Source organism: Xyrauchen texanus, chromosome 40 (assembly GCF_025860055.1).
Source record: "Xyrauchen texanus isolate HMW12.3.18 chromosome 40, RBS_HiC_50CHRs, whole genome shotgun sequence".
NCBI classification, from domain to species: Eukaryota; Metazoa; Chordata; class Actinopteri; order Cypriniformes; family Catostomidae; genus Xyrauchen; species Xyrauchen texanus.
Genome location: NC_068315.1, coordinates 19,382,403 through 19,525,559, shown reverse-complemented (window position 1 = coordinate 19,525,559; position 143,157 = coordinate 19,382,403). Strand labels below are relative to the sequence as shown.

Here is a 143,157-nt window from a genome sequence, read left to right as displayed (position 1 = left end):
CAATGAATGTGTCGCCATGGCAACAACAATTAAGATATCAAATATTCCTCTATAATTTTATATCAGCAGTGTCTTGACATTATTCTAAAGAATTTTGAAGCAATTCATTTAAACACAAGTGGGCTATTTCAAAGTCTGTTAGAAGTGCCATACTTCCTTCTGCCAGTTGGTGGCTCTATGACCCTGACCCATAATAGCCACATCAATGTGATCAGCCCCAACTACCAAACATACAGCTGCATTTTCATCAAAATCACACAATGTACACAGAAAATACACGGCACTAACCGTTTCCCATTTTTCGCCATAAATGTATTGCTTCGTCATGGCGACACCATTCAAAATATCAAACATCTGTTCGCAATTTAGCATCTACAATGTCTTGGCATGATGTTGCACAAATTTGGTGTGAGTCACATGAATCCTCTAGGAAGAGAATTCAAATGTTCAGAGCCTGCGTTTTCCTGTTGGGCAGAGCTAATAAACAATGATTATGAAAGTTGTTTGGCTTGATGAGAACTATATATATACCAATTTTGCTGACTGCACTTTCAATGCCCTAATAAATATAAAAATGACTTTGAACTCAGAAGTTGAAAACAAGTTAATCATAGCATAGTTGTATTCAAGTAATTTGTATTTTGTTTGAATTGCATTTTAATGTATTTTAAATAACTTAATAGATCAGTACCAAAAAAATTGTGTTACATCACTGACCCATTAACTGATTTTTATAAAGGCTCAAAATTGACTAAATGCATTACCTCAAAATTCATACCAAAATACTTTTAATTTTTTATAACACAAATAGGTAATATTTAGGTATGACTATTTAGGTATATTGTTCTCACCTGCTATCTGAATCTGAGGCAATCTCCTTCCTGCCACCAAAGCGGATTTGGCACTGAGAAGATAAACAATAATTTAAGACATGATCTTTCAGCATCCAACTGTTACCTAACATCATTATCAAACTATATGAAACAGCTGGTGAAAGCAAGAAAGATTTAGACTAAAATAGCCTATTACTCAGCAGGGTATTATGTCGCACTGAAATGTGTTTTATTTTCAAGTAAAATAGTCATTAGGATTTTATATTTCTTTCTAGTGATATATAGATATACAGTATATTGGCAGTTTAACTGGATGAAACTTAGATCGATGTCGGCTGGTAATACTGTCCAATAGGCCGATTAACAGATTTCATCGGTCATTCACTACTTCCTTGTTGCTCGATGCCAGTATCCTCTAAGATTGCCTTATGTTAACAAATAAGTTCTGATATGTCAATCAAAAAACTCAGTCACCTTACCTGTTTAACCGCATCAAGAAGTCTCTCTAACAGGTTTTGTCTTTTCAGGTCATTTTGCTGCATGCCTGTAAGGAACAATGCCCCTATATATTACTGGAGAATTTACCTGATTTAGCAGCATGTGAGAATCCTTATTATATCCTTATTATAATAAGTTTATCATTATTATATCTTCATTCATCTCAGTCGTGATTTACAGTAATGAACTATTGTTTGTTCAGGCACTGGGTGTTCAAATGACATGTTAAAATATAATATAGGGAACAAACACGTAAAAACTTAATGAGGCCCAAAAGAAACCTACCAAGGGAATTGGGAAGTAGTGTTGCCACTGTAGACAGACATTTCAGACATCATTATCTACTGTGACTGTTTTCTCTTTTCTCATTTACTCTCTCTTTTCACATTTTTAAATGTTCACTATCATTTAGCTGTAACAAAGTGTTAAAAATTCTAGGATCTGCATATTCAAATTGCATCGACACTGACTGAATGTTTTGAAACCTTTGGCTTCCTTATAACGAATGTTTTTTTTTAACAACAAAGTCAAATGTGGAGCACAAATCAAATGAATAATACACAATGTAAACATCATGTCAGATTTGCAACTCACCGTTCATTCTGAAAATCCAAACAAAACAGAGTAGTGCAATTTAACATTCAGCACGAATTGCAGTTGTGTCTGTCCCCAAAAGGTTTCAAGTTAATTCCAGGAGATGTTTACATTTTGATTGGCTCTACGTAGTTTTGATTTGCTGAGACACAGCAGTTAAACGTTACAGTACAACCGATACCTAACGAGCACTTTTATAAAGAAAATAAAGGCATTACAACTGTGAATTCGCTGTTTAATAAAGTAATCATCAGTCGGTGATCGTAAGTACTCACTGTCCAGCATGCGTGAACTGTTTCTGACGACTTCTACAGTGTATTAATTCGCTAACGACAGATTGCTAATACAACTGCAAAACCCTCGTTAGTCACATGACATTCCCGGGTGTCACGTGACAGTAACTGTGTCTCATAATGGCAATCAAAACAAAAGTAGTAATGATACAATGAATACGAAGTAATTACAGTAAAATAATAATAATGATGTTCGTCAGTGGATTAAAATTTTTATTTTGTTGTAATTGAATATATATATATATATATATATATATATATATATATATATATAAAATATTTTTTAATTATAACTATGCAATACCTGTAACACATTTTAATTGACCAAACACACCAAATTTGTCAACATTTGTATGTAGATACAAAAGTGAATAAGTATGTTGACAAACACTTCTGAGATCACAGATTATTAAAACATCTAAATTGCATGCAGATGTTCACAGTTCATATTCAAGCGCTCTCTTCTTATGTTCAAGTTCAATAAGACAAAACAAATAATGAATACAGCATTCGATTTTATTGACTAATTTATTGACAAATTTCTTAGAAATTATGCTCACCATTAACATCCAACAGATTTGAAGATGTGCAGTCTGTGCAGTGCACATTTACACACTGCTTAAAGGAATAGTTTCCCCAAAAGTGAAAATTCTCTCATCATTTACTTACCCTCATGACATTCCAGATGTGTATGACTTTCTTTCTTCTGCTGAACTCAAACAAAGTCTTTTAGAAGAATATCTCAGCTCTGTAGGTCCAGCCAATGCAGGTGAATGAGTACCAACATTTTCAAGCTTAAAAAAGCACATAACGCAGCATAAAAATCTATACGTAATCCATAAGACTCCAGTTATTAATTCCAAGTCTTTAGGAGTGATATGTTAGGTGTGGGTGAGAAACAGATTGATATTTAAGTCCTTTTTTACTATAAATTTTCCTCCCTGCCCAGTAGGTGGCGATATACAAGATGAATGTGAAACACCAAAAACAAAAGGAGAACAATATGAAAGTGAAAATGGAGATTTATAGTTAAAAAAAAGGACTTGGAGGACTTTCTCACATCATATCACTCTACACATCGCTTCTGAAGACATGGATTTAACTACTGGAATCCTGTAATCCAATACAATTGTGAAGACCTACAGAGCTGAAATATACTTCTAAAAATCTTTGTGACATGCAGAAGAAAAAAAAGTCATACACATCTGGGATAGCATGAGGGTGATAAAAACAATTATGAACTAAAAATAATTATTGTATGAATTATTCCTTAAAAACATATTGCTACCTCTCCATGGTCCCTTGTATTTGATTTTTTTCCCTATATTACAGGTGTGCAGTGGTAAGTTTGCACTGTCTTCATGGTAACAAGCAATGTGATGCCTTCCTCAGTTTAAGGAAGAGGCAGGCTTGAGTTGTAGTGATGTTGATTCAATCCATCCAGTGACAGCTGATCTTGTGTCAATCATGGTTTCATCTGCATCTTTAGATCGCTCTGTGACATCTGGGCCTCTCTGACTCTCAGATGACTTAATTTCTAGACCTATTGCTGTGTGATATTTAATTGACTTCATGAGGATTTGATTGCCACACAATTAATGTAAAGTACAGTTTTGTGATATTTGATTAATAGTTTTACAGTGGGGTGCAAACATCCACAAATGATAATTCTTCTATTTTTTTTATTCTTTAAAAATTATTACAAATATTTGTTACGAATAATATAATCAGCATAAATTGGAGAAAAAGGTTGAAACGTTTATGTGAATTTCATAATTTCTCAAAAATCCCTCTTCTGCTTTATTTACAACATACTCCGAAATTTGTTAAAAGCCTGGAGATCCACATTATTCAAGCATGATATGAGAACATTCCAAAGAGCATCTTGTGTGCTTCAACTTAAGCAAAGAAATCTAAACTTTTGTACAAAGGAGCTCAAGTCACTGTTACAAATTAGGGACCAACTGTAGAAATACTGGATTTTGAGGGGGACCAACACAATATTACGCAGGTGCTTTTAATGTTGTGGCTGATCGGTGTATAGAGAAGCATGTTGGGGGTTCACTAAACTTACATAGCAGGGAACATTTTTATAAGCCCAGTATGTAAATATGTCTTAAAGGGCATTTCTCTGATCTATCGACACTCTCTTTTGTATTGGAATGAGTTTCACTTTTAGTGTGCTCATGACAAAAAAATTAAATTTCCATTTTCTTTTCACTGCTTGCTTTATGCATGTAAATTGAGAATTTCTTCAACTTACTTATAAATAAAATTGTCACTTTATTTATCTCAATAGTGGCCATTAATGAAAATTATCATTAATTTACACACCCTCATGCCATTCCAGATGCGTATGTCTGACTTTCTTCTGCAAAACACAAATTATGATTTTTAGAAGAATATTTCAGCTCTGTAGGTCCATACAATGCAAGTGAATGGGTGCCAAAATGTTAAAGCTCCAAACAGCACATAAATGCATCATAAAAGTAATCCATATTTACTGTTTTGGGGGGGGTTCAATATTTATCACTTTTTTTTTGCTTGAAGTTGTTCTCCCTGCATAGTAGCGGGTGTATACATTAAGAATGTGAATCACCAATAACACCAAAAAAGAATGTGATCTGTTTCTCACCTACACCTATCAGATATACTGACTTGCGTGACTTCTGGAGCTTCAAATTTTTGGCACCCATTCACTTGCATTGTATGGACCAAATGAGCTGAGAAAAAAAATCTTCATTTGAATTTAGCAGATGAAAGAAGATCATACACATCTGGGGTGGCATGAAGGTGAGTAAATGATGAGAGAATTTTCACTTGTGGTTGAACTATCCCTTTAATTTTACTTTTCAAATTAAACAATAACAGACTAATAAATCTAATTTATAATTCTCAAATTTTTAGTTGTGAAAATCTGTTTGTGTACATAACACAAATAATGTTCCACTGGTGTATATTATTACCACAGAAAGCAAACAGTTTATAAATTGTAGTAGGATAACATATGAGTAATAAAAATATTGCAAATATACAACTGGCATGTAGTAAAAACTATAAACAATGAATGCATTTTAGTTAATATGATTAAAAGAGCAATATTAATATTATTATGAATTGACTTAATATTCAGAATCCTTTTATAAAATTATTAGATTAAAAACATTATTATGAAAGCTTGATATGATTATACATAAATGTAGCTGAAGAATACTGGTGTTTGTAAAGGCAGGTCCTTTCAAGGTAGTATGGATGCAGCGTTCAAAAAAGGGTCTCTCCCACAGAGCACTGTGGGAATAATAGAGGTACACACCAATTACAACAGGTCATATCGGAGCACGACATTCAATGTTGAGCAAAGTTTGCTGTGATAAGTCTTATTTGATTCTGTGTCCTGGCCAATTGGAGCCCTTGTTAAGGTAAGGATGCTATGAATGATTAACAAGGTCACACGTTGCATGATCATGAAAATAAAAAAGGATAATTCACATAGATTACAATGATAAAATGGTAGATTACTTATTTCCATCGCACTGTCGACATCTCCAAGTGTGTAATTTTTAATAATGTTAATTTTATGTTACCTGTAAGTTATACGACCAGAGGTTCTCTGTTTAGGTGGTTAGTGCTGGTCATCCCAGGTGGCTGTGCATTCTGATAACAAATCATGGCAATAGAAACAGGTTGGTCTGCTCTGGCAGAGCAGTTTCCCTTTGAGTCATCTGCCTGTGTATTGATTCTTCCATTTCTCCGGAACGAATTTCTTAGTCCATTGGAGAGTCTGCATGAGACTTTACGCATGACACCAGAAATTCCCTTGGTGCGTTTATGCGGAGCAATGTCATCTTCCAGCTCCTCTGGAGGCACTTCAATATTACCAGTGTACCAAAAAACCCACCAGATAAGACTCAGGAAAATAATCACAGCTCCAGCATAAATTAAAAAGTCATGGAAAAAAATGTTCCAAAACACCCCAGTCAGGAGTATAAAGAGTCCAAAGATGTCATGAAAAACTGCAAACCAAAATGAACATTTACAGCGACCAACTCCTGGATGTTTTTTCTCCATAGCGCAATCTCAGTGTACTTTTAAGTATACCATTAGAATGCAGCCCATCTAATCAAATTCACAGACATAATCAGAAGACTACAGTGGTAAAAGAACACTGAGTTATGAACGAGTGTGTTGTGGTAGAATTATGACGTACAAATGTACAAAGTTCACAGAAGTGAATAAACCCTGTGAGATTCAGCTTTTATCTTTACAGATACAGTATTAGAAACCTTTGACAGAAGACAAACAATCATCATACAAAAATGTGAGCAAAATATCAGTCGAAATTACAATTATCCATACTTAAAGGGTTTGTTTTACAAGTAAAATGTACACATCCTCATATTGCTCCAAACTCGTATGACTTTCCTTCATCCATGGAACACAAAAGGAGAGATGAGGGAGTAGTTTCATTCACTTTCATTGCATATTTTTTTTCTCCATACAATGAAAGTGAAGTGAATGGTGACTGAGCCTGTCAGTCCCTAACATTCTGCCAAACACCACATTTTAGAAAATTCAAAGGTTTAAAACAAAATGAGGGTGAGTAAAAACAGTTTTCATTTAGGCATAACAGTTTTCATTTAGGCATACAGTATTCGTGATATTTACACAGATTTTGTCATCAACATTTTCAAGATTTACATGAAAAAGTTATAATTCCACAAGTTATCCATCTATTAATCCCATTCTAGATCTTGCATGAATCTTTCGTCCTTTACGCTTCAGTTTTTCTTTTATGATTGAAATCCAGACCACACTTAACACAACAAACACTAGCCCAATTGACAAACACAATGGCCCGATTTCATGTCCAGCATTGGTCACAGATATGTTTTCAGTTTTCAATAACTCACTAGAACTGAGGATGATTACCACAAAACCAGCACCTAATGCTACTCCACCAAAAATCAAGACTAAGATGGATTTGTTGTAGGAAGACCAGCAAGTGGGATCTTTGCGTACATGATCCTGAACTGGAGATAAAGCAGTCTGCACAGTTGTGTCTTCACTGAAGTCACCCTGAGCCATGGAGCATCCGAATTGACAACAAGGCCTACACCTACAGGCCAAAACCCATTAAAAAAAAAAAAAAAAAGAGAAAAATGCAAATAAATGAACTAAAAAGAATATTCACTTATAATTGTATGTAGTTTAATTCAATTTTGTTCTTGAGACTTATTAGTGGCTTTAGAAGCAAAAGAGGATACAGAAATTACATTTAAACTTTTTACTTGCCTTTTCTGTTCAGTTTCTAAGGATATTCCCGTTCCTCATGCAGTGATAAGCCTAATATGTACCTCCAAGAAGCATACTTGTTTTCAGGAAGCAAGATAAAGCAAGCAGATGATAAACCTCTGTTTTGACCATCAGATGCTGTCCTTTTTAATTATAGGTGGTCTTCCAAATATATTTGAAATAACCTTTAAATCCATAGAGGGCTGCTTGCCACAACATGCAATTTCTCTCAGGTAACTATATGAGCATTACTGAACATAATGTAAAAACTCATCCAATCCCCTTTGATCAAAACCAGAGTGAGCAGAAAGATCAGCACAAACAGAACAGCAGCTGGTCCAACACATTGTTGGGCGTGTTGTCTGCTTCCACAAAGACCATGAAATATAATACTGCCATTATACAGACATCCCCCAAAACATGGCTCTACCTTAGAATTATACTCCAAATAAGCAAACATTCACAGAAATCAGAAAACAAATTATTTTAATTTAGTGTTGAGCTGTAATAGAGTAAATGCAGACATGAATTTCATGAATATGGCAGTGTTTCTCAACTGGTGGGTCGCCGGTCTATTCAGACTGGGTCACGGACAGCAGGGAAAAGGACAATGCCATAGTTCTCCAATTGAAGATTTCTTTTATTTAAAAATGTAGAAAGCAGCACGTACAAATAAGTTTGCAAAAATGTACATAATGTTCATTCTGTGAGACCAAATTGTTTTTTTCCATTACAAAATTGTTTCACAATTTTATAGGAGTAAAAGTAACTTATATTTTGACAAAATGCTGTAGTTTCATATAAAATACAGGGTTGCTTCACAGTTTTTAAAATCAAATTAAGATTTTTTTTATTTCAAGACCTGAATAAATCAAATTAGCACTGTATCCCATACCAAAACAAAAACCATCTCAAAATAAATAATGTACCACAGACTTACTCAAACAGGCATAAGCAAACATTCAACATAGTCTTAACATTGATCATCAGTAAAACAGGGTAGGCTATATGCAAGTTTAAAATACTCAATACATGTTTTCCACATATATAACATAAAAAATGGTTTATGTATGGCAGTGGTTCTCATTTTATTGGGTCATGCCCCATATGAAAAACTTCGTTCAAAATCATTTTGTTTTTAAAAGATGAAACTAAATTTTCTTTCATCTTCATTTGACAAAAAAGGTTTTATTTAAAAATACAATGAAAACGTCTCTGTAACGTACGTAACCTTGGTCCACTGAGACAAAAGGAACGAGACACTGCGTAGCAACGCATGCAGGGAATACCTTCCTATACGTCCTAGTTGAAACCTCTCTACAATAACACCAATATTCTAATATTGCTATGGTGTTTAAGCCCCACCTGTTTTGGCACGAAACTGTCCGCCATAAAAAAAAAGGTGCACAAACACCATTTCCTCAGAATTCCTACAAGACAGCAATCATCTTGTCTAGAAGACCTCCACAGAATTTCTGACTGAGAACAAGGAATCGCATGTAACTAAAGCACTTCGAGTCTTGTAGTGCGGCTAGTCGCAATGTCTCGTTCCTTTCGTTTCAGGGAACCCAGGTTATGTAACCAAGATGTTTCCTTACGACTCAGTACACTCGACGTTGCGTAGCAACACATGGGGAACAGAATCCCATCACGCCACACTACATGACATAACTTCCCAGAGAGGAACATGATGTCACAGTCTCGTGGGACGGCGACCGATAGGAGTATGCCGCAGTGAGTGATCCTCGTGTTTGCCAGAAGGGGAGCACTCTTGTAAGGACACACCATTTGTCCATGCCCATGAGGAAGACATGCCTCTAGTTGAGTGTGCTGCAACACCATTTGGGCAAGTCTTACCCTGCGACTCATAAGCCAGGGCAATTGCACCGACAATCCAGAGAGACTTTGATTGGAGACGGACATTCCTTTTGTGCATCCTCCATTGCATATAAAGAGCTGCTCAGTCTGAAATTGCATGTACGCTCATGTATGAATGTAGTGCCTGCACAGGCATAACAAATTAAATGATCGTTCCTCATCTGAACCACCTGTGCTTTGAAGGCCATGGTTAGGACCTTAGGCACATAGCCTTATCTGGGTTTGACAGTGGATCTTGAAAAACCGGGTCCAAACTCCAGATGAATTGTCAACTGATATTACATGCAGGTCACCTACCCGTTTTACTGAGGGCAGAGCCAGCAGTAGTGTTGTCTTAACAGAGAGCATGGGCAAATCAACAGAGTCCAAAGGCTCTTTTAGAACTAAAGCTCGTCCGAGGTGGGTTTAATCATGTTACTCTCTTAAGGAACTTTATGATTAAATCCCATTTGCCTAAAAAGGTGTCAGCTTCATGTGCGCGATACGCAGAAACAGTTGCCACGTACACTTTGAGCATTGATGGGTTGAGTCCAGAATCTAATTGCTCTTAAATATTAGAATTTCATATATGGGGCAGTTTACTGGGTCTTTCCCTTGTAAGAGACACCAATCAGTGAACGACTTTACCATTTCCACAGAGGCGTGTCATGGACTGTGCTCTGGCCTGTAAAATGGTGTTCATGACTGAATGTGTCAGTTCTGGCACATCTAGTATGCCCTGTTCAGGGGCCCACACATGCAGGTTTCACAGCTGGGGCTATGGATGCCAGATTGTGCCTTGTGCTTGAGAGAGATCCCTCATTCTCAGTGGCATTTCCACTGAGAAGTTCTGATGCGTGGGAACCCTGCTTGTTTACTTAAGCGCACGTGACATCAACGCTTGGGGCTGTCTAGAGCTACGTGCGCAGGATGCACTGTGGTGCCAGGCTAAATTTTAAACCAAGCAGGAGAAAAGAAATTGCTCACATCGGTTCTAATGTTTATTTTCACTATTTTTGTTGAATGTGTGAAAGTGAATGAGATTTGAGGACGGGTCAGTCTTCTTCGCCCCACACTTTGAGAACCACTGAAATAAGATAAAATGTGCACTCCTACAATAATCTATAACATATTACAACATAAACAATGAAAAGTATACATTGTCATATTTCAAAAACATTTCATCATAAACAGTTGATCTTTAGTGATAGCTTGTCATAAATTTCCGATATGGCATAATTATTGTGAACTGCTGGAAACACTCAAAAGACCCCACGTGCTTGGAGAAAATTCAACAGTGTTTTCACTCTGAAATGCGAGCATTTATTTAATCAGTTCACAATCTTTTGAAGTTTGATACACACGTTAGGTCATATTACGATTCCTGTCTTTCTGCCTCAATTTAAGACCTGTTTAAATGATAATTAAGACTTGTTGTATAATTTAAGATATCTACGACTTATGAACTTAAATTTCAGAAAACTGAATTTAAGGATCCGCGGGAACCCTGAAAATAAAATATAGGTAGAATCTATTTGACCTAATTTTTAGATCAACAGTGACAGTTGTAGTTAAAGTTTCAAATCACATTTCAGCTAGTATTTTTTTCAGAAATACTATCATTTAAGATCAACTACATTGCCAGCCATGGTCATTATGAGCCTTTCCTCCTTTGTATTATGAATGTTCTTTTAAAAAAAATTTGGAAATGAGGAAATAGAATAATAATGGGCTTATATAAATAAATATGCTCTTCAATTTTTAAAAGTGGGGGGACGTCCTGTTGATTTTTGTTGTTGACATCAACAACAAAAATAATGTCACTTGATGCATTCACCTTTACTTGAAATACCATGAAATAAACTATGTAAGATCAAAGGACATGCAACCCAGGATACAAGTTACGTTTTTACTTTGGAAAACAAGTGGCGACCAACCAAAGTAAAATCTGGGTCCCGAAGCAAAACCAGTTGACATGGAATACTTCATAATTTCTTTTTTACATACAACTCCTCATACATATCCAACATATGAAACCGTTTAAAGGGAGAGGTGGTGCACAATTAGTTAAGACTTTTATTTATTTGGCTTTAGCTTTACTTTTCAGCCGAAGTGCAGTGACCTTCAATGTTTTCTTTGCCATTTTCTTGTCTTTTCCGATTTTCTTTAGTCCTTTACCCACAGAAGGTTTAAGTACTTTTTTTAGTATCTTCTGAAAAATAAAATGTTTTCCATAATTTTAAACACATATTGCATGTAAATAAATAAAATGCATGCAGGACAACTGCAACATTTATGCCCAGAAATCACAAATAATTGTGTAACATTAATGCCATTTTTATAAGAAACTGGTTGAACATATTGTCCTTAGTTAGGCATTCAATACTGACCTCCTGTCTTGGCTTTTTGATTGGTGTCTTGATTGACACCAGCTGTGGAATTTCCTCTTCACTGTCATTCTCTTCCTCCATCTCTTTAGGGATCTTGTCTAATACTTCTGTATTCTTATTTTCGATCTTCCTCTTTTGTGCTTGCTAAAAATAAAGGTAAATCCAGTTGAAAAGCAGCCGTAATTTTCATTTTACAAAAATATAGAATAATTGGCCTCATGACTGGCAGTGAATTCATTTTGTGCCTTGAGGCCAGCGTTACCTTGGTTACAGCAGCCTTCTGGGCATCCTCCACCAGTTTGAGATGACTCAGATCAGAGGTGTAGATGGGTAAAGCAACTGACGTCAGACTTTTTAAATGGATGATTTTTATGTTTTTTCCTTTCTGGGGAAAACATACACATGAAAAACAATGAAAAGAAGAATATATTTTTCATTATTTCTATAGTGTAATGAAAGGGCGCTAGTCATGCACAAAATTATTGTCCCACTCTACGCACCATTTCTAACTTTGCAGAGATGGTGGAAACTGCCGTGACCACATTCTCGGCTATCTCATCTGCTGTCATGCCTGAATGTGCTACATGCGCCATGCTGCAAACAAACAAACCAATAATCAGGGCAACTGATATTCATGACAGAAAAATTGTTAGGTGTCAGGCACATGTGTCATAGTTTGTAGGGACAAGTTCCAATAGATGAAGAGACTCATCTGGATACACTATGAGTTATTATAAGCACAGTTTTAACACCACTTCCATTTGTGATAGAGACGGAAATGGTTTGCTGACGTGCTTTCAACTTTTTGTATCACAGTGAATAAACAAGGTCCATACCACCAAGATCCTTTCTTTGAGACACTGAGGGTGGTGCCCTGAATGAGGCGTTCCATGTCTCTGGCCAGGTGTTTGCTCTTTAGATCCACCGACAGAGGACTCCTGAGACAGATAAAGAACAGCTATGAATATGTCATTGACAATAAATGTTATGAGAAAATTTGAAGTCAAGAAATGATCTACCGTAATTTCCGGACTATTGAGCGCACCTGAATATAAGCCGCACCCACTGATTTTTAAATAAAATATCATTTTAAACATAAATAAGCCGCACCTGTCTATAAGCCGCAGGTGCCTACCAGTACATTGAAACAAATGAACTTTACTCAGGCTTTAACGAAACATGGCTTGTAACAAAAATTAAATAGGCTTTAACAAAACACGGTGTGGCAGCGGGGGCGTGGTCAAGCGCCCGTCCGGGAGAGAAAAGCGGTAAGGGCGCTTACACCTGAGCTAAATTATGTCTAACACCGGTGTCTAATTTCAGTAAGCATGGGGAGAGCGGCATAAAAAGGCAGCAGCCACAAAGCTGAGAGAGTGACACACGTCAGTCTAGTGTTGGCGCATAGAAGAATTGAGAAACTTTATAAAATTGATTGTAAACATTGCTGTGGCCATTAAAAGCCTTACCTGGAACGTCAAGTGCCCTGCTGAAAACTGTCACACTGGTGCCCGTGTGACAGTTTTCCCAAGAAGGACACGTGAAGCAGGGCACTTTAAATTAGACACCGGTGTTAGACATAATTTAGCGCAGGTGTAAGCGCCCTTACAGCTTTTCTCTCCCGGACGGGCGCTGCCACACCGTGTTTTGTTAAAGCCTATTTATTTTTGTCAATTCCTCACGCTGTTGTTTCCAGTATCATCGACTCATTAAGACCAAGCTCCCGTGCAGCAGCTCTATTTCCTTTTCCAACAGCCAGATCAACTTGAAAGCTGCATCATATGCGTTTCTCCATGTCTTTGCCATGGTGAGGGTGACAAAATTACTACCGTAATCAGAATGATGGGAAGTTTGAGCGTGCTCGATTTAATCTAAACAGTAAACAAAAAAAGTTGTTTTGACCTTAACCCGTTCGGCAATTTCATTGGTCTAATGAAAGCTTCACGCCGCCAAAAAACTGAGCATGTCACAGAATGTTTTTTTTTGTATAAAATTTGAAAGCGGGAAAAATCCATACATTAGCCGCATCATTGTATAAGCCGCGAGGTTCAAAGCGTGGGAAAAAAGTTGCGGCTTATAGTCCGGAAATTACGGTACTCTCACTTCTTCCTTTCGTAGAAATGCTTGCCAATGTGAGATGGAAGCCTGCATCGGATGTGCGCATCCGACAGAAATATATCAAAGTTACTGAGCAGTCGTCTCTTGGCTTTAAATGGCTTATACTCAGTTCATAACACTTTGAAGGGAATGACCTAACAAGAGAACACTCGTAAATTTAATTTCCAAGATAGGTATATTTCACAACATTTAGGTTTTGTTCAGTGAGGCAGGAAAAATCTGATATCTTGGTGTCTTATAAATCTGATTTAATAAATCTGATATTTCGGATGAGACTAAATGTTCAAATGTGATTTAGTTTAATTAATTCTAGGCACAATGTGGTTGTAATGAAATAAAGTGCACTTTCCAAATAAACACATTTTCACATACAGATTTATGTGGCATTTACGATGTAATGATGAATTGTGAATGGTTTTGGACACAGTATATGCATAAATGGATAAAATGTCTCTGTCGCTTATGTTCTCTCACATACCTTGTGAGTTCTACATCATGGGAAAGAGCAGAGGCATAATTTCCAGTTTTGTCTAATGGCTTGTTTTCAAAATGACAGCATCAGTCCTAAACCTACCTCCATTATAAAGGCATTAATTGTGTTAATAATATGCATTACAGGTGAAAAGGGCTGTACAGGCATTACAAGCCTATTTAAAGAGCACCACCTCATCTCTCTCTTCTCTTAATGGAAAATCCCTAAAAAGGACAAACCATTTGTATGCAAGTTTGTTTTACGGGATCTAAATCTAACGGCCTTTGATTTTAAGATATTTCTTTATTAAATGTGCTACTATTAACAAGAGTTGGTTTAACCCATTAACCATTTGTGGCAGTATGCACAAACCCACTGTCAGATCAAATGGATATGCTTGGAAAGTCATAGTTGTTTCAAAGTTTGTAGAGACAAGCTCCAATAGTGGAGACTCATCTGGATACACTCTGGGTTATTTTAGCACTTTTTAACCCATGACCAGCACTGAGACTGAAGGACAGGGTTTGCTGAAGTGCATAGAAATCTTTTACACAAGAGATTTTAATATTAATTGGGTAACTGAAAGCATTTCATACCTCTGTAACATTTTTGACCCCTCTCTCAACAAGTAACCGCTTGTAAAACGTCCCTGTCTTCTCTGAAGTCATGTTGGGCTCATCTCTGGTGAAGAGACAGACCTCTCCCGACTCTGTCCGCAGCCCATTGGGTAAAGGTCTGTGGGGTAAAACACTTGTTAATAGTAGCACATTATACATTTAATCCTGAAATATCTTAAAATGAATGACTGTTAGATTTAGATCCCATAAAAGGGCAGTGGTGGCTCAGTGGTTGAGGCTCAGGGTTACTGACCAGAAGGTCAGGGGTTCAAGCCCCAGCACCACCAAGTTGCCACTGTTGGGCCCTTGAGCAAGGCACTTAACTCCAGATTGCTCCGGGGGGATTGTCCCTGTAATAAGTGCACTGTAAGTCGCTTTGGATAAAAGCGTCTGCCAAATGCATAAATGTAAATGTAAATATAAAACAAACTTGCATGCGAATGGTTTGCTCCTTTTTAGGGATTTTCCTCTGAGTGAAGAGAAGAGAGATGGCCTGACCCTCATTTATTAACAGGTTTTTGGATGAGCTGGTGCTCTTTAAATAGGCTTGTAATGCCCATACAGCCTTTTTCACCTGTAATGCATATAATTTACACAATGAATGCATTTATAACTGCAGTAGTTCACATTTTATTAAATCAAACATGAGGCAGAACTAAAACTTACGGAAGAGGATTAGGGCCAAGCAATAATAATAAAAAAAAAGCCATCTCGAGATTAAAGTCATAATAATGCGAGATTAAACTCGTTAAATTTCGAGAAAAAAGTAGAAATACAATCTTGAGAATAAACTCATTAAATATCGAGATTAAAGTCGTTGTGTTTCGAGAAAAAACTCGTTAAATTTAATCTCGCATTATAATGACTTTAATCTCGATATTTAATGAGTTTATTCTCAAGATTGTATTTCGACTTTTTTCTCGAAATTTAACGACTTTAATCTCGGTATTTAATGAGTTTATTCTCAAGATTGTATTTCGACTTTTTTCTAGAAATTTAACGAGTTTAATCTCGATATTTAATGAGTTTATTCTCAAGATTGTATTTCGACTTTTTTCTCGAAATTTAACGAGGTTAATCTCGCATTATAATGACTTTATTCTCGAGATGGTTTTATTTTTTTATTATTGCTTGGCCCTAATCCGCTTCCGTAAAAACTCCAGCATTCATAAAGATCAAATAAATAAAAGACACATAATACACGTCAATGCTTGTCTTTGAGTAGCTTACATATAGCCATGCAGCCTTGTCAGTTACTTGAAATCTTCAAGTTACTCACCCAATATTAGATATGCTGACCCAGACGAAGTAAATATAATATGAAAAATATGGGCAAACATGGTTAAAAATTGCTCGTTTACCTGAGAGCGGTCGAGATCCAATTCTTCATGATGCACGTGTGTGGAGAACCCTTACAGCGCATGCGTATTTCCGATGTTACCTCAAATTACTTTTATTTTGAAAAAAGTTTTAGCGTGACCATTTCACGTTTTATGCTTTTTATTTTCAATCCAGTCTTGAATTAAATAAAAATGAAAGCTTGGCGGACTTTGAACGGAAAATGTATGTTATATTTTATTGTCAGTAAACAGATTCGCCATATGTTTAGAGCAAATGCACAGCATGCATTTGTTTAGCTGATAATCATGGTAATTTTCCGTTTTTGTTTGCTTATTAGTAAGTAATGGTAAAATAATACATAGAAACAAATTATATTATTAATAATAACACATTGTTGCATTATTCCCTTTGGGGGTTCTTAAAGGAATAGTCTCAGTTCAAAACAAGTTAAGATCAAGAACGGGCCTTTTCCACGGACTGCGATGACGCGTTTCCGCATTATTTATCAGTGTAAATCTGGCAAACTTTTTTATATTTGCAATTTTTAAATATTGAGTGTAAATTTATAACATCGTGCTTTGTGTTATACTATCCTAGAATTTGTTAAAACAAAATTAGTTATCACGCTGCAAGGGGGGTTCGATTACAGCTGCTGAGAGATTGACAGTAAATTTGTCATTTTCTCCCACTTTGCTGTCTTAATCCGCCGTCTGTATTTTTTTCCTCTTCTGGAAAGTCATTGAAAATAACAGTTTTCTTTTGCTGTTGGAGCAAATGGGTAAGTGAAAATAATATTTGCTGTGATCTCCCATTCACGGCTGTTTTTACCCTGCAATCTTTTATTTCCTCCTTTAAAAAGTGTGAAAAAGGTATATTGACAGCATATGTGGCATAATGTTGATTACCACAAAAACTATTATTTTAAGTCGTCCCACCTTTTCTATACAAAAGACCAAAATTAATTCTGTTAAAACTTGTGTATTGGCAAGGCAAGTCTTGACTTGATACAGGACATCTAATTCTCACTATATTTTTTTTAGAAGATAGTAATCTGATTTAGTTATTTCTTTGATTTGACTATTAAATCTATGGTCTGACTCCAAAATAATACCAAGATTCCTGACTTGATTTTTTTGTCTTAAGACCCCTGGAATCAAGGTGTGTGTTCATCCTGGGCATATCACCTTTGTTGCCAATTAGTGACCTCTGTCTTGTCTTTGTTTAACTGAAGCAAGTTCCGGCACATCTAACATCAATACACTGCTACAGAGAGTCTATGAGGCTTTAGTTATCTGGGTGTGTTTGCATAGCTATGGTACACAATTGGGTTATTTTTCATAATTTGGCCTAGTGGGAGCATACAGGTTGAACAGAAACGTTGCAAGAATTGAGCTTAGTGGGACTCCACATGTCATGGATGCCTATGTTCACATAGTAACTCTGAAATAACTTCTAGACATGCCCTGAACCCGCTGAGGACCATCCCAGAGAGCCCTACCCAGTTTTCCGCTCTGTCTAACAGAGATTACAAGAGGGGTGAAAATTAGAGAAAAGGGAAAAAAATGCTATTTAGGCAGTTTTCATTGCATTAATTTATCAGATTGCAGAGTAATGTTGTTTGTGTGTGTGTGTGATGAAACCATAAAGGATGGGAACTATATTGTTTGTGTTTATAATCAACAATGCTGTTTACATTGCAAGTGTGTGCACCTTTCATATCTTGGCGCTCCCTCATTATTCATAATGCAGCACATTTGCAAGAAAAGCATAAATAGCAAAAAACTTTTTGCATAATGTACCAGCTGCATGGTGAAGAGAGACGCGTAAACACCTTTTACATTTCTAATTCCATCCAGGGACGGAAATTAATGGAGGCTCTGGGCAAAAAAAATAAATCCCCCTGCAATCTGGTATAGTTCCAAATACACTCACCTAAAGGATTATTAGGAACACCATACTAATACTGTGTTTGACCCCCTTTCGCCTTCAGAACTGCCTTAATGTTACGTGGCATTGATTCATCAAGGTGCTGAAAGCATTCTTTAGAAATGTTGGCCCATATTGATAGGATAGGATCTTGCAGTTGATGGAGATTTGTGGGATGCACATCCAGGGCACGAAGCTCCCGTTCCACCACATCCCAAAGATGCTCTATTGGGTTGAGATCTGGTGACTGTGGGGGCCATTTTAGTACAGTGAACTCATTATCATGTTCAAGAAACCAATTTGAAATGATTCGAGCTTTGTGACATGGTGCATTATCCTGCTGGAAGTAGCCATCAGAGGATGGGTACATGGTGGCCATAAAGGGATGGACATGGTCAGAAACAATGCTCAGGTAGGCCGTGGCATTTAAACGATGCCCAATTGGCACTAAGGGGCCTAAAGTGTGCCAAGAAAACATCCCCCACACCATTACACCACCACCACCAGCCTGCACAGTGGTAACAAGGCATGCTGGATCCATGTTCTCATTCTGTTTACGCCAAATTCTGACTCTACCATCTGAATGTCTCAACAGAAATCGAGACTCATCAGACCAGTCAACATTTTTCCAGTCTTCAACTGTCCAATTTTGGTGAGCTCTTGCAAATTGTAGCCTCTTTTTCCTATTTGTATTGGAGATGAGTGGTACCCGGTGGGGTCTTCTGCTGTTGTAGCCCATCCGCCTCAAGGTTGTGCGTGTTGTGGCTTCACAAATGCTTTGCTGCATACCTCGTTTGTAACGAGTGGTTATTTCAGGCAAAGTTGCTCTTCTATCAGCTTGAATCAGTCGGCCCATTCTCCTCTGACCTCTAGTATCAACAAGGCATTTTCGCCCACAGGACTGCCGCATACTGGATGTTTTTCCCTTTCACACCATTCTTTGTAAACCCTAGAAATGCTTGTGCGTGATATCCCAGTAACTGAGCAGATTGTGAAATACTCAGACCGGCCTGTCTGGCACCAACAACCATGCCATGCTCAAAATTGCTTAAATCACCTTTCTTTCCCATTCTGACATTCAGTTTGGAGTTCAGGAGATTGTCTTGACCAGGACCACACCCCTAAATGCATTGAAGCAACTGCCATGTGATTGGTTGATTAGATAATTGCATTAATGAGAAATTGAACAGGTGTTCCTAATAATCCTTTAGGTGAGTGTATATCCATCGCTAACTTTATTTGAATTTTCGCTGAAAACTGTTTGTTTTGTGTCATCGTTAAGTAGTCAGTGGCAGATACTCGCGCCATAAACGAGCACAGACGTTTCTCATGCTCTGCGTCAGTTCGGTGTTGTGCTCACTCGCTAAAATGACTAAAAAGTAGTTAATAATGAGATTAACAAAAATAATATTTGGATGTGTTAAATAGCCTTGATGTTAAATAAAACGTTATTTATTACACAATAATAATTTTACAGAGCATTAACCACATTTTTTATGAATCATATCTCTGAATAATGTTCATTGTTTTTATTCAATTGGCTTGAAGGAGTTGCTAAGTTTTATTTATTAGCTCCTCAATCCAAATCTGAAGAAATACTGTCACATTCTCTGTGTCAGTCCATTTGTTTTGTAGGCTGTTAATTTAATAGCCAAAATATTTGGAAATATGTGATTGAGAAAAATAAAATACAAATTCAGTAACAAATGCACATTATACAATGTAGAGATCATGCAATTGTGTAATTATTGAAACATACCATTTAAAATTTAAATATAGTATTTGTCTTAAAAGGATTGGGTTTTGTTGTACAGGTTTATATATATATATAAAATTGTGAAAAATGTAGGCTAATTAATATATTATTACTAATTAAATAAATAAATATTTAAATATTGCAAAAGGTTTTAAACACTGTAAAAATGTCGAGAACAAGTAGAGAAGCATTAGATTCTCACTTTTATAAGTGCAGCACATTGATCATTTAAACTTTAACATACAGATTCACTGATGTGAACTGGGAAGCTGACTCAACTCTGCCATCTCCTTGTAGCAGACTTGTGTTGTAGCATCTAAGTTATTATTGTATGCCAATTTACTGTCACAAATTTGGCATGTTACTTGATTATTAGTTTTATCCAAAGTAAAATACCAGCAGAATATCCATGTCTGAAAAGCAGATGTTTGAAGGTCTTGTGTGATTACTTCATATACAGATGAACAAATGGAGCAGATTTGACTCAGTCAGATTGATGATCATTAAGATGCAGTCATTTAATCATTTTGCAAATTGAATTAATGCTTTTAGGCTTCTAAAATGTGTAGTAGTTCAGTGGTCGAGGAAATAAACACAGTCCGAAATGATCAATCGGTTTCCCCCAAAGCTGGAGTCGATTCTCGATTCCCAATGCCTCAGAATCTATTCTTTTAGGAATCGATTCCCAAACCCAATGCACAGTTTACACTGCATTTTAGGCCCGATTTTCAATAACATAAATTTTTATGTAGGTCGCCATCAAAAGCACGAAATCATAGGCAAATCAGAGCTCGCACCCATGAGCGACGAACGCAATGTATGAATTATCAAAGATGCGATCTGAGAGAAGCGCAGATGTGCCGCCGAAGTCAGCGAGATATCTAACATGTTAAATCTTTGGACCTGATTCCAAATAGCGCAATGTGGAATGTGTTTTGACTAAATAAATCTGCAGTGTTGACCTACAGCCAATGAGAGAGCAAGAAACAGGGCACAGGAAGTTTCAGTGGAGGAGTCCTGATGTACCTGCATTCGTTGCAATATTTCTTATTTACCTGCAATCTCTGTGCAGAACAGACAATCCTTGATGCCTGCATCTCCCCAACCATTCCCTCCTCTATAGTCTTTTCGACTTTTTGCTGTAAATCAGCACACAAACAAAGTGTATCGCAAGCTTCTTGCGGTCCGCTGTTTTCAAACCACCGCCCAGACATGCACGAGAACACCTAATTACGCGTGATCTTGTATAATTCTTGCGTATCACTTCTCGCGTGTACTCTGTTGTGAAACATAATTTGGAGTCCAGGCAGTCATTGGGGATTAGTCAATAGTTTTGTTATGTGTTCACCCCTGTCGCAGATTCGTCGTGTAATTTGAAAACCCTACAACTTCCATGACAAGACAGACAGTTGTATAATATGAACGGTACCGCACTCTGACGTCTTTGAAAGTCATGTAGTGTGTAGGAGGCATAAGAAGGTGGACGTTATAAGATGCTGTTAAGTTTCTTTCAGGGATTTGCCATCAGTTGCCTCAAAATCAGACGTAGTGGCTAATTTATGAACCCCTTCAGACCCTGCGTCCATTGGAATGGACATGACATGTTTTTCTCTGTAAACCAATAAAAATATATGCTTTTATAATTTGAACAATGCCAGGTCACTGATTGGTCCCTAATCAACCAATCACAATGAAGTTATCACCCCTAACTTAATCTGAGAGAGCTTCAGGAATCACACAACATCCAAGACTCACAGACTACAAGAGGAGTATGCACCCTTTTCACCTTTTAAATACTATTTTATATCAATGGTAGCTTAATAAATTTGCACAGGTTATAATCTTAACACTATCAAGTGATAATATCTAAAGTAATTTTTTTTTTACAAGTTGTAGAGCAGAGGATTATTTTTAAAGATTAATGTACATCCCAATGGACATCAGGTCTTAAGAGACCTTATTATTAGTATCATTACGCCAAGGTTGGGACATTTGTGGACATATTTCATAGCTAAAATGTGATTTGAGAATATGTTTATTGTCATCAATATAAAGGTTCTATTTGTAATATTTTTACTGTATTAAATAATAAAATTACCATAATATGTAATTAGAGAATTAGGAAACATGCTGTTGAAATACTGGCTTCTCCGATTACAATGTTACAGCCAGTATATTCTACTTTGCAAACAAAATGGATCAGAGATAACAGATGGCTTTGGAAGATGGAGACAGTTTAAAGCCCAGAAATCCTTTAAAATGGATGCTGAGTTGGCTAATTTGCATGTCAACATTCTGGCAACCCACACGAGCTTCGCGTCTGGGGCGGGAATGACAACTCTCCAATATTTTGAATTTGAACTGCGGTACCCATTTTAAATGCTTGTTGTCAATCTAGCATATAATGTATAATATAATTATTAATGCACTCTTAGAGTATACAGTGGTAGACTTCCTTGAACCTCTGGTAAATGGTGAACTATCTGATAATGACTGCTTGGATTCAGAAGATGAGGCAGATGATGAGACAAGGAGTGAGATAGATGGTAAGTTTAGATGTTAGCAGTAAATATCTAATGTTAAATATTAAAATTGAGAATAGTTTAAAAGTAAAGTGTACTTATTTTTCATTGGTTTAGAGAGGGACAGTGGGAGAGATTCCTTGACAACAGAAGAACTTGAGAACATTATCCTACTGAAAGAGGCTACTGATAGAAGTGAATACCTTTGCCATGAAGGGGTATACGTGGTCTGCAACAATATTTTGGTAGGTGGTTTGTCAAAGTAACATCCACAAGAATGCTAGGACCCAAGGTTTCCCAGCAGATCACACTGCCTCCGCCGGTCTGGCTTCTTCCCATGGTGGATCCAGCTACCATCTCTTCCCCAGGTAAATGATGCACACGCACCCGGCCATACACATAATCTAAAAGAAAATGTGATTCATCAGATCAGACCACCTTCTTCCATTGCTCCATTGTCCAGTCCTGACACTCACATGCCCATTGTAGGTGCTTTCGTCAGTGGACGGGTCAGCATGGGCACTCTGACCATAGTGCAGCTACTCAGCCCCATATGCAGCAACCTGCAATGCACTGTGTTCTGGCACCTTTCTATCATGCCCAGTATCATGTTTTTCAGCAATTTGTGCTACAGTAGCTCTTCCGTGGGATTGGACCAGATGGCATAGCCTCCACTCCCCTAATTAGCCTTGGGCGCCCATGACCTTGTCGCTGCTTCACCGGTTGTCCTTCCTTGGACCACCTTTGGTAAGTACTAACCACTGCATACCGGGAACACCCCACAAGACCTGCTGTTTTGGAGATGCTCTGACCCAGTTGTCTAGCCATCACAATTTGGCCCTTGTCGAAGTTGATCAGACCCTAAGCTTGCCAATTTTTCCAAAGAACTGACTGTTCACATGCTGCCTAATATATACCTCCCCTTGACATGTGCCATAATAACAAGGTAATAAATGTTATTCACTTCACCTCTCAGTGGTTTTAATGTTGTGGCTGATCAGTGTATAATTGATAATTTTTTCTCCACTTGCAAAGTGTTGAAGGTATTAACAGAGAAGAAAAAACATGGTTGTGAATCATGATGGGAGGATGGTGTTGGTCAAATGGTTCGACAATAGATCAGTCCTTATGACTTTGAACTTTGTTGATGCTGCCCGTATGGATGAGGTGCAACGCTGGGACAAAAAGTAGAGCACCTATGTGAATGTCACTCAGCCAAAGGTGGTAAGGCTCTACAATAAAGTCAACCTACTGGATCAATTCATCAGTCTGTACAGGACTGAAATTCGATCCAAAAAGTTGACCTCGAGAATAACACATGCCTTTGACCTCACTGTAGTCAACAGCTAGTACAGAATGGATGCTGAGAGGGCAAAGATCCAAAGAAAAGATATCTTGGATTTCCTCCATTTCAAAATGAATGTGGCCCAATGTCTGGTGAGAGTGCAAAAGCCAGTGGCAGCAAAACGCGGAAGACCCAGCATGTCTCCTGAGCCAGTCCATAGGTACAGACAACAAGTTCAGGACACAAGGCCCCTACCTGAAGTGCAGTTCGACATGGTGGACCACATCCCGAACTATGATGAAAAGAGGCCACCAGGTGCAAGAGGCTACACTGCACAGGAAAAAACACACATCTTCTGTGACAAGTGCAACATTCATCTGTGCTTTGTACCACACTGAAATTGCTTCAAGGAAGCTCGTCGAAAATGAAAAACATATAATGTACAATGCACACAGTGATACTTTGAAGCTCCAACAAAAATCAACCAGCAAGTACACACACACACACCTACACATGTGCACGCGCGTGCACACACACACACACACGGTATACTCACAATTGTGCAGAGACATATATACTATGTCATACACACAGACATAAATATGTACACACATACAGAGACATTTTTAAAAATTAAAAAAAATCTTTTACGTTTTTTGAGACTTTATCTCATTCAAGTTTTATGAACTTTTGTACATTCTATAGTTACTGTTCATCACTATGTCCTCTTCAATATCTTTAAAATTAATTAACATTTATGAGTACTGCAATAAAAGCATAAGGATTCTTCCTTAAGAATTCTTGACATTTTACATTTGTTCAGTCGTGGCGCCGATTGTAATGGACATTAAAAAAAAATAAGAGTAAAAATATGAATTGACAAAAAATAATTTTTTAGACTCATTTCTATTCTGGAGAAGAGTAAATATCAGCTGGGAAAAAATTTGTTTGCACAATCGAAAAAAATCAGGGCTGGAGATGAGTTTTTGTGGCGGATGCTGCTGTGTAACCTCAGTGTAACCTGAGGATGAGCTGATCACCATTCTAATATCATTGAAAAGTAAGAGAGCATTTCACAGGGAACCTGTTTTGGGGGTTAGTTAGTCTCTCAACAGCAGCAAAAGAGTGCAGGTGTCTTTTATATTGCTGTTTATAATGTCTGAGAAGTCTACTTAGCTGTGCCTAGTTCCACATTGAAAGCATGAAGGCTGTCGTTATAATTAACTTCAAGTTTTGTTTCCCGCCACATTCGTTCTGTTTTACTGCATTTTATTTTCATGCCTGCACTAATAATAAAATTGTACTGTATTATTTGATTAGTAAAGTTTTTTTTAGTTTTTTTTATAATCTATGGTTGATTTAGAGTGTTGTGGTTTACGGTGTTAAGATATATCGGCATTGCAATGAAGTTGTAAATCGGACGTAACTTTTTGTCTCACTAAAAACATTAACGGTCATTGTTTAAGTGACTGTAACTCAGATTTTTTGCTTTTGGTTAAAGAAAAGGAGGGACAAGTCGAAAATGTATTTTTGTGGTTTAACATGGTCACAAACGCTGTCGATTAAGCTTAACTTGTATTGAACTCGGAATAATCCTTTAATTGTGCCCATTTGGAGTTCTCGCTAGCACCTTCCATGCTCAATTGAACATTAGCAGAATAATGTGTAGTCTGATCCATAGGGACTTCCTAAATGGCAACATGAGTTCCAGGATTATGAATGCAATGGACAAAAGCTAAGACAAAATTATCCATATTTTGTTTCTTTTTAGCATTTTATTTTTTGAAAGTTCGACGTTTACATCCCCCAACAGGATTATTCAGAAATTACACCAGTTGATGTGACCAGAGTTATTTTTAACCTCTTGAGTGCATTTGTCTTTTGTTATATAATGACATTACAGTAAAAAAAAAAATATCTGGTCACCTTGTGCATAAATACATCTCTACCATAAGTGTCATTTTATTTGAAGTGCCCAGGCATCCCTGGTATGGCCTGCCCTCAATATGAACTTGACAATAACCACTCTTGCCAGGTAAAAGAGCAAGGTCACTGGCAAGCGTAGACCCTGTATGGACCTTATTTCATGCCGCAATGAAGAGTCAAAAGTCTCTAACTTCCCGATAATTCTGTAACAAAGTGAACGGGGGGGGGTATAATTGTGTGGAGCACACAGGTAGGCATTAACCTTTTAATGGGATAACACCAAGACTCTTTCTGACATCTGTATTTCCAACAAACAATTTAAAAAGCTAATGCCTTAAAAGAAAATTGCATCCATTTTTAGATTAAATGTGTACCAGACACTGGAAAAAAAATTTAAAATTTAAAATTAAATTGGGCTACATGAGTGGCATAGTGGAGCTCTCAATATGAGAAAGCTGTCACGCCGATCTTCTTTCTAAAATTGACACGGTCACTTTGATAATGTCCTTTATCCAAAGTAATTTTTTAAACTGATCCACAAGTGGGAAGATGGAACAGTTTGGAGGACATCTGGCAGGCACACCACTGCAATCTCCTCAGTCCCAGAGTGCTCCAAGACAGTCCTTTTATCAACATTTAGTCCTTCTCGGGTACCAACTTCAGCACCTTGCCAATTGCGATTGTCTTACCTATGAATGAATAATATCTTAATTTTACCTTTATTCAGTATCCAGACAATACATCTTTCAAAGATTTTGTTTGATTTGAAATACAGCTGAAAATATAATCTCCAAACTACAGGTGTATCTTCAACATGGATGATGTCTGATTTGTCCTGTTTAGCTTTTCTTTATATCTTACCTTCATCTCTCAGGGTGAACCGCCCCATCTGAGGGAAGTCTTTAAAAGTCTCTAAGCAGATAGTTCCTGTAGCCCTAAGACGGGCGATGCATACTTGGTCTTGTTTTACAAAGCGTGGGCGAGTCTTGCTCTTTTCTCCCGTCTTCTTGTCCACCAGACAGATTAAGGCCTATTTAGGGAGGTTTTTGAAGAATAAGCATTAACATGACCATGGGGCTCTCCATTGTGAAGTTTTGAATGACTGTTTTAGGCTTATGTGTATGTGTTTTAGTAGACCACTCAAAATAACTTACTGTTATCTGCACTTCTTCTATGCAGGTGTGGATGTGTAGTACTGCATTGTAACCTGGGCATATAATGGATTTGTGTTCAATAATGACAATCTGTGAACAAGGAAGGAGATAAAAGGCATTAGATTTGTCAAAACAAGAGAAAATAATCATAATGACTACACCAAATCAGCCCTGGAATCATTACCTGGGCATCAAAAGTGCGTCCTGAGTGGCAGAGGTTCTCAGCATTGCATAGGATAAAGCCTGGGAGAATCTCTTCCTCCTCAATACCTTTGAGCCGGAGCTTCAGGTTTTCACCAGGCCCAGCATAATCTGTCTCCACATCATCAGAGAGCAGACTCAACACCTCCACCGTATGCTGGGAAATAAGAATAAAAGCAATGTTAGTGATAATTCAAGACACTGCTATAATGTGTAACAGTTGTTTTAGATGCATATTACATGCTTACTGTAGGAGACATTTTTGTATAGCAATGCCACAACAGCCTGTTGTATTTGTTAAACTAAAGGGGAAAGTGTATTCTCTCATACTTAATGTTGGTTAGTTCAATCTTACCCTATTCGGCATCATAATAAGTTGTTGTGCTTTGCCGATACTTCCAGACTCCAGCTTCCCAAGCACCACTGTGCCCATGTCCTAAACCGATTATAAACGAGACAAAAATGCATTGTGGAGTCCATTTTGTCTTTCTTTGGTTATCAAATGTTATGGTTATCAAGTTTATTTGAAGATGTTTTCCATCTTGTTATAGATACTTTCTGCATTATTCTGGTGGAAACTGCTAGCTCTCTTGAAAAACCAAGCAAGGCTTAAATTAATGGGATAGTTCACCCAAAAATGAAAATTCTCTCATTATTTATGCACCCTCATGCCATCCCAGATATGTATGACTTTCTTCTGCTGAACACAAATTAAGATTTTTAGAAGAATATCTCAGCTCTGTTGGTCCTCACAATGCAAGTGAATGGGTACTAACATTGTAAGCTCCAAAAAGCACATAAAGGCAGCATAAAAGTAATCTATAAGAATCCAGTGGTTAAATCCATGCCTTCAGAAGCAATATGATTGGTGTGGGTGAGAAACAATTCAATATGCAAGTCATTTATTACTATAAATTCTCCACCCTGCACAATAGGTGGCGATATCATGAAGAATGTGAATTGCAAAAACAAAAAAGTGGAGATATTAAAAGGACTTAAATATTTATCTGTTTCTCACCAACACCTGTCATATCGCTTCTGAAGACATGTATTAAACCACTGGAATCTTATGGATTACTTTTATGCTGACTGTATGTACTTTTTGAGCTTCAAAATCATGGTACCCATTCACTTTCATTGTGAGGACCAGCAGAACTGAAATATTCCTTTAAAAATATTTGTTCGTTTTCTACAGAAGAAAGAAAACCATAAACATCTGGGATGGCATGAGGGCGAGTAAATCATTAGAATTTTCATTTTTGGGTGAACTATCCCTTTAACTTGAAATTAATCATTACATGAGCTGAACACAGGGCATAGTGTTGCTTCTTGGTTTTATAATACCCTGCTCAGTTTCACTGAGAAGAGAACAGCTGAGAACACAATTTCATTATACAAGTGCTTTTTTCCTGCCAAAATACTCCTCCACATGGCTGTATTTAAATAACTGGGAATCATCATTATAAACTGAGATAATAGCAGTATTCGGAGAAGACACTCTTTATAAAAAAAAATTTAAAAACACATCTTAGCATAACATTTCAGCTGAATTGATGCAGCTTGAAGGAACATGCTACTTATGCAAACTCCTTGGTAAGAGTAAACACATGCATAACTGGAATATAGATCACCTGTGAGCACAATAGTCATGAAACTATACTTTAAATATTAAGATATGAATACCATTTTACCTTGTATTTGTCTACAATTGGCAATCTGATAGGACCATCACTTGATCTGTTGTAGTTTGCCAGGCTGTCTAGATGTGGAATGAATGGTATTCCCCTACAAAGTGTTGCAGGAATGAGTAAATTATCAAACACAGACAGCATGGCTTTGCAGCATGTTTTAGTACCACTCTTTTCACCCAACACTACATATGTGTTCTTAATAACTCTGCTTTACATTCACAGCCAGAGAATGTTCTATGTTCGGCATAACTTACGTATACCAGGGGCACAGCTCAGAAGGTTCTTTTAAGTTGGCTCCCGTCATTCCAGAGCAGGGCATGAAGTGAATATCTTTCTTTGGATTAAAGCCCACCTTCTTCAGAAATGGCACTAACTTTTCTTTACATTCCTCATATCTGCAGATAAATATGTGGCAATCAGTCAAAGACAAGACAAGATTGCAATACAAGGATAAAAGTTGAACTGTAATAAATGTACCTATCCAAACTCCAGTTCACAGTGGGATCGTCCATTTTGTTGATGAGGACTATCAGGTGTTTGACTCCAGCTGTTTTGGCCAGCATGGCATGCTCCCTTGTCTGACCTCCCTTTTCAAAACCGGTCTCAAACTCGCCCTTTCTGGCAGAGATGACCTGAAGACAAAAAGAACGGAGTGTTTTGTAATGTCTGTCAATAAATCTAGGCATAATAAAATCAAGAACTATTTTAAAGAAGGTATTTTATAGCTTAACTCAAAAGAGCTAAAGCTGACAACTGAAATTGTCATAAAACAATTTTTTTTTTAAATTTAGCATTCTCAATCCAACAAACAGTATTTACTAAATTAATTTGGCATTGACTTGCACAGTAAAGAGCTGTTAAAGGGATAGTCTACCCAAAATGAAATTTCTCTTATTATTTACTCACCCTTATGATATCCCATGTGTATATGACTTTCTTTCTTCAACAGAACACAATTGAAGAAAAATAGAAATATGTCTTAGTTCCTTAAAATGGAAGTGAATGGAGAATTCTCTTTTGAAGCTCCAAATCACAGACAGTCAGCATAAATACCAGCCATACAACACCAGCTGATAACGAATCTCTTCTAAGGCGACATGATCGCTTTTGGTGCGAAAAAGTTATTGTATGTGCGTGTGATGTAATCGTATTGGCATTTGAAACACGCAAGAACTGAAACAAGTGTGTCACTGCCAGAAGAGCAGCGCTGTTTACAAGTGAGGAGGAGGAACAGAGGATTTAACTGCTGGAGTCATATAAATGACACTTACAGTATGCTGACTGTCATCAGCTCATGTATGGAGTTTCAAAAAATAAATCTCCATTCACTTGCATTTTAAGGACCTACTGAGCTAAGATATTTCTCTATTTTTCTTCAAATGTGTTCTGGTGAAGAAAGTCTTACACACCTGGGATATCATGAAGTTGAGTAAATAATGAGAGAATTTTCATTTTTGTGTGAACTATCCCTTTAACAATAATCAGTCACCGCTGTGAAAACAGTGGAGATGCTTCAGGAGGAAATCACCAGCACTGCCAAGTCAGCTTGGGATGCCCCTCCGATCATGTTGGGTACAAAGCTTTTATGGCCTGGAGCGTCAAGAATAGTAAAGTGCTTTTTCTCTGTTTCAAAGTAGGCTCTTCCAACTTCTACTGTTTTCCCTTTGTCTCTTTCCTCTTGGTTTGTGTCTAAAGCCCAGGAAAGATACCTGCAAGTACAAGCAGATTGTAGACATATCACTTCAACCCCAACTGCATTATCTGAACAAACTTTACCCTTAAACAAGTTTTGAATTTAGGGATGAATATTTGAAAATCTCTTATTGACTTTTAAGATCGACTTTGCCAGAACACATGTTTGAATAAATAACACAGCCTCTTCACCATGTCTCTCGGTTCTTCTCTTTTGCCTCCCGTTCGTATTTCTCCAGCGTTCGTTTGTCCACCATACCAGTTAGATACCTAAACGAACCACAAATTCCAATTCATATAACATGCACTGCATGTACTGTATTACAAGGTTTATGCCTTTGTTATAAAGTCTGATTGTGCACTCACATGATCTGTCCACCAATTGTTGACTTGCCTGCATCTGAACAAAACAAAAATAAATCAAGTAAAAAAATATATAAATAAATGATCCTTATGCAATCCCTATGGATCATTACAAAAAAGATAATTCATTAACCCTAAATGACAATGTAAACAATATCAATAGAAAACAGGAAATGGACTGCAATGTGGGAGTCATAATATTCCAAACAAACATACCCACATGTCCAATGAACACAACATTAACATGTTCCTTTTTAGGGGCGTCCGGTGGGGGAGGAGGCAGTTTGGGTGTGGGCATCTCCTCGTCGTCCTCCATCATTTCATCATGTGCCTCGTCCAAACAGCATCCCGTCTCTGCTGCGGTTCCACCCCCTGGTTCCTCCTCATCCGTCTCGTCCTTTTGCTCCCACGTCTCCACTGTGCTGGCATCCGTCTCTCCGTTCTCCACTGCAGCTGTGGAGACAGTCGGCACGTTTAAGCATTTTAGTGCACATAAACACAAGGTGCAAAGACTTTTTACTGAAGCAGAAGGACATGTTCCAGGAAAATCAGGAAAGAAGCCACCAAAAACAATTCTTAAAATAATGCTGTATGATCTGACAAAATCTTTCAATCAAATGAATGTGTCATGCGAGTGTCAGCTCAGCTGTTTAGTAAAAGTAAAGCATTTAGCACCACCTCAGGGGGAAAAAAAGAATATTTTATATTCTAAAATATTAGTTTTAAATTTGTATACTACTGTATATATTCAGTAAAAAAGAACAAAGTCCTGAGGACTCAACATAAATCAAAGAGACCAGAAAGGGAAAATATAATCAAATTAAGGAAAAGGAATTTCAATTAACTGATTTCTATGCTATTACAAATATTAAACTTCTTAACATTTTATGGAACCACAGCAAGTCTCTTTAATAACTAAGGAACTTCAATAAACATATACAAGTTGTCATTTCTAGAAAGAAGAATCAAGGTAACAACTGACTTCATGGAGTAATGTGTAAATATATTAAATATATACCATTTCAAAATTATTTGAATTTACATTGTTCCACATGAATCAATTGTTACATTAACTTATTTATTACTTGTTACTTGTAGTTTAGCTCATTTATTCTTTGTCAGAAAACATAATTTCTTCATTAAATTTCAACATAATAGAATAGTTATTTTTAAATGGCCCAATTAAGGAGCCTCAAAGTGATTTAATATATGTCCCTAACATGATTAATTTCTTCAGGTTTACTTTTTATTTGCATAGCATTAATTAGCATGCTAAATATATAGTATATTTTTCAATATTCTAGTATGTTTTTATATCAAAGTACTTATATGAGTTTCCAGGCCTTTGTGTGACCCAGGAGAGAGCATATGAGGTTACTAAAAGTGTTGATGCTGCAAAAACCACAAAGAGCACCCAGCTGTAACAAAATAATGAGGCTATGAACCTTGAAAACACAGCTGAAGATAAGGAGTAAAAACAACCAGTGGTCAAAGTAATTAAATAGATAGACTAAAGCCAAGTTTCTACCAGTAAATAATGGGTATTTGTGAGATAATGGTGGCGAATAGAATCCATTGGTTACAAAAATAATGAAGGGGCGTAGAAATGAGGTAATGCCAGATAACAAACTGTATAGAAGAGGAGGTATTGGACTAAGAAAGTCAGAACGGACAGCTGACCGGACTCAAGTTTGTTGATGATTCAATAAACTTTAACTTTGGCATCTGGAACCCTAGACTCCGAAAGTTTTCTTGCATTTTAGAGAGATTCATCAAAGATTTTCCACGACAAATGCTAAGCAGTAATTGCTCCTTGAGTAAAGCAGCTTTTCCTATTATAAATGTTTTAGGGTACCCATACTCAACCTAAACAAAAGCTCTACTCTTCAACACAACTGTAACCCTGCATAGCAGAGTCAGTTGTGAATCCCAAAAATAACAACACTGTACATGATTAAGTATGCCCCTTTTATCATCTAGCTAAAAAATGCAAAAGAAAATAATAATTTTACTCTCCACATCAAGTCTCATGCAAATACAAATCTCCAAATACAAGTTAGAAGTTCCCTTGTATAATTAACAGCATTAGTTAAGAGACTATTTCTTTCCTTTGTAAGCAAAATTATAACATGGACATTATGACTGAAATATACCCAAAACGTAACTGATTAACATGAATAATAATCAATATTAATGACAATGTTAAATGATAGTCTTTGGTACAAATCTTTGGTTGTGTCGATGAAGGGGTGCATCACCCTTACTGACGGTGCTGCAGACATAATTTTCATAATTTTCACCCCGATGCAGTGTTCACGTTCAAATGGACTAACACCTGTATTAACGCTGGCTGGACGCCAAGTGGTACTATGGAGTAATTTTCCTTAAGCAATAGCCTAGACAATAACTCAAGGCAGCTTGATTTCAAACTTTTAACTTATTTTTTTATCTATTTTAACTGCACTTTAATGAAGTGCAGTTAAAATGTGTATTGTTCAACTTTTAGAAAGATAGCTATTCAACAGTTGTGAAGGGCAACATCTCTTTGGCAAAGAACCTGCTTCATCTGTGCATTCTCTCCATCATGGGATACCGGTCGGCTATTTCGTTGTCCGGGCAAATACATCACTTATGTTGGGTTGTTGTGGGTTTAATGTCAGCGTTTTATTACCTTTCATCCCAGGACCCAGTTTAGCTGCTTCGGAAGGGTAATGACTTTGAATGTGTGTGAATACATTTGTTTTGTTCCCTCCTAGTGCTGGGCGATATGCAAGAAATATATATATATATATATATATATACACAGGTCCTTCTCAAAAAATTAGCATATTGTGATAAAGTTCATTATTTTCCATAATGTAATGATAAAAATTAAACTTTCATATATTTTAGATTCATTGCACACCAACTGAAATATTTCAGGTCTTTTATTGTTTTAATACTGATGATTTTGGCATACAGCTCATGAAAACCCAAAATTCCTATCTCAAAAAATTAGCATTCAATTCAAGCATCTGTCGATGATGACAGGTGGAAAATTACTAATGCATATTAAGATAAACAATTATACATGTAAATGTAATAATTATCATGATAATAATGACTGAAATATAAATTATGGTCGAGGTGAACGTATTTTTTTATTATTTTATATATATATATATATATATATATATATATATATATAATTACACAATATCTAATTACATCGTCAACCCCCCGGCTGAGGGATCTGTGAATATTTTTGATTTGGTGATTTTGCATTGTAAATTAAATTCTTAAATTATTTCTCCACTTTTCTCCCCAATTTGGAATGCTCAATTCCCAATGCACTCTAGGTCCTCGTGGTGGTGTAGTGACTTGCCTCAACCCAGGTGGCAGAGGACGAATCTCAGTTGCCTCCGCGTCTGAGACAGTCAATCTGCTCATCTTATCACATGGCTTGTTGAGCGCTTTATGCTGAGACATAGCTCGTGTGGAGGCTTCACGCTATTCTCCGCGGCATCCAAACACAACTCACCACGTGCCACACCAAGAGCGAGAACCACATTAAAGCGACCACGAGGAGGTCTAACGTGACTCACAACGTGACTCTACCCAACCTAGCAACTGGGCCAATTGGTAAAAAACGAGATACTCATATATAACCACCTTTCCATTTACTGTCACGCAAGCATCTGTCTATGATGACAGGTGGAAAATTACTAATGCATATTAAGATGAACAATTATACATGTAAACATAATAATTATAATGACTGAAATATAAATTATGCTCCAGGTGAACGTGTTTTTGTATTATTTTATGATTTAATCACAGATGGATAGGCTATATATAAAGTTACCCTACAGAGTCGTGCTCACAACAAACTGCTCTGTAGAAATAAAGCAAACAGTACAGATAACCACCATGCACATTATATTCGCTGCCTGCAATTAAACATCTTCTGTCAATGCGTGTACTTTGCTGCCTGTGTAATTTGATACATTGGTAAAGAAAATCTGGCTTTCAATGCGTTATTTAGGTTAATTTATCATGGGTTACAAACTCTTCGTCAGGCAACAATTTTTTATTAAAGGCTATTCTATTAGTTCGGCTATTGTATTGATATTGGAATTTCCATTCATAATGTTTCCCCCTTTTACACAGTATAAAATTTCACAGCGGTGTGGTCCCTTGTAGCATGTAAAACCGGTAACACTGTACACTGTGGCAACCCTATGGTGTTGTGGGGGTGCTTATGGCAAAAAAGTTGGATCTAAACACTGGTTTAGATCACAAATAACATGATTTAGTAAATATGACAACCTGCATTTTCCCATTTTTTCAGTGTATGCTTATACATGAACACATTGGAATTTCCAACAGGTTTCTCACATTGGATTTAAAGCTCTGATTTGTTTAGGTTTCATGGGAATAAAAGAATACTCAATTTGCATACAAAATGACATATCAAAGCAAAAATAAACATTACTGGTGGAAACAGGGCTAAACAAATCAGCGCTACTCTCTACATTCAAGGAAACGCTGTTCTGGGTTAGTGACTATGACAAGAAGTGTAAGAAAAGGGATAAATAAGGCCTGTAATATGGGCACATGTGTGCTGATGTAAAAAGCTTGAGTTGTCTTCTGTATGGCTGATGAACTAGCATTAGTGGCAGTGCAACACTATATCAGAACACAAAACCCAAGCAGAAAAGCACAGTTTGAGCCATAGTTCTTCAAAAAACAATGACTTACCCACTGGTTCTGAGATTTCCATGCTGGCCACTGCATCAGTGCCTGTGGACAGGAACAGGTGCATTGATTGAATACCATCATACTATAACTGGTTATAAAGCTAGAGTGTTTTAACATTATTAAAATTATGTTACCTATACCTATCTTAAATGGGCTGTTCAGCTCACACTGTAAAAAACTTGCTGCACTTTTTTTGAGTTTACTCAAATTAATGCAAATGGCAAGTTGGATTGTAAAACTTTACATGTAAAACTAAGTTAAATTTACTCAACATTTTCATGATGTATAAATAAAATAAATAAATATAGGGAGATCTTAATTTCCATCAAATAGCATATATTAGTCCTATTAGATTGACAGTAATTTGGTCAAATGTACAAAAAGAATAGATATTTCAACAATCTTCCCAAACATTAATTCAGTTGTATAACTGTAAAAAATTAACCAAAGCAAACACTATGGACCCAATTTTAAGAGCGCTAGCACTAAGCCATAAGTCACAAGCGCAAAGTCAGAGGGCATAGCCATGAAGTTTTGGTTTTAGTCTAGGAGCTAGTTGGTTTGGCAAAACTGCATGTGCAACACGCTGATGGGCTGGGCAGTGAGGCACTTACAGTGGAAATTTAGCACATCTGTTAACATTGAAATACTTACTGTTTCAAAATATTAACATGATTTTAGTGTGGTAAAACTAATATTATCTTAACCAATTTGGCAACATTGTTGCAATGATGAAGCATCACTGTAAACCATAAAACCACAAAACAATTGTTAAAAATAACAATATTAACAAATTTACAGCTCAAATAATACTGAAGTTTTAACAGAGAAAACAATGCAAGTGCGTTTATACAATTATAAGTTTCACATTTCTGTCTTTAAACCTTCTCAAATTGGCCCCATTCACTTCCACTGTAAGTGCCTCACTGTAACCTCGATATTTTAAGCAAAAGGAGGGACGAGTCAATTAATTGTTGTGGTAATCAACATTATGCCAAAAATGCTGTTGATTGTGCTTTACTTGTACTGAACCCGGAACATTCCTTTACACTACTGTGAGTAATGGGAAGAGATATATTCCAAACTAAATACATCTGAACTGTAAAATGGACAATTTCTTAAAATGTGGATGAACATGCCCTACCTGAAATCTACATCCCTGTGTAACATAGTACAACTAAATGACCTGAAAATTAGCAGGTCATGTATCTATAAATATGACATATTTGGTATTACAGAACTGGTTTCATCACTTGTTTTGTTTTTTACATAATGTGACAGTCACAGAAATCCCAGTGTCCACTCTCGGTCGGAGTGGCAGCTGTTGCTCGCACAAATCTTTAAGATAGTACCAGTTCTTGTACAATTAGATATGTATTTATCGCATTTTGAATATGTCAGGCTATCGCGTATAAACTTGACAAGAATGAGAGAAGCTGTTCGTGTAACGTATGGTGTCAAGTCGGCGGCTAAACTGGTTTTAGTTCATGACGGAACAGAAATGTGCATCAAAGTGCATTTAAAGACACATCTTACAAAGCAGCACCAATCTAGATACAGTAAAACAAGCTTTAATCGACTAACATAAACACAACGGTTAACTACACGCTGGAACCTCTTCGGCTAACCTGCTATAAACATTTACAGCTAAAAAAAAAATGGTTTTTTTTTCTCTGGTCAGAATGTATCAATGCTGTCAGCCCATTTGTCGCTGTCACTTTACCATCGGACGTGACATTTTCCGGTGGACCCAGTGAAAGAAAGGATGGCACGAATTCTGGAGCGTTGACGTTGAGCCCGGTGAAGGCGGACTGAAGTTCGGTATCAGCCGTGGCCTCAACATCGTCCTCCTGTTCCCACGAATCAGGGGCTGTGTCTCCCGCGTCCATAGTGGCTTTACCGCGAATGGATTATGTTTCTAGCGGCTTGCGCTATAATTTACGACGTAGTTTTTATCGAAACCAAATCTGCCGTGTTTTTAGAATCTATTCCAGGTCAATTGTGGGGTTGGGAAACTCGTAAATGTGCTGAAATGGTGCAGGGGGCGCCAGATCTTCATGCGACACCTCTGCAAGTACTCCTCGCCTGCAGACTGCAGTGCGATGACGTGATGGATCTAATCTCATGCGTATTGGATTTTGGTGACGTAGTGGATGTTTTAATGCGCATGCGTATTCATGTGTTTGTTTTATTACTGTAGCGCACTTAACGGTCATTAATACAGTATATATTCATATAACACACACCTAGTATATATTAGGGCAGCGCAATTAATTCAAGTAAAATCGCGGCATTACATTATGCGATTATTTAACCGCAAAGGGCTACGATGGTTTAATACAATTAATAGATAAATCAAGCTGTTCGTTTCAGTCTATGCACGTATCTCTGTTCTGTCTGTTTGTGTATAACCATTTTGCTAAGACATGTGACCAACTGGGCGGCAACGTCATCAGAACGCAAAGAATTATGGGTATGTTTGGCCCGTTTACATAGCCTGGCATCGCATAGCAGGCTAGTGGCATGAAAATAATAAAAAAAATTAGCGTGAAATACAGAATATAATCCTACAAAATGCAGCGGGCTAAAGAAAACATTGTCGGACCATACCGCCTAAAACTACATCCTAATGCAAAGACGAGATATGACGAGAAAATAAAGGGAATCAAAGGACTGGATTCTTGCGAGCATAGTGACTGGTCAGGGGAGGTCAACCTGAAAAGGCTGTGTTGTGGTGCTTTTGCAGACAGCCTGAATGTTTGCAGACATGGTTGCTTGTGATAATCAGAACTGTGCTATACAGTGGTTCCATTTAGGTTGCGTGGGACAGCGCACCAGCCAGAGAAGAGTTATGGCAATGCGATGCTTGTACATGTCTGTGACTTATCACCCACAACGTACCTCATACATTTCCAGTTATCTTTTCTATGGACTCTTTATAAATGTCTTCATCTAAATGTATTTACATGTTAAATATGTAAAGAAACTGAAATTAAGTTGGTTGTTACCATTTAAGTTATGTAATTGTGTATTGCAATCCAAACTGATTTTGCACAATTCTTCCTTAATACAGATAAAGGAGGCAGAATTTCATTCAGTCTTTGTGTATTTTATTTACAGAGATGGCTAAAAATCATTACATGTGAGAAGTGACATTACAAAATCTTTTGAAAAAAAAAAATAATAATAATTTACATATTAGATGTGAGCATGGTGTATAATTCTAACACGACGGCTTCACAACAATACTTGGACACATATTGGTCAAAGCACAGCACACAATCACAATTTTATCCAGCAAAGTCTTATCCTCCCCCTCACAAGGCACCACATATCCCAGGCCCAGTCAGGATCACACTCCAACATTTCATAGGCAGGTTTGCCTGCAAACAGTCACCAAATAAATAGCTATGTAGCCTAGATGTACAACATTTAAAACTGATTAACGTTACGCTTTAGTACATTGGTAACTTAAGCTCATTTTCTAGCCATTTTATGCTAGTTAACATTGGCCTAACGTCAAATCTAATGGTCTGGTTATTTGCCCACAACATGACATTTACAATTACTCTCTGTAATTTAACTTTGTGAAAATGCTTTGAACACACCATCATGTGTGGTGGAGTGTTATCGAAGGTAATCTTGGGCCTCCTTACTGCTGCTATCCATGCCATTCGTCGCACTTTTTGTCACCTCTGAAACATGGCTTGTACTATTATTTTTCCATGCTGGAAAACGATAAAAGGATTTTCCGTTCATAACCTTTATGCCACTTCTATCGTGAGAACGACTATTGCAGTTTATAACACAGCAGGTAGACGGCACCTTGAACACTGCGTTCTTCCCTCCATGCAATCAAGTCTGGCGCCTTCTGTTTGTGCCGCGGATTCCCAAAATGCTTTGCGTTCACCACTGGTAATACGTCACGATGACGTCACATTAGCAATCTCTATTCAGAGCAGTTCTGTGCTCCACAACTCCTGCTCAGAGTATCAGATGTGCTCCATTCGGTTCCGTGTGCTGAGAGTATCATGACGTGCTTGATCTAATCCTCTGCGTAGTGGATTTTGGCGACGTAGTGAATGTTTTGTTTTTTATGCGTTACACGTACATTATTACTTAGTACCATATTAATATTGCACTGAGACATCTGTTTAATATAGCTTAGCTTTTAAATATGGTCATAACCATGGATTTCTTAAATTAATTCCCCAAGTTTTTCCTCTTCACTCACAGAAAACAAATATATAAATTACTATGTACTCAGTGTAGCGCATAAAAAACAAAACATTCACTACGTCACCAAAATCCACTACGCAGAGGATTAGATCAACTACGTCATGCAGCGAACAAGCTGTTGTTTTTATGAAAGAACTTGAAAAAATACTTAATTTCAATTAAATTGTCTGAGAACAGAAAAGCCTTAAAAATATTATCTGTTCGCAATACTTTTCCTTTTTCAATTGTCATGTAATTCTCATAATTTGTCAATATGTCCAATTTATATTATGTGCACCCACAGCTTTTAGTTTATTTTTTTCTCTTCTTTTTTAAATGTATTTTGTTGTTGACTGTTACAATAAAGCATTAAAAAAAAAAGCTAGCTGTAGTAGCTGATCCTGAATCTTGCATGCACACAATGCAAAAACGTAAAGTAAAAAGTAAAGGCCAATATGGTAAGGCAACAATGCAAAATAGCAAATGACTCATAGACGGCTGTCGTTTTTATATTTAACAGTTTTAATTAAACTTTTTTTTTTAACATTTAAGAAATTATATTTCTAAATACTGTGGAACCGATAAACTCTTAAAAACACAATTAAATAAATAAAACATAAATAAATAAATACAACTGTTATATATGCTATAACTTGAACAGATTACATCATGAATAATCTTGGGAAATGAAGAATTCCATTTGTGTAACACTGGACTTTCTATGAAGATTTCTAGTCTTTAGCATCTGTTATTCCTCCGGCAGTAATGGCAAAGGTAGCCTCATTTTCTGGCATGTCTGGGCTGTTGAAAAGCAGAAGTGTTAAGATGCAAGCATTTTAACCAAATAGCTTGAATTATACTAATCCAATATGTTAATGTATGTGTAATATTATAATTATTACTAACTGGAACTATTACTGAATTTCAATCTGGGATGCAAACTCATAAAAGGTGAGAAAGTCATAACAAGTGTTCCAAGGGGTATATTTTCGTTGATTTGTTTGTTTATACTTAAAGTACCCATTTCAAGTGGTTTTAAGTCAAATGTTGAAAATTGTACCAAACAGTTCATTAGTTTTAAAATAAGTAACTTTAGTCAAAAGATGAGTAGTTTGCATCCCTGTTTAATAAATATTTTATAAAACATCAGTAATTGACATAAATTGAAAAGATTGTAATACCTATTAATCTTGCCACTGAAAACCAATCATATCTTCTATCATGTTCTCTTTATCTTAGTTGAGCGAATTAAACAAAGTTTAAATCAATTACCTATCAAATATCTTGGCAATTCTCAGCTCAGCACGTCCTTTTCTCAAGCTGATGCGTGTGGTGGAGGCATGTGCCAGTATGTGTCCTCCAATAGGCTTTTTGGGATCTGCTTGAAATCTAAGAGCAATTTTTTCCAGTTAGGTTGAAGAGCAGTAAGACATTCCATTTCCATGGATGTGTAGCACTTGTTTTGTTTTCCTAACTTGAATTATCTTTTCTATACTTACGTCATTCCAGCTCCTGGATCTGCAGTCATTTGATTTGTAACAAATACTGCAACGTTGTATTCTACATCCCAGAAATATTATTGCACAAGGTCAGAGAATAAAGTCCACATGTTAAGACCATCAGCTTAATTAACTGTCTATAAAACTGACGAGAATCAAGTAGAGGTTGATCGATATATCTGCTTTACCGATCAATCGATGCCGAAAGTTGCTTTTTGGAAATATTGGTTATTGGCAAAAATCTACACCAAGCTGAGTTGCCCTCTGTATGGCTGATGAACTAGCATTAGTGGCATTGCAACACTATATCAGAACACAAAACCCAAGCAGAAAAGTAGTTTGAGCCACAGCTCTCCAAAAACCAAAACAAATCTATAACAGCCAAGTCTCCGTTATTTCAAAATAATAGTCCCTGGTGTGCTTTGGGCTTGTTTATAGCTAATAGTAATGTGTTAGGGGTCCTGGGTAGCTCAGTGAGTAAAGACGCTGACTACCACACCTGGAGTCATGAGTTCCAATCCAGGGCGTGCTGACTCCAGCCAGGTCTCCTAATCAACCAAATTGGCCCGGTTGCTAGGAAAGGTAGAGTCACATGGTGTAACCTCCTCGTGGTCACTATAATGTGGTTCACGCTCTCGGTGGGGCGCATGGTGAGTTGTGCGTGGATGCCACAAGAATTACGTGAAGTCTCCACGGTAACACACTCAACAAGCCATGTGATAAGATGCATGGATTGACTGTCTTAGACGCGGAGGCAACTGAGATTCGTCCTCCGCCACCCGGAATGAGGCGAGTCACTATGCCACCACTAGGACTTAAGAGTGCATTGGAAATTGGGCATTCCAAATTGGGGAGAAAAAAAAAAAGTCCTGTGTTATGCACTTAATCTTTTTTCTGGTTATTACTGGGATTTGGTTGAACAATAAACTGCATCTTGAATTTTACTCATTTGTGACTCTTGTAGCCTCAGTGACTGTGCCCGTCACAGCAAGGTAAGTCTAAGACATTTTTTATCATTCTATAAATAGATTTTAAAAACTATGAGCCGATTCATAAGCTATATGCCTCTAACACCACCTTATTTATCGGTAATGGCAAATCCACTATCGGTCGACCTCTAGAATCAAGTCATTAAAAGTCACGAGTCAGTGTGACTGGCAGTGAATATCAGTTAATACAGTTCATTGAATAGATGCTTTTTGTAAAGAAAAGCATACCTTCAGAAATCTTTTGCAGTCTAGAGAGCATTTGTGCAAGCTTCTGCTGTCTTTCAGCGAGCTCACCTCTTCCAGAGAAGTCCACCCGGAAAAGAGCCATAATTGAGTCTATTATCTGTGGAAAATCAATTGTTGATGTCCACAAAATTATGTAAACAAAAAAAAAAAAAAAAAACTTTGGCAAGTTGGCATTAATAGTATTACGTTTCTTTCTTCTATCCCTCTGACATACCAGAAGTTTGAAGACACCTCCCTCCTCATGAAACTTGGCTGCAACAAAGTCTAATAATTCCATTTGGTGCTCACCTATGAATGTATCAGACAGACAGTTTGAAAAAATCTATGGTTCCTCATCTGCTAGCCTGCTATTCTCCAAAGTAAAATGGCATTTTAAAATGTAAGTGGAAACATTTCTACTTAATGGAAATGTCTTACTTGTATAAGCACGGGCGTACAGCACATTATCCAATACAGCTTCATGATCCACATTGAACCTGTCAGCAATGTCCCTCAGCCTCTCTGGGCGACTAGCGATCACAATTATTAAGGAGAAAAGATGGGCTAATTCATATTCAAATTAATGAAGGTGAATTTGACACAAAACAAGCAAATGCGGAAGGGATACAAGGTGTTTTCAGAATCAATGAAGATGACTTTTCCTCCTGTGTACCCATACTCTCCAGGCAGCTGAGCAGTTACTTAAGAAAAAGAAATAGAAACTGAGTGAGGTTAACAGTTCAAAATCAGAGCATTTTTTACATTGTTTTTAAAGGAGTACTACGATCCACATTTTACATTAGAACACGATATCTATATTTAAGAGCAGAACCTTACCACACAGGGTATGAGAGAGTTGAGTCTTTCCAGTTCTGAACTCTGAAAGGTTTCATCAAGACAATAAAACATTAATACATTTCTGCATAAATGAACTAAAGTTCAATCCCGATTCTGGAAAAATTGGGACCGAAAATGCTAATAAAGAGTGATTTGTAAATTCTATTTACTCTGTGCTATATTGAAAGCACTAAAATGAAACATTATTTGATGTTTAACCTATAAAATATACACTCTCTTCAGCTGTGCAATTGTACAGAGCCACATATTCTCATAGGTCAGGACTGCAGGTAGCCCAATCTAGCTCCCACACTGCTTACACAGGCATGCACATTTAATACAGGCAGTATAATTTGGCATTGTTCTGGAAAACCACCTCTGAATATGCGTGATCTCCGATCCCTCAGAAGTCAATGTCTAAAAACCTTAATGCGTCATGGACATCAAGACATGGGCTTGGGAATACTTTGGTAAAAGTATAATACTTTCTCAGTCTACACTATTTGCCGATGCATCCACAGATGGATGTTAAGGCTTTACTATGCAAAGCAGAAGCCATACATAAACACTGTCCAGAAGCAGTAACGAATTCTCTCCTTGGTCTCATCTGAGAAGGAAAGTATAACAGTGGAATTGTGTTTTGTGTTCCGACAAGTCCACATTTCAAATATTTTTTGGAAAAAACAGCCGTTGTTTTGTCCCGAACAAAAAGGATAAGGATCATCCAAGCTGTTATCAGTGTCAGGTCCAAAAGCCAGTGTCTGTCATGGTGTGGGGGTGTGTCAGTGCCTATGGCATGGGTAACTTGCTACGAGGGCACCATTTATGCAGAAATGTATGCACAAATTCTGGAGCAACATATGCTGCCATCCAGATGCCATCATTTCCAGGGATGTCCCATGCAATGCCACATACTACCCTATATAATACACTATGCATTATTACAAGTGGATGGCTGAGTATTGGCATGCCCGCAGTCATGGCCTGTCTCCAAAAGAGCAAAATAAGGTAAAGAATGCCCCCTTTAACTGCACAGCTGAAGACCTGCATAACAGATGAATTAGGGGAAATGCTGCCTGTTAAATGTAACAATTTTCTGTCTTCAGTGCCCAAACGTATAAGTGTTGGTGATTTTACACAGTGGTAGGAAACGCTCAGTAGCAGTTCTAGCTTGTATGGCGCCCTGGGCAAAACTCTTTTCAGCACCTCCCCCAAATCATCTGATTTGATTTTAAATTCACAAGCTAAAACACAAAACATAAGAGTGCCTTAATATAGCACAGGGTGAATAGAATTTACAAATCACTCCTTTTTGTTTTATTAGCAATTTCCATGCTCTCCCAACTTTTTTGGAATTGGGGTTGTAAAATGCAAAACACTTAGTTCTAGCAAAGAAGATAATAGATAACAGAGCATCAAACAGCACCCTACCACCAAAAGCTTCAGTAATGGCCATACTCTCCACACCTCCTCCAAGAAGTTTACTATACAAGAAATGAAACGAAAAGGCATTTCTCCTTTCAGATGTAGAATGTATAAGTTACTTATCAGAATGTATTTATTTTTAAACCTTGAAACAACAGGTGTCATGTGGACTGCTTGTTGGTTTTAGATCTATAAACGGGTTGGTTGGTTGGTTTTTTCTTACTCAAATTCCAAACTGCCAGTTGAGATGTGGAAGACTTGTTTCCTTTTCACACTATATTCAGAAGCTGTTTGAAACCCACAATACTGCATGGAATTTTAAAGACAAAATAATCAAATTAGGCACACAAAGACAATTATTTGCTAATACATGCAACAGGTTACATCAAATTACCAGCAACTTTCCAGCTGCTTCCTTTATTTTGTCCACTTTAGCCTCAGACAGCCCCTTAACATTACAGAGAGCACGGCGTGTGGTCATCTGGATCCCTTTCACGGTACAAATCCCCACAGACTTCAGCTTCTTGATGTCAGCCATGTTCTTAAGGGAGAGGGACAAGAATCAGAGTCAATGACATGACCTTTTCATACCTTTCGAACAATCACATTATTTGACTACCAAAGTAATTTTACTTACAATGCCATGCTTCTGTAAGAGCTCTATGTCTTGAAAAAAGGATTCCTGTGGGTATATTTATAGGAAAAAATTAGAATTTTATATACAAACAAACAAGTAAAAGGCAAATAAGCTGTGCAGTAAATTTCCATGCTGAGAATAGTTCACCCCAAAATAAAACAATCTCATAATTTTCACACCCTTATGCTATCCCAGATGTGTAAGACTTTCTTTCTTCTGTAGAACACAAATTAAGGTTTTTAGAAGAATATCTCAGCTCTGTAGGTCCACAAAATGCAAGTAAATAGTGGACAGAACACATAAAGGCAGCATAAAAGTAATCCATACTGCTCGGTTTAAACCATTTCTTCTGAAGCGATATGATAGTGGGTATGTTAGTGGGATAGTTGTGGGTGAGAAACAGATAAATATTTAAGTCCTTCTTTGTTTTTTAACTGTAAATCTACACTCACTCAATGATATTCACTTTCAGCCACCTACTGGTGGTGGCTGGTAAAAAGGAGATTTACAGGTGAAACTCGAAAAATTAGAATATCGTGCAAAAGTTCATTAATTTCAGTAATTCAACTTAAAAGGTGAAATTAATATAGACTCATTACAAGCAAAGTAAGATATTTCAAGCCTTTATTTGATATAATTTTGATGATTATGGCTTACAGCTTATGAAAACCCCAAATTCAGAATCTCAGAAAATTAGAATATTGTGAAAAGGTTCAGTATTGTAGGCTCAAAGTGTCACACTCTAATCAGCTAAACACCTGCAAAGGGTTCCTGAGCCTTTAAATGGTCTCTCAGTCTGGTTCGGTTGAATTCACAATCATGGGGAAGACTGCTGACCTGACAGTTGTGCAGAAAACCATCATTGACACCCTCCACAAGGAGGGAAAGCCTCAAAAGGTAATTGCAAAAGAAGCTGTATGTTCTCAAAGTGCTGTATCAAAGCACATTAATAGAAAGTTAAGTGGAAGGGAAAAGTGTGGAAGAAAAAGGTGCACAAGCAGCAGGGATGACCGTAGCCTGGAGAGGATTGTCAGGAAAAGGCCATTCAAATGTGTGGGGAGCTTCACAAGGAGTGGACTGAGGCTGGAGTTACTGCATCAAGAGCCACCACACACAGACGGGTCCTGGACATGGGCTTCAAATGTCGTATTCCTCTTGTCAAGCCGCTCCTGAACAACAAACAACGTCTGTTTTCTGATGAGAGCAAATTTTGCATCTCATTTGGAAACCAAGGTCCCAGAGTCTGGAGGAAGAATGGAGAGGCACACAATCCAAGATGCTTGAAGTCCAGTGTGAAGTTTCCACAGTCTGTGTTGGTTTGGGGAGCCATGTCATCGGCTGGTGTTGGTCCACTGTGCTTTATTAAGTCCAGAGTCAACGCAGCCGTCTACCGGGACATTTTAGAGCACTTCATGCTTCCTTCAGCAGACAAGCTTTATGGAGATGCTGACTTCATTTTTCTTCACTGACTTGCACACTGCCAAAAGTACCAAAACCTGGTTCAATGACCATGGTATTACTGTGCTTGATTGGCCAGCAAACTCGCCTGACCTGAACCACATAGAGAATCTATGGGGCATTGCCAAGAGAAAGATGAGACATGAGACCAAACAATGCAGAAGAGCTGAAGGCCGCTATTGAAGCATCTTGGTCTTCCATAACACCTCAGCAGTGCCACAGGCTGATAGCATCCATGCCACGCCGCATTGAGGCAGTAATTAATGCAAAAGGGGCCCAAACCAAGTACTGAGTACATATGCATGATTATACTTTTCAGAGGGCCGACATTTCTGTATTTAAAATCCTTTTTTTATTATTGATTTCATGTAATATTTACATTTTCTGAGATTCTGAATTTGGGGTTTTCATAAGCTCTAAGCCATAATCATAAAAATTATATCAAATAAAGGCTCGAAATATCTTATTTTGCTTGTAATGAGCCTATATAATATATTAGTTTCACCTTTTAAGTTGAATTACTGAAATTAATGAACTTTTGCACGATATTCAAATTTTTCGAGTTTCACCTGTATAGTAAATAAAAATTAAAAAAGTACATATTTATATTTTTCTCACCCTCACCAATCAAATAGGTTCTGAAGACAAGGATTTAACCACTGGAGATTTATGGATTACTTTTTGGACATTCTGAGTTTTGGTCACCATTCACTTACATTATGAGAACCAACAGAGCTGAAATATTCTTCTAAACCTCTTCATTTGTGTTCTTCAGAAGTTATAAAGTCATAAACATCTGGGATGGCATGAGTGTGAGTAAATTATGACAGAATGTTCATTTTTGTGTGAACCATGGCTTTAAAAACTACATCTAAAAGAGGTAATATTGTCTATACATACAAGACCCCTTTTGTATTGCACTGACTCAAGCTGCCTCAGAGAAATTAATGTGAATCACCTCATCATCCTGAAAGCCCGTCTCTTCCTCCAAAGCTTGGTCTTCCATAACCTTCATACTATGAATGGGTTAAAAGAATATTAACAATAATATAAACTGTTTCGGTGGCGAGTTAAGTGAGTGAGTCAGTCAGTCAGTCAGCATTTAGAAAAATCTTTTGTTCAATTGATGGATAGCTATTTAACCACATAACTGTTTATGTTAACTGGCTATTTCAAAAGTACAGTTAGTCTCACGTTTCACGATAAATTGGTGACCTAAGTAAATTAATATAAAATTGCATTTGACCTCACGTTAAAACCTCAGAGAACGCTGACAGGATCTATTCCAGTGATCTCCCGCGGAATGACACTTGTCAGTGAGCGGCAGCACGCGCGCGCGCGCGTTTGTCTCGCGCTCCGACATATCTTGGGTAGCTGTCAAAGTTTATTTATTTAAATTTATTTTTAAACTGCGATTACAATTTACAAAAACTTTTCAAATGTATTTGTATCGGTTTTATCGATAACAGATCTGGCATGTTAACCAGTCTATGACGATTGTGACATTCGAATAGAAAATGTCTTCATGGAAACCAGCATGAAAAAGTTCTTGGTTGAAAAAAATTCTTAAGTTTTTTCTGTTGTAATATTATATACTTGATTAAATAAATGCAAATATATGTGTATTATTATCATCATAACTATTGTCCAACAGAAGAATGACTTCTATTTTGCCTAAAAGCGCGGATTGAAGGGCGCTTCCTGCGATTCTTGGGCTTTGATTTTCGTCGCAATTATTTCACTTAAGAATAAACTGCAAATGCCATTTTAATTTCTCAGTATAAAACACATCACAACAAATGGCAATGATGGACTTGATTTTATTCCGGCTGCCATGTGGAGCACACAGGATAACTCTATGGTTAATTGAATGACAAATAACATATTGACTATGTTAAAAAAAAAAAAAAAACAACAGTATTCCTGTAATATATTTCACAATGATTCTGCACACGGTATGGCTTTGTCTCAGGAGTCACATTTTTAAGCTTTGCATGATATTCGATCTGTAAAAGACACTGTTGGTAGATAGCCAATTCCATAGATTTAACATTTCTAAATCAACAAAGAAAACACCATAATCTGTAGAGAGATAATTTCACAATCAACACTGGGCTTGGTGTGCACTCATAATTTAAAAAAATCTGCATTTTTTTTAATGTCAAATATTACTACAACTTAAGGAACAATGGTGTGTTACAATGGCCATCATGGCGCGATAAACCGAAAAGTAATTTGGAAATAAAATGCATTTACAACAAGTCAAAATACACTCAAAAGCTGCTATAGTCTGTCTCTCTGAAAGACATGTTATCAGATAACTATATAAAGTAAAAGGTCAGAGCTTGGACATAAGTCTATACAGAATGTTTTTTGTGAGAAAGGCAGAGAAAGAAGGAAGTTCATTTTAAGTCATCATGCTCTCCTTTGAACACAACCAAAACAAAGTAATGACTTCTTGATGTTGACCAACCACTTCATCTTCTTTTCAACAGTTTCTGCTCAATCTCGCTTTCCTTTTCTCCAACAGGTCTCCATTCATCTTAATGTTCTGTAACTCATTTATGTTACATTATATCCATCATCACAACTTTCCAGGAGCAGGAGGCATCATTCCAGGCATTACCCCAGACATGCCAGCATTTGGACCCAGCAAAATCTGCAAAAACAGAACAAGGAGAATTTGACTCAAAAATCACAAAAAACCTAAATGTAAATGTGGTGAGCAGGGCGGGCCGAGCGATGTCTGGGGAGAGCGAGGCCAGGAGGGTAAGTTGTGAATGAGTTCCACCTGTGTGCCACACTATGTCTATGTGTTTATCAAGCCAGTTCCAGCTTCCTCATTTGCCATCTTTGTGTACAAACTTATGAACCATATTTTTTAAGGTCTTATTAAATCACTCAACCAAGCCATCCATTTGTGGATGTCCTTACCATTTTCTCACTCTCCAGAAAGGCGCCTGACCACAGCCTCACCACAGTAATATAGAAATTAAATGGGAAACTTCTTATCAATGATCTCTCTTCAAAGTATGGCTGCACACTTGAATAATCAAGATTACAATTACAGCTACAATTGTTAAGTGTTGATTACAGCATTTCGTTTAGGTCTATTCCTGTGGAAAAAAAAAATCTATTTTCAACATGTATTTTGCAGAGAAACAGCATTAACTGTTGCTTGCTTTGAGTAAAATGTATTCAATAGTTGAAAAAAAAAAAAAAAAAAGTTAACTGTGTTGCTGAGAGTAACAACAGCAAAAAAGTAGTTCAGGAACACAATTCTTGGCTTGTTTTTGATGTGTAGCCTACATAAACATTATGGCATGCAGATTCCCTATACGAAATAAGTATTTTAATGTAAACAAACTCTATTAATCTCAATTAAAGTCAAGTCAAAGACACAGAAAACACATGCTTAAAAATACATAGGCTAAATTCTACAAAATTCTGATTATTTCTATGGGTGTTTCAGTGGAAAGATATTTATGTACAACAGGGCATTTAAGCAAACTTCTTATGGTTATGAGCATCACTTGAGTTTTATCAAAGGCCATTTAACAGCACTGGAGAATCCACTACATATAAAAGAAATTGAATGAATACATCACATTCTTTCTCACTGATTAAAAGTTAAACAGTCAAATGTTGTCACAAAGAAAGGGTTCACATTTATGCTACTGCTACTATTCGGTACCTGTCGCTGCTGTTGTAGTTGTTGTTGTTCCAGCTGAAGCCTCTCAGTCTCAAAGACAACCGGCAGAACCAGAATCATAAAGGAAGTGGTACCGACCCACAGAGCTGAGCGGGAGAAACTAAAGGAAAGCACAGGAAGGGAAAAATATCCTCACATGTCAAGTCTAAATATAATGATTTGACAGTTTTCATTGAGGTCAACTGCAAGCAGCCCACCTGTAAATCTTTTTGGCTATAGACAGTGAACACTGGGCAGATCTTTCAGCTGCTGAGCGCATTTTATCTGGAAACATCTCAGTTAGTCCCCACAGCCTCTCCAGCAATGTTTCATCCAGCTGTGAAAGAAGAAATAATAAGAGACTATAACATTAGTTTTGGATCTCTTTAAAGTAAAAATGAATAACGTTCAGACAAACACGTACTGCTGTTTTGAAATGTTTTTTTGACAGTTTAAAGCCTCAAGTTACAGAGCTGGGTAAACATTAAATATTAAAATATATGATCTGCTTTGTCTAAATAAAATGTATATTAAAAAGCATATGCATGTTCTTACTTAGTGAGTTAACGCACAGAGCATAACAAGAGTAATTTATACATTAAAAAACGATTTAATGAATGGTTCAACCAAAATTTACTCATCCACATGCCATCTCAGATGTGTATGACTTTCCACTGCTGAACACAAATAAATATTTTTAGAAGAATTTATCAGCTCGGTTGGTCCATTCAGTGCAAATGAATAGTGGCCAGAACTTTGAAGCTCCAAACAGCACATAAAGACAGCATGAAAGTTATCTATACAACTCCAGCTGTTAAATCCATGTCTTCAGAAGTGAGGGTGAAAGGATTGGGTGTGAAACAAATCAATACTTCAAGTCCTTAAGGGAATTCTAGGAACAGGGAAAAAACTTAAAGTAAATAGGGATATTTTTAAATTGCTACAAGAAACACAGTTACAAATCAGAATATAAAGTAGAAGAATAAAAGCCTTGATGCTAAACACTCTGATATAGTAGGAAGCGGTATACACCTTTTTACGCTGGTTGTAATCAGTCATAGAACGGAAGGAAGAAGCGCACTTAGCAAGACGGGAGAAAGTGGACATTTAAGTTAATGAAGGACTTAAATTTGCATTTGTTTCTCTCCCACACTTGTCATATAATTTCTAACGACATGGATAAAACCACTGGAGTGGTAGATTACTTTTATGTTGACTTTATATGGTTTTTGATTTGACCTACAGAGCTTCTTCTAAAAGTCGAGTCATACATATCTGGAATGGCATGAGGGTGAATAAATGAGGAGAATTTTCAATGTTGGGTGAACTATCCCTTTAAGAACCATAATTATCTCAGTTGTCATTTGTGTCAAAACACATGCGCTTAATTTGAGGTGAGGGTTTCCATAAAGGAGCGAAACTCACCCATGCAAGCACAAAACATATTATCTTTATAATATTCAGTGACCAAGAAAGGCATACCTCTTCATCTTCATCTCCCTCGATCTCGTCTTCAGGGGGTCTAGTTACCGCAAGGTCGGAATCTGGAGAGAGCTCCTGGATCGTAGCCATTTAAAACCTAGCACAAGAAGAGTGTCAACTAAATGTTGGTTATAATTGTGAACAGACTGTGTGGTTGTTTAAGGTTCGTTTCACACGCTCACAACGACTAACATCCACACAGCACTCACCGAAACCTGAGGTCACTTGTGTTGCATGTGAGGCGGATGTACCTCTCTGGCTCCTTGTAAGGAAGCACAAAGACACATTGCGCCACCTATGGACATGAAGGTCTTATTGCAGAAAATGATTGCGTAGTAGTATAATAAAACATACTGTACATATTATTGAAAGTTGTATCTCTTACACACAAAAATTCTGTTCGAGTAAGCTTTTCATTAAAACATTTATTACACTATTTTATAGTAATTCCAACCTTGCTCTCACAGACGCACTTCTGATGTTATACTTCTGAAGTTTGGAAGCCCACATCACGTACAATACAAATCACTCACGGTAACATAACAATCATGTGGCGGCTACAAGACAAATTATGCCTACTATGAGAGTTATACAAGGTTGTTGACAGATATTTCTGTGCGTGTGCAAATGGTTCCGCCCTCATTCTTAAAGCATTGAGTCATCGTGTGTGTGTTTTTTATGAATGAAAGCATCCAGCCTGCTGATGGTGGAGTGATTCCGGGAAAAAGGCGTTTTGCTCTCTCGTCTAAACACGAGCCGTATTGCGACAACGTAGGTCAGTTGAAATACCGGAGAAGCTGTGAGAATCTAGGCCTGTTCGGTAATCGGTGACGTGTGATATTAGGCGAAAAAGAAGAGAAACCCACACCAGGCAAGATTATCTGTTTTTTTTTTTGTTGTTGTTTTTCTCCTTTCGACATTTGTTTACGCTAAGGAAACGGAGGGGGTGTTAGCGAACCTGCTCTAGTGCACAGTATTTGCTAATACATCCCTCTATTAATGCTGTTATGATTTAGATATTTTTTTGTGTTGTAAGCGTTCATAAACGAGTTGTATTATATGTATATATATATATATATATATATATATATATATATATATATATATATATATATATATATATATATATGTATATATATATATATATTACAATAGTACGAGTCAACTGAGCGAATATGGCGTGTGTTATTATCACGACGTGAGTACTAGCAGCGAGCTAACGCGTAATAAGGAAATAGCTGCCGAGATGTTGTCGATTCAGTCTCGGATCGCAAATGTATTTGTATTCTTATTATTTGTTATTTTTTACAAATATTCATAGAAATTCGTTTTTACTGACACGTTCATATATTCTAGCCCTAAATTACGCGAAACGGGTAAACGCGTATGTTCTTTTCGATGAGAAATGGCTAATTAGCAAGGTTCTGGTTTGATCTTGTTATAATTTATTTAATAAACGAATTCGTACATAGTTGTACCCTATTATTATTATTATAATATATTTTATCGCTTATTAAAATATTTGGTTAGATTGTCCTTAATTAAATAACGATTGTTGTTGTACGTTAAATCGTTTATAAATAAATGTAATATGATATAATTAAATATGAGTGCGAGTTTATGTTGTTGAGTAACTAGGAACTTGATAAATGATTGAAAACAGGAAAAGTGAAACTAAAGTAAGGTGCTGCTGTGAGACAAGAATGGAGGACTTGTGCTGAATCACTGTGACTCGTGTTCTTGCTCGTGGTCGGTTATTTCAGGCAGCTCGCGGATGATAGGCGCTCTTCCCACACATGACGGGAAACTCATGGTCAATAAAGTTTAGTTCTCCATCTGGACTTTGACCAGTCATGAATTACTGTATAAAATAATAATACAAAAATAATATAGTGCTGCTGTTGGGATTCGTGAAACCTAGATTTAGAAAATGAAAATAAGAATTGGAAGTCCATGTGAAATTAAGCCATTAAAGTAATATTCCATGTTTAATACAAGTTAAGCTAAATCGACAGCATTTCTGGCATAATGTTGATTACTACATAATTTATTTCGATTTGTCGCTCCATAAAAAAAATTAAAAAAAGCAATGTTACTGTGAGGAACTTACAATGGAAGTGAATGGGGCCAAGGTTTTGGGGCTTTAAGGCAGATATAGGAAGCTTATAAATTTATGAAAGCACTTTTGTTAATTTTTCTGTGAAAACTTGTGTATTATTTGAGCTGCAAAGTTGTTTAAAGCGTTGTTTACTTCGTTGCGTCGTCATGGCAACAAAATTGTAAAATTGGATTAAACTTTAAAAGCTTGTAATCAATTTTATCACATTAAAAGCATGCTGAAGTGGCTGTACTTTTGAAACGGTGAGTATTTTAATGTTTACTGATTGGCCCCCATTCACTTCCATTGTAAGTGCCTCAGTGTAACTGCAATTTTTGCTGTTTTAAAAAGTAGGGATGAGTCAAAATGGCATCATTTGTGGTTGGTTAAGCTAAACTTGTATTGAGCCTGTAATATTCCTTAAAAAATATAGTGTTCACCATCTTACCAGAGAGATTTGTGTGTATATATATATATGAAGATGACAACCTCCACGGCTCTACAATAGAAAAGAGCATAACGGTCAACTAACATGTTACGACGTTGAGTCACTGTTTGCAGATACCATATAAATTAGTGGTGAGAGCCGTAAAGTGACATCTACCTGTCACAAAATCATCCATGACTTCTCTTATAAAACAGCAATTTATTGTTGTAAACTCCACACATAGTTCATTTTGTTTAGTGTAAAACATGTTGAAGATTATATGAAAGGCAGTAAATTATCTGATGAGCTGGTTCCTCACAAAAGCAGTTTCTCCTGCGCACTGAGGCATCTCCTCCATAGACATATATTCAAAAAGAACAGTCTCATGTCTCCTCGCCATTGTACCACCCATAGAATGTCTATAGGAGCACCTCGTTATGCTATTTTAGGCTAGGCTTGTAGCATCCCCTATTAGAAGGGTTCTGGTCTTACCATATGTAAATTTACCTGATTTTAATCTGATTATTTGGTATTCACAGGTTACAGGGATACATACTAGACAATGACCTCAGACAGCAGAGCAAGTAAAGCCCTCAAGGTAAAGATCCTTTTTACTGACTTCACTTTTATTCATTTTGCCATTAAACATTATTCTTAAAAACACATGATGTATTTTTTTTATATGCAGTGGCGTTTACTTGAAATGTAGTGTCCATCCTACAATTACAAAGTCTATTTTATTTTATTCAAGTCTTTTAAAGGAAAGTTTACCCAAAAATGAAAACCTGTTTGACTTTCTTCCCTGAAACACATGAGATTTTAAGGAGAATGTTAGTCTGAGTCACCATTCATTTTCACTACAATGAAAAGTGAATGGTGACTGAGATTGTCATTCAGCCTAACATCTCCTTTTGTGTTCCACGGAAGAAAGAAGCTCATACAAGTTTGGAACAACATAAGAGTGAGTATATGATGATAAGAGATTTAGGTGAACTTCATTCAAGTGTCACACTGTGAACATAACTGTTCTATGCTTTCAGGTGAAAAGGGAATGTGGGGAGAACGTCCCAGTCCTGAGCGACAGTGAGCTCATGTCTCTGTCAGTGCGTGAGCTGAACCTGCACTTACGTGGTTTGTCAAGGGATGAGGTGCAGAAGCTGAAGCAGAGGCGACGGACGCTGAAAAATCGCGGCTATGCAGCGAGCTGCCGAGTGAAGCGTGTGTCCCAGCGCGAGGCCCTGGAGCAGCAGAAGAAGGAGTTGCAGCGGGAGGTGGAGCGGCTGGGGGCAGAGAATGCAGGCATGCGGCGCGAGTTGGAAGGTTTGGGTGCCCGTCTTGCAGCCCTGCAGCGCTTCGCACGAGGTTTGGAATCTGGAGGAGGCAGTCTACTGGCCACCACACCCCGCCTCAACACAGCCTCTGTCATCACCATAGTGAAGACACCCCAGCAGGTGCACACACCTAGAGATCAAGGAGCATCCTAGGGGCACCATACTCATGGATATGCAGACACATATAGGTACACATTATGACTGCACAGACAGACAGGACCATGCTTGTTAAGATGCATACACCTATTAATTTATACTCATATTTACAGGAGCAGAAACGCATACCGGTTGGGAAACAGTTACATCTAAATACTTCAGTATACACACACTGTATATACAGTCCTAAAACGTCCATGAATAATCTCAGTACTGTTGTGCTGGCCTCAATATAATGACAAGTGTATGTGTCTGCATTAAGCTATTGCTAATATGCCCATGTTGATATTACTGTGCTTTCTGAGAGGCCATCCATGTTGAAAACAGTCCTAGCAACACCGTTGTCTTCACTAGATGTGTGAGTTTGACTCATCATGTGTGACCACAAACATTTCAGAAGCTGGTTAGTTTTGCTGGAACATCTCCTTGGTATTAATTATTCATGGGCCTATAGAATGTTAAGTCAGAGCAGATATATTGATACATGCCATTTATATATTTTAATGTTTGTGTAAAAGACAAATGTTCTATAACAGACATAAAAGCTATTTTATTTGTTTTCGAGACAGGTAATTTGTTCTGTGATTGGTCTAAATACTACTAGTGTGGAATCATTCTCTTGATTATTGTAATGGGTTTGACATGAGTATTTTTTTTAATGTTTACTTGTTGTAATGAGTAGTGTGGTAATGGTAAGGTAAATGGCCCCATTACTTGTAAGATGATTCAGTTTGTGTGAGGGTCATATTTGTACTAATATTAGAGCAGCTCGTTTGTAGTGGTATTTTTGTATTTAAAACCAAGACCATATATATTATTTGCTATTTATGATTAAAAACGTATCTAATTATTTTGGATCGTTGGAATATATATATATATATATAAAAAAATACCATTAGAAGGAGGTAGAGGAAGAGAAATCTGAGAAAGATGTGAAAATAGAGAAAGAGGAAGAGAGAAGCCATGAGGAGAAGTGAGCATTTATATGGGCTCACATGGGGGAAAAAAGGAGGATTAGAAAGTGACAGAGGGAAAGTGAGACACAAAATGAGAAATGATATCACATGTCACATTAACTTGTAGTCATCGAGAAGGTTCTAGCCCACTACAAGCCTGGTTTACTCCAGAAGATGGGGGTTATACTGTATGATCAGGTAAAAATCAATCGTTTTAAACATTTTGACATCTCTGCTAAATTTGTAATTAAATGTTTTTAGTTATGTCATCATCCATACTGATCATCATTTAAACTTGGAATATATAATGCCCATGCCCACGTTTCTGCATTCAAATGTGCTAATTGTTTTGTAAGAGGGCGAAGCACAAAAAAAGTGACGTATTTATTATCTGTATTTTTCTATGATAAATTCAGTGTCTATTTTATATCATTTAATTGAAATAAATGTTGTATATTATTGTACATAGAATTATGTGTGTTCATTGAGTTCACAATCACACAAACATAGTCAAAATTCTTTATTGTTTCCTAGGTATTTGTCAGAGCATAAAAGGGAAAAAATAGAAGCACGATCTTTGATATAGTAATTCATTATGCTCATTTGAAAATAACATGACAGTACAAATGTCTCAACATCTTAGCGTTGAACAAAATATTTTATTTCAAGTGTAACAGCATTTCCTGTCTTTTAAATTACTATTTCAAATCACTTTAGGCGTAACTCTCTGAATAAACGTCACAATATCGAGATAGCTTGCCAACTAGGATATTTTGATTTCCACTACATATACAAAAATGTAAAATTACAATAACGTCTATATTAAGTCATCCTCCCTGTATAAAGAATGCACTGCAAACCGCTAGCCCTCTATAAGCAGGTACCATACTTACTCATACTTTGTTCCAGCCGCTTTGTTTTATACTGGCCTATATATTGTTCCAATAAAAGAATAGGTAGGCAGTTAATATGTAACTCCAGAAATGTTATCTAACAACCCACAAGTATCAAGCTTTGTTATTGAGGGCTTAGTGCTATCTGAAGAGTTAAAGTGTGAAGGTGAATGCTTCTGAACAATGGGAGAGACTTTGGTGTGGCTCTCAAAGGGTCAATGGTAATGGGCATGTCCCATAAAGATAAGGAAAAAGTGAATGTAAGTGAACTTTGAGATGTGCTTCCCTCTAGTGGGATATCTAGAAATGGTGCCCATTTTAAGCAGCTTTCAGACATTGAAATCATACATTTTCCTCATTCTCAGTTGGCCACAAATTGACACAGATAAAACCAAATGGCATTTTACTGTGCTATAATGCAATTATTTTGAAGAGATGTTCTCTGTGAAAAGCTTGAGGAAGAGAGAAGCCAAAGCTACCATACTCCAGGAGCATAACCAAAATGTATTTTTTAAACCGCTAAGCTAGATAGTGGCTTTACTGCAGTGGTCTAGGGCGGCCACACTTTGATGAAAGCCTGTGCTAATCTGCACCAGACAAGTAATGCCCCAATTACAGCCTTACAATCCAGACATCTGAACACTGCTAACTCCTATCCAAGCCTAGAGCAGCTTTCTCTTAATCTGTAATCTTATCATGGACCATCAACTTCTCCTCGGCTATCTGCCACTCCTGCACTGTCCCTTGATTCATTGATCAAAACAACGGCAGCATGTTACAGCTGGCACCCCCTTTCCGACACTAGACTCTCTTATTTCACAACCACAGTTAAATCACTGGGGAAGCTATAAACACTGTTGAAATGCAAAAACGTGTAAATCAAAAACAAAAGGAAAGTAACTTGGCCAAATCCCTGTTGAACAGGGGGCCTCAAATACAATGCTCTTTATAAATATGATGGGATGCTCAAGCACCCCCTATGTAAAACAAAAAGCATAAAAAATACAATTCAAATTCTGAAAATGTCAGACCACATAGGATGTTTTGGCTAAAAATTCAAAGTATAGATGAGAGTATTATTATTATTTAACTCTGTGTATAAACATTATCAGACAAAGCGCAGCAAAATAGTTTAAGTCTGTTTTGGCATGTTACTACTAAGCATAAGCAGCTTCATTTCCGTATTCTAATGCACTAGGACACACTAGGATTCATAAACTACTTGCTTTAGATGGTCCTTTAATAACTTGTCCCTGTGTTAACATAACATCATTACACTAGAACAGCAATAAACGGTCCCTTATTGAGTACCTTTACTTAGGACAAAGTGTTTCAAAGAGGAGTACATTAAAACTCATCATCAGAGCTAAGCAGTAGGGTTTTCTCATTGTCCCGGGAGCTCACTGAGCTGTGATTGCGAGAGATTGGTGGTGCAGTGACTCCTTGCTCCAGGGTGGACTGCTGTGTGTACTGTTGGTACGCTGGGGAGAAGTTGTGGATGGCATCCTGAACCATGTCTCCAGGGTTCATGGTTTCCTTCAAGCTGCTGGAGATGCTCTTCATGGGGGCACAATGACCTAGAGGAGGAGGGGGAATTTAATTAAGAGGCAGATGAATGCAAATGTTTTAGAAACATATGAAAGAGATGTTTAGTTGCAACGTTTCAGAAAAAGACTCTTAGAGAGCACAATAAGATCAGAAAGTGTAGCCTACCGTACTGTCCATATGTAGGAACAGGGCCTTTAAAGGGCAGCATGAAATGGATAAACAGATAAAGGATGGAGGAAGGGCGGAAAGGGGTGGGTGTAATGCATGGGACCAAACAAGAAACCAATGAAGAGAATATGAATGAAATGAATATGAAACCAATAATTTTTTTTTTATAGTGCATTGAAAGAACAGAACAGATGAAAATGAATGAATGATGATTTACAGAATAAAAGCAGAACAGGAAAAGAGAAAGTCAGCCATTATTGAGATAAAATGTTAAGAGAGAAAGATTTTTCTGAAACATTAAACGAGACTTTAATTTCATTAAAACATGCTGGCACGTGAACAATTTGATTAAACGTATTTTAAATAACAAGGGCAAATTGACAAAGAGTTGTGCTACTTTTGCGCAAGGTATTTCAGATCAAAAACCTGCATCTTATTCACTAACTATCTGCAATACAGTTTAAGCAGGCGAAACCAGCTCTGAAATAAGTCACAGAAACTTAGTCATTGTCATTCCTTTCCAAGAAAACACACCTCCATTCTGTGTAAATAGATCTGATTATAGATTGTGCTTCATTCACAAAAAAAGTCCAATGCAATTTACATCATGCTATTTCCACATGAAAGCAGGCTGTAAAATGAATTTGATTTAAAAAGATGTTTGTGTAGATTTTCTACTGATCATTGCAGCAGTCATTTTTCAAATTATAGAGAAGAGTGTTATAACTTGGCATATAACCACATGCGCGCCAAGCGTAATTTCAGCATGTTAAAGATATGATTCAGGTGTCTGGATTGCAGTAGTGCTGAACAGTCCCGGCTGAGTGTGACAGATGGCGGTGGTCTAAATAAATTATTTAGTGAATCGTGCAAAACCAGTGCAATTCATTCTTATTGAATTTCCCCATTTTACTCTGATATAAAAAAATAAAACAGAGCATTTGTCATGTAAAACTGCGGTCAAAATCTCACCAAGGGAATCCAGTCTCTTGTCCATGTAGACTTTGTATGTGAATGCATGTCGCAGAGCCAAGGCGGCAAAGAACATCTCAATGCAAATGATGAAGTTCTGGTAGCCGGCTGCAACGGTTCCCTCGCCAACAGAAACCTCAGGAGAGCTGATCTGAGGAATTGCACCACACTTCTCCAGAATGGCCAGTAGCATGCCTAACAAGATCACATGAACAGTTTATTAATACCTGCACATACATTAATATACACTTGAATACATGTATTTGAGATGGGCAGGATGGTTTTTATGAATCTGTCATTCACACTTTTGAAGGGCTGTGCATTCCATGTTTTTTTTTTAAATGTTGGTCTAGGTATACATTAGGGGTGTAACAGTTCAAATTTCTCACAGTTCGGTTAGTATCACGATTTTATGATCATGGTTTCGATACGGTTCGGTATTTGCTTCGTTCATAAACAAATATTACTGCCAAATCCAAAGAATAATCTATATGGTAAATACTTGCCCTTAAATAACAATCATGGTTTTACAACAGCAACCATAGTTTAACCATGGCATTTGTAGTAAAATCATAGTAACCACAATATAAACATGGTTAATGTCATGGTTACAATATATAGTAAAATCAAGGTTACTATTTAGAGATTACAGTATTACTGTTATAAAACCATGATTAATTATATCAAAACAATGATTTCTGCTAAAAAAAAACATCTGTTACGTACGCAACCTCAGTTCACTGAGATGAAGGGAATGAGACATTGTGTTGATTAATGCATATGGGGAGGGCCTTCTTACACAACCTAGTTGAAACCTCTCTACAATAACGGCAATATTCTAATATTGGCTATGGTGTTTGAGCCCAGACTGTTTTGGCGCAAAGCTGTCCGCTATAAAAGCAGGTGTGCAAATACCATTTCCTTAGAATTTCAGAGTGAGAACAAGGAGTGAATCGCTTGTGAGAACTCAAAGTCTTGTAGTGCGGCTAGCGTTCGCAATGTCTCATTCTTTTCGTCTCAGAGAACCACGATTACGTACATAACCGAGACATTTCCTTACGACTCAGTACACTTGACATCACTGGCTTCCTGTAACAGCCATCCGCGCGTTCACGAGAGAGTAGAGTTCCATCGTATGATGTAGGCGTAGCGTAAGCTCCGATGAGAAGTGACGAACCCAGAATCGCAGAGGATAGAGGAAGCCAGTGACTGCGTGGAGGGCCGTTACTGGAAACCAGTGACGATTATAGTTTATAAAGTTAGAAATATGGATATTTTTCTTACAAAAACACATACATTTTCTTCAGAAGGCCTTTAATAACCCCCTGGAGCTGTATGGATTACTTTTTTGATGGATACTTTTTTTGGGCTTCAAAATCTGAGGTAACATTCATTCCAATTATAAAGCTTGGAAGAGCCGGGATATTTTTAAATATAACTCAGATTGTGTTTGGCTGAAAGAAGAAAGTCATATACACCTAGGATGGCTTGAGGGGGAGTAAATTATGGGATAATTTTTGGGCGGACTAACCCTTAAAGGAACTTTGATTAAATCATGCTTGCTTGTAGTGGTGCCGGCTTCATGTGCGTGATACACAGATATAGTAGTCACATATAGGCGTTGACAGAGTGAGTCCTAATCGCTCTTGAAGAAATAAGAGAATTTAATGTATGGGCAGTTTACTGAGACTTTGCCATGTCAGTGACACCAATCAGTGAACACCTTTTCAGCGCATAGAGACACCTCGTGGACAGTGCTCTGGCCTGTAAAATGATGTTCATGATTGAATGCGGAGCTCTTTGAATGTCTCTGGATTGAAGCATTCAGGGCAGATTTGCGGAACACTGCTGCTTGACAGCGTCCAGACTGCCAGAACCAATAATCAGTATTGTAGAGAGGTTTCAAATAGGTTTTGTAAGGCACTCCCCATATGCATTAATCAATGCAATTTCAAGTGTACAGAGTCGTAAGGGAACCATGCTGAAAGCAGTCATATTTACTACAATATTACTAGAGTAAAATCATGGTTAATTTCATCAGGGCCCTAAACTAAAAAAAACATTTTCTTTATTACTAAATCAACCTGCCTGCACTAATACACTACATCATCACCATAAAGTGCAGTTCAAATTCATCTCAACATATATTCAATATTCGGAAGCTGTACATGACTATAAAAGGAATAACCTTGCTGTAAAAATTTATACGAGAAGGGATGTTTGATAATGCTGCTCGAGTATTTTAATAATATGTGGAAAACCAGCATTTGAACACCCAAAGCAATTTAGTCCATGTCTGTCCGAATAAGCACTGAGTGTCTCCTTAAAAATGGAAGGGAATATTTGCGGTTTCAGCTCACCTGCGGCTCTTTCCCTGGGTGATGTCGGTGTAAAAGATTAATCATGTATCAATGTATTGCTATAACGGCATCTTAATGGCATTAATCAAAGTGCATTATTGACACTCACGATAGATTACAGCTGCGTGAGGAAACAGGAAGAAATTGTGTGCGCGTTTTAAACCCTCATGCACATTACTGATATAGATTACCAGTATACTGCACTCATGTTGAGTAATGTCTGATGTCTTTTAACCATTGCTGTTGTATTGACTGCAAAAAGAAAATGTTCCCAGAAAGGAGAAACGCAGGGGGCTTCCCTTTCAATGGTTAGTTTTCTCCACTTGCCATTTTCAACTACACACTACGCGTGCAGAATTGTGATGTCATCAATTGACCCATGTGAAACACAGGTGGAGCGTCTATCTACAGATCCATAGCAGATCCTACAGATGCATTAGCGGAGGTTGTAACGGTGTGTCTGTTGACGCTTTGTTTTCTTGACCAAAACTTGTGATCCAGATGCATCATTAAACTTGAGGTGAACTGACTGCAGTTCCGATGCTTCCCGAACCATGGGTGGTGAACCATAAGGTTTGTTTCTTTACAGAGATCCGTTACACTCCTAGTAGCTGGACATCATTGGTTGTGGTTTGTGCATTATTTATTTACATTTGTACAAGTTGAATACTTGCAGTATTGCTGTCTTTTGTATGACAAATAGCTTCTGATGCCTCAACTTGCAAGTAAAACAATATTTTTTAGATCGTTTACCTCCCCCAAGATCCCTGAATTATGATCCAAGCGTTTGTTTTGTCTAGCTGGACCTTAATTATTCAGGGCTTTATTAAGATCGACTTATCATTTAGACAACCCAGTGCCCTTCAGCATCACTACTAAAAAAAGTTCCTTAAAGTGAGACATCTGCTCACCTTGCCAGAAGGAGAGGAAGATGACAGATTTGACCATGAAGAACTTGAGCATGGGCCTGTACGGGCTGAGGAGGTCTCGGGTAGCGAAGTAGAACAGGAAGAGGGCGTAGAGGGACAAGCTGACAGAGATGTTATAAATGATGGTCGCATAAAGGTAACCGCTAGCAACACTGTGAGGTCAAAAACAAAGGCCAAAGCAAATCAACACATTTATTTTAAACCAATCTCCTTGAGTTTTACATAACAATCTCAACTACACATTAGACACTGCATGAGAAGCACATACTTGAAATCCCCATCCCGATATTTCCCAAAGGCCTGCAGGATGACGGTGATCATCGCCATTAGAGGTTTTACAACACAGAATTGTAAAGTGGCCTGTGAAACAAAGAAACAATGGATTAAAAAAAATCTGTAAAAATAGATTCTACACAGGGGAGTCTAAAGACAAATGGCAACAATGAGTACAGAAAGCACACCTGTTTGCAGAATCTAAGGAAGCCGATAGAGTAGGTCTTGCCCCACAGACAGCACGTTCCATATATACAGCTGGACCTGCATCATAAGAAGACAGGTTTCAAATTAAGGAATCACTCAATTTGAAGCTGCAAAAATACATCTGAAGTCACATTTAACATTAGTAAGAACAACTGATTCTGAGGCATTCGTTTATAGTGAAGAAAAAAAAAACTCACTCAATGGGTTTTCCTCTGATCTCAGCCATGATAGCACTCTCACCTCCAAGGTATTCATAACAGAGGCTCAAGAAGTTATAGATCACAAACGCTGCAAAGCACAAGACAAATGGATAGGCATCTCCATTAAAGTCAAAAGAACAAAAAACGCATTTGTCATGTATCTAACTCTTTCACTGAAATGCTTCAAAGGTGGACAGAGGCAAATCTCATTTCAAATAAAAACAGGCTGTAAAAGATCCTTAATGGCTAGAATCAAGTCTGTTACTTAACTTTGAGTCTGTTTAAGCCTGGATTTAGTGTACTATTCATTGTAACAAATAACTTTTTTTATTTTTAGTAATGTCTGTTGTACACGAAATTATAATAATAATAAAAAGTAGTTTAATATCATAATGTGGCACATAGTCAAGCAGAGCAGACCTTCCTGCCTAAATCCCTTCATCAGTGCTTCACCAAACACCAACAACAGTGTATTACTAAACAATAGCACAGTGATGCATGCCAAAATGTCCCTCGTGATTGTCGGCCCATGCTACAAAAAAAGAAAACTGAACTGCATAGCAGCATCCTTCATCCTTTAATATTCCAGGATATTACCAGCCTCTGGCCAGCTACTGTAAACTGTCTAAATATAATGAGCACTTTTCATATTTCCAGGTTTGGAACATGGAAGTAAACTATAGCAGGGTAAACTTCCATAGTGGAAAATGGGAGACCACAGCCAATATAATTTTTGCGTAGAGAAAATCCACTTAAAAGGAATGTTCCAAGTTCAGTACAAGTTAAGCTCAATCGACAGCATTTTAGGCATAACATTGATCACTGCAAAAATGTATTTCGACTCGTCCCTCCTTTTCTTTTAAAAAAATGCAAAAATCAAGGTTACAGTGAGGCACTTACAATGAAAGTGAATGTGGGCAATTTTTGGGGGGTTTAAACAGAAATGTGAAGCTTATAATTTTATAAAAGCATTTGCATTAATTCTTCTGATAAAGCTCATGTATTATTTGAGCTGTAAAGTTGTTTAAATGATACTTTTTACAGGTTTGTTGACATCACATCGTCATGGTAACCATGTTGTAAAACTGGCTCTAACTTTACACAGAAAAGGTTAATAAGTGATTTTATCAAACTTGAATCATGTTAACATGTACATTGTTTATGTTTTGTGGCTATACTTTTGAAAAAGTGAGTATTTTAAATGTTCAAAATTGGCTCCCTTCACTTCCATTGTACGTGCCTCACAGTCACTTCTTTTTTTTTTTTTTAAGAAAAGGAGGGATGAGTAAAAATAAATGTTTGTGGTAATCAATATTGTGCCACAAATGCTGTCGATTGAGCTTAACTTGTATTGATCCCGGATTAATCCTTTGACGCTTTTCTTTGACTTTCCAAAAAGGATGGAGTATAGCAGTTAGAACAGAAAAGCATTCAAAAATGTACATAAATGTATCTGAAACTCATCCCCCAACCTCACTAGATACAATTATATATTACCATTAAAAACAAAATGTATGGTCTATATTGAAACAAATTATAATGGAACAAAGTAGTACATAAAAGCTTTGATGTTCCATTATTTAGGTTAAACTTGAACCTCCATGAGACTCCGTTTCATTGTTTCCTTTATTTTCAAACATAAAACATAACTCAATCATGCAAAACAGGTTGAAATTTGAATGTGTGACTTGAGCATTTACAGAAAAGAATTATCATTTGCTTCATAAGCTTACCAATAAATATGCTTATGATGCAAATGAGCTGTGCTGATAATCTTAGCATCCCTAGTGGGTTAATTTGTCCTCTTCCCTTGTTCTGTCAAACAGTATATGTGTGAATCTCTGCTTGTGGAAGAGCAGCTCTATATATAGCAAGTGCACCCTGCAGCCACAGCTGCTCTTCAGCATGGCTGCTGAGCTGGAAGGCAGACAGCAGTGAATGCAGCTGAACGTCTAAACAGGGTGGACAACAGCTTTCCAATAACCCCATCCAGCAGAACATTAACTTCTTAATATTGATCTAAAGAAGTACAGATGAGAATAATAATGGTATGGCACTGACTGTACTACACTTGTGTCAAATGTGCATCTCGTGTATTAGTTTATCCATGAGCAGGTTTCCTGTGTGTGTCCTCTCCACTGACGCGTACTAAACATGGTTACTACGCAACAATCACTTCTGGATTTCCCAGTTGACCATAGATTCTGAGAGATAGAAAGTACAGACTGCAGTGTCATGCTACACAACATGCTGTTATATGAGTCTTTTCCTAAACAGGCACAAAAGGTGTCATTTTTAAAGCAGCAGACAAAGAGAGAGCTGGAAGTAAAACCTACCCTCATAACAGTCCCTGACTGTGTCAAAGTAAACATAGTACTGGTCGTTGGTAAAGAAGAGAAGGCTGAGCCAGGAGTCAAAGGCATAGATGGGTACGATGAAAAGGATGCGTACTATGTGCCTCTGCTCCTTGGGAGAGCTGTAGTAACGCAGATGCATGTAGATCTGCAAAAAAACAAAATCAAAATATTAAGTTTAGATTCTCAGAAAGAGAATGTGGTTTAGTCACAAAATCTGTCAAGAACAAGTCCAGGTCATATCTGACTGCAAAAGACAGAAATAAGAAATTATATTTTGATCTAGATAGCAGCATTATTCATCACAATTACCTCACACAATTCATGTTTTTATAAGATTCATGAGGGGAGTGTTACCTGGTGGCAGGTGAGTAGAAGTGCTGTCCACACAAAGAAGCCTGACACTGCCTGTGCTGTGGTCGTCATGAGGAAGATGGGCTGCTCTAGAGTGAGCAGAGGAGCCTCTGGAAACCAGGAGATGTTGGGTCCAGCAGGGGCCATTGTGGCTAGAGACCCAGGAGCCATCCCAACAACTTTCTCCACAAGCTGATCAGAAAAGGGCACGTCACGCCTTAAAAGCTGCAGCATTTAAAGATTAGGATGCTAAAATCAGTAATATGGCAACATAGGTGTCAAAGATGCTGAGTGAGAAGGCCTGGAGAACAAATATGATGTATTGGAACATCTATTTCCAAAATTCCATTGAAGTCAATCACACAGGAGTGGTTAGGACACAGTATGAAGAAACTTCCTCTAATATGATGCAATATGGTGTACATGGAGTGGAAAATACTTTGACAATAAAACCATCAGGCGCACCAGGTAGAGCTAATTCAAATAGAAGAACATCTCCATTGTCTCATTGCTATTACCACAATAAAAGCCTATTTTTAAGAGTTACGCATTTAAATTGCATCAATTTTTTTTTTTATCAAATTGAATTAAGGTTTCAAAATTAAAAGAATAAAACTTAAAATATTTATTTGTTTTGTATTAAAGATTACTTAATACAATTTTAAGGAATTTGAAATATGTCAATTTTTAAAAATATATATCTTTTTTTTTTTTTTTTTTGAGTGATGGGCTTCATATACAGAATATTTTTTTTTAAAGTGAAAATTCTCTCATTGACTCTGCCTCATCCCATCCCAGATGTGTATGACTTTCTTCTGTTGAACACACAAAAATATTTTAAAAAAATCTCTCCAAACAATGCATGTGAATAGGGTCCAAAAGCATGTAAAAGCGTCATAAAAATAATCATAAGACTCCAGTGGTTAAAAATATATCTTCAGAAGCGATATGATATGTGCAGATAAGAAACAAATCAATATTTAAGCTCTTTTTTGCTCATATTCTCCTAGTTGCACAGTAGGTGGTGATATAATGAAGAATGTTAATATAAAAAAAAAAAAGAAAAAAAAAAAAGAGAAGAACTCTTAGGAAAAAGGAGCGTACTTAGAAAGGCTGTTTGAATATTGTGATTTGTAGTAATAAAAGGACTTAAATATTGATGTGTTACTCCAAAAAGGACTTAAATATTGATGTGTTACTCACCACTCTTATATAACTTCAGAAGACATGAATTAAACCACTGGAGTCGTATGATTATTTTTATGACGCCTTTACATGCTTTTTGAGCTTGGACCCTGCCGACTTTCGTTGTATGGACCAACAGAACTGAGATATTCTTCTAAAAATCTTCATTTGTATTCTTCAGAAAAAGAAAGTCTTGCACATCTGTGATGGCATGAGGGTGAGTAAATGATGAGAGAATTAACCTTTTTGGGTTAACTATCCCTTTAAGAGATACAATATTTGATGAAACAACATTCTGAACACAAAGCTTTTCAATAATAGTGAAAACAGGTGTTGTTTTCAACTAATGCATCCAATAACGGTCACACCATTGACAATTTGCATAAAATATACAAAGTATAAAGACATTTAAAAAACATTTTTTTTAACTAAAAGTGTCTATAAGACAGCATCCTAGAAAGAAGGCATAGAGATAAATGAGAAGCCCATAAAAACTTAAATCATGTTTTCCATACGTATAGCCATCAAAGATTTCTCGTCCAATACAATGACTTTATTTGGAAAAATATCAGCTTTTTTTCACATATTTCAAATTCGTTGGCCTATCATTGTAAATTGGAGAAAAAACAAATAATCTAGATACGGGAGAAGACAGCAACTTACCAAAAACATAAACGTAGCTTCAAAATCATGCGGCGTGCACAAAAGAAAACAAACAAAAACAGGTTCGGCCTTAATTCCTCAAAGACAGCGCCGCTGCCCGTCATCCATGTTTATATTCCAGCGCCGCTGATGTCTGCTGATAAATCTGTGCTCCGTCCTTTTATCTGTTCCCGTGTAGTCATTCACCGCGCCTTTGAAACTGTACAATGTGTTTCCTGAATCTTTCAATGAAGTTTAAATCCAATTTTCCATATGTAATTGTCGCCGTCAGGCAATTCCTCCCATGCAGACTCCCCCTTATACTGATAAAACCTCCAGCGGATTAGTATAACGGGGATAAAGCTAGAGAGCTTCTGTGAAGTCTGCTACAACGGTAAGATTTAACATTTTTTCTAAAATGGGTTACAGCTTCAGCAACTTCATAATAAAAGTCACCACACGAGTGACGTAACCCACAACAGCATACGCATTTTTAAATAATTACGTTAATGTCTTCTTTACCGTTGTCGAGAACTATACAAATACATTTTCGTTGACATTTATTTATTATTAAAATTCAACAGGGTAAACAAGCGGAGACATTTAGTACTTTAATATGGGTGTTTATTTATAAATTAGGTTGTCATGGCTAATGTCAATGCTGGAGTGTTCACATCATATCAAATTTTCAGTTTGCTAATTATTTGTAAGAAAGGAATTCAGGCCTGTAATTACGCTAAAATAGACCATATTCGCACCAGCGCCATTTGTGATTTTTCACGGGAATGAAAATGAGGCTGAGGGATGGATTGCAGTCTCTTCGATATGCTGTACTGCATTTTTAAATGTTTTTGGATCATTCTGTGGACAAAACACTGAAAAATATATATTTTCAAGGACATTCAGTAGACAAAAAAATATGATGTGATCTAAGAGCTTTAAACAGCTTTTTTTCAGTGTGTGCCATTGAAGAGATAGTAAGTCTATCCCTTACAGCCTCGTTTACTATGGTACTACTGTGAATAAGGTCTACTGATACTTAGGTTAGTTCACTACAGCCTATATTGATTTTAATACCTCCAATAGTTTCACTGCTCAATGCAGAATTAACACAGATCAAATTCAGTTATGTCTACCAGCGTGACCTGAAACAAATTTCTTGGAAATTTGTGACTTTTGTATATTTAATATTTAACATGGAAAAGATGGTTCCACGAAAACCTCATAGGTCAGTAAGGTGTCAACATACACGTTTGTGTTAAAGTAACATTGTGAGCGATACATTTCTTATCAATAATCAATTTTAACTTTACAGTCCAACAAGCAAGTCCTTCTCCCTCCCATCATTTCAGACAAAGCAGAGAACAGCCATGCGGTTGTACATAAAAATTCTCTTTTCCACTTGCACTTCTATTTCCACTGTTTGAATCCAGATATTGTGGTCCAGCTCATCCACTGTCCACAACTTTTTCGTACATCTGTATCTTCAATGTCTCATCCCAAGAGCAAAAACCAGCAGTGCACGAGGACGGGGGAGCACTTTGTCCATTTCAAAAGTGTGGTGCCTTTCTTTCTGCTTCTTGCCTACACTTTAGCCTCTGTGTCACACTCCCGTTTTATATAGAAAGATGAATATAAATGCTTTAGGGGAGTTGTCTGTTGTAATCCTGCAAAATTAAGCACATGAAACATGCATGGAATTAGAATGTGGAAAACAATTTATTATTATGCAATCAAGTAGTTTTACTTGTATGACCTACCTCCTAAAAACAGTAAATGACAGATAATTTGTAGTGCTCATTTCCCCATGTGTTCAAACGGAACACTGACCTGTGTGCAAGATAGAAAGGGAGAGGTAACAGTGAGGCTAGAGCGAAAATACAGATTAGAAAATGAAGTTAAGAAACATATGTGAATGCAACCTGTGGGGGAGTGATGCGGATTTGATCATGGCGCAGTGGGAGATCAAGGGAGGCATTGGCAGGAGCACCACGGTGGAGCCGTAAGCAGACTCTCCTTTCTCGCTCAGCTCCTCGACCTGCTCTTGGTGATGCATTCCCTTATAGAGTAAACAAAAGGTAACCTGAGTTTTAAGTGCTGCTTGATTTTAAAAAATCAACAAAAGTATGCCCCACCAAAGGAAACCACATAAACTTCTTATATTATTAGTATTTGGCATGCATGCAAGCTGATATGGTCTCCACAAGTTTGTCCTAAACCTGATGATCCATGTTATTCCAGCATGATTTTAAAATGTTCCAAAGAGCATCTTGGGTCTTTCAACTCATGCAGAAGGAGGGTGCATCTCAATCAGATCCCTAGTTCAAAAGTCAGAGCACTGATCAGTGAGTCAACCATTTTTAGTGCTGTCTTAATCACGAAATCCTTCCAGTGCACTAAAACGGTTGCTCCATAAATCCCACAATGCACCGTAAAAACAAGGAGCATCGTTGCTCATGTGCCATTCAAGTGTTATCAGAAATATCATAATTACGAGTTGGGAGCACACGAACGATTGAGCGAAGTCGTACTTACACGTGGGAAAATCAGAGGGGGTGTGTCGACAGGAAAGATGATGGAGATGAATGATTTTGCAAAAATGTTCAACTTCTGTACTTTATTTTAAAAATATTCATTATTTAGATATGACTGTTAACTAATGACTCACATTTCGTGGCTTGTTTTAAGCAAAGTAATTAATAATTTGTTAGATGCCATGCATTTATAAATCATATATGTTGTCAATAAGTGATGCAAGTGTAATCATATATGTTTATTCATTGGTAAAACAGAAAAAGAGCTTTTGCCACGATTCACTGTTAATTTCTTTAAGTTGGCTTCTTCCGTATTTTGTATCCCACTTGAATGCGTGACATATCGTTATAACGAACTAATCGGTGGTCTGAGCTTCCTAGGTCCACCTGAAGGCAGCATCACTCGATGACCGGAAATATCGTCATGTCTTCTGAAGTCTCTCAAATCATTAGAAGTCGAGAACAAGTGTAAAACTATGAAGTACAAGCCTTATTTTGTCTTAAAAACAGATGTTGTTTGTAATGTTTTTCATTCATAATTACCATGGATGTGAAACAATATTTTAAATATTTGAGTTGTTAAATTAAGGTTTAAAATACACTCTTTGAATATCTTTAACGAAAATGAACGATAGTGTAATTTAGAAAGTGACGTTGTTGATTAATAACTGCTACAGTTCAATGCGTGAGCTCGTGAACATGTTGCAGGTGATTCAGGTCATAAGTGTCCCAATATTCAGTGGATGAACACCCTTTCCAGTGCCTGAATTTGTGTTCACAATATACTGATTCACAACATGGGGAGCTGATTGAGACACCCAGAGTTAACATGATCAATGTCACACATTTGCTTATCTGAGAAGTGACCAGGAAAAAAGTCCATAATACTAAATATATCCTCTATTATTTTCAGGTCATAAAACTTTTTTAAAAGTTTGAAAAATTGTACTCCCTTTGGACCCACTTGTACTTCTTCCAAAAATAGCCTGCTCATAAATAGAACTGACATCAATACTGCCTCTGGCCATCCTCAGACTCACCAGACTGTGGAACACGGGAGGCTGGTGTTGAGCTGGCAGGGTCTGGGCCGTTGCGGACCCTGTTAGGGGCTGGGAGGTTGGGACTAGACGGCAGAGCGCGAGCTGCTAAACCCTGTGGACCACCTCCAGTTCTTTCATCCCTCTCCTCTGCCTCTGTCCTCTGCTCCTTCTCTTTATCTTCTGCTGTCCTGCTGGAGCCCTGACACATTCAGAAAAACCCACAAGGTGAGCGAAATAATGCAATTTTTCCAGCGGTAAATAATGAAGGATGTTTAAAGGACATACAAATTTCAGCATGTTCCAGTCAAACACATAGTCGTAAGAAAACCCTTGTCTGTGGAAAAGGGTCCTGAACAATTGTCTCAGGTAGGAGTAGTCAGGCTTGTCATCAAATCGGAGTGAGCGGCAGAAGTTCATGTAGGTGGAAAATTCGGCTGCAATCATATTAGAAAAGAGAAAGTATAGTAACCAAACATTTAAAGTAGAAAGCAAGGCCAATCATTCTCTAGCTGCTCTGATCGCATCTACAGTACACATGACATCAATCAGCATCCTTCTACTCACATGGATAGCCCTTGCAAAGAACATCAATGGGGGTTGACATCTTTTTCTCACTGATTCGCTCATACTTCTGCCTTTTAGTGGCTGCTTTGAGGCCTTGCCAGGGAAGAGAACCCAAGTTGAAGTACATAAGAACATAGCCAAGGGACTCAAGATCATCCCGCCGAGATTGCTCTGTGGAAAAACAATACGAAATAACCCAAAGTCCGAAGCAAGTATAGTTACGCATTGCAGTGACTCACTTGTGCTCTTACCAATGCCCAAATGTGTGTTAATGGAGGCATAGCGGGCAGTGCCAGTCAGGTTCTTATTCTCACGATAAGGAATGTGTTGATGTGTGCGGGCATCACGGTACTTCTTAGCCAAGCCAAAGTCTATGATGTAGACCAGGTTTCCCTTCTTGCCGAGCCCCATCAAGAAATTATCAGGTTTGATATCTCTATGAATGAAGTTCTTGGAGTGGATGTACTCGATTCTGCTAATCTGGAAAGAAGAAATGAAAATGTTTTCAGTGAATACGTTCAAAACAAATTTCCAAAGTATACAAAATACAACACTTATATAACGTGTTTAACACTACATATTTACAATTTGATTTATTTAGGAGTCAATCTTTTGTATATTGGTGTTCACTTCTGTTACTTAATCAAAAGCTTAATTCTACTGCCAACCTATCCCAATAAAAAAACTAGATTATAACATTTTCTTCAGAAAAAGTACTTGCCGCCACAACTCAAATGCTATGTGATTACTGAATGTTTTTTTTTAGCATTTTGCTATGGGTTGTTGCTTAGGGGCCCAAGTTAAAAGAGCCCAACCCCTTGATATTCTGGTCCCTAGATTTGGCTCAGGTTCCTCCTTTAATGTAAGTCTAAGGGATTTTTTGTGTCTGTTTATTGTCCACTATACAAAAATAATCAGTCTGAACACTTAGATAGCCCATTGCATAAATGGTGCAGGACATGTTACACTGTTTAAAGGTTTAGTTACGTTCTTGTCCCAAACCCATATGACATTCTTTCTGTTGTGGAACACAATAGGAGATGTTAGGTAGAGTGAAAGCCTCCATCACAATACATTTTCATTGCATTGTTTTTCCATGCTATCATTCTGCCTAACATCTCTTTTTGTGTTCCACAGAAGAAAAAAGTAGCCTAATAATGATGAAATAATTTTTATTTTGGCCTGCAATATCCATTTAATACCTAAGGTTAGGGGTTTGTTTTGTAAATGCCTCACCCTAAAGTATGTATGAGCAATAGTAATAGTGATGTTTTTGTCTTAGCAAGCACCACTAATAATGTGGATACTAAAAATGCAATTACCATCTGGTCTGCAAGCAGCAAGACAGTTTTAAGTGTGAATTTCCTTGAGCAGAAGTTGAACAGATCCTCCAGGCTTGGCCCCAGGAGCTCCATCACCATGACATTGTAGTCCCCTTCAGCACCACACCATTTGATCGACGGAATACCCACTATGGTTGAAAGGAAATTGAAGATGCATTTCAAGAAAGCACGAGAGATTAAACTGGTGGGAATCGATCTACATCTCCGAGAGTTCTCACCTCCACCTTGCATCATCTTATAGAACTTGCTCTCAATATGTAACTGTGGATGTTTAGTCTTCACACTCTCCAGTTTAATGGCTACCTCCTCTCCTGATGTGATGTTTGCACCTGAAAGATGATAGATTTACAATGTCAGGACACAAGACTTTCATGAAATATAAACCGATATCCAAGAAATAACGTGTGTTACCCAAGTAGATGTCACCAAACGAGCCACTTCCAATCTTCCGCCCGAGACGGTATTTACTCCCAACACGTAACTCCATGATTTCTTACCTAAAAACAGCCTTAGAGACAAACACAATGTTAGTATGTTACCATTAAAACAACTACAGGTTAAATGTATCCACATTCAGCTGCAACACCCACTGCCCCGCATTTCAGCAAACAGCATTTGCTCACTTCAGCATTCCTAACATCATGGTTTTCACCAGCTCAGATTTATTTCACAGTTCAATTCAAAAGCTGAACACAATTACCAATGCGCACATGCAGTCAGCACTGGTAGTCATGCATCTGACATCTGACAGTTTGAGTCATGTGATGTATGTTCCATTCGTTTGGACTTGCAATAAACAGGTTCATATTTAATCTTTGGCACAATCACAGATCATTAATGTGCACTCATACTAAACACTATGAAATACGAATTATCTGTTCAGAACTGATTTTTTTGCTTAAGTTTTATTGCGTTTGCATAACTGAACACGAGACGTATCTGTCTCCAGTGGTTTTCAGACAATTTTGTAGCAGCCGCACCCAAGATCCCGAGGTTTCACTCTCTAGTGCCGACACTAATATTCAGGACAACCAAATGATTCCTAAACACACATGTCCTGATATGACCTTAAAGCAGTAGCATCTTTCCTTACCTAATGTGAGGGTGGTGGAAAAGTGATCGACGGGCTTGCGCTCGTGAGACAGTACCCTGGACAGCGAAGGGTGTAATTTCAAACGTCGCATTACAAATGTAATTCCAACCACTACTTTCCTATTCAGATTTTTAAATCCTTGATTTCATATCTCAGCGCACGGAGTGACCTACTTGCATTCGCAGGCTAGCGAGCAGCAGCCTCCCTTGTTTGTATCCCAGCGCACTTCTCACATAAATGATGTCATTCACAAACTAGCAGAAGGACCCGGATCACTTCAAGGGGCCGCGCGCCTGACGTACAATGCACGTACGCTCTTGTTATAACCAACGAATGCGACAGTTTGTTTATGTTCTTTAAAGAATAACTTCAGAGGAAACTTTAACATATGATATGGAAGCATGTATGTATATCAAAGCAGATTATTAAAAATATACAATAGGTATGTTCTTCCTTCTGCAGAACACAAACGAAGATTTTTAGAAGAATGGTTCAGCTCTGTAGATCCATACAATGCAAGTGAATGGTTACCAAAATTTTGAAGCTCCAAAAATCACGAAGGCCATATGAAGGTAATCCATTAGACTCCAGTGGTTTAATCTTTTTGTTCTGAAGAGATCCAAACAGATGTGTTAAACAGAGAAAAATGTAACCCCTTTTTCACAATAAATCTTGACAGCGTTCTCATTGGTGATCATGATTTCATGCTTGATTACACTTCCTAATGCCATCTAGAGCTTTGCACGTGCGTCAAGCACTAGGAAGTGTAATCGAGCTTGAAATCATGATCATGCCTAGAGACTGCAATGGCAAAATGAGAAAGGAGTTACATTTTGGTCTGTTCTCACCTAAAATCGATTACATCACTTAAGACATTGATTTTAACAACTGGAGCTATATTGATTACATTTACAGTGCCTTAATGTGCTTTTTGGAGCTTCAAAGATTTGGTCACCATTTACTTACATTTAATAGGCCTTCAGAGCGGAGATATTCTTCTAAAAATATTTGTGTTCTGCAGAAAAAAGTCATACACATCTGGGACGGCATGAGGGTGAGCAAATGTCGAGAGAATGTTTTTGTTTTGGGTTAACTAATTTGTTTAAAAAATCAAGGCAAAAAAAAAAAACCTTAAATGAATGGTTTTGTTACCTTATTCTGAAAGTGTAATAACATTTTAAAATACTGCTGTAATTCTACAAGAATAGAGAACATTCATTTTTTAAAAGGGATTTATATATATATTTTGCTATAAAACATGCATTTCTTCCCACCTTTTTCCCAATTAAAAGAACAAACACCAATTTTTCCAAAATAATATTCTTTGAAAATATATTTTCAGTTATTAATAGGGATAAATCTCTCCATATTAATTTGGTGTATTAGCAATTAACAAATTAAAGGCTTGAGTGAAACTATTCAGCCTGCTAAAGCTAGCATTACATTTTCAAGTCACATTTACAGCTGCAAACTATATAGAATGGCCCTAGTCAGTAAGTCCAGTCATGTACTTTTAAAATAAAGGTAGTAAATAACAACTGTACACCAGACCTCTACAAATCTTTTAATATTACAGTACTACAGTAAATTGAACTGAATTCTAAAAGTGGGAATATGAAACCATTAAATAATTATATATGTACATTATTTATAAGAATGACACCTTAATACTAAATAAAGGGACCAAAAATGCACACAACTCACAACAAAATTAAATTCAACCTTTATTAATTGTCTTGTTCTTTTTTAATTAATTTCTCTTGTAAAATCAGAAAAAAAAAGAAAAAAAAAACCTGAACACGAGTGATAAAGCCCGCCTTAATTTATAATGGTACACAACAACAAAAATAAACAATTGGTAACTTTTAAGTGTTCCTAAAACACCCATCCAGCTCAGCAATAAGGTTTGGCATGTTTCATGTTTCAGTATGAAAGCCTTCAGTTGGTTGCAACTTCTAAAAAAATCTTTTTTCTTTATTATTATTATTGCAATTCAGACAATATATAAAACAAAAAATGCTGATAAAACCACAACTTAAGTAATATTCATTAGTGCCAATGTTCTTGAAATTGCCATCTACAATCACACACACAGCCACACCAGCATACACATCATGCACACATAGACATTAAACACCTGAAATAAGCTGTCACTTATACATTTACTCGCCTCCATAATCCAGCACTGTTCTTTGTAAATACACCATGCTTGTTAATCTCTGGCTGCCACGCACATTCATTGATGCCTCGCAAACACTCCAAACGTCACCTCCTCTACCGGGGACTTCACTCATAAACGCAAAGGCAGAAAGGGCACCTTGTACAGCTAAGTAACATCCAAGTGATCGTCATTATGACAACATACTTAAGAAAAAAAAAAATGAGGTCAGCGTTTGAAAATATTTTTTTCTGGATTTCACCGTCATTTAAAACAAATAAAGACAACAAGATACAATTTGTCAGACATCAGAACAGTGTTAGAGTAATTAAAGTCTGCATGACAATGGAGCTGTAACACAATGTATTGTCCTTTACGCTGAGTGTTCTACGAACGTTGTATGATGCATAATTTTGTCCTTTTTGTGTCTGGTTTGTCCTTTATAGTGCATGCCTGAGTGAGAGCGTCTCAGTATGCGAGTGTGATCTCTATGACCTCAAGATTAGGATTCATCCAGTTGAGTCAGTACTAAGTCCAAATGTTTGCATGTCCTGTTCAAGTCTTGCTGCAGAAGTCTTAATTTAAGGGTAAGAAATGGGATGTTTGTGTGTGCACATGTGTTTTGGTTGCTAACTCTGTACTGCCTTGCCTGTGTAAAACTGTCCCACACACTGCTCCTTCATGCTTCCAATGATGGGATGCGTCATGGAGATTAGATTATGTTGAGCAGAGTTTGAAACACTCCTCAGGTAAAAATGATGTTAAACAGTGTGTACATTTCTAACCAGTGTTGTCTATAATTTTGGCTTAATGCATTTTATGTAATGCAGTTGGTCTGCATCTCAGCACTTAGGAGATTAAGTGTTACTCTGTATCTGCTGTTTGAGTGCTTATCTTTGAATCTCGGCTACAGAGGTGTTACAAATATATACTAAATACTTGGCTGTATTTTTATGCATTTTCCGCCCGGCCAATGACTGTGGCGCATGTATGTGCACAAACTGCCTGTATTCTAATGAATATTCCTATATTCCTGAATGTGTTTGTGATAATAGGAGAATAACTTTGTCACATTTACATATCTGTTATGTGTGTGTTGCTGCACATCTATTTGTCAGCAAGTTGCTGCATCAGTCAGATAGAGTCTGCCCCTCCTCCCAGCAGGTCTCCAGGCAACAGTGCTGCAGGGCTGTTCATCTGGTGCCGATCTTCCATGGCTGGAGACCCCCACAGACTGCTGCTTGTGTACCCAGCAGTCATGCCCCCCCACAACCCCGCCCTGCCAGGATCAACACCCCCTGCATTGCTGCCCACGCTACCACCAGCACCATTGCTGCTCCACTGGGCAAAAATGCTCAAGCCTGCTCCATGAGCAGAGGCTGGGTCTGGGGAGCCGCCCGTACCATCCAAACTCTGCCAGGTAGAGCCAGAGGGCCCCGTTCCACCACCGCTGTTACTTCCTACTGCTGTTGAACCTCCCACTCCAGCCCGTTCCCTATCGCCACTCCCAACACTGATATTACCCACTGCACCAGCCCCTGATGACCCGGTCACACCTGCTGGCCCCGAGACAGCTCCACCAGCCCCACCACTGCCGCTTCCAGCAGCTCCAGCCTGGGAATGTGCAAAATAACGTGCAACCTCCTCCTCACTCACAAACTCAGCCAGAATTGTGGTATTACCTAAAACACACCTAGAAGGAAATTTTAAAGACAAACACTACAGTTAGGAAGACGTCTAAAGTGAAGGAACATGAAAATTCAAATTATATGAAAAGTTAGTGTGTAACACTAATAGATTTGGGTCAGGATAAGGATGTGCACACACTTACATGTGCAGTGCGCTCTGGGCTTTGGCTGCTTCTTGGCGAGTACTGTAGCGAATCAGAGCACTACCTTGTGTCAGACCAAGGTGAAAGGTCAACAGGGGCCCATGCTGCATGCATATAGTCCGCAAGGTGGAACCATCAATCTGCAAGTAGTACATTATACAAATGAGTACAACAAGATTAGATGAAAGATTGAAATGTGACTGAAAGTTACCAAGCACAAGTCATAACATGCATACCTGAGGGGTAAGATTACTTAGCACCAGCCAGCAGCTTCCCCTAGAGGCTCCTCCATCACTCCAAGCAGATCCAGATCCTAATGCAAACAGATTGAAGACCATTTATCCTCCCCTGATGCTTTACAAAATGTTTAAAACGGCTGCAATTACTGTGAATGTCTAAGCTTAGAGTAACATCTGAGACCATCAGTTTGTGATTCGACTATATTCAAGGCATTCATGTAGCTACAATGTTCAGAATTAAACATTCTGATTCAATGTGTAACACATTTTTTGTTTTTCTCTAAAAGGTATCTAAACTGTTCTATTACCAGGCCCAAATCTGTTGTCTTGGCTGCCTCCAGTGCCACTCCAGCCTCTCCCCATTCGTGGCCCTCCTCCCGCCCAGGGAGACACTGAGGGCTGCTTCTGATGGGTCAGTCCAGGAGGTGGGCGAGGCAGGTGGGAGCTGTTTCGATTGGTCTTCCAAGGCTTGTTGTGCCCTATGGGCTCAGGTGGCCAGCTGGGCTTATAGTCTGGGTACTTAGCTGTAGGAATGTGAATAAAGCACAATATCTCAAATGATCTAATTCTATACAGAGGCTCATCTGGCTCAGCAAATTAAGTCTTAAAGGAATAGTTCACCCAAAAAGAAAAATACTTTTTCTTCTGCAGAACACATACAAAGATTTTTTGAATAATATCTCTTCCATAGTCCAAATAATGCAAGTGAATGATGATAAAAACTTGTTCCAAAAAGCACATAAATGTAAACCATACATCTCCAGTGGTTTAATTCAAGTTTTTTGAATCGATCCAATTGATTTTGGGTGAGAACAGACCAAAATGTAACTCCTTTCTCATTGTACATTTTCCCATTGCAGTCTCTAGCCATGATCATGATTTCAGGCTTGATTACATTTCCTAGTGCTTGATGCAGGCACAGAGCACTAGACTGTGCCAAGAAGTGTAATTGAGCTTGAAATTATGATCACCAAGGAGACTGCTGATGTCATGACTTTTTTGTGAAAAAGGAGTTCTATTTTGGTCTGTTCTCATCCAAACTGATTAGATCGCTTCAGAAGACATGGATTAAACCACTGAAGTATTAAGAATGACTTTTATGCTGCTTTTATGTGCTTTTTGTAGCTTCAAAGTTTTGTTCACCACTGTATTTACCTACAGAGCTCAGATACACTTCTATAAGTCTTTGTTTGTGTTCGGCAGAAATAAGAAAGTCATACACATCTGGGATGGGATGAGGGTGAGGAAATGATGAGAATTTGAGTAAATCTTTTCCTTTCTCCTCTCAAAATCATTCAAAATAGTATGTGACATGAAAAGGGAGGGGGAAACTATGTGACCCTTAACGGGAAGCTACACATTGCTTGTTGTTACCTTGGTTGTGTGCATTAATAAGGGGGCTCTCTGAGGCACTGTAGGGCCAGGCACCAGGTGAAGGCAGCAAGGTGTTGAGGGAGGGATTTGATTCTGTGAAGAAAAATGCAAAAGACTTGTTTGTGAGTATTTACATGGGCATGTAAATTACTTCGAAAATTTAAAGTTTAGAGCTCTGTGTGTTTGTCCGAGAAGAGCTACCTATGAAACAAGAAATTAATGTCACAACCATTATATATATATATATATATATATATATATATATATATATATATATATATATATGTAAATGTAGGGAGCTGCACCTGTGTTATCTCTTAGCAACTGGTGCTCAGTGTCATTGAGGGTTGACATCGATGAGTTTAGCATACTCCCAGGTGTCATATAGGGATCAGATTCAGGGTCCACACTCTGAATTCCTCTCCAAGGCACACCTGGTTGGAACTCTGAAGAGAGATGATCAAAATAAAATGCATATTTGGTATATTCTCAACAGAAAAGATGAAAATAAGATGAGTAACATATTTTTGATAATGCTATATAAAAACAATAAAGTAAAAAATGTAGTTTAGTTTAGTTTTTTTTTTTTTTAAATGGTCAGATATGCGTCACCGTTCACCTGGAGGCCAGCTGGATGTCTTGGTGCCCATCTTGTTTCCTGGACTTCGGTGCCAGTGATCTGAAGGCCCTTGTGGAGGCACACCCTCACTTCCCAGCAGCTCATACTGGGAATATGGGGAACCACCTCTCATTTTAAGAGGAGCAGCAATGGGACCTACACGTCACACAAACATAGGTAAGCAGAATAACAAAGTCTGCCAAACTTGTACCAAACATTTTTGAGAAACTGTCTTTGTAGTTACCCAAACCCACATGTGTTCATAAAAAGGTCTCTCACCATTTTTATGGAGAGTGCTATCAGGAGGAGAGGGCGCTGGGGAGTGACCTTCCATCATCCACTTAAATCGAGACTGCTGTCCACCACTGTCCTTCAACCCAGACTGGCCACCAACCATGGGACCCAGCTCTAGACCAGAGAGGTTCACTCCTGGCCCAAACCCTATAATAGACAAAATGCAGCAAAAGACGTTAAGTAAAAATTCAACAGTCAAAGTCAAATCAAAGTCTCGTTTCAATAACATCTGTTGCATTGACAATATGGATGTACGGATCTGATACCTGAATCGATATTGTCTCCGACACTCACATTTGAACAGGATCGGGTATCGGTCAGATGAGACCGATCCAAATCCAATAATGTGTGTTAGTCATGGTCGTTACAGTCAAGCTCCAAACATGACATAAAAGAACCATAAAAGCACCATTAAAGTACTACATATGACCCCTGCATTACATTCAAAGTCTCTCGAAGCCATTTGATAGTTTTGTGAATCGTAAAAGGCTGCGTTTAATAAGTAAATATATAGTCTAGGGATGCACAAATACCACTTTTTCTCTTTTCCAATTAAGTTATCTAAAATCTCAGTATCGGCCGATAACAATCTGATACCAGTGTTTGTTTTTGCATAATCAGATTAGAATATCTTTACCTCATAGTTTGAAACTAATTGGGAGTACGTAAAGTATGTAAAGAAGCAAAAACCTCTAACTACACATTTCAATATAAATGTATTGCCTATTAAGAAACTAGTTGAACTTCTTAACTAGTCTTCTGGATAATGTAGCAGCAAAATTAACAGTCTTCAGTAGAAAAGAGGCCAGTTTTTGCAATTTTTTTTCAACTTGTATCTGTACTCGTGTACTGTGTAGGATTCAGATCTCTTTTTTCGGTTCAATTTAGTTGTAAGATATCAGATTTGTATAATTATAATAATAATAAAATATCATTAGCATTGACTTTTAGAATTTTAAAATACAACCGTAATATATTTCAGTTGTGAAACTTTAAAACTCTTACGCTTTTATTTTGACGATCCAAACACTCCAGGATGTCCTAGAAGTGTCAGTTTGTGGGCTACTTCACAATAGTTCAATTCGCTTCTTTTTCAAATACTGGTCAAATTGTTGGTCCGTTGCTGTTCTAAATGCATATTATAAGTTAACCGAACTATTGAGCATCTACATCAGAGATGTTTGTTGAGATGTTGCTCACATCAGCCTGCACGTGCTTATGTGTTTTGTCAACACTACAGTGCCATTCATTAACGTGCTGCACATGCATACTTCCGGTCTATAAATACACTTAAATACAGCCTTTTGTGATTCATAAAGCATCAAATATCTTAAATAAAATGCTCGAGTCATATGGACTACTATATTGGTGCTTTTAAGGTACTTTTATGTCAGATTTGGAGCTTGACAGTAATGAACACGACTAAGTATCAGATTTGTTTTGACAGTATCCATCTAAAAACGTCAGTATTGGAGTCGATACCAATCCAGGTATCAGATCAGATAGGTGCATATGGTCTAATTTAGTCTGCATGTATTATGAGCAGTGCTCTGGTGTGGCACACACTCATTGTACATGCAGGGTTAGTGATTCGCTGCTGTTTTCAGTGCTCCCACAGTGGCTTGCAATATGGGAGTGCTCAACACAAAAACATGTAGATGCTCAATAGTTGGGTTCGCTTCTATGCATTATGTATGCCACTGGTGGAGCATTTCACCAGATTTTGAATGAGAAACATTTTAAAAGTACTGTGACCTACACAAAGAAACTCAAAAGGTCTTTCTGGAGAGTTAACCCCTCCCCCAAAAAACAGATCATTTTACAGGCTTAGTACACATTTGACTAGTAAATTTTCAGAACTTTTCCAAACAATGCACCTTATACAATACCACTAAATCAATGACTCTCTGCTTTGTGAGTTTGTTTGTTTTTTGCCATGTCCTCTCCCCTTATTTTGTGGTTGTCTCAATGTCAATTTTTGGAAGCCATATTTTGTTCTCACTTTTTAGAACAATTTACCTTTTTAATGCACTACATGGTTTAAATTAATGTATAGAATTTAAATGAATAAAAAGTTACACGTTTGTAAAGCAGGGTATGAAAAACTTTTTTTGACCACCGGCCACAGTGAAGTCCCAATTTTACCAGCCATGTCGATTTTTTAGAAGGTACTTTTTCCTTTTCAAATACAGTGCTGTGAAAAAGTATTTGCCTGATTTCTTCTGTTTTTGTGACAATATTTTCTCATATTAAATCGTTTAAAAAATTAAAACAAAATCGAACATAAAACAAAGACAGTCTGAGTAAACACAATATACAGTTTTTAAATGATAAATGTTATTTATTGAAGCAAAAAAGTTATCCAATACCAACTGGGCCTCTGTGAAAAAGATTTTGCCCTTAGTTACTAAATCTCCAAGTCTGTGAAACTGCATTCATAACAGGATTCAGCTGGACCAGACACACCCAGGCCTGATTACTGCCAGCCCTGATCAATCAAATCAACACCTAAATAGAACTTTTTCAGCCACATGAAGTTGGCTAAAAGGTCTCACCCAGTAGCACATTATGCCAAGGTCTAAATAAATTCCAGAAATGATGAAGAAAAAGGTGACTGAAATTAATCAGTCTGGGAAGGGTTACAAAGCTATTTCAAAGGCTCTGAGACTCCAAAGAACCACAGCGAGAGCCATTATCTCCATATGGAGAAAACTTGGCACAGTAGTGAACCTTCTTAAAGTGGCCGACCTTCCAAATTTCCTCTTAAGAGCACATCGACTACTCATTCAGGAAGTCACAAAAAAGCCAAGGACAACATCCAAGAAACTGCAGGCCTCTCTTGCATCAATAAAGGTCACTGTTCATGACTCCACTATCAGAAAGACACTGGTCAAAAATGCCATCCATGGAAGAGTGATGATGCAAAAACCACTGCTAACACAGAAGAACATTAAATCTCATCTGAATTTTGCCAAAACAAACCTTGATGATCCTCAAAGCTTTTGGGAGAATGTTCTGTGGACTGATGAGTTGAAAGTGGAGCTGTTTGGAAGACAGGGGTCCCGTTACATCTGACATAAATCAAACACAGAATTCCACAAAAAGAACATCATACCTACAGTCAAGCATGGTGGTGGTAGTGTGATGGTGTGGGGATGCTTTGTTGCTTTAGGACCAGGGCAACTTACAATAATTTAAGGAAACATGAATTCTGCTCTATACCTGAAAATCCTAAAGGAGAACTTCCAGTCATCAGTCCATGAGCTGAAGCTCAAGCGCCACTGGATTATGCAGCAAGATAATAATCCAAAGCATAGGAGTAATTTGAACTCTGAATGGCTCAAAGAAGCGAAATTCAAGTTTTGGAGTGGCCTAGTCAAAGTCCTGAATTGAACCCGATTTAAAGGCTGTGGTAGGATCTTAAATGGGAAGTTCATGCTCAAAAAAATCCTCCAATGTGGCTGAACTAAACAGTTCTGCAAAGAACAGTGGGCCAAAATTCCATCACAGCGTTGTGAAAGACTGGTTTCCAGTTATCAGAAGCGTTTGGTTGCAAGTTGTTGCTGCTTAAGGTGGCACGACCAGCTATTAAGTTTTGGGGCAGTTCGTTTCTCACATGGGTGATATAGGTAATATAGGTGGTATATATATATATATATATATATATATATATATATATATATATATATATATATATATTAGGGTTGCAACTGTATGAGATTTTCACGGTATGATAACAGTCTCAGAAAATATCACGGTTTCACGGTATAAGGTATAACACAATTACTATTATCAGTGAAAAAGCCTAAGGAACGTCGCCTTGTCGTACCAAAACAAAGAGGCACCAAAACACTTTCCCGGACTTTCAGTTTCATCATACCACGGTGGTGGAATGACCTTCCCAACTCAATCCGGGAAGCTAACTCACTCTCTATCTTCAAAAAACGGCTAAAAACACATCTTTTCCAAAAGCATTTAACCGGTCACAAAAAAATAAAAAAAAATATTTACATTTATTGTTGCACTTAAATCTGTTTTGTATACTATTCTGATGATAGTGAAACTTTGTAATATGGCACTTTTTTGTACCACTGTCTCCCTAAGATGATTCACTGATGTTCTTCCTCTTTTGTAAGTCACTTTGGATAAAAGCGTCTGCCAAATGAATAAATGTAAATGTGAAAACAGAAGGGTTATTTTATTGATTTATTTATTTTTGAGCAAACACTTTATTATAATTGAAACTTGAAACCATTTATTTTATTAAAGTATGTGTAAGAAAAAGTCTCCCTTTTGAAAATATATAAATACAAAAAATAAGAAAGCTAACAGAATTATAAACATGATAAAAAAATAGCATGTAACTATATAACTAAATATAACTAAAGCATGTATATAACTAAAGCATGTTAGTTTACATGTTAAATTAACTACTAAAAATAACATCATCTGTGTGAGCTTTTAAAGTAATGTCCTATGATTATTAATAATTAACATATACTGTAGGTGCGTGACAGTGAGGCCAGACTGCTCCTGTCTGTACCTTTAACTCAGTGCTTCTCAACTGGATTTGCTTCAGGACAGATTTTACATTTGAAATCAAGTGTCGACCTGCCATAAATTAAACATAAACTGTATTTAATGTATCCTGGGTTGCATTTCCTTTATGTTGTATAGTTTTGTACATGGTTTTCCAGTACAAGGACATGCATCAAGTGACATTATTTTTGTTTGTCAACAACAAAATCTACAGGAAGTTGTCTCTCCCCCTTTTAAAAATTGAAGAGCATATCTACATATCTGAGCCCATTATTATCCTGTTTGTTATCTAATATTACATATTTATACACATATTACACAGAAGGAAAGGCTCCTCGTTACAATGGTTACGTCAGTGTGCTAATCTTAAATAATAATAATAATAAATTAATGCATTTATGAAAAATAAATACTAGCTGAAACACATCTTGAAACTTTAACTACAACTGCCACTGTGGAAATAAAATGAGGTCTAATAGATTCTACCTTTAGATTATTTCATATGAAACTATAACATTGTCAAAATATAATGGTTTCTTTTACTCATGTAAAATCCTGAAACAAATTTGTAAAGGTGATGTGTGTAATTATTCATATTTTTAACTATTTTGGTAAAGGGGCCACATCGGGATTTAAGTAGTGCATAGGGGGCCACATTTTATTAATTTTGAGATACAATGTTCTGCATTGATTTGGTTTTTGTATCTTTTAAGCCCAGAAATAGTTGTGTACTCAATTTTCTGAAGTGTGTCTGTGACTAGTGAGACTATTCTGCAATTGTTTTAAGTATTGTATTGCTCTACAAAGATAGATACTTTTCTATCAGGCATTAAAAAACTGAATAAAGGCTGAGCTTATAAATGTATTTTGCCATCTCTACTTCCCTGTTAATTTATTATTCAGTTTGCAAAGAGGGCTAGTTTACTTTGCACAAATAAAATATACATTTACATATTCATCTCTGGCTTGCTTTTGTTGCATGTCAGTGATTACCCCTCCATGTGTCAATGATGCCGAGATCTACTTTTATATTTAATTTAATCACTGAGAAGGTTTACCTGCAAAATTAGTAGCACCAAACATAACAAGCAGGCTCAAGAATGGACACAGAGTAGCCATATAACACTTTTCCTTGAGCAGAATATAGCACTACAGATCTAAGTTTGATCAAAGGGGAAAGCGAGACGTGCATGGTTGCCAGATTGCACAAAATAAGTATAATATTAGGCAGAATATTTCCACAAGTGAGATTCTCCGTCCGGTTGCATTTTTTTCTCAATACAGTAGATATTACAATTGTGTATGAAAAATACACAAAAATAGAAGAAATCAGAAAGGGGGCACATACATTTTAACAGCACTGTAACAATTGGTTGCTTAGAAAGCCTGACTGGAGTCACTCAGCACGCCCTGGATTCGAACTTGCGACACCATGTGTGGTAGTCAGCGTCTTTACTTGCTGAGCTACCCAGGCCCCCACCATAAGCTTAATTAACATGGTACACCAAACATTCAAAGCGTTAATATATTCAAACAATAATGTAAATATGAAATGTACTAATTCCTTTAGTTATACACTAACCTTATGAACTTGAGCAATAATGAGCGAACTTCTCTAGCATTAACAATTTGCTAAATGTGCCTATTCACAAACTACTCAGGTTATGCAACAACACGTTTTGGATACGGCTGCGTATGGGTTCTGAGTAGTGCTTATTCGAGTTGCCCGCAATCTCGCCAAATTTGATTCATAGCACACCTGTTCCACTGAAACTAGTCCATTGGAAAATTCCACTATTTCCATGACTGTACAAACCCTGTATTTGAAGGTAAGAAATTACGACTGAAATGTATTAGTATTGTATAATATAACTCAATATTTATTAATACTATTATTCTTATTACAAATCACAATATCTAATTTGACTGGGTAAAAAAAGAAAAAAGACAAAAGTCCAGACACAATTTGAAAAAAATTAAAAGAATAATTATGGTGCAAAGAGAACTGGCTTCTTGTCCACTGAAGATTTTCACTGGAATTTCTGTTAATTTCATGGATGCATTTTCCAGTAAAGTAGTTAACAATAAAGGATTTCTTAAAAGGCTTCACAGTTTTGTATGTTTTCGGTCTACTCTATTTTATAATTAAATAATGTGTAGTTGTTTGTTTGTTACACATATAAGAGTACTCCCAATCAGTTCCACACAGAGAGGTGTAGATATTATAAGACTTTTAAGAAAAAAAACAACACTGGCATTGGATTGGGATCGAATGAGACTAAGAATTCAGGTGCATCCCTAATTGACACAATTGGGGGTATAAAAATAAGAACAGACTCACCAGAATAAGTGCCTGGTGTTTTCTGATGCAGGTCTGCTACAGAGCCAGCCAAGCCAGGGTGTGAAAGTGGGTCTGACATGGGCATCTTTGGGCCACTCCCACCAAGGTGAGAAGGAGAGAGTTTGGAGCTTCCCCCTGTACCACCCACCTGCTGCTGCTGTCTCTGCTGCTGAAGAACAGCCATAATTCTGGCAAGCTGGAGGAAAAACAAAATACAGGTTCAAAATGATAGCAGCAAGATTTCAGCAGTGGCTATCACATGGTCACATTTTCTAAGCATTGTGGCACAATTACACAAATATCTATACTTTTTATGTAGAAACTAGATATATTTGTCAGTCTATAATTGACTGTACTGAATGAAGGCTATGATGATTTGGGGACTAAACTGTTTACATTTTTTATAAGATAGTCGATAATGATTAGTGGCCGACCGATATATCACAGAGGACAACAAATCTGCCGATATTTAGATTTTTTTTTAATTATCGGCAGATGCATTTGACTAATTTGTTTCTTGAGTGCATTGAGAATCGCACGCTTGCATGTGAAGTAACTGAGACATGTAAACGACCAGTCACGGTTTGTTTTGTTGTTACATACCATCCTTTTACTGCAATAATAGAACGGTGTGCAATACAGTGTCATTTAAACAGTCTGCATATCAGAGCCAGGGCAGACGTGTTTGAGATCATAATGTTAAAGTGCTCGTCTATTTCATTCTCCATCTCTCTCCTAAACAGTTCCTTGTAACTTTTAACTGTCTTGTCTAATGATAAAAAGGCAAATATCAATAAAACTAATATTGTATTCATCTGCAAATATGTGCATATTTAAACGGATGTAATGAACCAACCTCAAACAACTTCAGCAGATCCAGCATCCAGTGGAATGCTCATTTATTTACCTCTAAAGCAAGTCATTATTAGTATTATAATAAGTCTCTCGTCAACAGTTCCCTGCAACTTTTCTAATGATAAAAGGCAAATATCAATAAAACCTCTATTATATACCATCTGCAAATATCTTCCTCTGAAGTGTGTATTCCATCAGCCACAATCAGCTCTTTAAACTGTCAGGAGAAGATCACTACTCATGCTAGAGCCGCAAGAGTGCGTGAGTGTAACTTCAAAGTAAAAACGCTTCAAGTGTACTATAATAAATGTCTTATTCACTATGCACTGTATGTACAATCGGTTTCTGTATTTTTTTTGTAAATGTGATGGCTAACATGCACATGCCATCCATGGTTGCTTGACTACTGTGTGTACTGTTATATACTTCTTCCTAATATATTAACAATTTCTTCATGTGCAAATAAATTACTAAAATTTGATGACTAAACAAAAATCTGAAGAAACTGCTATCTACTAGGGCTGAAATGATTAGACAACGTCTAATTATTATTATTATTATTATTATTGACAAAAAATTGTCGACAAATTTCCGTTGTCAAATAGACGTTTGATGTAATTTAACGTAACATGAGATCACATTAAACTCTATTGATGACACGCGAGAGCAGAGGAGGAGGAGGAGCAATTACACAGCTCACAGTCCAGATGCACTCTGAGCTTTCACAGCTTCAGATGATCGCAAAATACGAGAATTATAATGGAAAAATACTAAGTAAATACACAAGCACTCTCGTTGTGGAATAAGTGGAGCTTGAGATGCTGTTCCGCTGAAGCAAAACTTGCATGTCGAGCGTCTTATGCTCCTTAATGCATTATTGCTTTACTTAAGTTCAAATAATATTGAAGCAGATCATGTAAATAGTTACAAACTCTGAAACTGCCATTTCTCTGTATGGTCAGCACCTCTTCTGTGAGTTGCGCGAATGTCCCGATCAAAGGGGAGAGACTGAAACTGCACCTGGCTGATGCACACTCTATTGCGGGGACAATCATCCCTCGAACATGCACGCTTCATGCAGCTAGATTATAACATGATTGCTCACGACTTATTGAATCATAATGTATCACTGTGCATTTCTTATCGTGAAGAAAATTGGCAATACGCAGCTTTATTAATAAGAGTGAGCTTGTTTTTTTAAAGCTAATGATGGATAGAAGTGCAGGGCCTGGGTAGCTCAGACAGTAAATATGCTGAGTGACTGCATGTCAGTTTAATATACACTAGAGGTTTATGTATAAATAAAATTTATTAGCATCTATTTTCATAAGTTTATATCCAGTCATGTTTATGCTTTTGTCAGCTAAGTTGTATATTTAAAGGTAGTGAGCGATTTGAGAAAAATATCTTCATGCAGTCAAGAGAAACGTATAAACAAATCAGAAACGCATCTGATTTTAATAAATTTTGTATACACGCAGTAATACGTATTTTTGTCATTTTTATTAGAAAATCATCAAGTGATCGGTGTGTGTGTGTGTGACGAGTTTCTTTGAGAATTTAAACGAGCGTAACACCGCAAAATACAAAAACAAAATTCACAAAATCTTATAGAAGCCTTAAAAAAGCATAAGACATTGCAATAAACTAGTTGGCCCTAGTTTCACATTAAAGACCCCTCACCAGAAGTGAAGTGATCAGCCACTTGAAGACGTGCAATAGCTCTGTGAATCACAAAAGGCTGTGTTTAATAAGTAAATATATAAAATGCACGCGCAGCTCCAGTGCATCAGTGAATGGAGCTGCTCTGTTTACACACACACTGCATTTAGAACGGCACCGGAGGTGCATTTGACCACAATTTTAGAATTAAACTTAAGTGAACTAGCCTACAAACAGACACATACAGTAGAGAGACTTCCTAGAGAGTTTTTGGATGGAATGTCAAAATAAAAGCGTGAGGGTTTAAAAACTGCACAATTTAAATATTTTACTGTTGTGTTTAAAGTTAAAAGTCAATAATAATATTAATAAGTATTTATTATTAGTAGTATTTGTTTACAAGTTATAACAATATTTAAATTGAATGGGTTCCAAAAAATAACTGTGAATGAAAAGTGGACTGATATCTAACAACTAAATTGAACAAAAAATAGATCTAAATTGAACAAATTTTTTTCCTTTAAAGTCAAGATACAAGTTGAAACATTTTTGGGGGGAAAAAATAAAGAAAGATAACACTAGCTTATTTTCTACTGATAACTTATACTGGAATTACTCTTCATTTTGCTGCTACATTATCCAGTACCATATACTAGTTAATAATAAAGTTTTTTAATAAGCTATACATGTATATTGAAATAATGTGTAATTAGAGGTTTGTGTTACTTTACATATTAAAGAGTACTCCCAATTAGTTCTACACAATAATGTAAAGATATTCTAAACTGATTATGCAAAAAAACAACACTGGTATTGGATCGGAAGCAGCCGATACTGAGATTGTCGAAATATCGCGCGCCCGGTCCCCAATCGGACTGATGAGGCGCGCGAGGGATAAAGGCGGCCGGTGACGATTGTGCGAGAGAGAGAGAATTACGGGCATGTCCGTCATGTGTGTTTGTTTATGTGTTTTTGAGTTTTCATTAAATTATTATTTATATTGACAAGCCGGTTCTCGCTTTCTCCTTGCCCATCCTTCAACTGTTTTACAAATATTAATTTGAAAAACTATCAGCCGATTAATCGGTTATCAGCTTGTCTTCCCAACTTAGTTATCGATATCTGCAAAATCTTATCGGTTGACATCTACTATACACTGCTAAGAAGGAGAGAATGCTCTCTGACAAGAATGGAGAGTAAAATGCATTTATTAATTTGCCAAGATAAAACAAGATGCAGTTTTGGTGCAAAGAAAGTTAAAGCAGCATTTGCCTAGCGGATTTCTGCTGGTTGCGTAAAGTTTGTGGAGGCATGTCAGATGGCGAGGATGACTGTCCTGTCAGCGCCTGATTTCATTCATTCTGCTTTTTGTTTTGGCTTGTTTTTGTTTTAGCTTGTTTTCTAGCACTCCTTTAAAACAACATACATTTACTTAAGCAGCAATACTGCAGAATTTTTTTTTATCTGATTGATAATTCATTCTTATGTTGAATATAATATAAAAAATACAAATATTTTAAAATATCTAAAAATCCTTTAAAAAAATTAAAAAAAAGATGCATTCACCTGAGAAGCAGCATATAAGATATTTACACTTACTTTTAAAGAATAATGTATATTTTGGCTTTACTGCACTCTCAGAAGTATAACCAAGTGAACAAAATACACTTCTATACAAAATAAACTTGGATTTAGGATACATCCTCTTAAAGCAATTCTAAATATCTTATAATGTTGCTTCTCAAGTAAATGTATCTTGTTTTAAGGATTTTTAGACAATTTTAAATGGAAAATAATGCAGTGAATTTCTTTACTGAATTAAATTTGTAAGTATTTTATTGTTAGTAAGCACGTTTAATACAACCTTTTAAGTCAGGACACAAGCTGAATAATCGGTTAAGCGCTAATGATTAATCATTGCAATAATTCCCGAAATATCGTTAGATTAATCAGTTATCAAAATAAACGTTAGTTGCACTATCTACCATTTAAAATACAGTTTTTTTTAAGATTATTATTTTTTTACAAAGTTAGAGTTTAGTGTGAAATTGAGTAAATATAGTACTAAATAAGAGTTTATTAATTTTTAGTTTATGTTATTTACTATATTAAATTGTGTGATATATCGGGATTGTATTGCCTATTGACCACCCTGCTCTCTGGATATCGGCATCGGCCATTAATATTGCTGCTATTAATCATATCGGTCGATCACAAATAATGTTGTTATATTTTAACAAAAGTTGTAGTCTTTTACACAGTCACAGGAAGACTTATTCTGAACACTGTATTATGTAACACTATACTTATTTACAATCTGGCCTGGCAAGGAGAATTTACATTATACCCCACACAGATATTTTCTCTCAAAATGCTTTATGGAGACAAAGTTTAAGACTGAAGTGTAACACTAAGCAGGCATGCCAAATTCCTATAGGAATATGTTGGCGGCCGATACATTACTGTCTAATAACTGGAAAAATCGAAATATTATTGTACCAATAGTGAAATTATCCCCAACATTTTCACTGATAATTTGTTACGGTTTACTTGTTTGCGGCTGATAATCTCTGAATTCCTGAGGTTTCTTTCCTTCAGGAAGAAACCTAATTTGTGCAGTCACAAATAAGACACAAATAATGTCACATTTATGACATCTGGCTGACGATTAATTGTCAAACAAATAATTGGAATTATGATGATTAATCGTCTCTTTTAGGGCTTTTAAGATTAATTGTCAAACAAATTGTCATATTTCTTAAGGTGTATGTGTGATTAATTCACCGTAAAAAGTCATTTTTACATACTTAACTTCAAATACATACTGTAAATTAAACAATAAAATATGGAGTAATGATGTTTTAAATATTATAATATTTCTAAATACTTAAAATATGTCTTGTTAATTTTATCTTGTCAATATTACATTTACAATGTTGTTTTTGTAACTCATAATTTATGTAAATATTTCATTAAAAAATAAAACATATTTAAAAATATTTATCATATTCATATAACATATTATATTATGCAATAGTAAAATATATCTATCCTAATTTCTACACTTTCGCACGTTATTTTAATGTTCTTTGATTAAAACCAGAAGCCCTTATTTCTCATGAAGCAAAACCTTTGAGATTTCCTTTTATTATTATTTTCACTCCAAATAAATTAAGCATGCATACCAGAGTAAGCGTGCATCTTCTCCTCTGTGTCACTGCAGGTCATTAACACTGCATGTATGAACCAGCTATGACCAGGAACATTTGCCATTACGCGATCATTTAAAGTGAAGCAGGGACTGCCGGACATTCACTATCCAAGTTTATATGTTAGTTAGATTATATTTTTTATATTTTAGTTATACAAGGTATATTTTTGCAGGAATTTGGCACTTGCCACTGCTGATGGAAGGTGCATCTGCGAGCTTGAGAGTGACACACAAACACACCATTGATGGCATTTACTGTATAATTAATATATATATATATATAAAATAATGGTGGCCACACAAAATATTGACACTTTGGGCCCAATTTGGACATTTTCACTTAGGAGTGTACTCACTTTTGTTGCCAGCGGTTTAGACATTAATGGCTGTATGTTGAGTTATTTTGAGGGGACAGCAAATCTACACTGTTATACAAACTGTACACTCACTACTTTACATTGTAGCAAAGTGTAATTTCTTCAGTGTTGTCACATGAAAAGATATAATCAAATATTTACAAATATTTGAGGGGTGTACTCACTTTTGTGAGATACTGTAATATATATATTTACTTTAAATTCACTTATTTGGTCACTAAAATGTGAATGAAATTTGAAGTGCACAATAATCACGATTATCTCAAATATCCGCAGCTAGATTAAAAAAAAATTGATCAGATGATTATTTAATAATCGCGACAGGCCTAGCAATGCGAGATTACTAGATCCTAGTTTGAGTAAAACAAATGTGCTTGTTGTATTTTACGAGTTTAGACTTCTCTAAAGTTATAACTCATGACAATTCGATCTGTATGATGTTTTTATGTATTCCCATTATGACTGTCATCACATTTCATAATTGACACTATGAAACTATCAAAAAAGAGATATGTAATAAGCATATGCTAATGAGATGCGCATATCCACAATGTGCACACATATATAACACACATACCACTGCTGCACTCACATTCTGGCTGCTAACATAAATATTACATATCGATGCATCCCTAATTTTAAATAGTGACTTATGTTATAAGGGGTTTTAATATTGGTTTAAAATCTAATGAAGAAACATTCATTTGAACAGGGTTTCTCCAGGTTTTATGAAGCTAAATTTAAGTCTTTAAGACATTTTTAAGACAATTTTTTAAGGAAATTTTAATAATAAATTCAAGGGAATACAATATATGTCATCGCCTCATTCTCTAAATGTAAATACCTAGAGAGCACAACAACATTCATATACTGTAACACTACAAAGTTAAAAAACACAATTTAACAGATTTACAAAAAGTAACACAATAAGGTTTGAATTCCTCTGCCCCTAACCACCAGAATGTGGAAATAACTTTTGCCTTCTGCTCAGACCCATTTTATCAGCTATATTCCTCTACAACACTGCTGTTTGACTTGAATAGTGTTTAAACAGTAGCCAAATATATACCTCAATGCTCTGGAATAAAATATAAGTGACCACCAACAAACATGTAAAGTGATTTTAGACAAATACATTTTGGTCATTAAATCTAGAAGCTCAACTGATTTTTTTTTTCTTTTGTTATAAGAACCTCTCTTGTCCTAGATTAGCAAATAATATATACACTTACAGATATGTACAATCTGTGCCATTCAAATGACATGATTCACAAATGGCAAAGAGACATGCCATGGTTGGTGTCAGCACACAAGTGTGGATTATCTTTTGAACTATAGGTAGCACTGTCTCCAAATTGCTCAGACACATTCAAGGCATATCAATTATGCATACCAAATTTCTTATAAATAGGAAAATGCATTCAAAAGAAATGTACATTTTTAATAAAAATCAATATGCAGGAGAAGCAGTATGGCAAAATTATATATGGCTTATATGTGTATCCTTGAAATCCTCCTGACCCAAGGAATCCATAGACACCAAACTCATGAATAATGCAAAAATAGACATTTTCCCCATTTCTTGACCCATAGGTGGTGCTGTCACCAAGCTTTGTATGTACCCTCAAATCATGGTCCTGATGATGCAACTCAAGTTACGTTTCCTTATGACAAACTGTTGCTGAGCTATAGCCTCACTTCCTGTTTTACGTTGACCTAATTACATTTGTTAATGTTATTTTTCAACAAAATCAAAATCTAAATTCTATATTATTCATTCTGAGCAAATCAGTCTGGAGATTATTTTGAGCTATTGTTTAGGCAAATCGGGCAAAGTTTGAAGATCAGTGAAGTCCTATGACTTTTCTTTTGACAGTAGCCAATCACTGTTTTGGATACTGCCCTGAGTGCAATAAGAAAGTAATGAAGACAGCACCTGTTGGGGATCTGCTTGTTGCCTTATATTTGGGGGGAACTTGCGTTGGTTCTGCAGCAGCTGCTGTTGTTGTTGCTGTGGTTGCTGTTGCAATAGCAGCTGACAGGCCTGCAAAACAGCATGAGTCAGAGTAAAAAAAACTAGAAGTCAAGACAGTACAGAGTTGATTGTCCTGTATAGAACTACTGGGCATGCTACATCTAAACACTCACCAGCTGAAACTGGATTTGAGGGGGGTAGATGCTGCTGAGCATGGCAATATGCTGTGGGGAAAGCTGTGGAGGAAAGATGCCTCCTCCTACACCTCCAATGCCTCCACTGGGAGGAGGCATCTGCTTTAGCACAGAGCCTGGCACCTTGAACACAACAGAACAACAGTAATTGGCCATTCTCACGGGATGTGTTCTTATGTTTTGGTTCACATCTTGCTGTTTTTTCAGTGTCTCACGCCATGAGCACTGCATTTTTAAGATCTCATGTCAGGTTATAAAGTTAAACTATTGACATGCAGCACTTTAAAACAATGTGCCAGATAAATCTGATAAATCAGTGTATAGAAGTTAATGTGCCGTATCAATACGTCTTCTGTTAAATTCCATTGCGCTATGTCTGACTATTTCTGACACATGACTATGTCTTGTGTAAATACACTCTTAGTCCCTTTACTAAGCTCACACCCTGCAGCCATCTAGATTTCTGTTGTCAAAATTATTGGTACATAAAGGTAGCATGAAATCAAAACTGACTAAATTTATATTTTCAACAATAAGAATAGCTAATTGAACTGCAATTAGCAGATACCTCAAAGACTAGCTACACTATAAGTACCTGAGGTGACAGGAACTGATGAGGCACTTGCGCTCGTACTGATGGGTTGATAGGCGGCACACCTGGTTGGTGCCTGGACTGTGGCATCCCACCTCCACTACTAAACAAGTGACCACTCGTCTAAATATAAAACAGAGGATTAGCAAACAGTTCTGCTAACACAAATGACATTACGATTAGATAAAAGCAAGGACTGTTGATTAGAGTAATTAAAAAATTTACACTGCCAATTAGATAAAACATGAAGAGACTACCTTGTCATAGTAAGGCCCAGGTTCACAAGCCCCAATCTCTTTGGAACCAGGTGAACGGAAGACTGTTCCTGATCCCCCTCCACGTCCTCCTTTACGCATCTCTCCATTGTACTCATTCAAGCCCATGCCACGCTTATCTCCTTCCATCTTTTTATCCTGTGGAGGACCAGGGGCAAGATCCAAGGAACGACCGCTTTGGTCCTCTCCCTATAAGCAAACTTTCTGCATAAGTACACCTCATAGACATCCAAATGTATACTTAAACTAAATTTTTATTTATTAAAAAAAATATAATTTTATTTTATTAAACACATTTTTCTAAAAGTAAAATCCTAAACTAAATTGTTGAAATGTAATCATCCGAAATCATGTTATCAATGGGTTTCCATCAGTTCTTACCAGAATCCCCATGTTTGAGAACTGTCTGGTCATAGGGTTCAACCAAGAGTCTCCTGCACCCTTCATCGAGGTCTGAAGAACAATACAGACAAAGATGTTACACTAAACACTGTCTAATAATCATTATTAACTCATGTGTCAAATTTGCACATTACAAGACATTTTAATAAAGCTGGCTTGACATTCCTATACCTTGTTAACCTTCTTGGTTCCCCAGCCTCCCGAGTTGTACGAGGAGCTGCTGCCTTGGGAACCAGCACTGTTCCACACACCACCACTCTCATCCTCCTCCTCCCAGCTGGAGTGACGTGAAGCACTGACTGAGCCCTCTCCTTCACCCCAACCTTCTTGCATAGGCTTTGAACCTGTAGGATACAAAACATTTTTAACAGGTTCAAGAGCATGCATTCGAGATCTTTGCATTGACATATGTGCCTATAAATGATACGCATATCCTGCCCATGTAAAGAAACCTATTAAGAATAATAACTCTCTTCTCTAGCACTAAAATTATATAGAATTCTCACCAGACTTCACTTGAATGGGGGAGGGGTCTCCCCAACCTGATGTCTTGCCAGTGTCTTCAGGTTCACCCCAACCAGTGGGTGCATCAGTGGACTTGCCCCAGGCTGCAGTACCGTTGTCCACACATGGACTAGAAGGAGAGCCATTACCTCCCCATCCAGACGAAGCTACGAAATAAACACTCTATTCAGTATGTTTTTAAAGTATGCTATGTGAAAATTAAGATTTTGCCAATAAGTCAGCCTACTGCTAGAAAATGTAAAATGCCATTGTGTTCATTTTTCAGATATCACCTAAATGACCGTAAAAATTTATAAAAATTATCCTATGCTGAAAATACATTTTTAAAAAAATTATAATTATATATATATATATATATATATATATATATATATATATATATATATATATATATATATATATATATATATATAGAGAGAGCTGAGAGAGCTTCCTTCAAGCCTTCCAAATGCCTCGTGCCTGGTCTAACCTCAGGAACGTGCCAATCACAGGGCACAAATGACACATCTCTCACAACACTGCTCAGGTCTCAACCCAAACATGCTCAAATTATTAATTTGGTTGCCAACCCAAATCATTATGGTGTCCAATACTTAAGAAAATGCTTTAATTACACTGAAATATTTTTTTCTTATAATACAAAAACATTTTTAATGAAAGGAAAATCTATTCTTTTCTCTAATATAGAACAGTGCCATTGCACTGATAACACTGATTTCAATGTCTACTGTGTGCCAACAAAATAAACTAGTTAATATTGTCTCTTATCTTTGCTTCAAGACTAGGCTATCAAAAATGTACTTAATTAATGGTAAAACCTTTGAGAATTAATCTGGTTACTCTAGCAATTAAATGTGGTTTAAATATAAGTTTTACACTTCATCTGCATTGCAAGCGTGAGGCAGAACACATTTAGATTGCTACCATTATAAATGCTTGGAGTGTACACAGCTTCATCAATTATGATGGGAGCATGTATCTAGTTTTGCTGAGTTGCATCATATCACTCACTGCTTTGTTTAGAAAAATACTAACTTGCTTCTTGTCTAAATTAGCTTTTATGTTTTGCAAATATAAGGTAAAATTGAGATCTCAAAAAAGAAACACTCAGTATGTAAGGTTCACCTGTACTATTAATGTATTATGTCAAAGAAAAGAATAGAAGCATCTCACCTATTCCTGTCCCCTTGTTTGATGAATGTGTAAGGTTCAGGTCTCTATTCCCATGGCCTGCTGCCATTCTTCCAGGTGGCTGCTGTGGCAGGGATGGGGGTCCCTGCTGAGGGGACATTGATTGTACCTGGCCAGATGGGGGGTTGTTCTTGTCCCACAAGTTGACACTTTTACAGCTGTAGTTGTTAGGGTCACCCCAAGCAGATGTTCCATCATCTATTTCCATCTTCCTGCTTATGGACTGTGGAGAAGGCTCCTCCCAACCACAAGGCTCTGAACTGTCTCCAGGGCCACTGGGAATTTGGGGTATGGGCCCTGAAGTCCATCCTGAACTTTGGCTCTGGGCTGAAGGACCTCCTGGTCTTCCCCAGCCCCCTTGCATGGCCGCGGTGTCCATTGACTGAGACTGCTGGGGCTGTGATTGTTGTTGCTGCTGCTGTGCCGGGCCTTTCTGTGAGGCCGATTGGCTGTTTGGCATCTGTGAAGGGTGCATTTTCCCACCCCAGCCTTGATGAGATTTGCCACCCATGTCTCCACCCACTCCTGTACTGCCAGCTCCCCAAGGACCTTTTGGAGCTTCCTCATCCCAATTGCCCCATGTACCCACTTCTGAGTCCCCACTAGTACCTCCACTACCCTTCCCACCTCCCCAACCAGCACTGCATGATTTGGGTTCATTCTCTCCCCAGTCATTGCTAACTCTCTGCCCCCAATTGCCTGCATCTCCTCTCCCCGTATCTTTCCATCCCCCGGTTCCTTTCTCTTCATGACTTTCTCCCCACCCACTACCTCCACTTGCTGGAGTACCCTGTGTTTGAAAATCTCCCCACCCACTTGCTCCACTTCCTGCTCGGCGCTCTCTCCACTCATGTCCCTCGTTATCCCAACCTTTCATTTGGCCTTCTGATGAAGCCGTCCCTCCCCAGCCCCCGGATGGCTTGCCCTGCACACTAACTTGATTACCTCCTCCACCTCCAGATTGTGAGACGCCAGGGTTTTGGATATTGACACTACAGGATGGAGGGCCTCGAGTGTGCAAAGAAGAACTGCTGCTGCTGCTGCTACTACTGTTGTCCCAGCCATCACCAGGTGAGACAGATGGTGGTCCAAGGATGGAGTTTGAGTTCAAGTTGGCCTTCAGAGTTGCAACTTGATGCAAAGAGGAAGATGGATCAGTAGTTATGGTGCCAGTAGAGCCAGAGTATAGTTGGGTATGGGCTGGTGCATTCATTGTAGAATTGGAATTGGCTCCACCTGGTGCTGCTGCAACTCCTCCCTCCAAATCCCATGCCACATTCTGACGGATTTGTGTTTGTCCCCACCCAGAGTTGGACAGCACTCTGGGATCCAAGTCAGACCGGCTAAGCAGATTCTCTAAGGCCACTTCAGGGTTGGGAGGCTGATGAAAACGGTGGTGACCATGGCGCTGATTGCCACTTCTGGAGTTTTCTCCACCACTAGAGGACGAGGTACCATCCCCACCTCTGCTACCCTGGCCTCCGCACTCGCTTGAGTCTCCTGCCCCTACATCCCCATTTCCTTTCTGATTGTCCCATGCTCTTGTCATAGTTGAAGGTGTGGAGGAGGTTGTTGTTGTGTTGCAAACACTGCCACCACTGCTGCTGCTGTTACTGCTTAATCCATCTTTCCCACCTGGATTGCTGACACCTCCAACACCACCCGAAGCCCCCCAGTCCCCAACCAACACCTGGTCCCCACCCCATGCTCCCTGAGATACTGCAGAGGTCTGACCCCCACTTGCTGTTTCCCATGCACTTGCCCCTGTCACATTTTTGCGATCGTTCTGGCCAGTGAAACCCCATGCATTTCCTCCTTCAGCAGACACGGAGCTCGCCCCTGCTCCATCCTCCCAAGATTCAGTCCTTGAGGCACCCGTTTTAGAGTTTGCAGGGAAAGGCTGAGCTCTCCACAATGAGCTGGTGGAAGAGGAGGCATCTCCTCCACCTGTACTTCCACAGTTCATATCAGCCCCCTCTGCCACTCCTGTGTTTTTTGGTCCTGTTCCTGGTTCCAGTGCTGAGCCACCCCACTCTCCACAGGATGGCTCTCTGTCTCTGGATTGCATTTGGTGCTGATGAGATGCTTGATTCACAGAAAGAGGGTTGCTGGCAGACAATGATGAGCTTTGGAGGGAAGTGGAGCTAACCTCCGTTTCAACTGTCCCAGCCCCATCCTGTACAAGGGCTGGCCAAGCAGAGGGATTGGCATTAGGGTTAAAATTGGCACCTGGAATCCCACAGTTGACACCAAGGGAGCCATCAGAGTTCCCTGGGAGAGGGACAGCTTTGGATATGGGGGGCAATGAGCCTGCTGCTACTGCATTTCCCCCTATGAGTTCATGGGAGGATGAAGCCCAAACACTACCAGACTGCATACATTCATTGGGTGAACTTGAAGAAGTGGGTGGGGAGGGGCTGCCAGAAATGATTTTCCTGCCTCCATTCCCTCCTCCCACAATTTTTGCCTGCTGCTGGAGATGCCTCTCACCCCATGAGGTGCTGCAGTTCAGAATCCCGCTACCATCCGTGCCTCCAGTACCTGCTGTATCTCTTGCCTTTGACCCATCCCCAGCAGCAATACTGGGCCATTCCTCCAGGTCTGATCGGTCCACTATCACCTTTTCCCTGCCCTGAGAGGGGGGTTGGCTGCCAGAGCTGGCCCCCCACATGGAATTTGCATAATTTGAAGAAGAAGAAGCAGCAGCGATTGATGAGGATGACGACGTATGGGGTAGTGAGGGAGCAGCTGGACCCACAGGGCCCTGGCTTGGATCTGGAAACAAAACATCAAAGCAGAACTCTTCAGGAACATTTTCTGAGAAGAACCAGGGACTGCCTGGGCATTACAATAAATTAGAATATAGAATAAAACTGCTTATAACATACAGACAAAAATAGACTCAATATGATACAAACAGCCCTCAAAGCCTGATAGGTGCTGTAAGCAATTTCAGACATCTTGCTAACTTCCACCACACGCCTAGCCTCCAAACGTCAGCAAACTTAAATACACAAAATAATTCATAGACAGACAGCACTTACAAATGGCTAAAAAAAAGGTGCAGGCAACTCTTTTTTTACTTTCACAAAGTCTAGATCTGTCACAGAAACAGGTCACTGATATCTATAAAGAGGTAACTATAAAGAGGACATTTTTTGTGTGGCATTTCAAAATCAACTTCAATAACACCACCATTTACAATGCCAAAATACTTCACATACTATGTGCTGCTGCATTCAATAAGCAGGATTTTGGAAGATGGAGATGGTAAAATGTTATCGTTAACCCTGTAATCATTATGCACTTCAATCTAGGGCTGCACAATTAATCAAAGAAATAAATCAAGATTACAATAAGAGTTGCCACAATTAATCGCAAAAAGTGTCAATTACAGAGGTTGAAATAATCGATTATTATGATTTGTCATTATCATGCAGACCTACTTTGATCCATTTCATACATCACTCTAAATAAACAAAGAGCCATGTAAATCTCATTCACATAGCTGCCCAACTCGAACTTTGTCTTACAGTATTTGTCAGTCAAATTATTCATTTGATAAGCCTTACCTGAGGCAGAAGTCACTGTTTCATTGGGGCTGTCTCCCCCGCTGATGCCTCCCCCCAGCAGCATGGAGGACAGTGGTGGCTGGCCCCTCTTCAGTAGCACTTTATGGTCCTGCTGGCAACGGAATCGAGGGGGCACTTCACGGGGCATGTAGCGCTGAGAACTCTGTGTGCCGGGTGAGGGCTGTCCGTTGGCCACCGCCGGCCGCTTAGCATTGTTCCCACCCTGGGGGAGGGCGCCAGCAGCCGGGGTGGCAGCGGATGGTGTTGAAGAAAGGACAGGGCCAGGGCTGGGGGAAGCTGAGTTGGGGGTTGAAGGAGACTGTGCAGATGGAGGCTTGGTCAATTCTGGCACTGTGTAGTGGAAAATATAGGAGTAAATGTGAACAGAACTGCAGAAAAGCTAAATTCAGGTAAAGAAAGGAAAAAATAGGAGGGCTGGGAATTGCCACAGTCCTCCAGATTCGATATTACAATTATATTTCCTAGCCGATTCGATATGTATTTCGATTCTTTGTTGTATTTTATGTTTGGAAAAACTTCATAAAAAGATAAAAAACATTGTCAAGTAATTTTTCTCAGAAAGGAACGTCTATTGAAAAAATATGAAAATGTGCAAAATGACCCACCACTGCGTATGAATAACCTAGCTATTAAATTATAAATATTGCAGAGGCACGACATGTAGTTTATGGCATCCAACAGTTTGAGAAGCCTTTTTACAGCAAAATGTTTTATTAAAGCCGTGTCAGACAGATTCTGCAGAATGACTTCTGACAAATACTCTCCACAACACCTCTCAAATAAACTTCTGGATTATGCATAATAACAGGAACATTGATCACAGCAGAGGATTTTGACTTCCGACAGTGAACAAACGGTGCTTTGATGGCTGTAGGAGCGGTGCATTAAAGGACTAAAAGTAAAGAATTAAAGAGACAAAACTTCTCAAAGTGAAAACCTGATAAGAGTTGAATTCTGCACAAATATACACTATGGGTCAAAGGTTTTGAAACACTTGACTGAAATGTTTCTCATGATCATAAAATTATTTTGATCTGTATGCTTAAATGTTTGAAATTATGATATGAATAGACAAAGGGTGACTACTTTGAAAATGCTCAAATATAACACAGTTTTTACTTATATTGGATTTTGTTTAGTCACAACATAACTCCATTTATCTCATTCCATAGTTTTGATGACTATTATTATTCGAAAATGTGAAGAAAAAAAATATAATAAAGCATGAGTGTGTTTCAAAACTTTTGACCAGTAGTGTAGCTTCCTATATGTATCCATTAATCATTGTAGCATTAGACAAACACGTTTTGTTCTTTAGGGAGACTCTAGAACCCAATTTGTAAACAGTCAATTTTCTTCCCAGCTCTAATACATAATTATAAACATTAACACAATTACAAACATTTTCATGTGAATGCCTGAACTGCTTAAAGTAAAATAAATGAAGGCAAAGCACAATCACAGATTACTGAATCTCTGAAGTTATCAGGAAATCAGCACACAGTGCAGGTGAAAAATACCATAAAACAATATAACATGTAAAGACTATTACAAATCACGAAAGGCAATAAAATTTAGTTACCTTTATTTTTTTGCTCAACAACCTGAAAGATTTAAAAGAAAAGTCACAACGATGACAATAGAAATTAAAATTACTTAAACAAATAGTTCACCCAAAAATGAAAGTTTCACATCATTCACTCACTTTCATGCCATCCCAGATATGAATTTCTTCCTTCTGCACAACACAAACGAAGATTTTAGATGAATATCTCCGCGCTATACAATGCAAGTGAGCGATGACCAAAACACTGAAACTCCAAAAAGCACAAAGGCAGCAAATATGTAATCCATAAAACTTCAGTGGTTTAATCCATATCTTTTTATGTGATCTAATTGATTTTAGGTGAGAACAGACTAAAATATAACCCCCTTCTCATTGTACATCTCGCCATTGCAGTCTCTAGGCACAATTTCAGGCTAGACTAAACTTCCTGGTAATCGACGCATGCACAGAGCGCTAGATGGCGCTAGGAAGTGTAATCGAATTTGAAATCATTATCGACAGGGACGATATCGTCAAGATTTATAGTGAAACAGGAGTTATATTTTGGTCTGTTATCATCCAAAACCGATTAGATCGCTTCTGAAAAAATGAATTAAACCACTGGAGTCTTGTGGATTACATTTGTTTCCTTTATTTGCTTTTTGGAGCCTCAAAGTTTTGGTCACCATTCACTTGCTCTATGGGCATATAGAGTTGAGAAATTCTTCTAAAAAACAGAAGAGAGAAAGTCTAACACATCTGGGATGGCATGAGGTGAGTTAAGAATGAGAGAATTTTCATTTTTGGGTGAATTATTACTTAAAAGCATAGAACAATGTCTGATTGGTTAATGCTTGTATTGGTCCATTGAATTGCACAAAGTCAGTCTTCTTTTTTTTTGGAATGTCCAATTCCCACTACTTATTAGGTCCTCGTGGTGGCACGGTTACTCACCTCAATTCGGGTGGCGGAGGACAAGTCTCAGTTGCCTCCACTTCTGAGACCCTCAATCCACGCATATTCACACGTGGCTCGCTGTGCATGACACCACGTAGACTCCCGGCATGTGGAGGCTCATGCTACCCTCTGCGATCCACGCACAACTTACCACGTGCCCCATTGAGAGCGAGAACAACTAATTGCGACCACGAGGAGGTTACCCCATGCGACTCTACCCTCCCTAGCAACCGGGCCAATTTGGTTGCTTAGGAGACCTGGCTGGAGTCACTCAGCACACCCTGGATTCGAACTCGTGACTCCAGGGGTGATAGTCAACGTCAATACTCATTTGAGCTACCCAGGCCCCCTAATTCAGTTTTCTTGACAGATATGACAGGACACTGCAACTGACAAAATGGTAATCTGAGCAATCCTAAAGAATATAATTCACAGTAGGGCTGGGCGACAGGACGATGTAATCGGATATCGATGATGTCTTACAAAGATCCCAATGCTGAATGCGATACCCATTGACAGGCGATGATCAAAAATATTGGGAAATGGCAAAAACATGGATCTGGGATGTGGCCAAATATATTAAATAGTAGACCAGGGTGTGAAACTTGCACCCGGCACCCGCCACCCGCAAAATGTGACAAGGCTGAATCCAGTCAGCAAGCTACTCTTCCGAATGCATTTCACGCATGGGCAATTTAACTCATCTACCCGCAACAGACGGGTGACCTGTAAGACATCTCGGAGTGACACATGACAAGAAATGCTGTTTTTCACAAAGACATGTGCTTAAGAAACACACTTTATTATTTTTTAAGAACAGACAAAAGAAAAGCCGTCAATGCTTGTGTCTGATTTGCTGTTTGTTCAGAGGCATGCAGTGCAGCCTGTCTCGTTGAACAGGTGCATGTAAAGAGTTTTCACTCTTTTTTTCTCTGTTTCTTTCATCTGAAAACTGTTTGCAAGAATAATGTCGTGCTGTGAGTTTAGTTTGCTTTATTTCCATGCGGTTAGCATGCATTGTGAATGCAACACTGCAGGTTAAGTAATATATATCTTTGTATTAAATAAACAAAGATGACTGTGATTAAATCATAAAGTAATGCAAGATATCTTCACCTTGAACCCAAAATGTATTATATATTATTTTCTTTAGGCAGCATTAACTGTATTATCAAAACGCAATATAAACACAAATTCGATAGAACAAGAAGACACATTTGGCAGCATTATTCTGGGAACATAAGGAATTTATTAGGCTTATGTATTATGATTATTATTGTCTTTACATTTATGATTGTCTTTAGTTCTTAATCTGTAGGCTATTAGTAATTTTTCATCTGTTGTGTTGACGGATGCTTGTGTGATGGCAAATTAAGCCATTGAAGACAATAAATGTTTGGATTTGGAGAGGTGGTTAAAAAAGATTTTTTGATCATTTTTGTTATTTTATTGCCTTGTTTTTCATTTAGTTTAAAGTGCAATGTGAATTTAGAAGTCTTTTATATTTTCCTTGTTTCAATAAATGAATTACATTTTTAAAGCAAAATCAATCAAGAAAAAAAATTCACGACCCTCGGCAGGGGTTTGAAGATATATTATATATTGCGATGTTTTTAAGGTGATTATCAATACAAATATTTTCGACATATTGCCCAGCCCTAATTCACAGCATTCTACAATTGTATACTTGTAATTATAACCTTTACCTTCTGTGAGGTTTCCCGTTTCCTTTTATCTTCCTTTTTCCTTTTCTTGTCTTCCATGAACTGCTGTTCCCTTTCCTGATCCTCCTTTCTAAAACAAATATTTAAAAAAGAAGACATTTTTGGAATATTTCAATCAGTCTTATTCAAAAGAAACATTTTCAACTGTAAAAGCTTGTGTACTCCACGACTCCAAGTACTGACTTGTGCTTAAGACCCATATTCTTTGAGCAAAATATAAAGTGTGATGATTTAAAATCCAATTAAATAATCACATGAAATCCTCAAATTATTATTTTCAAAACTTTGTGCAAGATTGTTTTTATTATTATTTCTTACAAATAAAACATATGGACCATAGCAGCCCCTGAATCCCATTTAGAAAACCCCTAAATTTAAATTGCACAGAAGCTTCAGTCACAACAGCGGCACCAACCAGTTACCGGTTATAATGATATCACAAACCAGTGTAACTTACATGCAACTTGCTCAATGCAATGCTAAGGCGCATCCTGTGTTTTCATATGTCATAGCCTACATTAGGCAAGACGAGTTTGAAATGCATGGAATGCAGATTACAATCATACTACGAATCTTGGAACTCGTACAAATTGATAACTGCCTGTCTGTTGGCAGGGCACATATGTCTGATAGGTGCTCCGTTCACCCGCCCATTTTCTCCGGTGTAACGTGCAGTTTTCCATACGTCATCTATCTGATCGACTCGTTCAAAAACTGTTTTGCACAACATTCGATGACTGTATTACGACAATAACTAAAATCGTGTCTCCTACGGACTAACAGATACGTTTTGGTGATCAAGCAAACTCGTATGCATTTAAGAGTTAGCTAGTTTGCTAGCAGTGAAAAACTGACACATTATAAAGTTCCACCCCAGATCATGTGTACAATTTCACCAAGCTGCGATTACATTAATAAGGGATCACAACAAATAATCATAAGGTTAAGCAAATGTCAAAACAGGACGTGCATAAACATGCAATTGATCAAATATGAACAATATTAGCTATATGAGCTAAGAGTCGGCATACCTGGCCCACCTAGACGGCTGACAGCACTAATGTAAGATGTTCCCTTAAATGCAAAGATTATGCAGGTTAATCGATAAGGTACTAGTAGTATCCCGTGTGTTTTACCATCGACCGGCGGTACAGCGGAAAGCTCAAGTTGCAAACAAGCAGACTCTAACTAGCTGCATGGCTAATTTTACTAGCAATCGAGCTAAAGGCTAACAGATGTCGACGAGATAAAAAAAAATGTTTCACACATAAATGTTTTTATACCATTCAAGCCATTCAAATGCACAAGTATAAAACGTCAATATATATTATTTGCTCTTTAAAACAAAGCACTTACCTCAGGAATTACATGCACTGCAGCGAGTCTTCAAGCTAAAGTGCATAAGTGCGAAATTCGGGGTTTTGAGGCAACGTGAAATACAACACTCCATCAAGGTCTAAGAGCTAGTCATGGAACCACTCCTTCTATAATGCTAGTTTTTAAATATGGAATACGATCATGTAAACGAAAGTGTCGGAATCTCTGTTTAAAGCGCTGTGAAGTCAGTTGGTTGACGATCGGCCATTTTACTGCTCAGTATGACTGTGTGTGTCTGGTCTGGACAGATCTGACGGAAGATCTGTCGAGGGAGATTTTTGACATTCAATATTAAAAGTCCATTACTTGCCTGTTTTAATCATAAAAACATAATTTTTTAGATGTATCTCTTTCGATTGTTTGCTCGTTGCGCTTAAGATCACATATTGATTCTCATGGGATCATCAGTTAGAGGGCTACTAGTTTGTCACTTCAAAGTATAACGGGGCTAAAGGCTCCTTTGCTTTTATTATCACCCAAAGCACTAAATAGCAACAAAACTACCACAGCAAATCCCTAAACACCTGTTTGTCACTATACACTGGAAAATGACTCTGATCCATGAGATTTTTTTGCGTGTAATGTCTAAAGGTTTATTTTGTTTATTTTTATTATTTTGTAAAATGTTGCAGATTTATGTAGCTAACGAAAATTTATTTTGAGACAAAATACTTATTTATAATTTTCAGTTTTGTTTAAGGTCATTAAATTTAAAAAAAATAACTGTCCAATAAGTGTAAGGATAGTTTATGGGGTAAAAAGCCCCCTGTTGCAAGGGCTAAAGGCCCCTATTTAACACATTGTTTTGTTTTTTAAGTGGGGCGAATAGATTTGTTCTGAGAAATGTTCAAAGTTGGCTGATCCAATCATAATAGAGATTAGTTTGTTTATTGATCACTTGAGATGTAAAAAAATGCCAAATGTGTTTGAAATTAACAGGAAATGGTTAACTTTTTTCTGAAGAAGTTATTTTGAGTAATCATCATCTTAAATTGTTACTCAAAAAAGCATCTTGCTGGCTCAGATTTATTCAAAGTTGACCAATTGTGCCCTATAACTATTGCCCCATCACTTTATACCCCCTATAGGCCCTTTTACCCCAAGTGAGGGAGCCTTTTACCCTAGTTCCCTCTCTCGCCACTTTTTTTAATGGAACCTTAATCGAAACAACCTTACGATATTATTTCTTTTCACACATATTATGTTGCTAAATCAATCTTCAATAAAAATGTATTTGTTTGACCTTGATAAATCGAGGTTACAGTGAGGCACTTTCAGTGAAAGTGAATGTGGCTTTAATGTTTGTTGACCTTACATCGTCATGGCTAGAAACTTGTAAAATTGGCTATAACTTTACACTGGAAGGGTTATTAAGTGATTTTATCACACTAAAATCCTGTTTAGACACATATTGTTTATGTCTTGTGGCTAGAATTTTGAATATTTTAACATTCAAAAATTGGCCCCATTCACTTACCATTCAAGCGTCTTACTGTAACCCAGATTTCTTTTTTTTTAAACAAAGCGAGGAGTAAGTCAAAATAAATGTTGTGGTAATCAAAAATTTTTCACAAATGCTGTTGATTGCTTAATTTATATTGAACCTGGAATATTCCTTCTCAGTTACCTTCCTGTAATTGATCACTTTCACAATTAGATTGAATTAATCATGGCTGACAGTGAATAATGAATTTCTACAATGGCATCACTGCATCCATGCCCCTACGTGTCAGTGTAAGTCCAAGACGAAATAATAATAAATTACATATATATATATACACACACACTCACCTAAAGGATTATTAGGAACACCTGTTCAATTTCTCATTAATTAAGGGCAGTGGTGGCTCAGCGGTTAAGGCTCTGGGTTACTGACCAGAAGGTCAGGGGTTCAAGACACCACCAAGATACCACTGTTGGGCCCTTGAGCAAGGCCCATAAACCAATCTGCTCCAGGGGCGCCGTATCATGGCTGACCCTGCACTCTGACCCCAGCTGGGATATGTGAAAATTAAATAATTTCACCATGTATATGCAGAAATGTATGTATATGTGAAAAATAAATAATTTCGTATGTATAATGTGTGACAATTGAATTGATCGATCAATGATCAACTTGAAATATCATCATTAATAATGCAATTATCTAATCAACCAATCACATGGCAGTTGCTTCAGTGCATTTAGGGGTGTGGTCCTGGTCAAGACAATCTCCTGAACTCCAAACTGAATGTCAGAATGGGAAAGAAAGGTGATTTAAGCAATTTTGAGCTTGGCATGGTTGTTGGTGCCAGACTTCACAATCTGTAAAAAGTATTTCACAATCTGCTCATTTACTGGGATTTTCACGCACAACCATTTCTAGGGTTTACAAAGAATGGTGTGAAAAGGGAAAAACATCCAGTATGCGGCAGTCCTGTGGGCGAAAATGCCTTGTTGATGCTAGAGGTCAGAGGAGAATGGGCCGATTGATTCAAGCTGATAGAAGAGCAACTTTGCCTGAAATAACCACTCGTTACAACCGAGGTATGCAGCAAAGCATTTGTGAAGCCACACCACGCACAACCTTGAGGCGGATGGGCTACAACAGCAGAAGACCCCACCGGGTACCACTCATCTCCACTACAAATAGGAAAAAGAGGCTACAATTTGCAAGAGCTCACCAAAATTGGACAGTTGAAGACTGGAAAAATGTTGCCTGGTCTGATGAGTCTCGAGTTCTGTTGAGACATTCAGATGGTAGAGTCAGAATTTGGCGTAAACAGAATGAGAACATGGATCCATCATGCCTTGTTGCCACTGTGCAGGCTGGTGGTGGTGGTGTAATGGTGTGGGGGATGTTTTCTTGGCACACTTTAGGCCCCTTAGTGCCAATTGGGCATTGTTTAAATGCCACGGCCTACCTGAGCATTGTTTCTGACCATATCCATCCCTTTATGTCCACCATGTACCCATCCTCTGATGGCTACATCCAGCAGGATAATGCACCATGTCACAAAGCTCGAATCATTTCAAATTGGTTTCTTGAACATGACAATGAGTTCACTGTACTAAAATGGCCCCACAGTCACCAGATCTCAACCCAATAGAGCATCTTTGGGATGTGGTGGAACGGGAGCTTCGTGCCCTGGATGTGCATCCCACAAATCTCCATCAACTGCAAGATGCTATCCTATCAATATGGGCCAACATTTCTGAAGAATGCTTTAAGCACCTTGTTGAATCAATGCCACGTAGAATTAAGGCAGTTCTGAAGGCTGAAAGGGGTCAAACACAGTATTAGTATGGTGTTCCTAATAATCCTTTAGGTGAGTCTATATATATATATATATATATATATATATATATATATATATATATATATATTAGGGCTGTTGATTTAACGTGTTAATTCAGTGCGATTAATTTGACAAAAAACGTATGCGTAAAAAAAAATTACGCAATTAATTGCATGCCCATAATAAGGAAGATTCCTGAGAAATGCAAGCTTGTAGTACCACCTGTTTATTCCAGAGGGCAGTAAGTGAAATTTCAGCTGTATGAGCAACACACAGTTTATACAGTGAAGAAAACACTTCAGTAGGCAGAACAACACAAACATGCGTTACATTCTTGCGTTCAAAACACTTGAAGGAGTGCAGGGATCTCAAGATGTTTAAAGATTGTGTATTAAACTATATTTAACTTGACACAGTGACCTAAACATTTTATGTTTATGACACAACGCACCCAAGACACAACACAAGCATGTCTGACGTAGGTGTAAATTGATGGGTCCTTAAACAAGCCCTCATAATAAATCTCCAACTGATTAACAAATTGACTTGTGAAATGGATTGCTGTGAACTGTATGCCAATGATTGACTTATGATCAATAATATGGTAGTAAACAATACATTGTATTCTAAAGCCGCTTTTAGTATGGCCTTATCAATGATTAACTCTTCTGCTACAGGAATGTAATGCATTGTAATTATCTGAATATTTGTATTTTATATATATATATATATATATATATATATATATATATATATATATATATATATATATATATTTTTATATTTAAAGATAACTATGTATAATTATATATTGATATAAATATGTATAATCATTATATATTGAGTTATTGTTATATAAGGGGCAAATAATTGTATATGCGATTAATCGTTATTAATTAATTGGGACACCATGTAATTAATTCGATTAAAAATTTGAATCGATTGACAGCCCTATATATATATATATATATATATATATACTGATTGCAGTGCACCTTTAATGTCAGATCAATAATGTCAGGAATATACCTTATTCACGCTAGCGCCATCTTTGATTTTTAATGGGAATGAGAGCGAGGCTGTGAGGGATAGACTTACAGACTCTTCAGTGGGCTGTACTGCAGTTTAAAGTGTTTCTGGATCGTTCCACAGACAAAACATTGATCAAATATCTGTCCAAGAACATTCTAAAGAACTCCAGACAACTTGAGTTGTTAAAAGTATCCAGAAGCTTTATACCGTTTGTGCCATTGACGAGTCTGCACATCTATCCCTCACAGCCTCGTTATCTTTCCCATTAAAAATCAAGGATGGCGCTAGCATGAATAAGGTCTATTAGGAATGAACAGGGATTTACCACATTATTGTTGACATGGTTTCGATTATAACAAAAATGGTTGTGAACACTTGACCTAATCCTACTAATACAATAACACGTTTTAAAATAAAAACTAATTCTCAATGCATTCTTTTACCACTGTCTCTTATACTTGTGCTTTTGTAAAAAATGTAGCTTTGTAATACAGCACTTCTTTTATTACTGCCTTCTTAGGATGAATCGCTTCCGTTGTATTCCTCATTTGTAAGTCGCTTTAGATAAAAGCATCTGCTAAATGAAAAATGTTAATATCTAACCACAATTTTCTTTTAATATGGACCCAGGAAGGAAATGTGAGAAGAAACAAAAAACAAGAGGATGTTACTGAAACAAACGAGCTTCAACAATTATGATGCAGAACCATCAGATGGCAGCACAAGAGAAGAAGAAATGACACTGAAAAGGAAGATAAAGGGAAACAAAACAATATATGGGAACTCATAAATAACAGATGAGCAAATATGCTTTATTTTATATGCAGATTTTGTGTTGAACACATGTTCTTTTACATATTATTAAGGAGGAATATGGAAAGCAGTTGAAGCAAGTGTGGGCATAGGAGTTCACGCTTTTGCTCAGCGCTCCTGGACCAGACCTGCCCTCTATCCAGCTGCTGCAGTTAAATTTCAGGAAGCCTGTGCTGTACATGGCTTCGAGCTGATGCACATCCTGCCACATGGATCTTATTTGATGAACTGCGGCTCCCCAAAGAAGGTCTGTACACTGATTGTACACATGGTGGCTGTGTACATTCACCAAATGCTGAATATTTAAAGAAAAAGCTACAATATTGGTATATTTTAAAATACAGCTTAGTTTATTAAGTCAAAATAAATCTGCATTTGTATTATTTACCTTATACCTTGCTAATCCGGGCTGCATATGTTTGTTTATAAGGATGTCAATCGGCTCTGTCTTGTGATCCAGATGTTCAGTAAGAGCCAGGCCATGCTTGTGGATGAGTTGAGTCGCTGCAGTGCACTGGGCATCAGCCAGTTTAACTTTCACCCTGAGGTTTCTATAGACTCCAGCCCTGAGCAGTGCATTGAGAAAATTGCCCAAGCTATTAACCATGCACACAAGCAAACCCCTGCCATCATTACTGGTCAACTAAACAATGCTGATTTTTAATGCCTATGACCATAGCTGTTTTAAAATAGCTGATTTCCAGTATATTAAATATTTACAGTACACAAATATTTGCAGAAATTAGATGGGTCTTGGGGTCAGAAAAAAAAGACAACACCTAGATCACCACAAGTTGTTTGGGTGGTCTTCTCATCTCTGCTCTCATCCAACAACAAACTCAAGCATCTTCAGTTTGCCAGACAGGCAGACACTACTGAAACTTCAATGTGACCGGGTTCTATGGTCAGATGAAACAAAAAAGAGCTTTTTGGCAGCAAACACCAGAGATGGGTTTGGTGCACACAGAGATGAAGAAGTACCCAATTCCCACAGTTAAATGTGGTGCTGGATCTTTAATGTTGTGGGGCTGTTTTTATGCCAGAGGTCCTGGACATCTTGTTCAGATACATGGCATCATGGACTCTATCATATACCAACAGATAAAAAATAAAAACCTGGCTGCCCCTGCCAGAAAGCTTAACATGGGCCATGGTTGGATCTTTCAGCAGTACAATAATCCAAAACAAATATCAAATTAATGGCTCATTTACCACAGAATCAAGGTTCTGCCATGGCCATCCCAGTCCCCTGACCTGAGATTCTGTGTGGATTCTGTGTGGAGGAATTGTCTCAGATCCATTGCCATGTGTTCTCCAACCTCATTAGGCATTATAAGAGAAGACTCAGAGCTGTTATCTTGGCAAAGGGAGGCTGCAAAAAGTATTGAATAAAAGAGTGCCAATAATTATGGCCAATGCATTTTGGAGAAAAATACTGATTTAATATATAGATATTTCCCCTGTTTTAATTGTTTTACTTCAATTAAAGGTTAGATTTTTGTGATTTTATTTTTATTTTTTTTAATGAAAGATCAAAAGGAAAATCAATGCAAATTTTTTTTCCCACAGCCTTCTTTGCTCATATTTACCAAGGGTGCCAATATTTTTGGCCACAGCTGTACTTTAATTACACTATGCCCTTTCTTTTTCTTTCTTTCTTTCTTTTTTTTCCAATAGTGCTTGAAAATATGAGTGGTCAGGGCAGCACTGGGCGAAAGCATAATAGATTGGTTGTGACAAGATACGTATCATAGTGTGTCTGGACACTGGCCATGCTTTTGTTGCAGGAATTGTGAATATTACCAATTACTTTGTAAAATATATTATAAAGTATTATATAATTACTTTGGAAAATATATATGTTTGATCCATGATCGAAAGATCAAAATTATCATCTTACTTTAAATTACATGTTGTAGTGAAACTTTCTTCAAAACAGATCTGCCGATAGCATCTGTAAAATATTTAAGATGAAACTGTTATGTGTAGGGTATGACATTTCACCAGCTGAAAGATTGAAGAATATGCTTGATGAATTAAATTGCTTGGATGGATTGCATTATTTGAAAGCAGTTCATCTAAATGACTCAAAATGTATGCCACATTATATTGAACCAATCAATACTGCTGAGATTTGCATATGTAATAACATTATCAATATTGCTGTAATTGGTTGTATAATGACAGAATGTTGTTTGTAACATGATGGCAGTGTGACAAGGCGTAGCCGATATGAATATGAGCCTTGCTAACACTCCTTTTGAGATTAGGTAATTTTTCTTTAAAAGAAAAATTAGGCTGCCCTTCTGGATTGAAATGAAGACATTGGGCATGGCCAAATAGGTATTACTGCTTTCCGAGAAATTGTGAATGAGCCTTGACTGGATATCCCTCTGATTTTAGGGTGGAAAATCAAAATTTTATTGTGAATTAAAAGAACAGCTTCACTACAACAATAACATTTATTTTATGTGCATTTTCTCTACTTAGCCCAGGATGTGAGTATGCTAAACAGATAGAGCTCTTTTACTCCTTTTGTGGAAAAAAGTGAAGAATTAGACGTTTCCTGGGTACAATCTGAAACTGATCCATTGCTTGTTCAGTAGGCATTAGGAAACTGCTGGATCTTCCTTGGCAGAGTTATTATTGCTGAAGCATAATAAACATTTGAATTGCACAGCATTTGTCATATTGCATCCTCATTAACTGAGCCTTTAACAAGGTCTCTATTTGAGAATAAGTTTACTTAAAAGATTACATTGTTTTTTTGTTTTGTTCTGTTGCTGTTCTCATTGCTTCTAAGACAAATCATATCACGTTTGTGTGTATGACAAGTCTTCTGTGTCTTTTCGAGATAAATGAGCTATTAAGTTAATTTTAGTCTAAACATTTTGATATCTGCAGTTGTTATAACCGTTTTGAACTATCATATCATAAGACTGAAGATTATGGAGTTATTAACCACATTTTTTGCCATTAGAGGGAGCCTGGACCTAGGATATTGAAACGTGCCCGGAGCGTCATCTAGTCAGGCTCTGTAAGCCTGTTTATTGTGCATGCCAGTCTGTTGCTTTCACTGAAAATATTCTTGCTCACAATTGTGGCACTTTTAGTTGTACATATTTTGCCTACACTCTACAATAACTTGACTGTCACTTGAAGGGAATTACCTTAACTTGTTTACCTTTATCCCTAGTACCTCCAAGCCTAGCTGCTCAAGCTCCACACTTCGCACAGTCCACCATTAGCTGGACCACACAAAAATGCCACATGCAGTATTGCAATAAACACGACGCCTCCATTTTTAGTAAGGCTGCCATCTGTAAGGATGAAGCCCTTATATCTGAGATCCTTTCACCTGAGTTTTTCACAATCTTCTTTTCGGACTTTAGCAAGCTTAAAACACAGTATTTTGCCACCCTAATTGTAATATAGATGTTGACTAAGACATTCAAAGCAGCAGTAGAAAGGCAGGGAGCATGTTTCAGAGTGTGAATTTATACAGGAAGACAAAGGTGGTTTGCATTGGAATGTCCTACTCTGTGCCAGCCCACAGGAAATATCACTCAGGAAGTTCTCAATAAACAACAGGGCCAACCAGACATTTTGAAATATAACCATAAGACAATATATGAATGAATTTGTTTTTGTATATAATGTTTCACTTTGAAACTTCTCTCTGTTTCTTTCTCTGATTCATCAAGGGGATAAAACGTTTGGTTCACATATGGCACAACAAATGTTTCCAGATCTCATTGTTTTCCTCTCATAGATTTTACGTGAAATTAAACAACTTGGCATTATTAAAGTTAATTAATAGAGCCTGAGGTATAAAACGCGGTTAGGGAGTCTGTTATAATTGTGTTAAATACTTTAACTTCGAATTATGACAAAAGGGAAATGGTTTTATGCCTGTTTCCACCACATAAATTAAAAAATAAAAAATCCAGCACACAAGTTATTATTTTGATTTTCAATCCAGAACAATCAAGCGCAGCTTGCTCTTGCCACAGCAGCAATCCCAAGAATTGGAATGGAAAAGGTATGCTACCCCCTAACTGGTGTTAAATGTGCAATTTTGACTAATATAACCTTAGTGTCACCTCTAAGTAGACCTCAATAGTTGCATCCATTGTCACATTCATACTCTGTTGTTATGGATATACTGTATATATATGTGACATTTCACCCCACGCTTCCTGTAGCACTTGCCATAGATGTGGCTCTTCTCATGCACCTTACAGTCTAGCTGATCCCACAAAAGCTCAATGGGGTTAAGATCCATAACATCCAGTGGGCCTGGGTAGCTCAGCGAGTATTGATGCTGACTACCACCCATGGAGTTCACAATTTAGAATCCCAGGGTGTGCTGAGTTACTCCAGCCAGGTCTCCAAAGCAACCAAATTGGACCGGTTGCTAGGGAAGGTAGAGTCACATGGGGTAACCACCTCGTGTTCACTATAATGTGGTTCACTCTCGGTGGGGTGCATGGTGAGTTGTGCGTGAATGCCACGGTGGATGGCATGAAGCCTCCACACGTGCTATGTCTCCATGGTAACATGGTAACCAATTTCCTTTCGAAACGGAAAAATCTGTACATTATTCGGCTGCCAGTATATTGGTACTTTAATTCACCAAAGTGGCATTCAACTGAGCACAAATTATAGTCAGGAAATTACTGATGTAAAAAACATTATATTTGAAAATAGTCATTTTTGACCAAATCTAGATGCCGCATTTCCAGCAGCCACCACTCCAACATCTTGTTTTTTTGTTTTTGTCTTTGTTTGCTAAATGAAGCTTAACATTATATATATATACAGTATATATACAGTATATATATATATATATATATATATATATATATATATATATAGGTGTCAGTCCAGTGTTGTCTAATTTATAGAGTATTACCATTAATATAGCTAAAGGCACAGTCAAAGAAGAACAAACAATTTGAGGCTGTAAAACTCCTGCTAAGCATGGGTTGGGCATTCACTTGATGTCAGATGTTACTGTTTATACAGTGGCTAACCCTATATCACACATTTATCAGGATCTGCGAGAAAAAACCTTTTTTGATTTACATTTTTTTATTTTTTTTAAATCCCAAGGGGGTCTGTGACAGTTTTTGTTTGGCTGTGTGAAATTAACAGCACAGTTGGGTGTCCTGAATCGGCCAGCAGGACTTGAAAGAACAGTAAATGTCTCTGTTTTGGTAAGCAGTTGTTAGTGTTGACAACAGGCTTAGCAAAGCATCACATCAACAGCCTGTGTGCCTCAGCCAAATTAGTAAAATCTATAGACAACACAGTCTGTTGTTCTTCAGAATTTATCACAACTTCACATATCACCAGACAGCCAAACAACATTCTTTTTGTCAGCAAGAAAAAATGAAGGCAAGAAACAGCACATTTATTCAACATGTGGAACCAAATTAATATGCATTCCTTGTAAATTCTACCGATAGCTTGTAAGTTACTTGCAATCTTCTGCAAAAACAGGGAGGTTTAATGGTGAATTTAGTAAAATGGCTGTATATGTATATGGCTTCAACTTCCTCTCCGCTGCTGACCCTTACCAATGAATTTTCCAGAGTGGTGGCTGGGCATAGAGCCACAGAGTGACAGGCCTTCACACACAGCAGCCACAGGCTCCATCCTGGTCCTCCAAGGGCTCTTTTGCTCTGGTGACCACACAATAACCAGATTGTGCCTGTCTGTCTGTGAACACAGTATCTCACAAAAGTGAGTACACCCCTCACATTTTTGTAAATATTTGATTATATCTTTCATGTGACAACACTGAAGAAATGACACTTTGCTACAGTGTAAAGTAGTGAGTGTACAGCTTGTAAACCCCTAAGTGTAAATGTCCAAATTGGGCCCAATTAGCCATTTTTCCTCCCTGGTGTCATGTGACTTGTTAGCGTTACAAGGTCTCAGGTGCTCTCACACTCCCTTATACTGGTCACTGGAAGTTCAACATGGCACCTCATGGCAAAGAACTCTCTGAGGATCTGAAAAAAAGAACTGTTGCTCTACATAAAGATGGCCTGGGCTATAAGAAGATCGCCAAGACCCTGACACTGATTTGCAGCATGGTGGCCAAGACCATACAGCGGTTTAACAGGACAGGTTCCACTCAGAAAAGGCCTCGCCATGGTCGACCAAAGAAGTTGAGTGCACGTGCTCAGCGTCATATCCAGAGGTTGTCTTTGGGAAATAGACGCATGAATGCTGCCAGCATTGCTGCAGAGGTTGAAGGGGTGAGGGGTCAGCCTGTCAGTGCTCAGACCATACGCTGCACACTGCATCAAATTGGTCTGCATGGCTGTCATCCCAGAAGGAAGCCTCTTCTAAAGATGATGTAAAAGACAGCCCGCAAACAGTTTGCTGAAGACAAGCAGACTAAGGACATGGATTACTGGAACCATGTCCTGTGGTCTGATGAGACGAAGATAAACTTATTTGGTTCAGATGGTGTCAAGCATGTGTGGTACAAACCAGGTGAGGAGTACAAAGACAAGTGTGTCTTGCCTACAGTCAAGCATGGTGGTGAGAGTGTCATGGTGTGGGGCTGCATGAGTGCTGCCGGCACTGGGGAGCTACAGTTCATTGAGGGAACCATGAATGCCAATATGTACTGTGACATACTGAAGCAGAGCATGATCCCCTCCCTTTGGAGACTGGGCCGCAGGGCAGTATTCCAGGATGATAACGACCCCAAACACGCCTCCAAGATGACCACTGCCTTGCTAAAGTAGCTGAGGGTGAAGGTGAGGGACTGCCCAAGCATGTCTCCAGACCTAAACCCTATTGAGCATCTGTGGGGCATCCTCAAACGGAAGGTGGAGGAGCACAAGGTCTCTAACATCCACCAGCTCCGTGATGTCGTCATGAGTGGAAGAGGACTCCAGTGGCAACCTGTGAAGCTCTGGTGAACTCCATGCCCAAGAGGGTTAAAGCAGTGCTGGAAAATAATGGTGGCCACACAAAATATTGACACTTTGGGCCCAATTTGGACATTTTCACTTAAGGGTGTACTCACTTTTGTTGCCAGCGGTTTAGACATTAATGGCTGTATGTTGAGTTATTTTGAGGGGACAGCAAATTTACATGGTTATACAAGCTGTACACTCACTACTTAACATTGTAGCAAAGTGTCATTTCTTCAGTGTTGTCACATGAAAAGATATAATCAAATATTTAAAAAACTGTGAGGGGTGTATTCACTTTTGAGAGATACTGTATTTGTTTTCCCTAAATTTCTGTGTAAGGATGCAGATAGATATTATGATGCAGCGTTAATAATACAGCTCAATAGATTTCTGGATAAATATCACAAAAACGTGTCCAGGTCGACCCTAAAATCAAAAAGGAAAAAAAAACAAGAATTTTGTTTAACCGTAATCCCAATTATTCTCAATAGTGATCAGAGCTTGGTAAATTACTCAAAAAAGTAGTCCACTATAGATTACTAATAATGAATTCTCTTACATTGTAATTAGATTACTTTGCTGATAACTTAATTGAAAAGTAATCACATTAAAAATTACTTTATTTATTTAGTTACAAGTTACTTTTAGTTGTTAGTTCAACAAATTTGTTCACAGTGACACACAAGTCACACTCAGCACCACACATTTCTCCCTCATAATGATGCGTAAGGGGGCACAAGCAAACGGACATACATATGAACATAATTCATGTTTTAAATATAGCATACATAATATTATTAAAAAGTTTTGTTACACTATAGTAATGTACTTAGAAATAGTTAAATTAATAAAAGGTTGTGGCAGGTCGGAGGACGGGACCAGGTGTGTAGGATCACGACCCGGCCCCGCCCTCCGCCCTGCCACAAAGGTCAATAATTGGAATCTGACTACAAGAATTTAAAATGTAACGTGTTACACATTTACTGAAAAAGAATTAGAATTCAGTAACTAATTACTTTGTAATCAGATTACACCCAAAACTGATAGTGATTCCCATAACTATAATATATTTGTTTTATTTAAATCATCATTTAAATAAGTACAGGAAATACTACAATGATTAAATCCTCTACTTTTACACATGCATCATAATATTTTCACTTAACAGTATATTTTGCATTACGGTTATTAGAATTGGGGAGACGTGTCATGAAAATATGGTCACAAAGGAAAATATTGTAATAATCCTAAAATGGGGTTCTTATTTCTTTCTTTTAATTTTGGGGTGAAATATGGCCTGGACATGTTCTTGACAGGTTTTGAGAAGTTCAACCTTGTCTGGAGTTCCAGGGTCAAGTTTAACTTGGCAAGTTTTGCAGTAGTCTATTAACAGCAAATGCATTCATATAGCTGAAACTCAAACCCCCACTGCTCCAATCACACATGTTCAGATATTCCACCATGCTATCTATCACTTTAAAATGTCCTTGCTGTATAAAAACTGCCAAACTGCTTCCAGGCTGTATGCCCTCACTGACACAAATATACACTCTACCATTAAGATCCCACCCCTACCACACCACAAGGGTAATTACACTGTGAATCGTGCACAGACTTCAGATGCACAGGCAAAAGAATCCAAGAGAAACAGACTAGAAACCCCATGTATACTCAGACAGACACAAACATTTATTTGCAATTCACAGAGATGCTAATAGTTAAATACTGAAGGATATGTGAGGACACAATGGTCCATTTATTTGTTTTAGAAAGTATACTCTTTAAGGTGTTGTTCTTAAGCTGTTTTTCTAGTGTTTGTCAAAAGCCAAAGGGAAAGATTTCAGATCTTTTGTGTGTGTGTGTGTGTGTGTGTGTGTGTGTGTGTGTGTGTGTGTGTGTGTGTGTGTGTGTGTGTGTGTGGGCTGGTTTGGGTGGTTTACGAGGACATTTTTTTTGTAGGTTACAAACTGGTAATTACAAGGGTATTATGCTATAAATGTTGTTTATGAGGACATTTCTAGTGTCCCCATAATTCAGATTGCTTAAAAACACACTAAACTATGTTTTATTGAAAATATAAAAATACAGAAAGTTTTTTGTGAGGGTTAGGTTTAGGGTTGGGGGATATAATCTACAGTTCATACAGTATAAAAATCATTATGTCTATGGAGAGTCCTAATAAGGATAGCTGCACCAATGTTTGTGAGTGCAGACAAGCAAGGCGTGGACACACAAATGCACAGAGGGTTTTAGAGGTCAGTCTGCAACATTCCTTAGAGCTCTGGACACACTCTCTTGACCTGTGATTTTTTTCTAATGCCCTTGGACATACTCTAAAATCAGGCTAAACTAAGTAAAAGCACACATAGTTAAATAAATGGGATGTCTTCCCGTTTTGACACATCAAGCAGATAGATTCAGGATTAGGGAACAGTCTGGCATTTTCCATGGGATCTGCAGAGGAAAGCAAACAGTGGACTGTGAAAAGATACAAAGTTTACAAAGGCAATGGGACAGGCAGATCTTTGTCTTCATAGCGACTGTTTTAACCCACTAAGGTGACTTTGACACTGTATGTGTGTGTTTGTTTGTGTATGTGTGTGTGTGTGTGCATGCTGAGTTTCCTGCTAGCTCAGACACAGGCTCACAATTGCCTATTGTCTGAGCCAAGTCACACTTCCTGACAGTGCAGAATTCACGGAAGCACGGACATAGTCCAAACAAATTTTTTGGGCTACACCTCCACCCCAGTTTCATCGCACCCACCATTCCAAAGTGCCATATGCCAAGAAAAGGGTATGTTAATTAGTGTTGAGAAAGCAGGTGGAGTCAGGAGTATGACTTCTTATGCACTTATAAAATTAATAAATTATATTTTTCTTTATCCTAAATGAAATTCGTTCAGTATGTAAGGTCGAAAAATGCACAATCTTTAGTTTCTGGATTAATATCACAGAGCAAAACCCAATAACAGCCCCAGACCGTCATATTAAATACTCCATTCTCACCCTCCTCCACACCACTCGACACCCACGCACACACAGAAAGACAAGAAAAATGCTTGACTTCTAAGATGGCAACATCTGGCTTTCATAACCCAAGTCAATGCTCCTTTCCATTTCCTAATGGAGCTTAAACAGGAGATCTGAGCGCTGGGTTAAGTGTCTGTGCCTTGGTGCAACAATTGAATAGAGAAATATGAAAAATATCTGTTAGAATGTAGCAATTTGAGAGCGTGACAAGAAATGGCAGATTGTTGTGTCTTGACAGTCTGTATCCCACATACTTTATACTTCAGAAATGGAAAGGGAGGTGTAGATAAGGAAAGAGATTATTAAACCAAGGCAGACAGAATTTTGAGTTTTGACAGTTGAGTAATGGTCAGCAAGTTAATCATTTACAGCATTGATTCCAATGTGAATCTCTTATTTCAAAGCTCCAAAACAGCAAAAAACCTTAAAATAAGTTCTCAACTGCTTGTTTACTCCTTAAATTTTACTGTGTTTTTAATATGTGGGCCATCATATTGGCATTACCGACAGACAGTATTACAGTATAGAAGCACTAAATCTTTGATAATAGTTTCCATTCTTTTCTATGTGAATTACATTGTTCTGAGAGAAATGCTGACAGTGTTTAGACCTTGGCAAGCTTTGTAACCTGTGTGAAAGTAATTTCCTGAAGAGACGTCCTTTTACACCGGGAAATATTCATCCGGTTTTACTAGCCCCTTTCCCCAGCCTCCACCAACCTTCCTTCTACCCTCGCTACTTTAAAGTGCTCTCGATTCTTATCCCTTTCACTTATATTATCCACCTGTTTTTTTAAACCTGTAACATCTGCTTTCTTGTGATATCACTATGTCTGTCTTTCCTTTCAAATGCATAGCTTTTTTATTTCACATCAAACATACAGTCATAACTCAAATGTGAATTTTAAAACTGCTGTTTAAAAAAAAAATAAATAAAATACTTAAGTTACTAACAAGTTGCTACAATAAGGACTGAAATAGCACTTTGATTCAGTAAGCTTGTAAAACACTATTCTAAAAATCCACTGGAATATCAAAACGGAGCCCATGATTGAAAATATTCTTAATATTTTCTGCATTTAACCCTAGAATGCTTACGTAGAACACAAACTAGATGCAGTTTTTAAGAGATCATGTTTTTATGAAGTGGTCTTTTTATCTGACACTGGTATTCCTCAAATAAGGTATCTTTGATCATGTGAACTGACTTTTTTAACCTTTACAACATTGTTTTTAATTTTCCATTGATGGCATTCACATGCCATATTTGATATTTGACGGGAATGACAGTGAGGCTGTGAGGGATAGTCTCTTACAGTCTCTTCAATTGGCTGTACTGCAGTGTGTTTTTGGATCGTTCAATGACAAAGCATTGATAAAATATCTGTCCAAGAACATTCAGTATACATATAACTTCAGACAACATGAGTTGTGGAAATCAGATGTGATCTTGATCAGATGATTGTCTACAACAATATTGAGTACAAAAGGTTTTTTGTAAAAATAAATAAATAAATAAACACTGAGGCAAAAAAAAAAACCTATTCTCTTAATCCATTGTACTTATATGTATGTGTTTGTGTTTGAGTTGTTGAGATATTTCATATGTACTGTCACCCAAAACTCCTACTCCATTTTCAAAGTGTCTGAAACTCTTCAGAATTTAATACAAATATATATCAAACTTTTAAAAATGTAAACTATTAATGCAATTATCATTACAGTTAATTTTCCTTGGAAAAAATACGTTTTATAAAAAACAAGCATCTAGATTTCACCTGGGTCTTTTTTAACGCACATTTAAGGGGTACAGATGGATATGCATTTTATAGTTTTAGTCTGCAAACTGAACAGCTCTGTTTTTGCATGTAGAACATATCCAAAGCCCTGTCACAATGACTGAACAAGAAAACTGCACATTGGATAACATTATTGACATCTAATGGCCCAATAACTGTAATTTGCTTAGAGCAAGAATCACAGATCCATTCACGTGGACAAAAAAACGGGGCATAAAGAGCCATCCGTGTGAGAGCATAAACCTAGTGTGTCTACTTAATACTTGCCTTGCTGTTTCTATGTGGATTGGGGTCTCTCATCATGCTCTCTTCATGGAAACTACAGGATGATCAGTATCTCAACAAAGAGATGATGGCCGAGTCTAAACACAGAGAAGAGACGAGATGAGACGAGAGTGATATACTAGTAAGAAGAATTAATTTAAACTATGTTCATGCAAGAAGACACTTTCAACACACTCATAGGCATTGCAAGAACAGGATGAGAATGAAGCAAGTTTCGAGTGGACAAAACATGTCCACAGTCACGGAGGAAATAAACAAAAAGCCCAAAACAGAAAGCAACAAGGGCGGAAATTCTGATAACACTAGACTTGTCAACAATGTGTACACTATGCTCAATTACAAGCTTATCTTACATTTCTTAATAATCACCTCTCAATCAAGAATAAGCATCAAGTGTGGGAAAGAAAGAATCACATTGTTTTCTCAAACGCATTTGTCACCATCAAATCATGGGTGAAAATAACTAGATGCATGTTCAAATGTCTTTGTCATCTATTAGAAGCTTTTGAAAGCAAACATGATATTGCAAACTTCAACACTCACTATTTGTTAGTTCAGAGTTCATTAAGAAGTAGCATAGAGGAAAGCCAGCCTCAGGACATCGTTCAATTCTGACCTCAATAAACATTGCCATGATAAGCTATGAATTTTCAGCATAGTGGTGTTCAGACCTGTTAACTGTGATTCCTGTCTTGAGAACATTGCTAAAAAGGGAACGGGTCCAGCAATCATGGGAGACCATGATTAGAAAGGCACAACACATAGTAGACATAACTATTTATTCCTTATATCATTTCATTACAGAAGCAAACAACAAATCAGGCTCTGAGGGTAGAGCAAATCAATGATTGAGTGCTAATCAGATCAGACTCAAAATGCTAAATAAAAGTGTTGAACTTGCGTGCAAGGAAGAGGAGGAACTGGGGGGAGGGAGACTTGGGTGGACGAAGGAAAAGACAGACTGTTGTGAAGGCGAAAAGGGGAGAGAAAAACCAAAAATATTCCTTTTGGGACCAACATTTGAACAGCATCCAAAAGCTACATGTTATTCACAGCAAATAGCTGGCATGCTTGAGTTGAGGGGATTGTTTACTCTGGGAAGAACAAGATAGAGAAGCTCAACGGGGCAATGAAAGTTGAACAGAGAGGAAAACAGAATGCAGATAAAACGATATGTGGAATAAAAGGATGTGTTTAGAAATTTGTCTTGCATAATTAGAATTTAAGTTGTGTTTTAGCATATTTTTCATAACTTTTGAATTATTTTAGACTACTACCACCTTTTCAAATGGCTTTTCTACAAACTCATCGACATCATCTTTCAGCACAAGCAGTGCTTTTAAATGGATCAGTGCATTATTCCCTCCCAATACATGAGAGGACTGTTCTGAATCACAATCAATATCCCACTGTTGCTCATGCATAGCTCTAGGATACAAACTGCAGGCCTTTCATTGATCTACTGATAAGGCCTTTTACAGTTTATGCAAATCCTGTATTAAAAGAATAAATAAACAAAATCCTCAAACAGGAATGCGTTAATTTAATAAAAAAAGCAAGACATTATAGCTGCACATCCTGAACACTACACAAGTTTTGATGTTAAGATGAGGATACACTTGTGCTAATAAAACTGAATCCTATTGAGGTTTCTACCTTTCAAGCTGAGTGATTTAACTATTCCAAAGGTTTCATTGTTTAATTTCAAAAATATGTACCGAAAAAAAATGCAATCGATATAGATTTAAAGCAGTAGGGATATAAAGCCTTAAATGTCACTGCAGCTCTTTACAATAAGGTCAAATTTGTTAACTTTAATTCAGTACATTATTTAACATAAACTTACAATGAATAGGCCTAATTAATCTTGGTGAAGGTTAATTTCAACAAACTAATACATTTTTTACAACAAAATGGAAAGTTGTAAGCTATACATAAAGATTAGTAAAGCCATTAACATGAACTAACAATTAGCAATTTTTCTTTCAAATATTAACATAAACAAAGATTAGTTCATGTTGTAAAAATAATTTTTCTTGGTTAGTTTGTGATAACTATGCATTGTTTACTTATGATAAAGCCTTAATTTAAAGTGTTTGTCACACACACACACACACACACACACACACACACACACACACACACGTTGGTGTGGCTATACGTATGAGGACTCTCCATAGAAATGTCCTCAAAAACCATATAAATAACATAATACCCTTGTGACTACCAGTTTGTAAACAAAAAATGTGTATTCGTAAACCACCCAAACCCGCCCACATGCGTGCACACACACAAACTAACAAATTAAGGTACTATGTTTTTTACATGTACCATGGTGATTTTATTGTATTCATTTAAGTATTCTGGAGTACTATGTGAATAACATGGTACCCTAATTCTGAAAAAGTTGGAACAGTATGAAAAAGGCTAATAAAAACAAAAAGGAGTGATTTGTAAATTATATTCACCATTTGCTAATCAGAAGGTCCTTGGTTCTTGGTTCTAACCCCACGGCCACCACCATTGTGTCCTTGAGCAAGGCACTTAACTCCAGGTTGCTCTGGGGGGATTGTCCCTGTAATAATTGCACTGTAAGTTGCTTTGGATAAAAGTGTCTGCCAAATGTAAAAATAAATGTAAACTACACATTATATGAGGTTTAACCTTGTGAATTTCATAGATTTTTTTATGTACAGTAATTTAGACTCAAATTTGCAACACACTCCAAAAAAGTTGGGACAGTTGAGTGTTTACCACTGTGAAACATCACCATTTCTTTTAATAACACTTATTAAGCATTTAGGCACTGAAGACACAAGTTTGTCAAGTCATGACGTTCCCCCATTCATCCATTATGCAGGTCTTCAGCTGCACAATTATACGGGGTCTTCATAGCTGTATTGTGCCCTTCATAATGCACCACACATACTCAGGCCAATCTAGCACCCACACTCTCTGCTTATTTGGCCAGTATGTGGTTTGAAATTGTCCTGCTGAAAATTCCAGGACGTCCCTGGAAAAGATGCTGGTCCAAAAAAGCCCTCACAAATGTGAGTTACCCATGCCATGGGCACAGACACAGACACACCCCTGGCCCATACAGACACTGGCTTTTTGACCTGACGTTGATAACAGCTTGGATGGTCCTTTTCTTCTTTGGCCCGGAGAACACGACAAATGTGTTTTTCAAAAACGATTTGAAATGTGGACTCATCGGACCAAAAAACACAATTCCACAGTTCTACTTTCCATCTAAGATGAGACAGAGCCCAGAGAAGTCACTTCTGTACAGTGTTGATGTATGGCTTCTGCTTTGCATTGTTAAGTCTTAACTTGCATCTGTGGATGCAGTGGCGAGTGGTTTTGAATAACAAAGGTTTACTAAAGTAATCCCAAACCCATGTTCATGTTATCCATTACAGATGAATGCCGTTTTTAAAGACAGTGACCTCTGCCCTTTACACACCAAGATTTGACCAGATTCCTTGTATCTTTTAACTATATTGTGCACTGTGGAGGGTGAAATGCCCCAAAATACTTTCAATTTGTCTTTGGGGAACATTGTTCTCAAAGTTCAGGATTATTTGCTGAAGCATCTGTTGGCAAATTGACATGTCTTGAATGATCCTTGCTCTTGAAGTACTAGGCTGTTTTTGGAGGTTCCTTATATATACTATGACACAATGTTTCACATCACCTTGTTATTTTAACTCATCAAATTGTTAGGCTACGTCTACAATAATCCGGATACATTTTAAAACGGTGTATTCATTTTAAAACGCTCTCCGTCCACACTAACTTTTTCCAGCGTTTTCCAAAAAGTTGCAAAAATCCCCATTGCATGTTCGGTCTGAAACGCAATTGTCTTTGTGTTCCATCGCCTGACATCAATTCCGAGTAAACTTTCCTTCATCTTTGAAGGATGCAATGTGATGGTTGTACAAAAGTAACATTAATTTTTTACAACACTATCAAAGAATCAAGTTCAACAGCGCTGCTATAACATGGGCCACCATCTTGACTGCTTTAGTTAGATAGATCACATGACTGCATCACATGACAACAAATACATCATAATTTTTAGATGTATCCGTTTTCACAGTCCACACTACAATGCAAAACTGTGTTTTCAATTTTATCCACTTTGGAGTGCGTTTTCAAAAAGCTCAGTTTTTGCAGACAAACACGCCATCTCAGAGTGGACTGAATTCCAAAATGGAGAGGAAAAAGATGCCTTTTCAAATGAAAACGTATTAGTGTGTCTTAGGTGTAGTCTTAGTGGCCGTTTACACGACAATGTTTTCAACTAAAAACAGAAAACATTTGGCTGTACGTTTACACGACAACGCCATTTTGGGGTCTGAAAACGCAAACTTTTGAAAACGGGTTTCAAAGTGTACGTTTTTGAAAACGATACCATTATCGTCTCAGTTATCGCAACCTCATCATCCGTCCAGACAAAATTGCGCAATGCTTTAACCATCTTCATGTTTGTATTCACCGCTCTGTGGAAGAATGCTTATGTGCACAGGTGTGTAGTGTTTCTTTACAAAGTGACATTGCCAACTACTGGCCTGGCATGCATTATACAGCATTTTTAGTTTTCACAGATCCGTGTGAATGGGGTCGTTTTGACAACGTTGTCGTCTCTATGCAAAACTTTTCAAAAACGCAAAGGAAAAACGTTTCTGTTTTTAGTACATCGTTGTCATATAAACGTACCCTACATTTGCCTGTCTTAACTTTTTGGAGCATGTTGCAATCATCTGATTTGAAATTACTGTACATAAAATAATTTCACAAGGCAAAACATGTAACATGTAGTTGTAGTGCTTTCAATATAGCAAAGGATGAACATAATTTACAAATCATTCATTAGCATTTTTCATATTGTCCCAAATTTTTGGGGTATGGATATGGTATTCACGTGGTATTATCTCTGTACCATGGTACCACCATAGTACTTTTTGTTAGGGGAAGAGGGAGCACAAGAATAATAGTGTATAAGTAATAGTAGTCTCATATTATTTCTGTGAGGAATATTACATTTTCAATACAAGTTAAGGTCAGTCATCAGCATTTATCGATTTCGTATTAATTAAAAAAAAAAGTACTTACAACTTGCCTCTCCTTTTCTTAAAAAATAGCAAACATCTTTGTTACAGTGAGGCACTTACATTGGAAGTAAATGGGGCCAGTCAGTGAATGTTAAAATACTCAAAAGTATAGCCACAAGATGTAAACAATATCCGTGCAATATGCGTAACCTGATTTTAGTGTGATTAAATTGCTTACTATCCTTTTCTTTGTAAAATTATATCCAACTGCACAAATTCATTGCCACGATGACAACATAACAGCGTAAACACTAAAACAACAGTAAAATAACGATTTAAACAACTTTCCAGCTCAAAGAATTAATACAAGTAATTTAATAAAATTATAAGCTTCGCATTTCTGCCTTTAATCCCTCCAAAAATGGGTCCATTCCCTTCTATTGGGAGTCCCTCACCGTAACCTCGACTTTTATTTTTTAAAGAAGAGATTATTCGAAATTACTATACATACATATATATTTATTTATTTATTTTTATTTATTTTTTTTTTTTATGACTCTGATATTAAACATTTCACCATTTTATTTTATTTTTGAATAATAAAAGAGTTACTTTAAATTATTTTAACTCTCGACTACCTGAGAGGTGTGCAGACTCGTGGCTTACATATTGGCGGTATTTTCCCCCCTTGTAGTCTTTGAAACGCCCGTCCCCTGATTCTCTCTTGACCAAACGCGCTTCCAGCAGCGCGAGACTGGAGAGCGTCAGTCAGTAGCAGAGCTTCACGCAGACCGCTAGAAGACTCTACAAAAGAGAAAAAGTTACATGCTCGTCGCTGACAGTGAGTGCTGGATCTTATCGTATGAGGAGATAAATCCCATTCATCGCGTTTTTCATGATAAACTTGTATTCATCAATCGAACAAGGTGAGTTGTGTATATATGCTGAGTTCAGTCACATTAATGATATAGTTTTGTCACAGTATTTCAAAAATGTCAGTACTTTCCAATGTATATGTGCATTAGAATGTGAAGTTTGTGTTGTGTTTAGTAGTTATTATTAACTTGATTAACAGCATAGACAGTGTTCATTAAATCAATGTAGGCAGTGGCATATAAACAGAATAAGCTTGTGTGTTGTGCTCGACGGAGCTGGATCCTTTAGCCCCTACATGAAATCTAATCTGTACCAGCGCAACCTTCATGCCCGTTGTGAGCAGCAGTCAGAAGAGGATTTGAAGTAATTTCACTCTGGATAAAGTAGGTTAATTAATTATATATTGGAATTTGCATAATGAGCGTTTTTTATTTATTTTTTATTATTTTTCTCCCCCAATTTGGAATGTCCAATTCCTCAATCCGGGTGGCGGAGGATGAATCTCAGTTGCCTCCGCGTCTGAGACCGTCAATCCGCGCATCTTATCATGTGGTTTGTTAAGTGTGTTACTGGATTTGAACTCACTACTCCAGGGGTGGCAGTCAGCGTCTTTACTCACAGAGCTACCCAGGCCCCGCCCCCCCATAATTAATATTATTAAAGATTTGGCTTCACAACAAATGATCAAAACTCATTCTTAATTTTGGAAGTTGCTGTACTTTTATAATGTACTGCCACAGTGGTGGGTGTATAAACCAGAGAGCCAGGAGGGCATTTCTATGACGCTATGAAATTCAGTTTTCAAATTCTTTAATACACCTCTGCCATTTTCAGATGATGATTAGTTAAAGGATTATGCCTTTTTTATAGGCTATGTTCCTTGAAGTTAACTTATGATATCAGAAAAAACATCAAAATGTCAAATATTTGTGAAACATGAAAACTTTCCATCTTCATTCTGATGCTCTGTCTGAAATGCCAGTAAACACTCACTGTTCTGATTGGCTCTCTGCTCTTGACTGACCTGCCATCTCACTGCTCAGCTCTACTGGGCGGGGCTAAAGTGCCAAAGTGTGGTCGAAGGGGCAGTAGTGTTAAAGGAATGTTCTGGGTTCAGTACAATTAAGCTCAATCGACAGCATTTGTGACACAATATTGATTGCCACAAAAATGTATTTTGACTTGCCCCTCCTTCTCTAAAAAAAAAAAAAAAAAAGAAAAGAAAAAAAAAAAGGTGGTGGCGTAGTGGCTAAAGCACAGGGTTGTTAATCAGAAGGTCACAGGTTCTAACCCCACAGCCACCACCATTGTGTCCTTGAGCAAGGCACTTAACTCCAGGTTGTTCCAGGGGGATTGTCCCTGTAATAATTGCACTGTAAGTTGCTTTGGATAAAAGTGTCTGCTGAATGCATAAATGTAAAAAATCAAGGTGACAGTGAGGCACTTACAATGGAAGTGAATGGGACAATTTTTGAACATTAAAATACTCACTTGAAAAGTATAGCCACAAGACATAAACAATGTATGTTAACATGATTTAAGTGTGATAAAATCACTTACTAACATTTTTTTGTGTAAAGTTATTGCCAATTTTATGTCTTTGTTGCCATGACGATGAAATGTCAACAAACCCTAAAACGACTGTAAAATTATGATTTAAACTATACAGCTCAAATAATACATGAGTTTTAACAGAAGAATTAATGTAAGTGCTTTTAGAAATGTATAAGCTTAAAGGGATAGCTCACCCAAAAATGAAAATTCTCTCATTATACTCACCCTAATGTGATGTGTATGACTTTCTTTCTTACTGCAGGACACAAAGATTTTTTCAGCTCTGTAGGTCCATACAATACAAGTAAATGGGTGACAAAATGTTAAAGATCCAAAATGCACATAAACAGCTTCAAAGTAATCCAAAAGACGTCTGAAACGATATAATAGGTGCTGGTGAGAAACAGATCAATATTAAATTCTCCTCCATGCCCAGTAGAATGCAAATCATCAAAAACAAAAGAAGAAGAATGTAAAATTGAAAGTGGAGGGTGACAGTAAAAAAGGACTGTTTCTCAGCCACACTTATCATATCACTTCAGAAGATATGGATTTAACCACTGGAGTCTTATGGATTACTTTTATGCTGTGGTTATGTGCATTTTGGAGCTTCAAGATTTTGACACCCATTCTCCCATTGCATTGTGAGGACCTACAGAGTTGAGATGTTCTTTGAAAAATCTTAATTTGTATTCAGTAGAAGAAAGTCATACAAATCTGGGATGGCTTGAGGCTGAGTAAATCATGAGAGAATTTTATTTTTTTGAAGAACCTTGATTTTTTTTTTTTTAAGAAAAGCGGGGACGAGTTGAAATAGATTTTTGTGGTAATCAACATTATGCCACAAATGATGTCAATTGAGCTTAACTTGTATTGAATCCGTAATATTCCTTTAAGGTAAAGTAGGCAAGGACGTATTGTTGTGGAGGTGGTCAGATGCAAATGTCTACCACAGTGTGACATCACAATGTTGAGAAAGTAGAGAATGAGTCGTTTTGACAGTTTGTCTCTTTTTTGCAGTCAGGAGGAAGTTTTGAGTTCTGAAACTTACATTATATTTTAATAGCACAATGACCTCTTACTGTATATGTCAAACGATCAAGGAAAATTTGATTCCTCATGTCATGAGCCTTTTAATAGTTTTATTATGGTGTCCAATCTCAGACTAGTTGTAGCAGTAGGAGAGATATTAAAGCTGAGATCGGCTCTTTGACCATTGTGATTGTCATTTCATTTTTTTTTTCACATCCTGGACCCACACTATCAAGTGGTCATGGAGAACAGACTGCTTTGAGTAAAAAAAGTATATGGTCAGATAACAAAAGCATTAATATATCATTATATTTGTAATCTTGATTTAGTCCAAGGCTGCATTCTTTTTATTTAGACCACATTAGAGCCCAGAAAAGAGTGGAGGTCAATAGGTGAAGGGAAAAATGAGGCCTTATCTTGAATGTTTGTCCACCTGGTTAACAAGGTTACAAAGTAGTGTAGACTAACTGATCAAGATATTGTTTGGGGGAAAGGGGAAATTTAGGAAAAGATTAACAAACAGCACTTATTGAAAAAAATTTCACCCAAAAGGACAATGTTTGTTCAAATCACTTATTTCAGTGACATAATATTATGAATCTGCAGTTGAGGGTTGCGAAATGCAAGTGCTATTAAAGTGATCAGATGGATCAGTTTTTTCAGTGAACTTGAATGCAGCCTTATGCTCATATGCAGAAAGACTGGCAATCCCACCGAGAGAAAGAGGAGGCAAATTGAAACATGTTTCCAATCTGAGATGTGGGTACTGTACTGGCTGTCTGCAATAGACAGAGTGCAGAGATATTTCTCCCAGGAATGCATTTACACACACGGGTTCTATTAGACTGTGGTTTACGGGGTTGACATGCACATCTTCTTCATTCAAACAATGCACAGCCATTTTCCAGACATAATTGCATTGTTTGTAATAAATAGCAACAGCTACCCAAATTCTAGACAGTGTGTTTTTGTCTATGGCTATTTGTCATGTCAAGAGGCAACAGCAGCCCTGGTAAATGTCAATGTACCAGATGGAAACATTGGGTTATATTATGTTTAGCACAAGGTTCTTCAACCTTTCTTAGGCCAAGGACTCCTTGGTAAATAGTGCAACAAAGCAGGGTCCCCTGTTACGTATTGAATATAATTGAGTGTTGCACTTGAAGGATGGCCTTTAATAACATGTATATATTATCATCGTAATGAATTTAATTTGTTAAAGCCTTACATTGCAAAGACATTGAAATCGTCATTACTGATGTGCAGATTGATATACTTCTTGTACATTACAGTACTTGTACATAAGAGTATATTTAAATTTTACTCCATACATAATGTGGGTGGGACAATTAAACCTTTAACTGCACTTTAGCCTCTTAACTTCAGCTTTGGTTAAAGTTAACTTAATATTCTAATATTATTTAGCACAAAGTATTTTTATTTTTTCTTTCAATTTAAACTGAGATCCAACAATAATTGGTGGTTCCACCACAGTACCACCATGGACCCTGTTTAAGACCCCTGTGTTCAACCGCATTTCCCCAACTATTGGCATTTCTCAGAAGATGTTAAAAGTATAGTTGGGGTACAATGTCATTTTAGACCACAGATCTGGAACTGTACACAAAAACATACAAGGAAAAATCTACCATGTTGACCTAATATGAGCAAAATTAATTTAATTGTTGTTGATCGTGATCTGTGCTACATCTGTCTCACTCTCTCATACAGGAGGTTTGTTGATTTGACAAGAAATCCTCCAAACCAGGACAGCTGAGTGGACTAAAGCCAGCAGAGGGGGGTTTGGGGAGAAGGAAGGGAAGAGGGATTTGGGGCTAATCCTGGACATGATCAATCCTTAAGGAGCCTCCCTCAAGACACACTATTGCCCCTGATTATTACATCTAATTTACTGTATTTTAAAGACACCTTTATCTCCCCCGGGGGGTTCCTGTATAGCGGGGTCGCTGGATTTGCGTATCTCTCAAAACAAAGGATCAGGAGCAGAGGCCAGTAGGAGTGGAAGAGTATGAGGACCGAGTGGCTCCGCTCAGCATATGAGTACATGTGCAGGGATAAAGCAACAAGCCTGTCTGGAGGGTTTGGGATTGAGCCAGACTCACACAGCAGCAGGGTGCAGGGCTGAGGTCACTGAATGAACTTGGATTAAGAAAGCATACAGTCACACTGATTAGACAAAGGGTTGATTCAGGTATGTTACCATTGTATGTTTTTCAAAGTGAGTGGGAATAGTGAAGGATGATGTTTCTAGAGTTTCTCCCAGGTCCAAATAGCAGGTTGGATGTGATTTATGATCTGACACTAATTAGATAAAGGGTTTGGCTAAATGGTGTGTGCTTATTACACAAGCTAAGTGCTCTTTAGTGGTAATTTAGGGTCAAACGCACAACATAGACAGAACAGACCTTGTCATAAATTGATGGAATGAGACATAAGAACTCATTCCTTTAAAGGGATTCTCAAGGATTTAAACACAAATTAAAAGACTGCTGAGAGCTGATGCAATCCCACAAAAGATTGAATAAACTACTAATAAAGTCAGACTAAATGTGGGTGGCATGTTACAGTGGAAAGCTCATAAATGAAAGAATGGCTTGTAATTACTGCTTTTGCTAAATATTTATGAAAATTGCCTTGTTAAAAAGCTTTTTAAACAAGATGACCTACAAGTTAATGACCAAGATACTGGAAATGCTTAAAATAATTCTTAATTTCTTTTTTTTTTTTTTGCCACATTTCAAGGTGAATGTCAGAGGAGTCAAAGCAGTCTGAATTTTATTTATTTTTAAATAAACTTTCACATCAAAAAGTTGATAATTTAATATTTCAGTGCTAACTTCTCATAAAATAAACACAGAATCACTTCATTTGTATGGAAAAAAAATTCTTATATATTTTGTTAACATTTGATCTTACAGAACTTGTAGCAGCAGACCTTCTGGACCTTACTGAAGAAGGAGTACATGGTCTCAGTTCTTAACCACATAGATATATGCAGCTAAAGCTGAATTTATTTCTGAGCTGATTTTTTCTTCCCAGAACAACTGTAAAGCCCAGAATCTCTGACCACATATGCACCAGAGGTTTTCAGGAATTGGAGACATGCATATTTTCAGCTCACATTTATCTTCACTGAATCTTTCTGGATATGAACAAAGACCAGTGGCAAAAACGGGACACAGCTGAAAGTGTCTACTTTTTGAAAAACTGTAAGAAGAAACATTACAATCAACTGCAGCTTTCAAATGTTTTATTCTGTGTAGTTCTGATGCAAGGGTGAAACGAATATATTTGGATACCTTTCTCACCATTTTTAGATAGGTTTTGTATTGTGGACGGTAGTACCTACAATTTCTACCTGGAGAAACCATGAACTTGGGCAAGCTCTCTGGCCTGAAGGGTCTGGTGTCCCACTCCTCAGGAAAGCGTCGCTTTAAAGGTGACCTCACTCCGGACATGATCAGCCCCCCACTGGGTGACTTCCGCCACACCATGCATGTGGGCCGCGGAGGGGACGTGTTTGGGGACACTTCGTTCCTCAGTAACCATGGTGGAGCAGGAAGTAATGCAGATGGAGACACTTCCTCCACCTCAGAGAAGAATGAAGGTTTCTTCTCCCGCACACTTCGCCATGTCCGCAAGACCCCAAACAAGCCCTGCGTTGGCTCAAAGGACCTGTCACCCCCACCTCCTCCCATTTCTCCAATCATAAAAAATGCCATCTCCCTCCCCCATCTGGACGTGGACTCACCCAACGGTTGTCCTGTTAAAGTACTTTTCCCTAGTTCACCCAAAACACCAGAGACATCCACATACTTGTATGGTGAGTCCATCGGTGTTCACATCAAAGCTACATTTTACAGTCTCATTAAGTCAGATTCACTTAATTAGTAATGGTGATTAGATCAAAATACACTATGTAAACGTAGTGCACTTACACCCAATGTGCTTGGGGATAACTGAGCTTTTCTTAAGATAATTGTGAAGATTTCTCTTGTAGGTGAAACTAATTTTTTACTGTTAAAATAATTTTACCTATTCCAGCTTTATGTGCAGAAACAACTATGAGTAATCCATTCATAGATGGATTCCCTCCGAAAGTGTAAATGCTGTGGTTCTGTGGCACTTTCAAAACATTGCTTTGTTTGGTTGACCGTCTCAATCAGCCAGACATAGCAGCACTGGCTCAACCAATGGTGTGAGTTTTATGCAGGACAACCTGATATGTAACCAATAGCAGACAGGGAGTTTGTTCGGGGAAACCTGTTTGAAAACACCTTTAAAACTTCACCTTTAATGAACAACAGTTGCAGAGATAAATAATGTGTGTTTTAGATGCACATTTTGTCTGAATTAAATATGTTTGTGGATTGCTGTTTTGTCATCCAGGAAAACATTAGGCAGATCAAACAAAGTGTTTGATTAACCATTTGCACAACTGTGGCAATCCCAGACTCAAGAATACAAGACCCAGACATTACAGTTCAGCGATCTGTGTCTGAATTCCTATGCCTCACCCATACAAATACCTCAAACATGCCTCACTGGCTGCTCTACAGGTTAGCCTATTCAAAAACACAACCCCTACAAAGTTATAAATATACACAGAACTTACATCTACTGTCGACTCTAACTTTGACTGTGGACATTAATAAAGTTTGTTTAGTGATATTAATGAAATTATTTAAAAAGTCAAAAAATGTAGTTGTAATTATTTGGATATTTATTATGGATACTAAGTGTTACTCCTGGTTAAATGAATGACTCAATCTGAAAACTAACAATGTTCTGACCAGGAGCTATGAATGAGGTTTTTTAATGCTGAACACAAATCCCACTTTAGAGTTCAATTTACATTAATGTGAAGTGTTTTCCTGTATCCAAAAAATTTATAGTTTCCCTATAATTAGTCATTTCTGCCCTTACTATGCCAAGTCTTTATAAGTTCGAAACTCACATAATTAAGGGCATCTGGTCTGGCCACATGACTGAAATTATTAGTTTCTGTTGCTGCTGTCAGCAAATGCTAAAATGCAGTGTGCTAGTGCCATCTGTTGTTCAAAAAGGTAAATCATAAATCAAAAGTTCACACAATAAAAACTCTCATGGGCACACAAGGTTTGGGGTCCCCACAAGGTTTGTAAACTACTTTAAGAAAGATCATACTAGTAGAACAGACTTTTTTGCTGGTGCCACAGTTTTTCAACTGTCCAATGAAAGTAGGGAATCTCAATGCAATCAGTGGACATTTCCAAACCAGGATAGGCATTTCTGAACTATCCAATGAAAATAGGGAATCTCAGTGTATTAGGCATATAATGTAAAGCGGTTGAAAAGGATCTATTTTTGTTCTGCAGAGACATAAGTCTCTGATGATCAGCTAGACTGGCATCAAACCAGCAATTGGATAGGATAGGATAGGATAGGATAGGACTATAATAATCCCTTGGGAGACATGGAAGATGTTAAAGCAGTAGATGTAAATTAAATAATAGGAGAAATAAGAAACAAGAAATACAATACAGTACAGTACAAAAATTGCAACACCAAAAAATAGTGAAAGAAATAAAATAAAGAAATACTACAGTGTGCAATTCATTAGAAACCAACATAAAACCGCCTAAACCAGGATGGAAATGAATGCAGGTCTAATATTTTTTTGTGTTTCTTTCTTGTTTTGTAGGTTTGGAGTCTGGCTTTGTCACCTTGCCAAGGCTGTCTCGCACTGAGCATCCAGCCCAGGGCAGCCCTCCCCCAGCCTGCCCTCCCGAAATCCACCGAGGCTCGCTTATGGACACTGGTGTCCCCTCCTTTCCCTGTTCAGACTCAGTCAGTCTTGCTGACTCCATGAACTCTTTCACCTTCGATCTGGGTCCCTCCCTTATGTCTGAAGTCTTTGCCTTAATTGACAGCCCTATGTCGGAAAAGGGCGACCCTGTCAGTGAAAAGACACATGAGGCCAGTCCCTCATTTGGACTGACTGATGATCTGAACTCTGAAGTGGACTCCTATGCAACCATGTCATTGGTGGACTCCCTCCTGCGAGAAGACAATGAGGGCAGGACACGATTGTATGGTGGAGAGTGGAAGCATTCAGACTTTGTAAATGGTGAGTCACCAAAAAAGTCCAAAGTGAGGGATCTGATGTGTTCCTATGATGTTGAAGATCATGGCATGGAGCCAGAGAGTTTCAAGAGGGCTGCTGATGTTCTGGCACGTCATTATGGGAGTGAAGGACTCAGGAATACAAACACCAACAACTCTTTCAGGGGAGTAACATACACGTACCTTGATGAGGAAGACGAGATCAAAGTCTAACACTATCGGATGTACCCCTACTTTCATGCAGATTTGAAGAAAGTATCACATACGAAAGTACCACCACAGTACCACCACTAGAAATGTCGGTGAATCTATGTGGATATTTTGACATTTGGTTAGAGCTACACTGATGGCCACAAGTTTGGAATAATGTACAGATTTTGCTGTTTCAAAAGGAAATTTGTTCCTTAATTTACCAAAGTGGCATTCAACTGATCACAAAGTATAGTCAGGACATTACTGATGTATAAAACAGCACCATCACTATTTGAAAAAAGTCATTTTTTATCAAATATAGACAGACCCCATTTCCAGCAGCCATCACTCCAATACCTTTTTGTTTTTTAGTAATCATGCTAAATTGCTAATTTGGTTCTACAAAATCAATTGGCATTATATCAAACACAGTTGAAAGCTATTTGGTTCGTTAAATTAAGCTTAAAATTGTTTTTATGTTTGTTTTTGAGTTGCCACATTATGCAAAAGATTGGCATGTCTTAAGGTTAATATTAGATCAAAAATGGCAAAAAAAGAAACAGCTTTCTCTAGAAACTCATCAGTCAATCATTGTTTTGAGGAATGAATTGCCAAAAACTGATGATTTCATACAAAGGTGTACACTACAGTCTTCAAAGACAAAGGACAACTGTCTCTAACAAGGACAGAAAGAGATGTGGAAGACCAGATGTAAAACTAAACAACAGGATAAGTACATCAGAGTCTCTAGTTTGAGAAATAGACACCTCACATGTCCTCAGCTGACAGCTTCATTGAATTCTACCCGCTCAACACCAGTTTCATGTAAAGAGAAGACTCAGGTGTGCAGGCCTTATGGGAAGAATTGCAAAGAAAAAGTCACTTTTGAAACAGAAAAACAAAAAGAAAAGGTTAGAGTGCACAAAGAAACAGACATTGGACAACAGATAATTGGAAAAGAGTGTTATGGATCTTAACCCCATTGAGCATTTGTGGGATCAGCTAGACTGTGAGGTGCGCGAGAAGTGCCCGACAAGACAGTCACATATATGGCAAGTGCTACTGGAAGTGTGGGGTGAAATGTCACCCGAGTATCTGGACAAACTGACAGCTGGAATGGGTAATTTTGGGAGGATGTTTTTGATGAGAACTCTTTGAAGTAGTTTAAGATCTGAAATGTTTTTCAAATTGTAATAATTTTTCACGTTATTAATGTCCTGACTATACATTGTGATCAGTTGAACACCACTTTGGTGAATAAAAGTACCAATTTCTTTCCATAAGAGCTAAATCTGTACATTATTCCAAACTTTTGGCCGCCAATGTGCATGTTGTTGTTCAGGAACCATGAGAGGTGTAAGAGAGTTAACTGCAGGTTTTTCCGTGTCTAGATTCTAGGCATCTTTATGTTTGCACAGAGAGATATTTATATGGAGAGAATGCAAAGAATTTAATCAAGCCCTGGAGGCGTATGACAGAAATGTGGCAATTCATTAACTAATTTCAGCGTCCTAAAGTTTCTATCATCTATGATCTCACCTTTTCATTACCTTAAACACTAGCTTTGATTCAATAAAATACAACCTGCTATGGTTGCTCTGTAAGAAACAATAGAGATCTATTTTGATGAACACAACTAGCTAT

At 37.5% G+C, this 143,157-nt stretch overlaps 9 protein-coding genes, 1 long non-coding RNA gene, 1 other non-coding gene and 2 pseudogenes across 20 annotated transcripts in view; 3 read left to right on the top strand and 10 right to left on the bottom strand.

The window, feature by feature from the left end:
- The window catches only part of LOC127633859 (sorting nexin-29-like), a 133,071-nt gene extending 130,785 nt beyond the window's left edge, over positions 1-2,286 (bottom strand). For 2 of the 3 annotated variants that reach the window (XM_052113212.1, XM_052113214.1), the window contains exons 1-4: positions 1,926-2,286; positions 1,617-1,643; positions 1,313-1,377; positions 852-904 (exon numbers count right to left, since the gene is read on the bottom strand). In XM_052113212.1, coding sequence (XP_051969172.1) covers positions 852-904; positions 1,313-1,377; positions 1,617-1,643; positions 1,926-1,932 — 152 coding nt within the window. In that variant the 5' untranslated portion in view covers positions 1,933-2,286. The remainder of the gene's footprint in view (positions 1-851; positions 905-1,312; positions 1,378-1,616; positions 1,644-1,925) is intronic. The other variant, XM_052113213.1, reaches the window with a different exon arrangement.
- A 5,851-nt stretch (positions 2,287-8,137) lies between these two features.
- Positions 8,138-18,037, bottom strand: LOC127633181 (ribosomal L1 domain-containing protein 1-like; annotated as a pseudogene).
- On the bottom strand, positions 14,754-14,880 carry LOC127633935 (small nucleolar RNA SNORA55). The gene has a single exon (XR_007969282.1). It is a non-coding gene; the product is annotated as a small nucleolar RNA SNORA55 (small nucleolar RNA).
- A 6,625-nt stretch (positions 18,038-24,662) lies between the features above and the next one.
- LOC127633477 (eukaryotic peptide chain release factor GTP-binding subunit ERF3A-like) lies at positions 24,663-37,638 on the bottom strand. The gene is made up of 14 exons (XM_052112622.1): positions 37,282-37,638; positions 35,559-35,600; positions 31,035-31,271; positions 30,822-30,855; positions 30,648-30,725; positions 30,292-30,472; positions 29,241-29,395; positions 29,018-29,158; positions 28,764-28,857; positions 27,428-27,508; positions 27,056-27,229; positions 26,872-26,961; positions 26,579-26,747; positions 24,663-26,406 (listed from the first exon to the last, which is right to left on the bottom strand). The coding sequence occupies exons 1-14, from the start codon at positions 37,445-37,447 to the stop codon at positions 26,354-26,356; spliced, it is 1,695 nt and encodes a 564-aa protein (XP_051968582.1). The 5' UTR covers positions 37,448-37,638; the 3' UTR covers positions 24,663-26,353.
- A 2,869-nt stretch (positions 37,639-40,507) lies between these two features.
- LOC127633702 (meiotic recombination protein DMC1/LIM15 homolog) lies at positions 40,508-47,861 on the bottom strand. Its single transcript, XM_052112958.1, has 13 exons — positions 47,805-47,861; positions 45,389-45,433; positions 45,146-45,292; positions 44,975-45,057; positions 44,758-44,810; positions 43,327-43,368; positions 43,118-43,190; positions 42,928-43,019; positions 42,725-42,798; positions 42,493-42,607; positions 41,276-41,336; positions 41,049-41,165; positions 40,508-40,577 (listed from the first exon to the last, which is right to left on the bottom strand). The coding sequence occupies exons 1-13, from the start codon at positions 47,859-47,861 to the stop codon at positions 40,508-40,510; spliced, it is 1,029 nt and encodes a 342-aa protein (XP_051968918.1).
- Positions 47,862-48,652: 791 nt separating this feature from the next.
- LOC127633312 (mitochondrial import receptor subunit TOM22 homolog) lies at positions 48,653-52,613 on the bottom strand. Of its 2 annotated transcripts, XM_052112339.1 has the most exons (6): positions 52,474-52,613; positions 52,229-52,314; positions 52,020-52,116; positions 50,756-50,874; positions 50,541-50,658; positions 48,653-49,505 (listed from the first exon to the last, which is right to left on the bottom strand). In XM_052112339.1, exons 3-6 carry the CDS (start codon positions 52,107-52,109, stop codon positions 49,431-49,433), a joined length of 402 nt encoding a protein of 133 aa, XP_051968299.1. In that variant the 5' UTR covers positions 52,110-52,116; positions 52,229-52,314; positions 52,474-52,613; the 3' UTR covers positions 48,653-49,430. The 2 variants fall into 2 exon arrangements, with proteins under 2 accessions (XP_051968299.1, XP_051968300.1); XM_052112340.1 differs by lacking the exons at positions 52,229-52,314; positions 52,474-52,613 and having other exon boundaries at positions 52,020-52,222.
- Positions 52,614-52,720: 107 nt separating this feature from the next.
- maff (v-maf avian musculoaponeurotic fibrosarcoma oncogene homolog F) lies at positions 52,721-57,432 on the top strand. 2 transcript variants are annotated; one of them, XM_052112337.1, is made up of 3 exons: positions 52,721-52,890; positions 55,084-55,142; positions 55,585-57,431. In XM_052112337.1, exons 2-3 carry the CDS (start codon positions 55,107-55,109, stop codon positions 56,026-56,028), a joined length of 480 nt encoding a protein of 159 aa, XP_051968297.1. In that variant the 5' UTR covers positions 52,721-52,890; positions 55,084-55,106; the 3' UTR covers positions 56,029-57,431. The 2 variants fall into 2 exon arrangements, with proteins under 2 accessions (XP_051968297.1, XP_051968298.1); XM_052112338.1 differs by lacking the exon at positions 52,721-52,890 and adding an exon at positions 53,185-53,217 and having other exon boundaries at positions 55,585-57,432.
- A 70-nt stretch (positions 57,433-57,502) lies between these two features.
- Positions 57,503-69,459, bottom strand: tmem184ba (transmembrane protein 184ba). 2 transcript variants are annotated; one of them, XM_052112335.1, is made up of 10 exons: positions 69,094-69,459; positions 67,249-67,470; positions 66,874-67,039; positions 64,535-64,625; positions 64,319-64,394; positions 64,126-64,217; positions 63,840-64,009; positions 60,569-60,763; positions 59,594-59,620; positions 57,503-59,457 (listed from the first exon to the last, which is right to left on the bottom strand). In XM_052112335.1, exons 1-10 carry the CDS (start codon positions 69,100-69,102, stop codon positions 59,228-59,230), a joined length of 1,278 nt encoding a protein of 425 aa, XP_051968295.1. In that variant the 5' UTR covers positions 69,103-69,459; the 3' UTR covers positions 57,503-59,227. The 2 variants fall into 2 exon arrangements, with proteins under 2 accessions (XP_051968295.1, XP_051968296.1); XM_052112336.1 differs by lacking the exon at positions 59,594-59,620.
- A 202-nt stretch (positions 69,460-69,661) lies between these two features.
- LOC127633829 (casein kinase I-like) lies at positions 69,662-75,884 on the bottom strand. Of its 3 annotated transcripts, XM_052113161.1 has the most exons (12): positions 75,820-75,879; positions 75,647-75,702; positions 74,965-75,061; positions 74,772-74,882; positions 74,533-74,681; positions 73,462-73,690; positions 73,211-73,381; positions 72,932-73,080; positions 72,647-72,845; positions 70,995-71,131; positions 70,833-70,902; positions 69,662-70,739 (listed from the first exon to the last, which is right to left on the bottom strand). In XM_052113161.1, the coding sequence occupies exons 3-11, from the start codon at positions 75,038-75,040 to the stop codon at positions 70,870-70,872; spliced, it is 1,254 nt and encodes a 417-aa protein (XP_051969121.1). In that variant the 5' UTR covers positions 75,041-75,061; positions 75,647-75,702; positions 75,820-75,879; the 3' UTR covers positions 69,662-70,739; positions 70,833-70,869. The 3 variants fall into 3 exon arrangements, with proteins under 3 accessions (XP_051969121.1, XP_051969120.1, XP_051969122.1); XM_052113160.1 differs by having other exon boundaries at positions 75,647-75,884; XM_052113162.1 differs by lacking the exon at positions 75,647-75,702 and having other exon boundaries at positions 75,820-75,875.
- Positions 75,885-77,369: 1,485 nt separating this feature from the next.
- On the bottom strand, positions 77,370-109,729 carry LOC127633319 (trinucleotide repeat-containing gene 6B protein-like). Of its 2 annotated transcripts, XM_052112353.1 has the most exons (21): positions 109,477-109,729; positions 108,103-108,190; positions 105,476-105,497; positions 103,873-104,223; positions 100,283-103,075; positions 99,091-99,255; positions 98,756-98,928; positions 98,564-98,635; positions 98,165-98,371; positions 97,911-98,030; positions 97,295-97,438; positions 97,083-97,190; positions 89,042-89,237; positions 82,147-82,308; positions 81,868-82,023; positions 81,554-81,694; positions 81,249-81,341; positions 80,183-80,398; positions 79,872-79,948; positions 79,636-79,775; positions 77,370-79,497 (listed from the first exon to the last, which is right to left on the bottom strand). In XM_052112353.1, the coding sequence occupies exons 2-21, from the start codon at positions 108,157-108,159 to the stop codon at positions 78,939-78,941; spliced, it is 5,952 nt and encodes a 1,983-aa protein (XP_051968313.1). In that variant the 5' UTR covers positions 108,160-108,190; positions 109,477-109,729; the 3' UTR covers positions 77,370-78,938. The 2 variants fall into 2 exon arrangements, with proteins under 2 accessions (XP_051968313.1, XP_051968314.1); XM_052112354.1 differs by lacking the exon at positions 105,476-105,497.
- A 4,455-nt stretch (positions 109,730-114,184) lies between these two features.
- On the top strand, positions 114,185-117,171 carry LOC127633496 (probable endonuclease 4; annotated as a pseudogene).
- Positions 117,172-126,657: 9,486 nt separating this feature from the next.
- LOC127633497 (uncharacterized) lies at positions 126,658-132,445 on the bottom strand. Its single transcript, XR_007969218.1, has 3 exons — positions 132,372-132,445; positions 129,145-129,251; positions 126,658-126,753 (listed from the first exon to the last, which is right to left on the bottom strand). It is a non-coding gene; the product is annotated as an uncharacterized LOC127633497 (long non-coding RNA).
- Positions 132,446-132,485: 40 nt separating this feature from the next.
- Positions 132,486-141,537, top strand: LOC127633495 (cdc42 effector protein 1-like). Of its 2 annotated transcripts, none has more exons than XM_052112646.1 (4): positions 132,486-132,659; positions 136,927-137,407; positions 138,135-139,039; positions 140,900-141,537. In XM_052112646.1, exons 3-4 carry the CDS (start codon positions 138,586-138,588, stop codon positions 141,532-141,534), a joined length of 1,089 nt encoding a protein of 362 aa, XP_051968606.1. In that variant the 5' UTR covers positions 132,486-132,659; positions 136,927-137,407; positions 138,135-138,585; the 3' UTR covers positions 141,535-141,537. The 2 variants fall into 2 exon arrangements, with proteins under 2 accessions (XP_051968606.1, XP_051968605.1); XM_052112645.1 differs by lacking the exon at positions 132,486-132,659 and adding an exon at positions 132,878-132,992.
- The last annotated feature ends 1,620 nt before the right edge of the window (positions 141,538-143,157 follow it).

What these genes read in the sequence shown, in the direction of transcription:
- LOC127633477 (XM_052112622.1), bottom strand. Translation starts at nt 37,447, where the DNA reads ATGGACGCGGGAGACACAGCCCCTGATTCGTGGGAACAGGAGGACGAT. An exon ending in GGAAAATGTCACGTCCGATG is followed by an intron (nt 35,601 to 37,281) that starts GTAAAGTGACAG and finishes TCCTGTCCACAG; the next exon opens with GCACTGATGCAGTGGCCAGC. An exon ending in GACGCACTTTTGATGCCCAG is followed by an intron (nt 26,962 to 27,055) that starts GTAATGATTCCA and finishes CCTTGTTCACAG; the next exon opens with ATTGTCATTATTGAACACAA.
- LOC127633702 (XM_052112958.1), bottom strand. Translation starts at nt 47,861, where the DNA reads ATGAAGGTTATGGAAGACCAAGCTTTGGAGGAAGAGACGGGCTTTCAG. An exon ending in CGGGCTTTCAGGATGATGAG is followed by an intron (nt 45,434 to 47,804) that starts GTGATTCACATT and finishes ATATACCCACAG; the next exon opens with GAATCCTTTTTTCAAGACAT. An exon ending in ATTGCCAAGATATTTGATAG is followed by an intron (nt 40,578 to 41,048) that starts GTAATTGATTTA and finishes GCTTTTCAACAG; the next exon opens with CCCAGACATGCCAGAAAATG.
- LOC127633312 (XM_052112339.1), bottom strand. Translation starts at nt 52,109, where the DNA reads ATGGCTACGATCCAGGAGCTCTCTCCAGATTCCGACCTTGCGGTAACT. An exon ending in AGGGAGATGAAGATGAAGAG is followed by an intron (nt 50,875 to 52,019) that starts GTATGCCTTTCT and finishes CTTCTTTCACAG; the next exon opens with CTGGATGAAACATTGCTGGA. An exon ending in AACTACAACAGCAGCGACAG is followed by an intron (nt 49,506 to 50,540) that starts GTACCGAATAGT and finishes CTGTTTTTGCAG; the next exon opens with ATTTTGCTGGGTCCAAATGC.
- maff (XM_052112338.1), top strand. Translation starts at nt 55,107, where the DNA reads ATGACCTCAGACAGCAGAGCAAGTAAAGCCCTCAAG. An exon ending in GAGCAAGTAAAGCCCTCAAG is followed by an intron (nt 55,143 to 55,584) that starts GTAAAGATCCTT and finishes CTATGCTTTCAG; the next exon opens with GTGAAAAGGGAATGTGGGGA.
- tmem184ba (XM_052112335.1), bottom strand. An exon ending in TCCTTAGATTCTGCAAACAG is followed by an intron (nt 64,218 to 64,318) that starts GTGTGCTTTCTG and finishes TTTGTTTCACAG; the next exon opens with GCCACTTTACAATTCTGTGT. An exon ending in TCCTACATATGGACAGTACG is followed by an intron (nt 59,458 to 59,593) that starts GTAGGCTACACT and finishes CTCCTCCTCTAG; the next exon opens with GTCATTGTGCCCCCATGAAG.
- LOC127633829 (XM_052113160.1), bottom strand. Translation starts at nt 75,040, where the DNA reads ATGGAGTTACGTGTTGGGAGTAAATACCGTCTCGGGCGGAAGATTGGA. An exon ending in GTTTGGTGACATCTACTTGG is followed by an intron (nt 74,883 to 74,964) that starts GTAACACACGTT and finishes ATCATCTTTCAG; the next exon opens with GTGCAAACATCACATCAGGA. An exon ending in CTCCCGTGTTCCACAGTCTG is followed by an intron (nt 71,132 to 72,646) that starts GTGAGTCTGAGG and finishes TTACTCTATAAG; the next exon opens with GGAATGCATCACCAAGAGCA.
- LOC127633319 (XM_052112353.1), bottom strand. Translation starts at nt 108,159, where the DNA reads ATGGAAGACAAGAAAAGGAAAAAGGAAGATAAAAGGAAACGGGAAACC. An exon ending in GTTGCTAAGAGATAACACAG is followed by an intron (nt 81,342 to 81,553) that starts GTGCAGCTCCCT and finishes TTTTCTTCACAG; the next exon opens with AATCAAATCCCTCCCTCAAC. An exon ending in GCCCAGAGCGCACTGCACAT is followed by an intron (nt 79,498 to 79,635) that starts GTAAGTGTGTGC and finishes ATTTCCTTCTAG; the next exon opens with GTGTGTTTTAGGTAATACCA.
- LOC127633495 (XM_052112646.1), top strand. Translation starts at nt 138,586, where the DNA reads ATGAACTTGGGCAAGCTCTCTGGCCTGAAGGGTCTGGTGTCCCACTCC. An exon ending in GACATCCACATACTTGTATG is followed by an intron (nt 139,040 to 140,899) that starts GTGAGTCCATCG and finishes CTTGTTTTGTAG; the next exon opens with GTTTGGAGTCTGGCTTTGTC.